The sequence below is a fragment of the Phalacrocorax aristotelis genome, chromosome 1, assembly GCF_949628215.1.
Source record: "Phalacrocorax aristotelis chromosome 1, bGulAri2.1, whole genome shotgun sequence".
In the NCBI taxonomy this organism is placed as follows: Eukaryota; Metazoa; Chordata; class Aves; order Suliformes; family Phalacrocoracidae; genus Phalacrocorax; species Phalacrocorax aristotelis.
Genome location: NC_134276.1, coordinates 140,182,056 through 140,326,234, shown reverse-complemented (window position 1 = coordinate 140,326,234; position 144,179 = coordinate 140,182,056). Strand labels below are relative to the sequence as shown.

The window sequence follows — 144,179 nt, the reverse complement described above, 5'->3', positions numbered from 1 at the left end:
TACTCTGATCTAAAACTTGCCATTATCTCTGACTTTCTTTATTTTCTGTATTTCCCTTGAGGTCAACAGCATCAAACTTTTTAATATACCTTCATACAGAAATATTTTTGTACAACAAATCATTTCCCTAAGAGCTATTTTCTGTGGGGATGACGGTAATGCATGTTGCTAACCATTTAAGTCAAAATACAGTGTCAGATCGGTTTCTCTGTCATTGTTACTCGTTATGAGGTTCTCATCAGATTTTTTTTTAAATAATATGGGATGGTACTGGTCAAAAATTTATTATTTTGGACGAACAGTAAATACGTCCCTCTTAAGCTAACAGTTAATTTATATTGCTTGTCACTGGACTTCTTTGTGTCAGGTGATGTTCAAAATTCTCCAAGTAGCTATAACATTACACTTCTTTCTCAACTTGTAATGACCTCTAGTATTCCACTCCAGGCTTTCTTTTAAGCAAAGATTTCCAGTTGTGCAGGATTGTATGGTGGTTTTTCAGTGTTGACCGAAGTCCACTAGGATGCAAACCACTGAACTCATTTTCACTGTGACCTAAACCAGGATTTAAACTGAAGTCTCTGGAGGTGAAAAGCTAAACTACGAGCAAGTGATGGGTGAACCTCAAATAGTTCAGTTCAGTAAGAATCTAAAAATTTAACTTTTCTGAAACCATTCTGTTCCAGAAATCAGCCTTCTAGACCCATCAGAGTAGTCTGCCTTTTCTGGTTTATTGCATACCCAGATTGGGACTGGATTTCTGAGGTGCCATAAAGACAGCTTTTTTCATAATGCTTTTGACTCAAACCAGTAAGTGAAGACGTGCATTAAAGCAAAGCAAAAAAATAACTCATGTTTTGAAATCTCAAGTATTGAATTTTTTTTTAAAATCAAGTTTCTTCTTATTCAGAATTTTGTTTTCCATAATAATAAGTGGCAACGTTAGAAGGAAAACTCTGGTCCTCACATTAGTGGTGGTTAGGACAAGGACTGGGTTTAAATAGGCATTAGAAACAAAAATTAATAGTAATAATAGTGAATCACTGGGACAGGAATGCCTGGGAAAATGGTGTAATTTCCATCACTGAGAATGAGAGAGGCTAGATAAAGGTTTTGAAGAACTGACAAATTTAAGGCTGGTCCTGTCCCACGCTGGAAGTGTGCATTTCATGATGTCTTCAGATGTCTTCCAGGTTTATGATTCTGTGACTGCTTGTCTCATGCAACAAAACTCTCAGGTATATTAATGTTCACATGAAAATATCTCAGTGAAAAGAAATTTGTCTCTTAAAGATCACTCATCACTTACTTTATTTGGAATAGTTTAGCAAAGACTTATCTGGTAAAAGCATGGCAGCCTTTGCTTGCTGGGGCTTCATTGTGTGTCTTCCACAGCATCTTTGCACAAAACAAAGGGAAATGCTTTGGGAGATGGTTGGCAGATGCTAACGGACTAGTGTCTATATCCCGCAGCTGCTTTTCAGATTTTAACCCCAAAATAGTGCTTTATTTTGCATGCTTCAATGAGTAGGGTGTTCCCGCTTCCCTTTTTCTTGATACTTGAAAATTGAAATATGTGTGGGAGAGACATGCAGAGGAAGAACTGATGATGTGAGAAGTACAAGATATGACTACTGGAAATTATGGTTCCAGTAGATGAGACCCACTCAAATAATAAAAATATGAGTCAGCTCTCACTCATGTGCTAACATGGTAAAAGTCAAATTTTCCCTGACCAACTGTTTTTAAATTTTCTGCATAAACACCATGATGCATCAGGATATGTCTAAAAATAATTTTTACTCCCCCCAGCAGCTATATCCACAAACCCTGCGCAAAACCACTCATGCTTCTCAAACACAACTACTCTGCTGTGAAGCTGTGGGTGAGTGAATGGGCTTGGTTAAGATGAGCTTCAATCAAACCTTAGCTAAAGATGAAAAAAAAAAAATTATAAAATGCTGGTTCCAAAACGAAGCAAAGAACTGAATGTGCCACGATGGCTCCTTCTCACTACCATTTAAATACAATTTTGTCAAGTCTCACACTGTTCATCAGAGTGTTGTATTTCTCTGAGATGCTCCTGGTTTTGCTAGTTGCTGGAAGTGCTGTATCCCTCTTAGCACGGCTGTTTGGCTTTCAAAGAACTGTTAAAACTGCCCCTCATCTAAGCTGGGTAGTTTCACAGAAAAATGCAATTCGGCTGAATTGGCAGCTGGCGATAAGGTCATGAGACATGTTAGTTTTCATTTCAACATGACATGTGTTAGTAGAGTGTGGTCAGCTCTAGTGGGAGCTGGGTGAAAGGAGGCTGGCAGATAATATTTGGAGCTGAATGTGGTGGAGGGAAAATGGCGTTATGCTGGAAAGCAGGAAACAGGCTACTGCTTCTATTTGTGGGTTTGCTTATTAGTAACCCACTTATAAACTTTTATCGACCCAATATTGATCTGTCCTGTTGATCTATTGCTGTTTATTTCCTTGAGACAAACGGCATTCTGACCGTCCCCTTTGCATTGCCGTGTTAGACGTGACTCATTGAAGTGTGCACGGATGGTGGTGCTTGTACTGGGGACTGTATGGCTGGAGTTTTTGAGTTGGCTGTGGAGCTGGCTATACACAGGAGAGGAAGAAGGATGTGGAAGATGGAACGGGACAGCTTTGAAGTTTGTCATAGCATGGGAAGCCTGCTCTCTTTGAACCGCTAAAGTCAGTGACAGGCTTTCCACTGGCCTCTGTAGGAGTTCCTCCTGAGGACCATCAGGATGGCAAAATGTATCAGCTGCTATAGAATAACAGAACCTCTGTAGAGTTTACAGAGTGGTTTGTTTTAAGCTAGACATAAGCAGCTCAGCTGCCATAGCTTCACTGAGAAAAATGATGCTGATCTCAGTGGAGTTAAGGTTTTTTATGTCAGCTCACAACCTGTCCGAAAAGCTGTACAACACCAGGCATGTCTCCTCTGGTTGGTCTCTCACACCAAAGCCTGGGTAAAAGCCCAGTATTTCTGAGCTTTTATCAACCCAAACATCAAAGTTCCCTCTTGCATTTTTCTTGAGTCCTGCAACCTGTATTCTTGAGAGTGTTAGTTCATTACCCAGCCAGAAGGAGCTATCAGAGCCTAAATGAGATAACAGTAGGGATCAGCTTGGGATTTTCAGAACTCTTCTATGATGACCTAATTCTGCTCCCATTTGGGCCACCACTGGGACTGAATGGGGCTAGAGTTAGACACAATATTAAGTGTTTTCAGAAATCCCATCCTTACGTACAGAAGAAGAGTTAGGGGTATGAATGGGGAACAGTCTTCAAAAGAAATAAACCAAAAAAACCCATTTGAAGTATGACTTCAACAAATCCTGTCATTTTATGCAAACAGGCATTTCACAGATATGTACAGTTTCTACAAAGATAACTTCAGCAGTAAAACTTGAAAGATCAACAACCATCTTTAACAACTTAAAAATATATTTTTGCTGGCTGGGTTTTTCAAAGCAGTTTTTAAATTTTAAACATAAAATAGTAAGCGTTGCATGGATTTTATTTTGCCTTAATCCTTGAGTGCATAATCCTGAAATAAATTTTGAGCTAAACCCCTTGTGACCAGAAATATTCCCTTAAACTCTAGGGATTCAGCCAGCTCTAGTTATATTTTATGCCAACTAGCCAGATGTATTTAAAAGAAAGAAAATTCTATTCTAAGTAAAATAAATTCAAAACTCTTTACCATAAAGTTTAAAAAATAAAGCTCAAAAACAACATAGACTTTATTCCCACAACAGCACAGAATAAATATTAAAAAAAATACATCAGATGGGATCCAAAACGATGTTTATGCATTGCAAGGTTTTGCCTCAGCAAGGACTAGTGCAATTGCCTGGACTCACAGAAGTGGTGTATTGGTGAAAGCATTTTATGATTTATAGAGGTATGTCCTCTCTTGTATAATACTGAATCCTTTTTTGGTCAAGAAACTGAAATTTTTGCAACTTCCAGTGCTTGGCTGAGCTTCAAGAAGCTCTTGTTTGACTGAAAAGCTCTAGATAACAAAAAAAGGAGCACAGGGCTTGACAGGGTCTGATTCTGAGTGCAGCGAAGCTGAGGAACTGAGACTTGGCTAGGCATGTCAGTACTGGGATCTACACGCACAGCTGACTCCTAATAGTGATTTACAATTGTTCTGAAGTTATATCCTCAAATGCACGGTGGAGCCCTAGTTTTCTATCATTTTCCTCCACCATGCTTTCCTGGCGTTCCCTTTTCTATATTCCTCCATTTCCCGCCCCTGCCGCCTTTTTTCCCCCATTTGCTGCCATTTAGCATTACATCAGCACAAAATCAGTAGTGGCTTCCATAAAGCAGCAAATAGACTTAAAATCAAGGAACCGTTTCAAAGATGGGTTTGTTGTGTTCCTGTGAATATATCATAACTATAATGAGGGTTTGGAATACATCTACACACACCATAGGGGTAACCTCATCGTTACCCACCCATGGCGACTCTGATCTTGAGTGATCTCATTCCATATCCTCAGCATAGTTCTGGCATGTTCCCTCTGCATGGAGGGGGGAATAGAGAATGACCTTCCTTTGAAATCCTAGATGTATTTACATGAGAGCATGCCAAATGCATTAACAAGTGGTGGAGTGAAACCCCGAGTGAGTAAACATGGTCAGCCCAAACACGTGTAAATAAATCTAAAATTTCGAAGGATGTCATGCCTGCTTTGATTTACACCACAAACTATAGGAGGAAATGTCAAGCCAATGAGAATCTGCTGTATTCATTTATTTCTAATTGCTATTTTGTCATGGCATAGCACATCAAGCTCTCAGGGAACTATTTTGTCTCCTTGCAAAGTAAATTTGATCCAGGTGACAACTCTGTTTGATTGTGACTATAGTGATGTTTCCTCACACATAGTAGCAGCTTCTGGTGGTGGATATTTGGGATGTTGTGCTCTCTATATGCTTATCTCTGTCTTCGTCTGCTGCACTCTCGCTTGGAGAAAAAGACAAGACTGCTGCTACTAAGCTGGAAGCAGATATTTGGCTGAGTGCTTCCCTGGTTTTGGACGGGCGTTCCTACTTTTAGCAGCATGCCTAGACTTTGAGAGGTACCTTATGATGAGTGAACAGCTATATGAGGAACTTTCAAACTTTAAATCGTATCCAAGGAACCTCCAGTAATAAGGGCTTCAGCTTATACCCGCAAGTGGTCCTGTGGGAAAACTGGTCTTTGGCTTTTATTTCCTGAAAGGAAGGATTGTATGGCAGTGTTGGGGCTTCAGGGTCTGTATAATCAAGGCTCGGCATGATGAATTTGATGTACTGGCATCTGTTCTGTATGCTTTGTAAGACTTCCAATAAAATATGAATAAAAAAGAAATATGCTTCATATGTCTATATAGGACATATGGCAGTTAAAGCTTTAGATATGGCATTTTTGTTGAGTTAAGAGGGATATGTTAGAACACACGTAAGTGGCACAGTTCTTTCAAAAACAAAAAGGCAGGGAAAATTTAGGAAGGCAATCAAGGCAGATCTGACCTTTTTTTTTTTTTTTTTTTTTGGGGGGGGGGGGGGGGGGGGGGGGGGGGGGGCAAGGGGTTACTTCGAGCTTGAATGCACCTTTGAAAAATCTGAAGCTCCAGACAGCTTTGTGTTACTGTATATAATCCTTCAAAGAGGGCAAGGTGTGAAAACAAGCCAATAAATGTGTAAAGGGTGAAGGAAGATTTTTACAGATCAGAGTCAAGGTTGCCAGCTTTTCCCAACCACAAAACCCCAACGTCCCTCTCCAGGAACTCGACCCAGAATATTATTTTTGGATAACTGCCTCTGCAAATCAGTACAGTGCAGATGAAGGCCCTGCCCCACCATCAACTTCCACCCCGTCTGTGAGTGCAGAAAAGGCAAAAATAAAGGATGAGGCTGGAGTTCGGGTGATTTTGGTCTGTGATGGATTTTTCCAGTGCTGTCAAATGTGCCCTGTCTTTCAATAATGAAAATTAGAAGCATGATTAGGTAAATCAAGTGTTTCCTATCTTGCTTCTGCTTTCTCTTAAAGCGAAACCAAACAGTAGCTTTTTCTTCCTCACGCTTTTTCTGCAGCTGCCTCCCTCAGCTCCTTCTCGGGGCTTGCCCGCTGGTGCTCCAGCACAGCTCTGATGTGGGGCAGACACCAGGGAAAGAGCCATAGTGTGAGCCTTGCTGAGAGCCTCCCTGCATTGCTCAGGGGTTGCATCTCAGCCTAGCCCTCACCCTTGGTCCTGCAGCTGCAGGCACCAGTATGAATGTTACTGCATGATCCACAGACCCCTGTCTGGGAACAGGGGGAGTTTCAGCGACCCCTCAGAGGAGAAAGCCCTTTGAAAGTTTGGGGTTACACCGTAAAGCAAAGGGTTGTTATAGTTTTCTGCGTATTAACTTCCAGATGCCATTTGTAGGTTTCTGAAGGAGTTAACAGACAGAATTGAAAAAGAGAGAGCTTTTTCCCTGGAGGTGGTCCAAGGGAATATTTGTGGAAGATACTTCACAAGCAATGGGTAGCTTATGAATCCCCTGCCTCAAACTTATGAGACATGAATTGGACAGAAGATGAAATGCTTTGTAACATGATTTGGTTTCAGTCATTCAAGCTGATCATGAGCTACCCGCTGTTCAGACTGGCTGCTTGCAAGAGCCAAATAGCACCCTTATTCAGTGCACTGGCCTGGCAGAAAAGAGCTTATCATCAACCTGTGCCTTCCTGTTGGAGAGCGTCCTCTGGGCCCAGCACCATGTGGTCTCTTCCACACGGTGCATGTGGTTTTACTCTTGCTGAATCCCCCAAGCCCGTGAAACATCTGAGTTCATTCTACTTTTCTTCTGGCCCAGAAATGTTCTTTCCTGCACTGCAACTGGGACATAACTCACCATAACAGCATCAACCCATGTTCCACAATTAGAAACAGTCTCCTGAGGACACAGACCAATTGCTGCTCCTACTTCCCAGTCCTCTTCAGTGTATCAGTGGGCTGGAGCCAGAACCCTTTGAGGCAGAAGAATAAAAGTTTCATTTATATTTCAGAGTAGGTGAAGAAAGAAAGTGCAACCAATGTCTGATAGTGGAGTACAGCTAGAGGAGAAAATTTTGTGCAATTTGGACTCTGGCTGGAAAAGGCAGTCATTTTCTGGGACTCATCTAAGGTTTCCCCTTCCTGGGAAACTCATCAGAGCCATCAGCCTGTATGAACTGCTGTTGGTGAAAGGGGCAGTGAGGTGAATTATTTTGAAAGGAACGGGAGGCATCAGGTGCTCAGCTGAGGCAGAGCAGTACAACTGCTCTGGCAGTGTGATTTACGTCAGCTGTAAGACCTTATATTGCTGGAAGCAGAAACTTAATGAACAGACAGGAGAAAAGTTGTATGAGGTGAAGGAGTCCCATATGAAGGAGATGGGAAGGGACACAGAAAATGTTTTAGATTATTTTATATTGAGATGGAAATTATCTACTCATGCTATATATTGGGGTAATAGATTCTTAATGCCTGGTCAGAGGCCTCCGCGTGCTGTCAGAGTGCAATCACATTCATTATCCTTTCCTTTCACTGGGACAGCTTTCCTCCTGGCAACCTTCTTGTGAGAGGACATGGTAGCGATGACTCTTGGCCTTGCTTGTCACAGCTCAGTATCACATATGTATGATCCCATGAAACCAAAACATACTCTCAAAGAGCTCTTGTACTCCAGGGCTTCCACTTCAGGAAGGATATTAGATTTCAAAGTATATTTACGTATTTACTATAACACATCCAAGAGCAGGTTTTTTTAAAAGGTTATAGCAACATCTGTTTGCCTTTGATGGGGACAATTCCTCTTGCTTATGTTCCCTAGACTGTTGAACTCCTGAATCTTACAGAAATCTTAAGCATTTTAAATTGTCTAAAGGTTTTATATTTTTTTGATGTAAGAGGTTAGAAACCAATTGGCTGCAGGCTATCCATAGGTGAAACTCATAGTAGAGCAGTGCACTCTAAAGACCTGAAAGTTATGCTTCTAAGTGGGTTGCATATGCTAAACTTAGCGGGGGGGAAAAGAAGCCTGACTATTTCTGTGGTTCATACTGTGTTGTGTGTGGTATACAGTAGCACAAAGGAGAGAGAGAGTTTTCTGGTTACTCCATAGCAATGAAGTGGCAGAAAGATGTGGAAGAAATTCTGTAGTCAAGTAGCTTTGTGAGTCCTTTGTGGAATCTTAAGTGTTCAGGAATCATGAGTCTAATAATAATGATTGGATTAAAAATTTGAAATGCAAAATATGAAACTGGGAGAGTTAAACCTTGGAAACAAACACTGTTTATACTTTCTAGCTATTTTTTGCAGCCATCCAGTTCAGTAACACATTTTTCTTTAAAAGTTAAAAGTCCATATTCCTAGTTGCTGTAAAATTTATCATCATCAGATACTGTGATGTATTTCAGTACAACTCAATAGAAACAGATTAATGCCAAAAAACTTTTCTTATTTGTCTGTCGGCTCTACAGTCCGTGTTCACCTGAATACAGGGAAGCACTCCGTAATAATTTATTGGAGTATGCTGATGTGACAGACATTATTTCTGTGTGATTTGAAGAACTACCATAACATTACCCTCTCAAAAAAATTAACCGTTTTGTAGTCTGGTAATGGAAAGTGAATGCATTAGTCCTGTCCTCACCTCAGCTGCTGCCTGGTTGTTCTGTTGATAGCTTAGCATGACCCGTTCTTTTGGAAAGCTTCTACACTTTTCAATTTGTGTGTGCCTTGGAAACTTGCTTTCAACTGGAAGCAGGTGTAGCAGAAGACCAGGATATACTTTTGGGATAGACAAGTTGGGTCTATCAGTGAAAAGAAAAAGAAATACCTTGGGGTAGCTTTTTTGAGGTTTCCCCATACCCTTTCAGCATTAAGATCTGAAGCTTCCTGAGACGACTCATTCTCAGCCACCCTATTTAACCCCAGAGGCATAGGTGTGGCTTACAAGTATCAATGGACATTTGTGATCCTCCAATATAACTTCAGTGTAACTGGCAAAGAAGGTGGATTGATGCTTAATGGATAGGAAAGGACACTATCCAGACTCTTGAGCTCTCTTTTATCCCTTAGGAGTCCAGTCTTCTTGAAGGCATGAAATGGAAAAACCTCAGCTTTTCTTTTACCCCATCACCTCTGCCAGCCAACCCTGCTGCTCACGTGACAGATACTGTGAGGGCACCATATGGACCCACATTCCCAGGGAATCTCAGCTGTGCAGCCTCACATAAGGATTGTTTTGATTTAGAGTACTACAGACAGCAAGAGAGATGCTAGTCCCTGTACACTGACCACAGCTGGTGGTAAGTTTGTATTAGAAGGTGCTGAGTGCATCACAGTCTTGCATCTGTGTCTGTTTTATCTTTTCCTGTGTTTTCCTCAAATAGGTATGCCAGAACTCAGCTGATTCAGATCACTTGTCATTTGTCAAACTGCACACAAGTTTTCCAAGTTGGGCTTGCGGGGCCTTTCAGGTGGGGAGGAGAGACGGGGTCAAAGAGCCCATGAACTTTGGGAAAGTATCTGATCTGACAGAAAATGCGCAACTGTAAGACAGTTATGCTTTGAAGTAGAGGAGCAGCAAAAGCAAGAATTGGAGAAATGTGAATCCTTGTCCCAGTTCTGACTCTAACTGCAGGTGTTCAGAGGATGGATTAGGTCCCTGCTCGTTACTTTGAACAAGGCAACCACGACATAAGAGTATCATTTAGATTCACGATTCCTAGAGCTGTCCCAGCTTTAAAAAACATATGGCTACCAGACCTCATGATTTATCGTAGTTTGTTCTTCAGGGAAATGGAAAAAGACTTGAAGATTTTGTTTATTTGTTTGACAAATTCTTTCAGTGAACATGGAGGAATGTAGAAATTTGAGCAGCTCAGGGAGTTAAGCTAAATCTTCCCAAATATTAACCTGTAAGTGAAATTGCAAATGTCATGCTTTTATGTTGGTATCGCTGGAGTGAAAGCAGAGAATGCAGAAGAACTGTGGTCTATTTCCAAAATACTTGTGTTTTCAAGTGGTGATTTAGAGCAAAACTTTATGTTTAATTAAAGATGTCTTTTACGTTGACAGGTCATACCTATCGCACATGCAGCATCTTCCCGGTTCTAATGGCATAGTTGGATAGTTATGGAGGTAGAACGTTAATGATCAGCACAGAACAAGCCTGGTCTCAGAATACAACTTGCAGAGGGCTGTTGTCCAGGGAGGAGGAGGATGCTCTCCTCTTACTTGTGCAAAGCATCTGGTTTTGTCCCTTCCTGTACCCTTGAAGGGAGTACAGGTGACCCTATGTCTTCCAAAGATCTGACGTAGTCAATAACTGAGATTTGCTGGACTTTTTTCTTTGTAATCACCTTTCTTTTCTACTTTAAGAAGAATGAAGAGAAGAAGCAATTTTTATAACATCTGAATGAAGATTGTTTATTTGGTACAACTAAAGTTCTTCATCCCACAGCTGCAATTATTTTAAATAAACAAAACCTTGTGTTTTTGTCCCACAGAAAAAAATTCTATTATTTTTTGTCTGCTAAACCATCTCATTTGAATTATGTTGGGGATTAGCCTGGGAAATGTTACACAAATGGCTGAAGTTTTAAAATTTTATTTTAACAGATCAAAACCCCTTTTCAGTTTATGAAAGCCTTTTTCCCATAATTGATATTATTCCTTCTTTTTCTTTTAAGTCCTTAGAGGATTATGAATGTCAGTATTAGAATAAAAGGAAGATTGCTTTAGATAATTTTATGTGCAGGGCTCTGTTCCAAAGGAACCAAACTCAGATGGGGATCTTTGAGAACATTGGTAAAGGGACATGATAAAAATAAGGTGGGGGTGAAGAAAACCAAAGTGGAGGAGGGAAAGGAAGAAAAATCTACAAATCAAACTCAGCAGAGGTTTCCAATATAACTGACATTCTGCACTTTTGGTCATTATAATCCATCTGGAACGTTTTGATGCTGTAGCATAACATTGATTCAAGATTGTTTTCACTTAACACTGATGATTTTTTTCCTGTGTTCTGTGATGCTTTTCAGTAATTGGAGTAGCATGATGTTATCCTAGATTAACACAGGACGTGGCTGTAGGGAACTGAAGGTGTTGAGAATACATACCTAAGGCTGTAATGTCTAACGCCACGGTTGTTTTCTGACTCAGGAGCAGAAGATGAAACTTTGAAGGACAATTTTTAGCATATAAAGTCTCATTACTTCGGTTCCCACAGGAGAAGACATTATCCCACATCACAGAGATGTCATGCTAGCAAACCCATCACCTACAGCTAGAAGAAGAAAGAGCAATGGCTATTTCAAAAGTGGCCCTTCTTAACCTGTTTTTAAATCCATCTTGATGGCTGCCCTTCCGTACTTGGACTTGATGATCCTAGAGATCTTTTCCAACCTTAATGATTCTACTTCTCAAAGAGCACATCTGAAAAATGTTTCCTCTCATCTCCACTACCTGTGCCTGGCTAAACAGCATCTGGAATGGGTAACTATACTGCTGCACTGCTGTGGGACCAAGCAGAGTCTGGGGGTGATGAAGAGCATCATGTGGCACAGAAATATATGTTGTATAACCACTCCAGCTGCAGAGGGGACACAAGCTACTTTCACCCTCCTCCCACCAGTAAATCTACATGTTCCTCCTGAAATGCTGTACTTCATTGTAAGAAGTAGAAATGGTCATTTCCATGCAATTTATCTCTCTGTGGCATTGCAAGTGTGAAAAAGGCTTATTTAGTAAGTGAAATGTGCATTATAGTGCCTTATTCATCAGATACCTAAAATAATACGTAAGAATAAATAATCTTTCCTCTTCTTTATGAGGTAAATGTTTAGTAATGTTTTTAAGATGAAATGTAATACGGTTTGAAAGCACACCTCCCATTAAAAAACTACAGTGAATAAGCTTATAGGACAGCTTTTGCCATTAATTTGATCAGACATATGGGAAATGTCCTAAACTTGTACCAGTCAGCCTACAGGTTTTTGTTGGCAGGCAGTGACTAAGTTTTCCTCCAACTTTTTAGTGCATTGGCGTGTAGCTACCTTAGAGTAGCAAGGAGAGAGGTAGGGATGTGAAGGAAATATAATCAGCCTAATGCAGCTTCCTAACAACTTGGATCCTGCATCACAGATGATGAAAAGGGTACTCCAAAGGGTAAATCTTTGGGGATGTCTACAAAGTTTCCCTTTTCATGGGGAACCTCTACCAGGTTGTAATGTCTAGCCCATCCAAACCAGTCCGAATTTGAGTGACAACAGTAGCACAAAAAGAGCAAGCTAAGAGTCTTTTGGCTTTTTTTTTGGCTTTGGCCACTAGTGCGTCTTGCCCACACACTAGTGTTAAGGAGTCTGATGGAGAGGACCCCAGTTTGGTAGGGACATTGATGTCCTGATCTTGTCCACTGCCCTGGAGGTCTCACAATGGTCAAGGTGCAGCCGGTGTCAGGCAACGTTGTCAAGTCAGCCAGCTCTCCGTGCAGTGCAGCCCCTATGGAGTGGGGATGGATCAGGCACAGAAGTTATTAGACTTCAAAGAAATGCTCGTTTTCTCCCTGGTAGAAGTTATCCAGCAGGACCATGAGGAGGCCAAGTGTCTGTTTGGGGTCCAGTTATACGTTGAGAGTGTTGAGAGTGCAGTTTGTTTACCATTGTTTTAAAGTTTCTACCTGATTGATAGCTTAGTTGTCCTGAAGCTGCAACTTCTCACGATAGGAAGTGACACTATGCAGTGATTTTGTTGAGGAAGTGTATATCAGAAATCAGGACACTGGTTAAGAAGTGAAAGAGCTCGTTTCTAATCTCAGCTTCTTTACAAATTCCGTCTGTAACCACAGAGGTCATTATCAAGGTATGTTCGTCGAGACAGCAAAGTTAGCCCAGGAAATTGACCCCTAAATTACTGTAGCCCCAGTAGAAGCACTTCCAGATCAGAGCTTTTGTCCACATACGTTATTCCTACACTGCTGTATGGGTACTGGGCCATATTTTATTATCCCTTGGGCTGAGGTGCTTTTTCCTAAATACCTGTAGAACAGATTGTGGCTCAGTAATGCCCAGACGATTTAGCTGCTTCAGGTGCTGATACCGTTCAATCTGTAGAATCCCATTGGGCTTAGATGCTGGAGAACTGTCAGCCTAAAATACAGAAAAGCAATGACATTTACTCTACAGTAAGGGTAATAATCCAGGCTAACTCTAAACGTTAGTGTCTCAGGGAGTTACAGTTAAATATATTAAATACTTTTAAATAGATCATTATGATGGTGGAACATACCTATATTAGATGGAAGTTTGGAATCCCATTCTAAATTAATATGCTACAGTCCAGAAATACTTAGAAAGTTGACAAAGTTTTAGAACCATGATGTGGCATGCACCTACTTCTGGTACCATTTAGAGGTCTTCTAAGTATTTCCATTAGACCCAGCTTTGTGCCATGTGGACACATCTCTTAACGTTTTGATCCTGGGCCATCTGGTTTTACCCAGCTACTTGCTTCCCAACGTGCAAATTGTGTGACTGGTGGAGATTTAAACTGTTCATGACAATTTAACCAATGGCTGCCAAATGATGTGGAATTATAATCCTGTGGATATGCATGCTTGTCAAGGTCTTAAGGCCACGAATGAAAAACTGTAATTCTAATTTCGTATTTAGGAACTTGAAAACAAGATCTATGTTTTCCATAAAGCTAGGTCTGCACCTGATATCTCCTGTCAGAAGATGCCTTATACTCCAAATCTTAGAAAACCAAAGCCAATTACCAAAGTGATCAAATAAGGGTTTAGGAACTGCGAAGTAGGCACCACTTTGTGAAATTTTGTCTCTGAACAGAAGGAGCTTGGCATGAAATAACCCTGACAATGAAATAGTAGCATCTTCCCCAAAAGAAAAGTGAAAGATGGCATGGAAGCTGGCCAGCATGAGATCAAAGCAGTGGTAGCAAGGCTAGAGAGAAGTCAGCTGCAGATAAGAAGCAGAGGGAAAAGACTTCGCATATTTTTCTCTGAAGCCCTGTGAACTTGCCTACACATAGGTGAGTATCACAGACTTTCTGATGAGTCACTGGAGCAGCAAAATGCTAAAGGAAGCAGGGTGTCCTTAGTCTCCTGATTTCTTTAGACGGAATCTTTTCTGAAAGTTTGGCACTGACAAGACATAAGTTACCAACTCCAGTGCTGGGGCAGTTGATGGGTATTGGCTTGTGTTACAGGGGAGATCCTTCTGACCTTAGGACCTGGTGGGCTCTTCCGTGAAGAGGTGACTTGCATAACACAGTTATAGTCCAATGTTAAATCATTGATTCCTCTGCTGTGTAGTGGGAATAGAAACCAGGTCAGTAAGAGCAACAGCAAGAAGAATTATTTGGATGTGCATCAGAGGTGATTGGCTGCGGGACAGAGGAGCTGTGAAATACCTGTTGTATTGTTTATTTGGCTGTAAGGGGGGACCTTTGCCTCACTGGCCCTGTCCAAGTAGCTCTTTCACAAGTTTTCTGGTCATAGAATAAACTTGGGTAGACTGTTATAACCACAAACTGGATGTTTTCCAAAGCAGTAATTGGATTAAAATTCTCCAGGAATCACCCAGGTTGTCAATACCCTCTAAGGCTCCCACCTTTACCCCTGGGTAGTGATGACTTGGATGAGCTCTGTTGCATCAGAGGGTTGTTTTCATGCTCACCTGCTTTGCTAGATCAGAGCCTAAGTGACTTCCCTTGCAAATCTGTCAGAAGACAGTGCACAAAATCAAGAGTATCTCACACGCTGCATTTCCCACTTCCCACTAGCAAAATTGTTTCCTGTTTTATTGCATCATTTTATTTCTTTGACTTCAAAGTAGTTTTGCAGCACTTAGACTGGTCTGCACATCAGTATGTGCCTCTTTTCGGGTAAGAAGGGATGCAGTTTTAAGCAGCATCAATCACAGTAACTGCAGTTTTACCTTTAATAATTAACTGTTGCTTCAGGACTGTACCTTAACACGCAAGAAGGACTGCATAAATCTACAGGGTTCTGGGTGGGAGGTTGGTTTTTTTCATATGCAGCTTTCAAAAAATTAGGAATACAATTCACTTGGGGGCTTTTTCTTCTCTTTTTCTTTGAATGGTGAGATTCGTTTCAGCAACTGGAAAAACTTAGATTCAATGCCACCATGTAGATTTTCAGCTGGACAAAATGATGCCATTGCCTTGTATATTATTATAAAAAGACCACATCAAACTATGCAAGTGTCCTGTAATGTCATGATTACAGCGTTAGACTCGTACCAGTTGAAAAGTACGACTGACTAATTGAGTATTAGAATATTCCTTCAATTACATGTTTGGCTGTCCACATAGATACAGGCAGTCTGTTAAAATACTATGTCAATTTGTACTATGGCAAGCTTGGAGGGTTTTCTGAGGAGGAAAGGAGAGGTGGGAAGCGCAGCATTCAGCAGTTGTTGCGGTATCACCTAATCCTGCCATCTCATCAGAGCCTGCCCACGGGGAAACCGATGGGAAAGAAAAACCCACAGGGAGACCCAGGTGGTGCAGGAAGGTGCTGCTGGTTGTCAGGATGAGGGCTGCTTTTCCAGCCCGAGCCCATGCCTCGCTGTGGCATGAAGTGGCACCCTGTGGCAAAAGGAGGCCTGTTTTGGATGATGGGAGAAACCAAGGTGCCGGTTACAGCATGGCTTCTGTAAGTGTCTTTTTGCAAGAACATGAAGCACTTTTTGAAAGAACCTCATTTTTATTGACAAATTACAGCCTGTGTAATTATATTCTGGTTGCTTTAAGTATTCCTGCATTTTCAATTGAATGCATAAATAAATAATAAATAAATAACATGTTTTAAAAATGCTAACTGGGCAGAATGGCAGAAGGCATAGGGGTGCAGCCATAGGGGTTGAAAAAGCATACTTTATTTTATTTTTTGATACTTTTGCCTGAAATAGCCTCATATTTTCAGGTCAGCTTATGGCCAAGAAAAACACAAATCAAACCAAAGCCCACAGGAAACCTTAACAGCCCTAAGAAAGGCCAGGGAATGAAGGGTGTAGAAAAATCACTGTGAATGATATCATTGACCACTGGCAGTGGGAAACTCTGAGGACTTGTAGCTGCTCATGAAGAGGGGTTGGGGAAATTAAATGTTAAAATATTCTGGATTTTTATTTATTTGTCTTCTGTTTTCTAAGAATCCTGGGAAAAACAGCTTCGTTGTGATTGCCACCCATTGCTTTCTGACTTTTAAGGTCCCATGGATGCAATTTATGCCTCTGAGTTGCTATAGATACAGGGGATGAAAACTGTTCCTGGCCTTGCTAAAGTTGCTGGGAGTTTTGCCATTCAGTAGGGGACAGATTTCACCATAGATTTTCAGTAGCACAATCTTAGTTTCTAACAAAGACAGAATAAGTCAAAATGCTGCCACTTCAAAGAGCAACATTTTGCAGAGAAAAGGAGCCCCCATTTAACTGTTTCTGGCTGGCTTAGAATCAGTTCTGTTACTTATCAGCATTCCAGATGCTAGCACAGTGTGAATTAAATGCATGGGATAAGAATTTGCATGTTTAATTAGAAGCAGCTTTCTCTCATATGTTGATATGGATCTAAGGCTAGAAAGCAAAAGTGAGAGGAAGCATAGAAGCAAATTGAGAGTGCTTCAGATGGATATTGAGCTGAACTTATTAGATCTCAATCATCTTCTGATGATACAAAAGGGCTTTGTGTTCAAGTATTTTTTTTCGACTGGCCGTGATCTTTCATTAATGCATCTGAATGCACTGGTTTGTGGGCTAGGGGTTGTATTGCTCTCCTCTGCTGTCTTTCAGAGACTTGATTTCATTCATGTGGTAGACTACATTTTAAAACAAAGCTTGTATCACAGATCACCTTTCCTGCTGTTTCTGAACACAGATTGTGCTTCTGTAGTATCTGTTGCAATGATTTTAATTGAAACATGATACTGGGAAAGCAGAAAAGATATTGTATATCATCAGTTCATGGTTTCCACTACCCAGAAGTCAAGGAGCAAATGCCATGTGATGAGGCAATTCTCAGCAGACTGGGGAATGTGGAGTGTAGCTGCACTATCCTGATGCTTTTCTGGTGGGAGGGGGGTGGGGCAGCTAGCTTCAGAGCTGTTTCTGTGCTTTGGTGTGTAGGCAACCTCCAGTTAGTAGTTCATGGCACAAACTTCTTGGTGCTTTGCTACTGTTGCTCAGATTTGGTCCTGAGGCAACAAGAAACCCCAGCTTGCCCACAGTTGCAAATATTTCTACAAAAGTGTGCTGCAAGATTACCAAAGCTAAAAATGAAGCAGCGGCAAAGTGATCCAAGGTCACAAGTCAGCAGTAAACTCAGGACAAATCCCTACCTCTGTGTCCCAGTCTAATGCATGCCCTGTCCACCAAACTCAGTGGATTGAGGTACAGTGCTCCTTTCCCAGCCTTAGCATCTGGACGCATCTGATGCTGGAATGAGTTGGCTAAAGTTCAGTCCAAACAAACTGAAGGTGACGTAGATAGGTGTTGGTGTGGTTCATCTCATAGAGATGGTGAAGGAACTGCGTTGAATACCGCAGTTTTCTCACTATCATCATTCCCCAAAGAGTCACAAAATACTTTACAATGTTAAATTATCTGTATTAAAACAGTCTCCCCAATTCAACTGGAGACCACCCAGAACTGATCCTAGATACAGCAGCATCCTCTCCAAGGAGATAGGCTGAAATTATTTGGAGTTCACTGCCCATAAGACATATTCTGGGCTGGATATACGCACGCAGGCAGTGCTCAGGGGACTTGTCTCAGAGCACTGTTTCTGGTGTGCTTTGTTTGCATTTGTGTAATGGAACCATTTAAAAAATAAATAACAGTTTAAAAATAAATGAGTGATCTTCATATTTAATGTTTATCTAGGATAAATGGTATCTGTGTCCATGCTGAAAAACCTTTACTGGCTTTATGAATCTGTTTATTCAAGTATCTGTATTTCAAAAGAGGCTTGAATGTTAAGTGGTACACAATTTCTTTTATCAAGAAAGTTTCTTCCCAGTATAATTCTATGCTGAAAAGAGAATGTTGTGCTTTATAATAAAGCTTTCAACTAGTTTTGTCAGAATCTCAGTAGCACGAGTAACTCTGGTGTAGTTTTGCTTTGCCTTAGAGTCTTTCATAGTAGACTCCAGACTTGGTGTCAGATCAAATCAAAAACCTGGCTATTTGAAATAATTTATTATTTTGTTCAGCTGTACCTGAAAAGAAAAAGTATATACTGGTGTCACCAGAGGACTTCAGAGAGAGTTTTCTGTGGGATTTTTAAATTAAAGAGAAATGACTTATCAGGCATTGATTCTGCATGTACAGTCTTCATGTATGGTCGGAGGCAATGTGGATTATTACAGGACGGTTAATAACAAATTGAGAAGATCAGAAGATCTAAGACACACACCTTTATCACCCGCTCATTTGGGATGTGTCTGTGTGGAATGTCCCTTGGTTTTACATTAGGCATTTGACAAATCGACCATATTGTCCCAAATGTTCACTTCCTCAGTGGAACTGGCTTCATCCAAGTCCCCTTTTGAGCTGTGAGTGTTAAATGTTCTTCTGCTGAAATAGTCCTGACACTCATTTCAGCTGTGTAGGAAAGTTAGCTGGTGTCCGTGGTGCTAATATGAAATACAACAACACAAGTGATGTAATTTAATTATCCAAAGCCATTTTGAAAAAGCTTGAATCTTTCTTGACTGGCCCTAGTGTAAGTTGCATTGGAGTGAGCTTACTGTGGGGATTTGAAAGACAGTCGCAGGGTCCAGACACCGAGAGTTCATACCAGTACGAAAGGAACAGAAGAATTACAATGCTCTGCGGAGCTTTGATTAACTGTCTCCAGAGTAAATACAACCTCTGGAAACAAAAGCTTTCTCTTACACCAGGCCCCAGAATTGGCAACTTTAGCACATTCTCTCTGTTCACCTCCAGGATGGCTGGCAGGTTCAGCCAAAGGAGAGAGATTGTAAATTACAACAAAAAGGGAATTAGAAGATGTTATTTTAATCAGACTACTGAATGACTTCATTGCCGAGCTAGTGCACGGTGTGCACAGTAATCAGACTTCTGTGGACCCAGCGCAGTAGCTTTCACTGTAGGGTTGTGCCGGAGGAGGCTCAGAAAGAAATCTTTCAGCACACCCTTACGGTTGAATGGTCAGGCAAATACTGTATCCCTTCCCTTGTACTTCTATAGTATCTACTTCAGATCACTCTTTGCATAAGCAATAAGGCTGAATTCTTTTAGCTGGGACATCAGACACCAATTTTGCAAAACATGATCTACTCCTGTAGACCCAAGTGCCCACAGAGAGTCCAGCGTCGTTCCAAAAGAGGGTCAGGGGATCCTCGCTAGCAGCTGCTGTTGAATGATTAACTTTCACCCAAGTCCCCTGCATTATTTTCAACTCTGCCCTCATTCTTATAGAGAAATGCAAAATATTATAAAGTGCCTTGTGCTGTGCTACGTTTTTTGTTGTCAGAGCTAAAATCTCACTGTTAAATTGCTGGATTTAGTTTCCTGCTCTGCCATAGCTCTCCCATGCAAGCAAACTGAGTTTCCTTGCAGTATTTCAAGCAAGAGATTTACTGCTAGTGTTAGCTAAAGAAAGGATTTTTAAATGCTCCCTTATTTTGAATTACTTTCCCTGTTGATTGTATGCTTCTTCACACTCACTTTCCCTAGGCTCTAAACGTCTCTCAGAAAAGGCAACCTGTCTTTCCCACAGCAAGTTTCAAGAGTTGTCCTCCAGGTTCTGTTCCTGAGAGTTGGAATACATGAAGCAAAACCAAATTGCAGCATTGGATTCTTCAAGGGAATGTACGTGCCATTATTTAAAAGAAAAGGACGTTTTCCATTGAACGTTGCCATCATGTAGGTGACTGAAAAAGAGGCAGCAGGACTGTAACATAGTTGGAATCTTAATGAACAAAATTACTAGCAGTTCATCTATTTAACAGGATAATTTACAGAAGAACATTAGTCTTCTGAGTGTCTCTGTATAACATAGTGGAGTGGATACCATGACTATCTGAACCTTTTATATGGGCAGGAGAAACTGGTGGTGCAAGTCAGGAATATTCTTTAGTGCAAGGCTGTGTATTGGGAGAGACTGTGTGTGCAGCCATGTTTCCTAGGTGAAGATGCACACCACCATCAGCAAAGGAGGTCCACCTTTGCTCTCCCTGCTCACTCCATTTTCTAAAAGCTTGGCACAATCTCAACGTTCACATCTTCTGTTGTCCACTCCCTTTTCCTAATACCACCAACACATGTACGTGCCCAATAAATTCACCATGCCCAGTAGCTCTTTGTGTCACCAGGCAAGGAGAGCTTCAGTCCACAAAATTCAACTTCTGAGTCAACCTTGTCATGCAGCACACTGCTTTGCAAATTTATTCATACTTATTCCATTAGGAAAGTGGCTAAATTGTGGGTTGGGTTTATGGGGTTTTTTTTTAGGATGCTAGTTGGCCTTTGATTTTTCATGAGGACTGTGATTATTCCAGACTGTGTTACCTCCAAGAATTATGAATCATCTTTTACAACAATATAGCAGGTTTTCCCCTTTTTTTATCCTTCCCATGAAATTCCCAGGACAGCAGCCTGTGTTCTGCAAAGTCCCAAGTGTCAGCTGAGGGGCAGAAAAAGGAGCAGCGGGCAGGGAGCTTGTAAAGCAGCAGGGAGTGGGTAAATTCTGAGAAGAGGAAGGGGCAGATGCATGCTGCAGGACTTCAAGATATGCTGAGACTGTTGCAAGCCAGGTAGGTCCTACCTCACTGTAAGCAGAATTATGGATGGTGAACAGCAAGCAAACCCCAAAAACTGCACCTGCAATAACACAGGCGTCAAGTGGGGGAAAAATTAATTTTAACCTGTTTATCCTGTTTTGACTCACTTTGAGGGCTTTTTGGTGGGCAGGGGAGTGCTGAAAATGAAGCTAGCATTTGAGTTTAAAAGCCTTATAAGTATTTTTAGGGTGCTTAGGATAAAAGCCTGGGCACCCCCATCTCAGTGTCATGCTTCTCTGGTTAATGCCTCAATATCTGACATCACTTGTGAAGTCTCTTTCATCACTATAACTTTTAAACTTCTGACATTGTGTGTGGCTGATATTACCAAAGTCATGTTAGTATAAGGTGTAACAACAAGTATAAGCCTCAGTTTGCAGAGAGAAGTCATCTAGAGAATAGAATGGTGACCTAGTATCAACAGATGAGGAGAAGGCTAAGGTACTCAACAACTTTTTTGCCTGTCTTCACTGGTAGCCTCTCTCCTCAGCCCTCCCGAGTCCATGGACCACAAGATGGGGACCACGGGGGTAAAGCCCCTCCCACTGTAAGGGAAGATCAGGTTTATGACCACCTGAGGAACCTGAACATATACAAGTCTATGGGACCTGATGAGATGCATCCCAGAGTCCTCAGGGAACTTGCTGATGTATTTGCCAAGACACTCTCCATAATATTTGAAAAGCCATGGCAGTCAGGTGAAGTGACTGGTGACTGGAAGAAGGGAAACATTGTGCCCGTCTTTAAAAAGGGTAGAAAGGGGGACCCAGGGAACTACTGACCTGTCAGCCTCACCTCTGTGCGTGGGAAGATTATGAAACAGATCCCCCTAGAAGCTATGCTAAAGCGCATGGAGGGCAGGGAGGTGATTTGAGACAGCCAGCATGGCTTCACCAAGGCCGAGTCCTGCCTGACCAACCTAGTGGCTTTCTGTGATGAAGTGACTACATCAGTGGACAAGGGAAAAGCAACAGATGTCATCTCTCTGGATTTTTGTAAAGCCTTCAACATGGTCCCCTACAGCATCCTTCTCTCTAAATTGGGGAGATACAGATTTGATGGGTGGACTATTCGGTGGATAAGGAATTGGTTGGACGGTCGCATCCAGAAGGTAGTGCTCAAAGGCTCAATGTCCAGATGGAGACCAGTGACAAGAGGTGTCCCTCAGGGGTCCATATCGGGACCAGTGCTGTTTAATATCCTCATCGATGACATAGTGAGATCATGTGCACCCTCAGCAAGTTTACAGATGACACCAAGCTCAGTGGTGTAGCTGACACACCAGAAGGACGGGATGTCATCCAAAGAGACCTGGACAAGCCGGAGAGATGGGCCTGTGAGAACCTCTTAAGGATCAACAAGGCCAAGTGCAAGGTCCTGCACCTGGGTCGAGGCAACCCCTGATATCGATACAGGTTTGGGGATGAAGAGATTGAGAGCAGCCCTGTGGAGAAGGACTTGGGGGTACTGATGGATGAAAAGCTGGACATGAGCCAACAACGTACGCTTACAGCCCAGAAGGCCAACTGTATCCAGGGCTGCATAGAAAGACGTGTGGCCAGCAGGTTGAGGGAGGTGATTCTGCCCCTCTGCTCTGGTGAGACCCCACCTGGAGTGCTGTGTCCAGTTCTGGAGCCCTCAACACAAGAAGGACATGGACCTGTTGGAGTGGGTCCAGAGCGGGGCCAGAAAAACGATCCGAGGGCTAGAGCACCTCTACTACAAGGACAGGCTGAGAGAGTTGGGGTTGTTCAGCCTGGAGGAGAGAAGGCTGTGGGGAGACTTTATTGCAGCCTTTCAGTACTTAAAGAGGGACTATAGGAAAGATGGGGGCGATCTTTTTAGCAAGGCCTGTTGGGACAGGACAAGGGGTAATGGTTTTGAACTAAAGGAGCGTAGATTTAAACTGGATATAAGGAAGAAATTTTTTACAATGAGGGTGATGAAGCGCTGGAATGGGTTGTCCAGTGAGGTAGTGGAGGCCCCATCCCTAGAAACATTCAAGGTCAGGCTGGACAGGGCTCTGAGCAACCTGATCTAGCTGAAGATGTCCCTGCTCACTGCAGGGGGTTTGGACTAGATGACCTCTAAAGGTCCCTTCCACCCCAAAGCATTCTGTGATTCTATGATTCTATGAATAGGTGCTTAAAAAAAACCCCACAACTCAGCCTCCCCACCAACCTCATCCCCCAAACCCCAAGAACAGATTCATCTAATGTGAGAAGCAGTGATGCCTACTATTGCATGGGGCACATGGTACAGCTAAGGACTTCTCTTTGTGAAATGCTCATCTACATTGAGTTTCCACAAAGCCTGCTTATCCTAAGCTTCCCATAGGCCTGATTTTGAGAGCCTGAAGTTATTTGTTTCCCTCAGGGTGCCTTCCAGGAGGGTAAATAAGCCCAGACTGTTGCCAGGAGAGAAGCAGATCTAACCTGGACATCTCCTGTGGAGGGAAAAAGGACTGCTACCGAGACACACACAAAGAGCCTTTGTGATCAGCTGTGCCCAGAACATGAATATAGGTATGTGGCTTCACTGAGGAGATAAAGGTTAATGATAAAGCAAGTTTCTGTGGTGGTTGTGTGGAGGTTTGGATGTCCTCTCCTCACAGGCCATTGTCCCATGGCAGTGTCTATGGAGCTTTTAGTGACTGTCTCGGGAGCAGCTGTGAGCACAACACGCAACTCTGGTACACTTCCTCCAGAGAGCCTTTCTGGTCATACATGGCAGCATATCAAGCCACTTTGTCTCCTCAAGTATGTGGGACCCCCTTTGTCGTGGAGAGGCAGCACAGGGCTGCACACTTGGGTGCACCTGGGCAGCAAATTGGATCTTGGCCGCAGCCCCAGGTTGCTTCTCCAAACACAGCATGAATGTTTCCCCTGCATGATCTTTCGGGGCTGTCTAGAGAAGGTCTTGAAAATCCTAGTAGTTTTGTCAGACTGTGCTTAACCTACTGACTGATGAAGGCTAGGACTGATTGGCTCCCACATCGGTTTGTCCTTCAGTACCTTGGAGCCAGGCCATCCCTTGGCAGGGCAGGGGTCTGAGGCGTTAGGAACTCTTGTTTTACAACTTCATTACTTACCTGGACAGCCATCTCTTGCAGCTTAAGTTAGCTATTTCTGGCATCACATTAGAATAAAAAATCTATTTAAAAAAAAATGCCCACATAAAAAGAAGATCTAAACTCAAACCAGAATTCAAGGTTGCACTTTAAATTTGGGACTTTCTGTTGCTTGCATGAGAGAAATGAGGGACTTGGTTCTGTTCCCTCTCCCTTAGCCCTTCTTCCATGTTCTAATTTCTTCTGGTTACATTATATTTCTTTCCTAGTTGCAGTGCTCTCATCTTAAGCCTGCAATAAATTATGAGCCAAGGGTGCGTGTTGTTCATCACACCATGAGAACCTCGCTAGCCATACATCTTGATGCAGTTTTTTATGGATGATTGCAGAGTTTGCAGATCCTTTTCCCCCTCTCTCATAGCTGTTTGTGAGGTTTTAAGCTCTTTTCTTCTGCAAGCCTTGCTGCCATGGTTTTCTTTTCAGTGGTTTGGATGCTGAGGCTAGCATTAGCGCCAGTGCCATATTGCATGTTTTCAGCAGCACTGCTGGACGATTTTACTTTTTTCCTGATTTGGATCTAAGCTCTCAGTTTGGTTATCTGTACTGTTTGAAGTCTGCCTCCAGCCATCCTGGAGGAGCTCTGGGCTCCTGCGGGTACTGGACTGCTACTCTTGTATCAGCTTCACTGCTGACTTCCTGTGCGATCGTGGAGAAGTCATTTTGGATGCAGTTTTCAAAAGCACTGTGGAAAGTAAGTGAGACTTCTGCTTCTAAACGACTTCAGCCTTTCAGAGCATTGTTCCATGTCTTTGTCGTCTGCTTGTCTTCCCACCTCTCCTCCTGATGGCTTGTTCAGGCTGCCAGCTCTCTGGAGCACTGCTGCTTCTTGCTGCTGTTTCTGTCTATGTGCCTTTGGCCTAATGCAATGGGATCCTGGTCTCAGATAACAGCGACAGCATCTCCTCGGGGCAGACAAATTCAGGACCGAACTGGAGCTCGCTGTGAATGAATCTGAAATCTAGGCTGGAATGACCTGACCAGGTGATATTTGTATTAAATGTTCTTTTCTGTTAATCAGTTACATATGGTGGCTTGAATAAATAGGTGTATGCAGCCCTGTTTAACATTCAGGAGAAGGAGTTTGCATCTGCAGACCTGGGTCACAAAAGGTGGGCATGGAAGTACCAGGGTCCCCTAGTGAGCCCATGAGTCGCAGATGTGTACGACCCACATGGGCAGGGCAGTGGCTGCTCATCAGGGCTTGCAGATGCCATACATCCAATTGCATCTAACGCCCTGATCCAGTTAGAGAGCGATCCAAGAGCCAAAGCAATGCGCTGCCACAGCTGCTGCCAAGTAGAGGAAGGAGAGAGTAAAGACCCACTAACCACCCTTAATACACCTGTACCCAGCTGTGATATAAAGAAAGGTGCAGAAGGTACAGGTGGGACTGTGGGCTAGTGCAAATTTTTTTTCTAATCTCATTTTGGTTGAAGAAATAGAAAACACTGCTATGTAAAATATGACAAAATATACTTTTCTTTTTTTAAGATAAATATTGCTGGAGAGTTTATTCCTCCAGCATTTCCATGTACACGTCAAGATAGTTGAATCAATGTTTTAAAAAGAGGAAATTAAAGCAGAAAACCTAATACATGAGTTTACCTAAATGAATTATGAGTATGCCTCAATTCTGTCAGAGGTTGATCTGAGATGCACAGGAAATACTACTGATTAGTGGGAGTTGTTGCTCTTTATGCTGTTTCTTTGCAAGTGGGAATCTGGCGTCTTACCTTTATCGCTGTTTTGTAAATCTGGTATAGCATTGCTCGCTGGAAAATGTTACAATCTATGCAAAACACTAAGTATTCTGCGCCACAAGCCTCAAATTTTCATTACTTGACTATTACACCACCTGTGTATAATTAGCAGCTTGACATCAGATGATAACCAGAAAGTTAAGTTAAAATGGCAAACCTGGGCAACCTGATTTTCTATTTTCATTTTAAACAGACAAGAATAGACTCCACAAGTGCATACCAGTCCCTTCTGTGGACATACTCTCTCAAACACTTCTTAGAGGCTTTACTCTTTTAACCAACGATATAACTGGCTGAATGCATATCAAACACATTGTTAATGCTAATATTTTCAAATTAGAAGCTATCTGTGGTATATTTTACAGAAACTGTTTCAGTGCTAGCCAAAACCTGAAAGCTGCAGTTACTGAAGGTCTGGCAAGACAGCAATCTAACGTTGGTTTAAAGGAGCAATGTGTTGTGAGTGCTTGACTTGCCTTCAGGAGCCGTTCTGACAGAGAGAAGGTTTTATTAATGTTTTAAGTCAGGCAGATGGTTTAGTGCCTGTGTTGTCCATGCTGAATGAACATAAAACTGTCCCAGAATGTCTGGGCTGAGTCAGAAGGTCTGCTCAGAGCAGGAAACAATGGGGACATCTCTGTGTCATGGCTGCTGGGTACCACCTGCCTTTCCAGAGGTGCCCAGGGGAGAATGGCACCTGAATCCCATTGCCTTGCCTCCTTAAATGGCAACAGAAAAAAATGAGTGCCAGCCTTGAAGCACACACCCACAACCCTTTTTATGATCCTTCCACTGAGTCCTTTCTCCAGGACTAGCCTCTTCACTGCCAGACTGCATGCGGCACAGCACAACCACATGAAATCCGTCTGGCCGACTGCCTGCAAGGTTTCTGGTTACAGAGCCAGCTTCAGAGTGAACTTGGCCCCTGCTGCAGAGTTAATTAGAAATATTTGTCTAGCAAACCTACCTGGCAGATTTTGTGTGCTGTTTGATTTCCTCATTCTTGGTGTTTAATCTGTCATATCAGAATGTGTGGCTTAGTACAGTTGGTTGGTACTATCTAGAGGAGTGGGAAGGATGGTGGGTGAAGCCAGCAGACAGTGCAGCCCAGTGAGGTGAGTCCCGTGGGTCCCCACCCGCTGGCAAGCCTGACAGGGACAAGGCGGGCGAGGTTTTGGCGAGAGATTTTGGAGGAGGAGGGTCGATAGATGGCTGCCTGCTGATAGCAGGCGCTGGTTGGATCATTGGCATTCAGTACAGTGCCCTCCTTTGGGTAAAAGTGATGGAAGTAGGATATCTCTGTGCAGGATCGTTGGCTGATTACCCCAGTGTAATTGCCAAGCAATCCTAATTGTGTTTGTTCTTTAATCCAAAATGTTCTTAATCAAGTCATCTGAATCCTTTAAAGTTTTTGTTTCGTTCCTGCTCTAAAAATAGGTAAATTTCTTCTTACTTGCTCTTTTTAAAATAGTTAAGCAATACCTTGACTTTGTTTTAAGGCCCTCTTGCTAAGTTGTTGTCTTAAGCACCAGTGACAAGAATACAAAAGGAATTAGAAAATTATTATGGGATTAAGACAGAATCTTGCTCATACACAAAAGACATGTTGATTCCTTGTCCTCCAAAGAGAGCAGGTTCTGCGATTAAATCTAGTGTAGCCAAATACAAAAGGAGCTCATATGCAGTAATGTATGTGGTAGGTAGGAAAGTAATGCATGGATCAAGCTTTGATTAAAAAAACCCAACAACCTCCCAAAATAGTCTTTAAAGGAAAAGCCAAAAATCTCTTTCAATTTTTAGTGAACTGAAGAAAAAGTATTCTTCACCTACATTTGCAAAGAAATGGTAAATAGCGAAAGTGAGTACACTTCTGGCTTACTGATTTTATAATGTGTTTTTTCTGTCTCTCTCATTAGCAAGTAGATGCTTTGCTGCATTGGCGGACATTTTTCTAATTCCATATTAATTTCCCATTTAGAGTAAAATTAGATGGGATGCAAAAATAATTTATTTGATACTTCTTTGAGAGTTGTCCTCCACATCTAATTTTCAGAAATAGAAGTGCCCCCCTCCATATCATCTTCCTTGTAACCACAGATATGTCCACAGTTTTCATAACAGTGCCATGTATATGAGAAGGAAACTCTCATGTGGAAAATGGCACACAAAATCTGACCAAAAAAAAATTACTTTAAAACTCTACTGAGTGGACTTTCAGCTATTTGAAACTTCCAGCTAACTGACAGTCAGTCTTAAACCATGAACTCTAAGCTTAGTGCTTGCAAACCATAAAGTTAATGCCAATGGGAATCTTGCATCAGTGAGGACTTCAGGATGCGGCCATGTGCATTACTCTGTTGCTTATTCCAGTTCCTGTTTTGTTCTCCCTTTGAAAGCCCCGTTTGAAGTTGCTTCTTAATCTCCTAAGTTGTTGACTTGAAAGTGCATATCGGCCCTCTTAAGTATGAGTCACGCCAGCCCAGTCATCAGTATTGTCCAGAACTGTAATGTTTCCCTTCTCATCTCTTCTTACCCCCTTAACCAAGAGCAGCTATGACTCATACTGTAAAAGGGCTTGATTTGCATTTGATATGAGTCAACAACTAATTCAAGATCAAGACACAGCATCAAACAGGCCTTACAAAAAGGGAAGGAAGCTTTCTTGTTTACTGTGGCTGATTCAAAAGTAGAGGCATAGACATTATACTTGAAAAATCAAAAGGTAGATTACACTGTCTCGAAAACCACTTTACACAGATCCTACAAATGTTTGAAGAAAGTAATGTTGAAATATACTATGTTCAAGCAAATCAAAACGTTGTTTCTTTCTTAAGCATCCCTGCCAAGGAAACATTTCTGCTTTTATTTCTTTACAGAAATCTTTGTGCTAGACTCTTTGCAGGCAAGCAAAACAAGATGAAAAAAATCTCCCATAAGAAATCCTTTTAGGAATGCACTCAAAGTGTACAAATCTCATCTTTATTTTAGACATAAGTGATTATATGCTTACCTGCTATTGATGTCATAGGCTTTAATCACCTCTTTAAAGTTAAGGACATTTATAAATTCTTTTCCTCCATTGAGGTCTAAATGCACAAAACAGGGCAGAGATCTAAGAAGGGATCAAGACAGGCCACATGGCTATAATAAAACTGTAGGTCTCTGCTTGTCAATCTAGAAATTTACTTCAGAGATCTTGGACTACTACCATTGATCAGTTCTGGATGAATAATACAGCTGAGCGCGAGCAGATCTTGTGGGATGACTGTACCCCGTAGTCTTGGGTCAGTTTTCCTTGGAGCAAATTAATATATGTGCTATGAAACTTTTCTGTCTTTTACCCTCTCTTTTTCAAAACTTACTTTGCCCAGAAGATGACCTGTTTCTTTAAACCACCTTGAAATAAGGGGCTGGAGAAGATGGAAAGGGAAATTGCTAATAGCATAGTAAAGGAATTAGTATGTCTGTTTCCCTCTGCTTGTCTTTTAATATTCAGCTTCTGTTGCTGCCCTTTTCCCCATCTGCCATCATCATGGTTGTCTCCCTGAACACTAAGTTCCTGGAGGCTAGTCTTGTGTCTCTAGGTAGTGGCCAACAAATCACTTGACATTTTCAGGGTAAGCTAATGACTGCTCAAGAATAATTTGGAGAAAGGAAGTTGGATTCCTGATGAAAGTCGGGCTGTTTACATTAATAGCTATAAACTAAGTAGAGAAAATAAGGTGTCAACCTCACCGAGGGCCCATTAACCTCTTATTTCACCATGAAGGAGGGGAAAAAATTTAAGTGAGGATGCAGCAAATTCTGCATAGCTCTCCATCAGGCTCTGAGCTGGTGCTCCTTTGCTTGTGGCTCTCCACAATGTTTTGTTCTGTCCTTTAAACCAACATTAGCTGATCCCTTCTCTCTTTTCTTGTCTGCTCTGGTTTGGATCTTGGAGCCTCAGAATGTTTGTCTTTCCTCTTTCTTTTGTGCAAATTTAAGGTGGGTACCATTTGTGTGGACTTTCTTAGCAATCTCAGAGAAACGAATAAACTTCTTTGCAGGAAAGAACTGATTTTAATAACTGCATTTGCTGTCAGATACTTTGTATGTGCTATTTTGTGACTACAATGACTTTAAGTCACATAATACACTGTCACAGTATGTCTTCTGCTTCAATTTGTTTCAATATACTTATAAAAAGAATACGAAAATACACTAATAGCATAATTGGTTCTCGAAGACAAGTAACCTCTATGCAAACAGTAATTTTATATGTGAGATCACATATTTCATGGTTGCATACTCTAATGGTGATATTTCTGGAAATTGGGGATAATAATCCACAACCAAAACATGAGTAGCTATTAATCTATGTATGTAAACCTATATGCACCAAATGTGACCTATAGGTCTAACCTTATTTAAAATTACAGTCAGAGTTTCTTTTTTTTCCCCCACAGTTTCTGAATATTCCTATTTTTGACATTTATTGTTGTGGTGTTGGGGTTTTCTTCCTCCCTGTGTCTGCATTAATTTTCAGGCCACACATTTCTAACCAGTCTTCTCTACTCCTGGTATCCACACACCTTTCATGTACTCAATTCTGTACTTCCCACATTAAAATTTTACACACTACCGATCTGGAACCTTTGAGTAAAGTACCATCTGCAACATAAATTTCTCCTCCAAAGCTGTTAAAAGGAGTAGGTTTATGTTTGGAAGGCCAGCCAGCCTTAATTGTTGGTATTACCTTTTGCAGTCTTATTTTTGCATTATGGTCTCCTGCAGTGACAGACCGCATCCTGTCTAAGACCGAGAAAATTTTCTCGAACCTATTTACATGAACAACATCAGACTCTGGTGTTTGTACTACCTCCCTTTTATTGAAAGCTCAGACAGAGTGTCTGCAGACACAAGGTCTTTTCCAGGTTTATGTTCTAGCTATAAATCATTCAGCTGCAACTGAAAGAACGTTTTCAAGCAAAGTTTTGTTCCCGAGACCCTTTTCTTCACCACTGTCATAAGCAGTGTGCAGTCTGCTTCTGCAACAGAGGAGCTGGTTTTGTCATGTGTGCATAAGCACCAGAGACTTTTCATTTTCCTGTCCACATTCACTGGCATTCAGCTTAAGTTAGGTTTCCTGCAGCATAACTACAGCCTGTGGCAATTCCCGTTGTTGCAAGGCCTCACATAGCAGTCTCAGTTGACGATTTTGTATAGTGGTTACCATCCAAGAATAAAAGGAAGGGCACCTTCTTTATAAACTATTCTTAGGTTAGTTATTATGATTAGCATCATTCATACACTATCCACTTTTTGCAGATTAAAGTCTTTAGATCAACAGTTATGGCAGCCAGATTGGATATAATTTTTTCAGCCAAATTTACCATTCGTGTGTGCTTTCCTTCTCTGTAAATAGACAAATATTGATAACCATCTATAACCCCCCAAGGCCTAGCAGGGCCCCTAGATCAGCCCTGGTTTTCCTACATAAGTTAATTATTCACCCCTACATTTACACTGGCGCCTGTCAAGTTTCAAGCTTACACCGCTGGCCCTGTGTCCATAATACCATTCCCTTCTTTATACTCACGGCAAAATGCCATCGGTAAACTTCAGTATCTTCCCATGCTTGAATACCCTTTTGTGAAATCATATGGGTGCACATCATTGCCTAAAAGTTACGGTAAAGCACTATGTTCAGAGGGTGTAAATTAAAATTTCGCAGACATGAACTCTCTTTCTAAAGAAATTTTCCACAACCCGGTTGAATTACTTACGGTGAGATGAGCGGGAGAGGGGCAAAATACATTTATTAAGAAACATCTTTCCTGGTAGATAGTTGGAGTTACATACGCAGAGATTGGCTCAGCCCCTTAGGAGGTAGGTTTAGGTAAATAGTTTCCCTTAGGTAAAGACCCCTTCTAAAGATGCATCAGTACTCTCTGCTAGGTTCAGAGCAATAAGTCTAATTCCTTCCTTAAGTTTCTTCTAAGTACACTTCTAAGTATGTGTTGGCACAAATATAACAGGGAAAATGAGTTCTGTTAACTTTATTTTGTATTCCGTTGATAGTTTTTCTATGCCATTAAAAACATCTGAGAATATATTTTCTACCTTGTAGTGGCTTCTGTCCTACTGTATTCACTTTCTTAACAACCTAATATCTGGCATTTTCACTCTTGAGTAAGTACTCCCTTTCCTGAAAATGTTTTATAAGAAAACAATTATAAATGTTATTTCTTCAAGATTTTGTTATACTTTCACATGGAGTTCATAGCCACACATAACCATTTGATTCCACTCTAGTGTCATCAAAGAAAGCTTTTATCAACTTGTTTTCATATAAATAGGTTTTCTTTTCAAAACCGTTTTTGTAACTTCAGCTAACTAGCAGCCTGTACCCACTCTCTGGGTGTGAGAATAACTTATGCACCAAAGTCTAGCCTATAAAAACATGATATTTCAGTTAGTAGTTGTAGCTGTATGTGAAGAGTCCCACAACATTTTCCTCTCTCTTCCCCTTCACAGTATGTGCATGCACACTCTGTTTCTTTTTGTCCTGGGGTTTGACTATGTCAAAGCCTTGCTAAAGCCAAGGTATACAACATGCACTGCCCTGCCCACTGCCTTTGTCCACAGGGCCAATTTCTTTGTCAGAGAAAGCAATGAGGTTGGTCAGCATGCTTTGCCCTTGGTGAATCGATGCTGACTGCTCCCAGTCACCTTCTTGCCTTTCTCATGCCAGGTAATGGCTTCTACGAGGATTTGCTCCATAACCTTCCCAGGGACCAAGGTGAGGCTGATTGACCTGGATCATCCTGCTTGCCACCTTCTTGTAGAGGGGTGTGTTATTTGCCTTCACCAGTGATCAGGAATCTCCTGACTGCCATGACCTTTCAAAGAGGACAGAGAACAGCCTCACAATGGCTCTGGGCTGCTCCATCAGCACCCTCAGACCAATCCACTCCAGTCCATGGAGTCCTGTATGTCTAAGTGGATTAAGTGATTCCTAACTTCATTTTCTGCTGTGGGTACTGCTTCATGCCCATGGACTCTTCTAGAAGACTCAGGGACCTGGGGGCAAACCCTACCAGTGAAAACTGAGGCAAAAAAGCATAGTGTAACTTCGCCTTTTCCATGTCCCTTGTCACTAGATCCCAATAAGCAAAGGGCCCAGGCTGTTCTTAGCCTTCCTTTTACTGCCAATGTACTTACAAAAAACCCTTCTTGTCCTTGACATCCCTTGCTAGTTCCAGCTCCAGATGAGTTTTGGCTTTCCCAACTCCATCCTGTCAGCTTAAGCAGTGTCTCTGTTCCTCCTGGGTAGCTCGTCCCTGCTTCCACCTTCTATGGACTTTCTTTTGGTATCCAAATCAGATCAGTCTTCCTCTTCAATTTTGGTTCTGTGATCCACAGAATGAAATCATGATCTAATTAAAAATTTAAGCAGTCACAGTCAAAAAATTGTTATAAATACCTCAGAAGTCTCTCCCTCTTTTAACCTCTCCTAGGAAATGTCTATCCCCGTAGCTTAATTTTTCCTAAAACTGTTATTGTGATTTCTGTAATTTAGGATGACAACTAGTTTGTTCTCAATAAATCTAGTGCTTCTGACCCAATACTATGAAAATAATAGCTACCTCTGCCTTCCCCCCACTCATTGTCTTCACGAAGAGGAGAATGTTGCTTGAAGCTCTTTCAGTTGTGTGCCAGAGGTATTGGAGCAGTGCTGTGACTGACCTGAGCCCTGCACTTACCCATTTATCTTTTTCTCAAGTTCTAGAAGCCGCCTCCAAATTTATGGTGCCAGATAATGCTCAGGAGTGGTCATCACTCTAGTGCGAATTTTGCACTGCAACTTATAAACTATTAAAAGTGTCTTATAGAACAAGTAAACTGAAAAGGGGATTAGTGAGAAACCAAGGCAGAGAGGGTTCTCCATGAAGTTGGCTAAATCTAAGGACAGGATAGAACTGAAACACTCCATGCCTTTTAGAGGGCTAGTTCTCTTGCAGCGCGTGTCTTCTTTTGCTGTAACCCACAAAAACTTTGCCATAGTTCTTGCAGGAGCAATAATATGGGCTTCTTTTCAATCATGTTCTGGTTACTCTTGTGCTTGATCTGGAAAGGAAAATTCAGGAGGCCAATACTTGGCAAACTCTTTTTGTATAGCAGTTAAGAATAAATAGATGTACCATAGAGCCAATAATCAGAGAAAACTTACAGCCAATTGTGAAACTATGTATTCATTTTTTGAAAATGTTTCCAATCTTAATTGCCTTCTGCAATATTTCAAAGAAACTGTGTTAATTCAGTCTTACCCAGTTTTCTCCGTGAACTGTCTTCCTCCCTGAATAGACCACAGACTATCAGACTGAAGGTACTGATACTTAAGGTGACATTCTGCTCTTTGTCAGGGACTGCTGCTTGGATAGGATTGTTTACATTGTGTAGACTATATTTTGAATGGTTTTGGGGCATGTATTTTGAAAATTATTTTATTGCTATATTCAAGCTTTTGGGAATACCTGTTCCCAATAAGCTTTGAACTGCTCAACTATTAGTTGAAGGACAAGAATTAATTATAAACAGAATTGAGTAAAACATAATTTTGCATTTCTAATTAGTTGTTTACTCATCATCTCACCCACTTTTGCAGTGTAGAAAGAGGGAGGCACTTACAGATAAAAGTTGAGTGCCTGTAAACTCATCTTTATTTGTATAGCATAATGCAACTCTGATTCTTACCATTTCAGAGAAACGGCACAGAGTGATTTTTGTATATTTGTCTGTAATACACAGCGTAAGTTGTAAAGCCAGAACAGTTTTAATTAAAATAAATACAAACGAGAACAGGTTGAAGAAAGAGATTAGGAAAACTTGAAAAGTTTTCTAGGTAAGAGCATTATTCAAGTTTAACAATGTATCTCTGCCCTGATGGCTACAGAGTTATGCTTATGCATTGCCCCGATCTGTTTGGGTTCTGCATTTTCACTTTAAAGAAATGTAAAGAAAAGTGTGATTTATTAAAAGATTAGTGAGGAGCATACCAGTCCTATGGAGAGTTCAAAGTACTCAAAAGTTAAGTGCATAGCTTGAAAAATGCCAGGTGAAATGGCACTTTTCAGTGTTCACAGCTGATTTTCCTATGTTTTGGAGCAATGTAACTCTAAACCAGTGTGTCACAGTAGATGAAGTTCCTTTGAAAGTTGGTCAGCAGCATATATCCTGTAGGATTGCAACCATGAAATATGGATCAGAAATGTAAAAATGGACTGAGAAATCTCCAACGAGTTAAGGCTGTACAAGTTGTCCACAGTGAAAACAGAAACTGCATGAGATTTGTTTAGTTTGAGGATTTGTTCAGAAATTCAGAATAAAAACTGTATTTGTCTGAAGGTTTGTCCAATTTCACTAGCTTGCCTCCTGGGTCTAAATTAATTTTCAAATAAACCTGGGTTGATTTATAAACTGGTATCAAAATCATGCTAAACTTGTGGTTTTGTACAGTTTAAACTGGTCATGCTACTAAACCAGGTAGCACTCGGTGGTTTTGGCTGGGTTTTGACTGGCTATTTCGAGTTCCTTAGAGCCCCAAGCCCAAGGTGGAAAGCCTGGAGGTGCCAATCCTGCCCCGCTCCCTGCCGGGAGCCTTTGGCATGGCCGCAGGAGTCGTGCAGGGGAGCCAGGTTGGCTTCTGCAGGGGCAGGGCTGTAAGTGAAGGAATCCCGCTTCCTCTCGGGAGGAGAGGCGCTTCTGTGCTCGATGGCGGAAGAGCGCTAGCATGTATGTAATGAGCTGCAAAGCTGATTTGGGGAGTATGCAGAGGAGTTACTGCTGCAAGTTCAAGACTTATTTTTCCATTTGTGAGTTGAAAGTGTTTCTACTTGTGTTATTATGTCTACTAGCATCAACCCCTTTCTTCAGCGCATGCCAGATTTTATCAGCGATATATGTTTTGAGAGACAAGTAGCTATTTTTGGAATGAGGCTTGTGTTTCCGTGACCGCTGCTTCTGCATCTGTCTTTGGTGATTCGGCAGCAAAATCATCCACTTGTCTTCTCTGAAGCATAACCCACCGCACTTCTCCTATTATGTGCATAATTTCACATATTAAATTTATTCCTTGTGCTGTATTTATTTTAAAACTTTATTCACTCACGTGTCTCTGTGTGCATTTAAAAGGAACCGCAAATATTTGCAACACGATTTTAACACTTACCAATTACTTCTGTGGGGCTTGGTATTAGAGTAGGTACTTTAATAGCTATGGTTGTATCAGCCTTGGCTGATATTTCCTAATTATTCATATATAGAAGTGTTATCAGCCATCACAGAGTGTTACCGGCATCATTTTAAGCTCTCTTCACCTTCTTCAGTCTGGGTTTTATTTGAAAAGCAGACATGCAGTCCCCAGTGAGAATTAAAGTAGAAGCATTAGCTTGCAAAATATATGCCAATGACCTAATGATTCTGACATTTCCACAATACCAGCTTTACAAGAAGGCATGCAGACAGCAAAGTCTGTTTTTCTATCTCATATTTTTTTAATGGCTAAATGTTTGGAGGAAACAAAATGGATTTATTCTGCTCAATCCAGGGTATAATATCAGGACTTATCCGGTTCCGGGCCCCAGGGCTTCAGACAACTAACAAAACACATCTTACTTCTGCTCTGCTAGTTCTCTGTTATGCTTTTCACATGCAGGAAGAAAGAGTAAAAGCATAACCCAATTGAATAAAGCAGCACGGCCTGCTATTCTTTGCTTATGAATCATCACATGATAGACACCAAATTAAGAAGAACCCCCCACCTGTGGTTAAGTATGTATGCAACTGTCAAGCAGTTTTCTATAGTACGGAGGGAATTTTACCATCCCCTTTGCTGCCAGAGTGCAGGAATATGTTAAAAATGTTAATGTCTTACCAAAGCATGCTTCATTATTTTTGAATAATCCAGTGATTTCACGCCTTTTAAATAAAATCAAAGATGCTACTCCCCAATTTATTTTGAAATGCTCCAGCTTTTCCAATCTTTTGCTCTAATATATGGAAAGAAAACTAATCTGAGGTTCTCCTTGTAGAATTTAAGTTACAATTTGTTTTTTGGCTATTCAGTCACTGTTTATGTAAGGATGTATTGGGATAGGGCTGTCTGCCATGATATGGTAAAAAAACCCCATCTCTTCTAATAAAAATAAGATGCTATTTAAACAAGAAGTTAAAGGAAATCTATCCTCTCCGCTGACCTTTCAGACTGTGGTAAGCACAGAACATATAGTGCCAATTTTATGACACAGTCGCGTCAAGTAGATTGTATATGATATATTTTAGTTGCAATTTCAAAGAAGGTTTCGATCACGACAGTTCAAAGGAAAAATTCATTCAAATGTGTTCTTGTTACTTTTTGTACAGTAACTTCAGGGACCAACCACCTAACACCTAAGACATGCCATATGAAAGAACTTTCCCTTAACCATGGGGTTTTCTTGTTAATTTTCTTGAAGTACTCTAAATTTTTTTTCTCTTTGCCCTGAAAAGTTACAATCTGATGGTGATGTCAAAGCCTTAGATGTGTCTGACATTTGTTCAGGTACTGGGCTGGCAATTCTGTCTTTTGTGGTTTTTTTTCTCCCTCTACCCCTTTTGCATGTTTTATCTACTGAGGTCATGAGCTAGTTGCAGTGATTTCTCATACCTGCGTATATTAGGGTCCTTGCAGCAAAAGGGTTTAAATTTCAGAGGTGGCCTATGTATGTTAAGACCCTGTAATTTTGGATTGTTTTCTTGTGATACAATGTTCAGGAAATAAACAATGAAGGAATCACTTCAAATTCATTAGAAGGATCTGTACCACAGTTGCTGTTGCTGACTACCATGACAGAAATATTTCAAATACCTGGCTATAGACCAGGGAAATGCAAGCTTCAAAAGTGGCTCGTCACTGTGTGTGAAAACCCACTCCTTGCATATCATAAGAAACATTAATGGCTTTAGTCTGGAATTAACATGACTCCTTTTCTGATAAAATTTCTTCCCTGCAGTTGCTGTTTCTCTCTGTGCATACAGAGGCAAAACGTTGTAGTGCTATCATTAGTGTACAGTGTCTCTCTTTTCTTTTTAACGTGAGCTTCTATTTGCCGCAGAGGTGAAAGCTGCGGAAGCTTTCTGCCTTTGAAGAACTACTTCAGATGAAATGGTTCTGAAGTGCATTTAAGGGCGTTTACTTTAGGCACTTTATTTTTTTCTTTATTTTTATTCCTATTGGAATTGGCTAATGTTATTCATTAAACTAACAATTTCTCCCCTGCCTGTTCTTAAGTGTGACTTGTGACCTTGCAATCTGTGTATTTTGTCATCACAATGTGTTACCATGGAACTGATTTTGATGTCATGAATAAGGGCATTGTGAGTTTCCACGTTCCCAAGCATATTTGAGACAGAGGTTTGGAAACAAAAATGACTTCACCAGTTAAATATTGTTAGATCCTATAGTATATCAAAGGTAAGAACACTTGTGCCCTATATTCCTTTACATAGAAGAATCCAAGGTTAGGAATTTCAAAGCAGGTATATACAAGAATGACACTACAAATAACATTTCACAAGATTAAATATTTTGTGAGAGCATTGAACTCTAACCCCTTTATATTACTGTAGACAAAAATCTTTCATATTGTTCATGGAGACTTCTCAGACTGTCTAATATGGAGCCTATATGAAGAGGAAGAAACGCTGTGTGCATAACAGCACTTGGATGCTGATGGGACTTAACTCCTTCAAGACAATAGCACCTGAAGGGAATTTTCCATCTGAGATCGCTCACAGGCAGACAGAGGGCAATGTAACATTGCTGGTTTTGAAGCTGAGAGTAATATTTGGGCATTTTTCAGAAGAGAGCCTTACACAATGCACAAAGGAAAAATATACTTTCCTTGTACAGCAGCGCGCGTGTATTGCGTGCCTTAAATTAAAAAGAAAGCAAGTTCCCTCGGTGATCTACCTACCAACATGAGGTTAAAAGAGTTAAATTTAATCCCTTGTCAAGCTGTTCCCCAGGGTGTTTAATTCATCACAGTTAAAGGGTTGATAAGATTCTGTAATAATGAAGTTTGAAAAGCCTCAAGTGAGGTTAAAATCCAGGGCTGCATAATGAGTGCTACTATAACAGTGACCTCAGATACATTTCTGTTTATTTGCTCTGCTATTTTCTTTTTTTTTTTTTTTTTTCCAGTTGAGACTTACCCATCCTTTGCATTTTACACTCTAGCTCAGTACCATTTAGCGCCGGGCACCAGGCAAATATGTCCTCATTAAGAAAAATTTATGCTAATACCATTCTGATTAGCCAGCAGTCATTGATATTCACTCTAATTAGCTAAATTGGTTCTCTGGAAGACATCCCACTGAGGACTTTTTTTTCTCCTGTTTTAAGTGGAATATAAAATGTATGGATTTGCAGAGATGACAGATGATGATAATTATACCCTGTGTTTACTCAAGCAGGTTTTTTTATCCTAAAGGCTTCCAAAGTACTTTGCAGCACTTACATCTGCAAGGAGAGAGAAGACTTTTTTCCCCCTTCTGAGAAAGAGCCACTGTTAGAAATATCGAGGCCATTCTGGTTTCACTGTTATTAGGACAGATTGCACAAAGGAATCTTCCATTCTGAGTTCAGGAGCACTTTTTAATGAGACAGAATGCAGGTCAGTTCGTAGGAAATCTAGCTGGGAAATAAACTCAATTCATGCCACAATGGGACTTTCTACATACAGTCTTTTTGGAGTAACCTTGTGACTCTGACTTAACATCTCTGGGAGTTTTGCCTGCAGTAATATTGCAAAATTAGCCTCAGTGTGAACCTTTCATCAAAATTACAAGGATTCTGTCAGCCCACTCTTACGCATCTTGGCTGAGAGGACTGATAATTTCAGCTGAGAATTTTATTATGTTTTCTTGTGTTAAAACATATATGATTAAGTCAAGCCATGGCTTAATACAGTCTGGTATGATGCTGTGATGAATTATCAACCATTTTCTGCTAAGTCTCTCAAAGGGCAGGGATGACCAAGTAGGAAGCTATTACTGCCAAGGTGTGATAATCTTGTCATTAACACTCTTAGGGCTAAGAATGTGTTTCTTTGTATCATAGCCTCCATTTCAAGTGCCAGATGGAAAGCAGTGATCTTAATGCCTTACGTTCTTAGTTATATTTTTAAAAAATAGTCTCATTAGATATGCATCTCATATGCAGGTGTACCTGTCCTTTAGAAACTCTGCCCCTATATTCCTCTGATAAAGCTCTTTTGTATCCTTTAATATTGGTCCTGCGGTTTCTTTAAAGAGGGAAAAAATTTCGCTGGTCCATTCAATCCTTGACCTCACTGGAAGGATTATAAACAAGTATGTTTCTTCATACTAATTTCTTACCTTTTGAATCTGTAATCAATACTGCTTCATTTGGGCTGCCAAGCAGCAAGCAGATGGCAGCAACCATTGACCATCAGCAGCGGCAAGATGGGAATCACTTGCCTACACTGACCTTCGACTGGGCTTGAAATTCCTTGGTTCGTCTTTGAATCCCCACTGCTGAATAGTTCACATTACTCCTGTGCAATAATTGCAGTGTTTTCACATGTGCTCTTCTGTTTCAAATCGTCTCGCTCTTATATTGATCTAATCTTTTCTTCAGTAATCAAAACTAATTTCACATCCAAAAGATGCTTTGGAGGGGAGATCTGTGACCACAAACAGCAACATGAAACCACAGATAAATTGCCATTCTCCCTCACTGCGCAGAGAAACTGCATCCTAATAGTAAGGCAATTACTTTGTTTCCATGGTGATGTATGTGTGGGAGAGAGCGCTATAAATTGTCTGATGTTTATAAACAATTCAGTTTATACTGATTTATAAATACAATTTGTATGCTAATATCTGACATGCACATCCAGTTACCTCACAGCAGTAGAATAGCAAAGAGAAAGCTGAAAGTTTTGGGAGCACTGCAATGAACCATGTGATATTTTTTCCCCCCACACATTTATGTCCAAAGGAAAACTATGTGAGCTGAATCTATTTCTTTACCATGTAGTATAAATTTAATAACTGAAAAAAAAATACTAGAAAGAAGAACTCACAGAATTAAGAGGGGTTTTTGCTACTCATCGTCATTTCTATACTGGTGTTTTGTCCCAGAAGGTACAAAACATTTTGGTTACAATTCAGTGAACCATTTCTGTGCATGCTCATTTTTAAGTCTGTAAACTGATAAAACATCTTAGTTCAATGCTTTAAAATTCCGTCTTTTCCCCATTATTGTGTAACAGAAAAATATTTTCTGTGTTTTCTTTTTGGCACTAGGTTTTCATGAATACTGCAAAACCAGCAAAGAGCCAACAGCATTTGCTCGAATAAGGTAATGAATTCATTTCAGTAGAAGCTCGTTTGCTGGTCACAAATAATTGACGGGGGGAAAATGGGGCTATTGCTACTATTTAATATGGTTGCAAGGACAATTGCAGTGAAGGCAAATTTTAAGAATGCACATGTGAATGTCCACCGGCAGGTAGAAATGCACGGACAAGGGCGCAGCCCTAAAATGAAGGAACGCTGTCGGTAGCAATGTGTTAGAGGCATGAAGGGAATTCCTCCTCCTCTGTGGCTGGGGAAGCACACTTCACTTCTGCAGCTCCTTGGCCACCAGCCAGTGCGATTAAAACGCTGCACTGTACCTCGGCGCGCTTTAATTGCTGCCTATACACTTTGCGAGAGGTATTTGTACTTGTTTAGCTTGGGACCTTTGATAGGCTTAGCAGCCAGGCTGGAAAAGGGAAGCAAACACAAGCGAACAAATTTATGTTAACAGACGGTAAGTGTTCGTACTGCATAACACCTGTGGGCAGACACGTAGACAGCAGTGGGTACGCCATTTAAACAGCAAGAGAGTGCCATTTACCCATTGTTTAGGAGTAAAAGAAATACATTGCATTAAATTTGTTCCTTGGCAGTCATCCCAGTCAAACTGCCATGCTGGTTAGCCGTGGACGCCCCTGTATTTACATTAAAATAGTTTGGAAAATTTTGCCTTTATTCATGCCCTGAGTATGCAAACATGGTCTCCTCAGCGCGAGCTGCAAGCAAGGGGGTGAGGTGTGCTGAAGGCTGGGCTTACGCCTCTCTGGCTCCTTGGTCCGCGCCGTGGCTGTTTGCTGGCAGCAGGGCAGCCTCCCAAGGGCAGCAATCCCAGTCAGGTCCCCTGAGCGGATGTGGTCCCATGTGCCTTTGATTTCCTGGCACATGCCACTGCCAAAACAACATGAATGGGATATTTACTTTATCAGCTGGGGGGTGGGGGGGATTGGTTGGTTGGTTGCCTCATCCACGGTTGGAGTGACTCTGCAACCTGTGCTGAGGGTGTGTAACAACACACTGTCATGGCAGCATGCTTATTTGGCACTGATTTGTCTCTGGTCTTGGAAAAGACACTTGCCACCAGCTTTTGGGAAAGCACCAAGAAAACAGATATGACTCAAGGCTTTCTAATTAATAGAGGCTGAGTATTGTGGGATTCAGTAGGGAGCTGTTAGCATTATGACAGGGCTGCAGTGTTTCTTGAGAAGAGCACTGTGCTTGGGCACCAACTGCATCTGACTCTTCTCTCCCAAATAATCTTTTCATCGTTGGCCACCAAGTGTTCTCCTGAGCTAGCACCGCAAGAAGCAGAAATGACTGCAGCGATGCCAGAGTGCTCAGTTTCCAGCAGTCTCCCCGTAGTCCCAAAAATCAAGCCCTGGAGACCTGCCTTCTGCCCTCTTCTCCCCCAGAGGATGCAGTAGCAGGCACCACTCGATGGTGTGGAGATGTCAAGTACTTTTCGTGGCTGAAAATAACTCTAGCCGTGGTAGAGTTATAGCATTGACTATGGTATGGCTGTTGGTATGAGTATTTTTGTGTTTCACAAATGGCTGTGGTGATGTTAAAAAAGCCATACTAGTCTGTGCATTGTCACACCTGGCACGCGCTCCCTGGCCTCCCAGGTTTGATTTGGTTTCCCTGAAGTGTCCTCTGCTACACCTGACCTCAGGATCAAGTTCTACCAGGGTTTTCTGAATGAAGGGGAAGAGGAAACTATCTAGTCATTGGGCAATATTTCACAAATGAGATCTCAGGTCTGGCCAGTAAGCTCGTATTTAATCACTCATGTTTATTTTAAAACTGTGAGAGAGATGACAGCCTGGCTTTGTTTTAATATTAGGCTTCTACTACTTAACTGTTTTCTTCTGCGGGTTTTTTTATTTATATTCCCAATACCTTTAAAAAAATACTCTTAACACCTTTTGGCTTTATACATTTATCTAAGATGAAGATGATGGTATATTCCAGTTTTGTTTGTTTTGAGTGTCTGAACTTGGAAGAATAACATCTCGTAATATATAGTGTATAACTAAGAAGGTTTAGAGAGAAGAAAAAGAAGGAGCTGTCTTCTTTTGCAACTGAAATATGAAACTCCACCACTGTCACATGGTCAGTCATTTTACCAAAGTAGGAGGGGAAGGAAAGATTATGGACTCTGTTTGAGCAGGAATGTTCAAAAAGATAACATACTCCTTAAGCTAGGAGTAAAATGATTTTCCCATCATGCACTAACTCAAAAAAAGAATCCTGAAAAGTATTCTCTTTCCAAGGGAGTACAAAAATTTATATTTCTAGGATTACCAGGATCTAAGATAGAGTCTGGTTTGAACCAGCCAACTTATCTCGTTCTAAGAGCTGTGAAATCTTTTTGTTTCTTGTTTCTTTCCCTTTTTTGAGCTTTTAGCTTAAATATTTTAAAATATATAATTAAAATTAAATAAAAATTAAGACATTGAGGAAGCCTACTGTAAATTTTTCTCACTTGCTACTGTCCTATTTTTATGATCAACCTGAGAGATTGATCCCGAATCTACTTATTTTGGTCTTGATTAACCTCTCTTTTTTTCACCAAGAAAAATCCTTTGCAAAGTTCTCTCACAGGTTTGGGGTTTTTTTCCAACCAAGGTAAGTGTGTGAACCTGTTTTAGGACACGTGAATGCATGCAACCCTGCCAACCTCATAAGTGTGGCAATTATATACTGAGTAGGATCTGTGCTAACATTACTGGTCTGCACAGACTCCATCTTTTCCGTAGTTCAATTTTTTAAGCTTCTTGTGACTGCTGTTATGAGGTTTCTTTTTTTCTTTCTGGTGCTTCTGTTGAGTGTGTGAGCTACATTATCATTTTGAGACTAATCCTGAAAATCCCGTGTTGAGAGGTCTGCTTTCAATAGCTGAATTACTGAAAGGTAGTAAAACATGGGAATTGTGCTAAACACAAAACTTTTAAACAAAAAGTGTTTCAAAATTTTCAAAACTGAAATGGGGTATTTAGGATGAGGCATTCAAAAGTCAGAGACAGAGGGATTTAATCACTTTTGAAGCCAGATTTAGGGCACCCTCTTATTTAGGTCATGGCATCCTCTAGTCCAGCCCTGCTGGACATAGAGTCAGAGCCAAATTTGGTGACAACTGTCCCCTTCGAAAAGTATCAGGTCGGGAGCTTGAGCAGGGCCCAGTTTGATTTATTGCTCCTTAAACTGATGCAGCTTACCTTGCAGTCATCCATGATTGAAGGGTAAGCTCAGTTCCCTCCTCTTTCAGCTGGAGACGATGGGAGCAGGCAAACACTTCACGGCTCTGAAGTGCCAGCAGAAAGGCTTTTGGGACTGTGGCCAACACCCTCTACAAGTGCTTTTTGGATCTGTCTCAGCTTGAGTAGAGACATTTGAACAGGCTTGAGATTGTGAGTGAGCATAGCTAACTAAAAAGCTGAAGTGGAGAAAGAAGATCAAGTGAACCCATCTAGGGAAAAGAGGCATCTCTTGAATGCAAAAGGTTTTAAACAGAAAACTGAGGGTACTGTTTTTAAAGGAAAGCCATAAATGAGGGTCCTCAGAAAAGCATCCATTTGACTGGTTTTTAACAAAATTTCGTTTCTATTTGTTCTCTTTGCTGGTGGGTAGTTAGGGGTGGGGAGAAAATTTCAGGACGACCTGAAAACAAAAATTGTTAGTGCTGGTACCTTCACTAAATGTGTTTTATGTATACATGAGTTGTTCATACAGAGTCAAAGGCTACAAAAGCATGTCAAATATTAATAGAGGGCATCTGACTTATTAAATCTTAACTTCCACTTCAGAAAACAATCACCGAAGGGGTGTATGACCTCTTAGTATCTGCTTGTAAAAATGCATTGAATGACAATGAGTACTGCCCCTCATTTTAAAAAGCTATATGATTTGAAAAATATGCACTGATTGAAAATAAACATTTTCCATGCATAGATTACCATTTTAATATTAAGTTTGCAAATACAGTCAAAACACACTGTAGCACTACCAGGGAGTGTTTATGGCTCATTGCTTCCTACTTCACATCTTTGGGACTGAAAGTTGGTATTTACACATACCTCTAAAATGGTAATACCTCTAGATGAGCTTATGGGAGCATTACACGCACTCAGGAGTTGCTCTTTTATGAACCTGAAGACTAGAGATTTGATGTACTAGCCTCATGCCTGTATCCTTTGGCTATTACTTTTTCTTTTTATAAAATGAATGTCATCATTTTCTTGGATATCACATTCTATTTCATGGGAACTTTTTAGCACAGAATATATGGACAGTTGCAAAGGGTTTGGAGATGAAGAGTGCTAGGGATATAATTAGTCAAAATTAGTGTGGGTAAAAGAAATCCAGGAAATTCAACTTCTGTAAAGAGACCTTCAACCAGAATAAAAGAATCTTGTTCAGAGGCTTATACCTAGAATAAAATGTATTATTAATGCTTAGGAGTGGCTCTGTTTGCCTAAGAAAATGCCATTAGAACTACTTATGACTAAACACACTTGAATAGAAAACATGCAGAGAAAACTCTTGGTAGTTCATTTGTCAAAAGCTGGCTGAACTGTAGCCCTGTAATAATTATGTACTGGATATCACAGGCAGAGAAGCTGGTGACCGCAAACTGACTTCCTCATTCCTTCTCCTTCCTCCAGGAGTGGTTTGGATTAGGTAGTCAGCTGAAACTTCCAAAGCACGTATTTTCTTACCATGCTACTGCGACCCATCTCCAGGTATTTCTTGCTTAGATTCCCACTAAATGCTCTTTCCCCCCCCTTTTTGTCCATGAAATGAAAAGTTTATTAGTGCATTGACTTAGTTAAATGCTCCCAAGTCCCCCTACATGCGTGCACACAAACACATACACAAATGTACAGAGAGGAAAGCAACCTGTGCACTGAAAAAAGACAACTGGGCATTGCTGAACGTAATTCAACAACTCTCTGGCTCCTTGTCCTGAACAACAGATATTCTGTATCACCTAATATTAACAAACAAAAGACTTTTTCCCACGCCATTATATATTTACATTAGCCTACTGTTCAAGCTTGGCATGTTGGCTTCCTAAGACTATTTGATCCCAGATGCAGCTCTGTGCCAGAATTGCTGGAACAAAATGCAGTGGGTGGACAAACCTGTCCTGCTGCATTGCTTCTAGCCTTTTAAAAACAGAAAGCATTTATCTGACTCATTGCTGTAAATGTACTAACAGAGCATACCCGGTGATGATTTTCTGACTGAAAGTGCCTGCATCTGCTCAAAAGGTTAACACGGGTGCAAAGTAAGTGCATATCATGACATATTTGTTGATACCAGCCAGGGGCAGATATTAAGTAGCTTATCTTTTAAAGAGAGAGATAAGGAAGAAGGGTTGTGAGGTGCTTGCCAATAAACATATTCATCACAGCTGACGCTCCCGTGCCTTGCAGTAACCATGGCAGGTAGGGCTTTTAATCGGAGCCCTGGACCGAAAACCAGGACATCTGAGTTGTAGCCCTAACTCTTGACTTCTGCTGGGGCCTTTGGCAACTGATTCAGAGCTAAGTTAGGCTGCCTTCTCTTCCTGACTAGCTGAAGGGGGAGAGGTTTCACACATCTCCACTTTCTCCAACTGCAAAATGAGAGCTTGTCTGCTTTTCTTTGAGACCTACAAACAAGAAGACCTACAGATGAAAGAAAGGTTATCAGGTGTTATTATAGTGCTGATGACAGAGTACATCTGGAAGAAAATGTGGAAAATTGGTATTCCTGTATTTCAGTAAGAGGTCACAAAGTCCACTCCCCTTAATAAGGGAAAAATTGAGGAAGAATCATAGAGAAATTGCTCTGAGTATCTGCAGTGCGTATTTTTCAAATATGCACACACATATATTTATTTATTTTTAATATATTGGGATATATTTGTATGTGTGGTTTGACATATATTTGTATGTGTGTATATGGAAATGCATGTATGATGTGGGTGCATATTAGGCTTTTTATTTGGGATATATGATGCAATTTCAGGAGTGCCTTTTTTCCTCTCTGGTTAGTTTAATATTTTTAAGTTTGACTCCCCCCAAAGCAACAAGTTTTAGTCACAACAGCTCTAACTCTATCAACAGTTATTCTTATATTTCTTTGTCTTTCTTTGTCTCTAAAAGATATAATACTTACCTCAGAAAGGTGTTGAGACAAATAACCATGTTCTGTATGATGGGTAGCATTAAATAGAATACGTGACTGTTAAATTTCACTGCCTTTTTAACAAGCCTAACCTGTAGGCTGAACATGGCTTCAATGGCAGGGTGCAACCCATGCAGGTAATTGGGATGCAGCTGCTGTGAGAGCCTTTCAGCATAGCCTGATGTGCTCAAAAAATAGCAGCCTGGATGCAATCTGATGAAATAACCAGGAGAGCATTGCAATGGTACACACCTGTTAGGATCCTTTACAACAAGTATCATAACACTACTAAACATTCAGCACTTGGATTAAAGTTCTCTGCTCAGTGCATATCTTAAGAGGAAGTCAAAAATCATAAATAAGCCACTTTGTAGGAAACTGCTTCATCAAATCGCTGGATAATAGCCCAGCTTTTACAATTGTCTCTGAAATAATTTCTGTGGGGAAATAGTTCATGCATAAAATCAGGAGTCGGAGATTGATTGGAAAAGATGAGAACAGGGTGGCAGTGAAAAGGAAAAGGAAAGCCAATTTCACTGACATGATAGAGTATCTACTCCACAACACGTAAAATAATAAAGCTTGCAGTTAAAAAAAAAAAACAAAACGCTAAGGAAAATATAATTAGTGCCCAAGAGCAGCTGAGGCAAAGAGTAGAGGGGAATTGGGAGTTCATTCACACAACACAATTTTTGGTGCTTAATTTCAGCACATAATTTATCCAGCATGCCTCCCTGGGGTTTTTCTATGGTTGAGAAGGAAGAGAGGGTCCATCTAATGCCTCCCCCGAAGCAAGTTCACTCTCCCTATTGTGGAGGGAGTCCAGGGAGGTTGTCAGCTCACTTAGCCTGTCTTTTAGTCTTTTAAGTTGAGTGGTGTGAATAGTCTTGAAAATGCCTTTGGGTTTCCCTTTACCCAAAGATTGAGGGAATGCTCCTTTTCATTCTCAGCCACAGGAATTAAACAATAAGATCAAAATCTTGTAATCTCCTCGGGAATTCCTTTTAGCTGTATGGGATCTAAAATGCTGGTTTTCCCCTAAATTGCTGGGCAAATAAAGGCAGAGGCTAGTCATACAGCTAGCTGGCTTTTGATGCAAACATTTCCAATGTCTGCTGTGGTGACATTTGTTTGGGATCACCTATGAAACAAATATCTTAATAATTTTTAATACCTATGCACAACTTTAAATGTCATTAAGCTGGTTCCTCATTGATCTTATGACCTGTTTACAGGGAGAATAAGAGGACCCAGAACCAAAGTAAACTTTATTATTCCCTTTTTTTTGGCCTTTCATACTACCAGCTTATGGAAAGGACCATCCTATAAAATAGAATTGCACTAGGGTCTCCAAAAAGGTAATATTCAGTATATTGCTTTCAGCAAAAAAAGCGCAACTAAAGATTTTTAATTTACAGCAGTATTATTCCCTCTGCCTCAGCGCTCTGTGGAACACATTGGAAACAACAGCCATGTATTATGTGAAAACTGCCATCTTTATTCTTCACCAAACAAATCTTTTAAAGCATATATATCTGTACTGCAGGAATATACAGGCAAAAAGGAATCCTAGATCTTCCTTTAAAAAACAAGATGCAAATTTTAAATTTGCAACTCCATCTCCCTTCTCAGAAAACGATCCCATGCAATTTCCTAATAGCAGCTAAGACACCAAAAAGAAAATACTTGCCAGCCTTTCAGCGCACTACTTCTCCAATGAAACAGTCTGAATGTGCAGAGATGCAGAGGGGGACTTTGGATTCGAGGGGAAAAAAGTTTGTGGGTGCAGTTCAGCCTACAATGCAGTGTGTTTTGCATGCAGGAGGTTTCTTACGATATCATTATCGCAAATTGAAATTGCTTACAATTTCCCCTGTCTTTCCAACTTTGATGTTTTTTTTTTCTCTTAGACACAGTTTTAGTCGTGGCCGTCACTCAGAGAGAAAGAATGTTGGATCTTGATTGTACCACTGACTGTACCACCTTTGCTGTGGGAACTGTCACTGCAACAAAAGGTCTGAAGGATTGGAAAGAAAATGTGAAGTCATTCTGCCCAGTTATGAAAATTGCTATGAATGCAAATCATCTCTAGCATTATATAAAGTGTTTTCCATTGAATGCCAATATGCCTTCAGTAGTGAAAGGAGGCAAATGGAGTTATTCACAAGGGACGGTCTTGATATGTTATGTTCAGTTTTGGGTTTTAACCTTAAACTAAGAAAGAAATCCATGTAAATATGTTTGAAACTCTAAGTGACCTACTCGCAACACGCTTTAGATTTGTTAAAAGATTTGCAAACCTTTTGATGGGTTTCATCTACTTTCCAGATGTCATCGTGGAAACGAATATAATATTACCATTTGCTATAAAAACTTCCTGCAGGTCTATTAACAACTTTCCCATGATGTAATTAGAAAAAAGGTGCAGTGTTTTCTTTGGCATCTGTGGGTAAAATGCTGTGCATACTTATACTGCTATAAACCCAGGGCAACTCAGTTCATTTTAATGAAGTTATTTTGGACTTAGTTCATGTGGAATTTGGCTATACCTTTATCTATAGCTGGATATCTTCCCTGAGGGGCAAATACAACAAAGGTTGTGCATTTTCTTTAGATTTCGTGTAAGAAGACACTGTTCTCAGTTTTGAGGATGTTGCTACTATTTTGACCAAGGGAAGCGCTGTAAAATCTCTTAAGTCCAGACTCAGCTAGGTTTTCGGATGTGTCCATAACTTGCTGGAGTAAGCTGGAGCATGTGCAAGTGCTGAAGTCAGGGCCTTCAAGCATCTCTGCTACACCTCTTATTCCCCTCTCTTTGCTAACCTGTTATGTGAGGTTCATGGTCGAGAACCATTTTGGAGTCTGATGCTGCGTTTCTATTACAAAATATTTATCTCCTCATTTGAGCCACCCAAAGTCTCTGGTAGTAGCAAGGTTGGTGCTAGTGGCAGTTTCTCTGTACCACTGCTGTAGGTGGATGACTTTGGACTTTGATACCAAGCTCAGGCACATTCATTACTGTTTCTCATAAAACACAAAAACTGCTTTGGACTTGAAATCTGCCTATCATTTCTCATCCGGAGAAGCCTGTACACAAATGGCCTTTGCATAAGGCCTTGTTGCCTTCTTTCTTTCTCTAAATAAATAACAAACAAAAAGAAAGGGAACTAGAAGGGGGGAAAATTAAGTTTTAATGGAAACACATTTCATCTTTTGTTTTCTGCTTCTCATAAAACATTAACATAGTAAACAAATTGATCTTTGCTCTTAAATTCCTTAATAACGTACAGTATTTTGAGTTTTATCATGGCTAAGGTATGGTTAACCCATGTTGTGTTGCTGGTCACATTCAAACCTCTATTGTCACAGTTCTTTGACATCAAACTACATTTTTTAAAATGAAAGTTGTAATGTAACCCACTTCTGTTCATAGACACCTTCGTTAAAAGGTCAACATTTTGGGGGGATGTTTCAATACATCAGTGGTAATGGTGTTTTCTGACCAAAACTACTTCTTCTTGGGACATAGTTCAAAGTCCATGCGTTTCTGTGGTCAGCCCCTGCTTTGTGCCATACAGTACCTTTCTGAATGCTGCTCCCCTGCATGAGCAAAGCTTTTATAGGATGCTCTGAAACGTTATATTCTAGACAGCTAATCCGATTGTAGGACTGTTACGATGGTGTTACAGTAGCTGACAAAGCTATTTGAAATAGGGGTATGTAAAAAAGAAGAGAAAGTGTCACTTTGGTCCACTTTTCAGAGTGGTTGGTGTTATAATATATAACCTTTTTTTTTCTTTTTTAACGCAGTGTAGTTCACAATAATTTAAAATACTCTATAGACATTTAAACGATATACAATAATATAACTTAATTGGATTCCTCAATTGTACTTAACAAATACTATTCTAATATATTTACAGTATCTAGTACCATAAGACTGTGCATTACTGTGCTTGGGAGCTTTATTTGCTTCCTGTCAAGAATGTAGTGAAAGTACAGTATATCACTATTATTCAACAACAATACCCATGAATTAAAGGGACTTTAAATTATACGGAGTGACTCTAGCATTTTCAGGGCCCCCTGTTGACTTCTGCAGAGTTGCACTCGTTCACACCGTGGCTGGTATTTAGAAACCAACAGCAACAACAACAAAAAATTAGCTCTTCAATTTTGGATTGCTCTGAGAGACTCATCAATGGGATCTGATTTTCAGAGGTAAGTGCTTGGGGTCAGAAAGGCAGGTCCACATGAGTGGTCAAATGAAGGTCCCCAGACGATGAGTTACTTTTGATAATGCAGGTCCATAAATTACAGAGGTAATCCCGGCTCATTCATATATCCAGCATGGGAGCTGGTGGAACTGTAGCTCCACCAGCCCCTTGCCCCAAGAGCACCATGTGGTGTGGCAAGTGCTCCCATGTCAGGTGGGGAGGGCTCATGGCTGTGCAGTCCCTCAATAAAAGCAATAAAATGATAAAAAAGCTAGAAATGCAGATATGCAGACGTTAGGAAATTTTTAATCCAAGTTTTCAGAAAATCAGGCAGGGAACCTTGCTACAGGCAAACATTTTTGTGATTAAATGTGCTGTGTTGTAAGTGGGCCTATCTGGCTCTTGGGGTTAAAACCGCTAGATTTTACAGTAGTAAAATATCTGAGGATTTTTTTTTAAATCTCTCATAGGGAGAAGGTGTGTGAATTATAATTGAGTGCTGGTGTAAAAAGTCAGCTTCTTTCTTAACATTCATCTATTTACCTGGGCCTACATTACTGCCAACCTTAGAATAATGACGACACAGACTAACACAAATTTTAGCTCTCTTATGCTCGTGAAGCCACCACAGCTCACAGGTTGCAGAAACCAATCTCAGCTACCATGTTTTTACTAACTTTTCAGTTCATACAGAGCATAAGTTATTTAAAACTGTTGGTAATATTAACTTTCAACCGTTAAAGGCAAAATGTAATGCTTGGAAGATCCTGCCAGTGCATTTAATGGCAAAGCAAAACCTTTGATATTTGTCAAAGCACATCTTTGTATCCTAAAACTCCCTACAAGGAGCTGAGGGCAGGTGCTTCATGCCTCAAGCCTGAGTGTAAAAAAAGTCATTCTTATTCAGGAGGCAAGCGGGAAAAGTCTTTATCAAGCATTTGTAACCACAGTTTCACGTGATCTTTTTTGCTCAGTTCTGGTAATTGCTTAAGGCCTACAGTAATTGAACTCTCTAATAGTGGAGTGACAACAGATCAGTAGCATTGAAGAACTTAGGGAGAACCAAATACAAAAATCATAAAGTCAGAGTTCCAATAAGTTTACATTTAGTACAGAATTAAGACATAGCTACCCGTTAGTGCTTAGAATTTTTTGATACTATTAAAAACATAAATAATTATTTTTAATGTTCATTCAAAGAGTTCCAGTGTCACTGGCAGTTGATGTAATTTTGCGAATGTTATTTTTTCAAACTGATAGTGGAGTATTTCCGCCATAGACTTTGCCTCCCTACCAGTTTTCTCTCTACCTGCTTTCTTAGAAATTTAGTTTTTTGCAGCAAGACTGCTGTGTTCTAGTCAGTGAAGATTTCATTTTCTTAAAAAAAAGTTTCTTTATTTGCACAGGGCTCCGTGTTTCTGTTGTTGTAAAATAGGAGAAAGTGTCTTTTTCTTTTAAATTCCATGGGAGCTGCAATGCAATCAGCTTCTCTGATATGTATAACTTAAAGCACTTACTAGGAGAACTCTACAACACCAGATCGTAGTTTAAAAAAAAAACAAACAAAAGAGAGAGAAAGTATCATGTGGTTATCAACATCACCTTAATCCTGTTGCCCTTGTTTCCAAAGCAGTTACAACCGCCAGCCAGCCAAAATGCACCATCCTTAGAAGTGTAAGTAGTGGGAGGGATTGGTTGTTGTGGTGTTGGTTGGTCTTTTTTTCCCAAAGAAGAGTAGATGTGCAAAATGATGCTGTCGTCGTTTGTTGTACCCCACTTTCTCCACCCGTGGTGATTTGTTCTGTTCATTTGCACGTGATGCCGTTATTTGCAGGTGAACACCTCTGTCCGCTCGCTACACGTGTTGCACTTCACAAAGCAGCACCAGTGGAATTTGCAATTGCATTGCCACACCTTGGTGTACTGGTGCGTGTTGTACCCTCTTCCACAGCACATCATGTCGCACCCGTCCGCGTTGGGAGAGGTACGGTTGCAGAGTCGTCCCTGGGTACCGACGCTCCCTGTGGAAGCATCTTCCTCACAGTAGTTGGGTGACTTTTCGATATACACTAAATCTGTTTCCATGGGTTTCTGGTAACTCTTGATCTGCTTGATCTTCAGGAAGGTTGGCTGCCTTAGTCTACTGGCTCGTACCACCTCCACCTGCACTGCAGCATTGTATTTCTCTTTCAAAATATATCCAATCTCTCTGAATTTAGGAAGCGTGGTCCAGCAGGTCTTAGTAGTACAGGAACCTGAAACTCCATGGCACTTGCACTCCAATTTCATTCTCTCTTCGAGAACCTATGTGTACAGACATTTACATACCGTTACTGCAGGAAAACAGTATTGCAGCCTTGCCTCAGTCTGAGTCTGTTCATATGGATATTCATTACTGCTGGTTGAAATTTTTTTAAATGCATGCTCATAAATCTTCTCACCTCCCAGCAGAATGCTTGTAACACATTTTGTTTTACATGGCGCTTGGTCAGAAGCACAGCATTTTGTAATTTTTATTAAAAAACATTTGCGTTCTGTTTCCAAATATTGAAGAATATTTACTTAAATTTCAGAAAACATGTCTTCAGAGCCAAAGTCATTATTGGGATTCCAGTAACTTAAAAAAATTTTTCAAACCATTTACATTTTGGAAACAGAAAAAGAAAAAGCATTTTAAGATTCAGAATATTTAATCTTTAATTGCTTTAAGTATTGTTCAAAGAATGTTTAAAAAATGTTAACCAGCTTTAATATCACAGAACAATACATACTCTGTGGCTGAATAGGCATTCATGCTCACTGCATAATTAAAAATTTTGTCTATATTAGCAGTAGTAATACCAACATACCTATTAACTATTCCACAGAGCACACCATCCCCTTTAAAAGCAGCACTCCTTGCAGTATCTAGCCCAAATATCAAGCAAATGTTCCAGCACAAATACATCTTTTGCACCAGGGCAATTATTGCACAATGTTAGAGGAAATAAAATCCCCTGAAGGGTCCTGCTAAGCTGTGAGCCAAAGAGAAGTGGAAGTATTTATTACTGCTATTGCTAGAGGATGTTAACCTGGAGGAGGTTTATCCAGCATCAAATAGTCCCTAGAAGGGACAAAAACTGGTGGGTGCTCGGGATCATGCTCTGCTTCCAACCTCCCACCTCCACTGCAACCAAGTTGCACCATGGCTGGCACATCCTTCCTGGCGTGCGCCTGGGGCAGGGCAAGCAGATGCCCGCCTGCTCCATGTGCTCAGCGGAGGGGAAACCGGCCTCACGGAAGCGCCTCTCTGTTTCTCTGCCCTCACGCTACCACTTAAGCCTGACCACAATTACACCCACAGTCATCATTAGCTTATGAAAATCAGGGCCTAAGAACAAAGCAAACTGATCTTTCCCCTTCGCAATGGGATGCTAACAAAGAAATATGAGCTACCGAGCTTGTCTTAAAGCATTACTGATGCTGCAGACCATCTCCTGTAGTGGTTTCATTGCTGATCCCAGAACATGACTGAAATGGGCAAAGGATAAAAGGGCCGAAATCTGAGTACAATGGCATAATGAAGTAGAAGGGAAGTAAAAAATGCTTACTGCCTAAGAAACTGGCCTTAAAATAAAAGCTGTACAGATCTGGTTATCCCTGCAAATAGAGGGCACCCTCCTGAGTTGTTCGAGTTTCACTTAAATTGTATGTTTTGTTTTTTCCCAAATTTCTGGGGTTTCAGTATTCAAGAGAATATTTGGTTTTGATTTGCTCTTGCCAACATACAGTAGCAAGTACAAGGTAGCTGATCATCTTATTCAAAAACATCTTAGACCTTCTTGATCCACAGGCTTTCCCAGGTCAAGGTTAAGTTAGCCTTTCAGAGGCAGAAAAGGTGATTTCCAGAAAGGTTTACTGGATTAGGGAAGAAGCTACTATAGCTGCAACTACTCTAAAAAGAAAATCAACAAGGCTATGATGAGCTACTTTTTATGGACACTGGAAAGGCCACTGCTCTCCAATAAACTGTACCACCTTTCTAGCTTCCTTACAGGAAAAAAAAATGCTGGAATACTTGATGCCTTCTGCTGTGGCAGCTGCATTCCAGTAGCAGTAAGTAGAGGGATGCCTTACGAAATACTCCAGGGTCTTTCAGGAGTCATCATCTGTCTCTACTTCATGCCTGTGCAGAAGAATGCCATTTTTCAAAGACCCCCAAAAAAAGATTCCTATCCTGTTCCACAAACAAAATGGGTTAAAATAATCTATCGATATTTAGATGTGCATGTATATATACATATAAACATATATGCATATATACATATGTTTATTTGTGTGTATTTACACACTTAAATTGCTTGTAAGTTTTTCTTGGTATTGCTGAAATACATTTTTTCCATTAGCCTGATTTCTACAGCTCTCTTTTTCAACCACTGGACAGCATACAGTTGCAGCCGCAAGCACTGCAGCAAAATCCATGACAAAATGTGGACAGTGACAACCTCCTCTACACGTTCACCACAAAGCACTGTAGAATCTAAGGACTTCTAGGAAAGCATTACCAAAAGGATAGATCTGCTCCTTTTCTCCCTAAGTAGTAAATCTTGGTGAAGAGCAATCTTGTGGTTTAGTACGCATTTTGTCAGGTTCTGCACGTGTTTGTGATGTCTGTTTTTTGGTTGAAAAGGTCAAGTCATTAACTTGCTCAGAGTGGGAGGAGGTTAAGCTTGTGAGGCTCCTTATTCTTGTGTGGGCTCAACAACCCTGGACACTGTTCCAAGGACCCTCCATCTCTGTCACTGAACTGATTCCCTCTACAACAGAAAGTGTCACTGTTCCTGAAAGACAAAGATATTACCCATTCTGGTGTCCTGGGTGATACCTTTGTGTATATATATTTATATATGGAGGCATGTGTGTGTGTGTGTGTGTGTGTTTGCCTGCACGTGTGCATTTGGTTGAGATGCTGCCATTTATACACAGCTCTTCCTGGCACCCTCTGTAGTACCTCTCCAGCAACTTCATCCTCAGTCTTGATTTCTTTTTGTTGTTGTTGTCTTTCTGAAGATCCACTTTCATGAGTCAATTTGCTATACAGAAATCTAATTTCACTGCTGTATTTTTTCAAAGTTTCCCACTGCTTATGATGGTGGAAGAACTTGCAAATGCAAGCCATACAGGCTCAAAAAAGCACAAGTTTCAAAAAGTATTAATTCATGATCCTGAAGCCAATCTTGCAGGTTTTGGTTTTTTTTTTTTGAAGGCTTCTCTCATGAATGTGGAATGCTTGGGGTTACAACACTGAGTGCAGGCCCAATCATCAGGTAGTTAAATTCCTGAATGCTATAATTTGTGTGCCCACAGTCAGCTGTGGGTATAGAATTGTGCCCAAAAACTTGGAGGTCAGGGAATACAAGGCCCAAACTAAGCAGATTCTAAGTAAGATATTTTTTTCCCTCTTTCCACCAAGATGCTGCAGAGCATTCCTCTTTGCTGGCAAGCCAGCACTCTCCGGCTTTCTCAGAGGTATGTCTGTAAAGCCCCATGAGGTGCCATGTGGAGGTCCCCGCATACGCCCTGGTGCTGCTGCTTTGCAGCTTACCGTGTAGATGGCAAGCTGCACCTTGCTGCGTGGTATCTTGAGCAGCTTTCCACTTGCTAGCAAGGTGCTACTGGACCTGGCGATGGTGGCAGGATTTGACCCTGTTCACTCAATGCTGTGAATGACGAGCAGCTAATGTTTTCCTTCCTAAATATCCCTCCAGCTCCGTATTCCTCAGCAAAATTCTCATCAAAGCTTTGACCCTGAGGCTTAAAGGTACTTATTTACTCAAATCTAATACATTATGCTGAGCTAGGTGCCTGATTAAAGATTGAAAATCATTAGCTCGTATGACCCACTCTCTCAGCAGTTTCATTTGTCATACGTCACTGCCTCGTATCTAATCTTGAATGGTTTACAGCAAGATCTACCTCCCAAAGCAAATTCTCATCGTTGGACTGTGCTGCCTCAGACTAATCGTAGGAACATTCCTTAGGTCCCTTTTCCACATACAAGCCCACTCCCACCCCAGTAACATCTTGCCAAGTAAAATTTTCTAACTACTGCTACTTTGTTAAATGAATTGTGAAATATAATGTTAAAACTTTCTTATCCCACATATTTTTATACCTATATAAATCATACACTGAAAATGCAGTTTGAAGGTTGTCCGCTGCCAGTTAAGTAGAAAAAGGCTTGCAAAGACTGAAATAAAACAAAATGATATGCATGAAAAGAAATTAATTTCTTCAAGTTCCATATCTAGACCCAACTGCATAACATCAGATACAGTTTCTGTACATATTAAAAATCCTATCTGGATAAAATATGGAAAAACAATAGTAACATTTTGTGTGTGTTTGTTTTGGCTTGCCTTTTCTGGTTTGTGTTTTCCTTAGTGGAAATGCACATTTCTGGACCATATGTTTAATGTAACAAAGTCCATATTACTTTTGACTGCCATATCAAATAGAAATAGAAGACTTTAGGAGTCTTCCTCCATCAAATATGCAAGTGAACAACATTTGTTTTGGGTAATACCAGTACCAAAAGAGATGAATCCTGCTCATAAGGTGTCACCACCCCTTTGATACTCAAGCAGCTGCAGCCGTGCAAGCCGGTGGTGTATGGGCACTGCCTCACCTTAGTCTCAGTGCAGCCTGGAGTCCACCACTGCTGACAAATGCTGATCTCATGGACCCATCTGGGAAACAAAGTTGGGTTTGTTTGTGTTTGGCTTTTCAACTCAAATAGCCAGAGGTGTACCTAACATTAGTACAGTGTAATACTACTCCTCTAATACAAATGTCCTAAAAATATTCTTCATTAGTAGCAGATCATAGAGCACAAAATTGAGCAGCTCATGTCATGTCTCCTCAGGTGGTGCCCAGCCCTGTGAAGAGAACACATGGAGCCAGTGGGAGAGGAATATGGGTGCTTCATATTTTTCTGAAATTTTTCTGATATTTTTCTTCATTTTATGCATAGCTGCATATTTTTCTTTCTGCTCCTCCCTGAGGCCATGCCGTCAAGTATCAAAACAGTATTTATAGTCTGTGGGATGGGAGATGAGGAACTGAATTACCGTACTCCCTCTCTTGTCACATCCCTAGTTTTCTTACTGTTTAGTTTGATGGGAGCAGGGAGCCTCTGCTTTGCAGTGGGTCAGTATCTAGCCAGGGAGATGGCTTTTCCCTGGCACTGGCCAGGGCTCAGCAGGCCTGGGGACCCTCTGCCATACAATTCACCTCCTCCTACCCTTCACCTGCCTCCTTAGGTAAGGCACCCACTCATGTAGTATTCCCACTGAATGCATTAAAAAAAACTGAAGGCGGCCCACTGCTCTCTTTACCCAAGTTCTCCTCTTGGCTAGCAGTAAAATAAGTTTGGGATTTTGAGAACTGCTGCCCACCAGGTGAAAGTCCCTACTATTATGAGGGCCTCTTCCCTACCTTCTAGAAGAGAAGAAAATAGCCACTAAGTTTGAGCAATAAACCACTGCAATGGATTAAAACTTTCTGAAATTTATTGTTCCGGTGACATGTTGCAAAAAGCAAAAATCTTGAGAATCATTCCCAAACCAAGTGCAATTGTAGTATTTCACTCTTATTTCTATGGAATTTGCTGTAAAGCTTGGTGGTAAAATTTTTAATATCATCTTAAAGAGTTAAAAATATTGCTGTTTTTATTTTGTCAGGCGGTATAGAGCTGTCAGGTTTGAGAGGGGGCAGTAATATTTTACTAGATGGATGTTATTTGTCTTGCATATATTGCATGGTATGCCTGGGCATGCGCATTTCTAGAATAAAACCTTTTAGCAAGTCCTAAAATATTTGGCTATTCCCCCCTCTAATTTTAAAGCAAAATGTTCAAAAAGTAGGATAGTACCAGATGTAGCTTCTGGCAGTCAATGTTAAGGGTGTGTTTCTGGAAGAAAAAATAGGCTAGTAAATCTAGCCCAACTGGAAGCAGGAGAACTATCCTCATGAGATTTTGAGCCAAAGCTTGCATATTCAGGACATATGGATAAGCATTAGTTATCCATCCAACCCACCCAAGCTGTAACACCAAACTTTTTGAAATTGGATTTATATCTGTCTGCAAATCAATTTAAGTGGGAAAGTGGAAAGTATGCCATGAAGCACAACTATTGAAAGCTTTTCTTTCATGAGTGCTCTCACAAGGGATATGCAGTGAAATAGTTTGTCTCTTTTAGAGAAAGAAACTTTCAGCAAATGATGGACTCGGGGCTGTAAAACCTGGAAAGTCACATTCTTTAAATCGCTGGAATGACTTAGAAAACAAAGTCACATTTTAAAGAATATTTTAGGATTAAAAGAGCACAAAATTAGTTGGCTTTCAGTTTTAAAACTGGGATTCAGCCTCCACTGTGACTTTGGAGCATTTCATCCAGAGTCGTCTTCTAGGGATGGCTTCTAATTTTTATGTCCTGTCAGGTGACAGTGAGAGCAGTTTGCAAGGTACCAGGGCATGCTGTGCATCTTGCAGAAGTGAGTGTATTAATTTAAGTATTTCATGTGGGGTGAAGTGAACTGACACTTTCTTACATATTTTATGCACAGACATTACATAAATATGTATAAATCTACATAAATAGGTACACATACACATAGCCTACATACATATATGTGTGTGTGCGTATATATAATGTGAATGGTGACCAACCAATTACCTCATTGGCTGTTCTACCACCAAAATTTGTCAGCAAAAAAAATCCTTCCCAGTACCACGGTCCTGGGGCACCAGGAACTGTGAGAACGAGCCATGGCTTAGATGGAAATGTTCTCCCAAGTAATTGAATAATGTCTTCTAAAGAGAGTCTGATTTTTTTTTTTGTCCCCACACTCTTTTTGTTTCAAATGTAAAATAAGATGATGTCATCTTCCAGGCATTCCAAAAAAAAAACCAAACAACAAGAAAAACTCATTGACATTACAAAGGAATAGATATTGGGATGGTACCAGGCTGAGCTGCTGGCAGTCAGTGTGATGGGTGTGTTTCTGGAAGGGATAGAAATAGGCCAGCTTTTTCTCCACATAACCACAGTCATTGTCTATCATAAGAGTCTAATTGATTGATAAACTGTTAGAAACATTTCTTTTCTTCTTTTTGGTAAAAGCTATGATCTGCTACTAATTTGTCAGCTTGTTCTTTTAGCTCCCCCCTTAAAAACAAACAAACAGAAAAACCCATTTTTATAATTGAGATTCCCCATGAGAGCTGGTCATTGTTTTGAAGCTTTCAACAAAATGTTAAGATTAATGGTGTGCATTCCCAGATGTTACTCTTTCTAAGTTAATTTATCCCAGAATAAAGATACTTGTTTCTAAAAATACATGGTAGAAAGCCGCCTCGTAAAACAGCATCAAAGCTTACTTGGTTTTGTTGGTATTTAATTTTTCATTACTCTATCAAAGTTTTGCCCACAGATCTCGCTGTAATCATTCAGATTTGCAACAAGCCATTCTTTCAGTAATGTTTGAATTAGACTTACACTAGTCTTCCTTTGGGGGCTTGTTTTCATTTACCACACTTGTACTTTCCATCCTGAATCATAGCGGCCATTTAATAACTGATGGTGAAGTTAGCTACTTCGCTCTTTTACGCAGCATGGCGCTGTTTTGCCGCAAAGCATAAATCTTCCATCAGTAGCACCTCATGTCACCAGGAATTGCTAAGCATTCGTTTCTTCCAAATGGCACTGATGGCAAGTTTGTTATTTTGTCACTGGTGCTGTTCATTACAAAGTTGCTAGAAACCTCACAAATTTGCCTATTAACTGAAAAAAATCTTGGAAATGCAATGCAGAGCAATTAGGGGCTGCATTCTTTCCAGAGTCATCAGAAATTGCCTGAAAAGCCTAAATATCATCTGTTTTCAAGGATGTACTTTGTCAGAGTGTTGTGCTGAGCATCTCAGCTCCAGTCACAAAGAGCCCCCAAAACTTTCCCCCCCATCTGTTTGCAAAGTTTGTGCAATTATTTATATAGCGTGCTGGTTTTTCCTCAAAGAGAAATTCCTAAGGACTTTATTTTTAACAACAGTGAAATACCAGCAGGCTGCCTTTTGAGAACATCCCTATGAGAGCAAAACATTATTGTCACTGCTATAGTTACAAATGCTTCTGACTCCCAGGCACATCTGGGTCAAGTGCTGGAAAAGATTGAGGATGGGCAAAATTCCTGCCCTGGGGCATGAAAAATTCTGTGTGATTGTATAAGAAAGCATCCAAATAATTGCTCTGGGGGTAAAAGTGCTGGTCAGAGTCCTGGATAATGATCCTAGCAATGATCTTCTGGGCACCTGGCAGAGGTCTAGTGAGGTCATCAGGGGCCTTCCACTGACTTCAGAGAAATTTGGAAATAACTATAGGTGGGGTTCGGAGCTCTTTGCATCCTTTTTTCTTCGTGTTTCTGTATTAGGAGACTCTGGGATTTAAAGAGAAGACTAAAATGAAGATAGCAGATTTATTGGCTAATTATTATTGGTCTTATCTAACTTAAAAAGCCAATTCAGTATGAACTAAGCCAGGACTGAAAAAGAACTCTGAGCCTTACAGTTACAGGTGTAAATGTGGGGTGTTTTTTAATAGTGAAAGTTCTGTGAAATATAAGACCTTGGGAAATGGACCGACGTTCATAAAATCAAATTGTTGGATTTTTTTTCACTGTACCAGTTTTGATAAGATTGAACTGTAACTAAGAAATATTTTAATGGTTGGCAGAATCTCTGTAGGAAGCTACAAAAGCATGTATTTCCTTTACTGTCTTGGCATTCCCGCCCCAAGGTTGTAAAGGTTATTTGAGAACTTCTGAAACAACAAAGAATTAAATAATATTCTGAGTTGCCTGTGGTCTCCTCCTTACCTCTTACTCCTATTCATAACAAGGGAAAAATTACCTTACTTTTGTTCTTAATAATAGCAGTCATGAACCAGAAGCTTGGCTCCAAACTGTTTGCAAATTTCAAGAGAAGCCTCATGCAGAGCAGCAGGACAGTACTGACAGTCTTACTCAGAGAGGTATAAGCGTTTCCCAGTTATATTGTGAAATTTTGGAAGGGGAAAGGGGTAAGGTGGAGGTTCAGTGTTGTGATTCAGCAAGTGTCCAAGCATAAATGCAGTATTTCTGACTTGAGTGTGAATAAGGACCGTGTGGAGTATGTCAGAGTGACATCCACACATACGCAAAACTTCCTGGTTTCTGATTTTGTTTCAGGCTCACAATCCAGGTTTATGCAGGATTCCCAAAACTGCCCAGTTTCAGGTGGATGTTGGTCAGATTTCAAGTTTGCCTGGATTCTCAGAAGGGATTTGTGATTTTACGTTGAAATTGAACAAAACTCTGTGGCTGCTTTCTTAAAGGTCCAACCGAGAAAACAAAGAAAACATACTCTCGTTTCCAGAGTTCTGTTCTAACCTTAAGTTTCAGTCTCACAGTCAATATGTCTAATTTATACAAATAGCAGATGATCTCAGATGAACAAAAATCACTAAGTATTATATACTGTACAACTTTGCATATTCATTTCATGGGAATGTATGGAATTATTACCAACATTATTTCTAAGCATGACCCCCAAACCATCTTTTATATGAGCGCATTCCTCAGGATTTGATGGATTGTACTTAAAAACAAAAAGAAAAAGCTGCACCAAATCCTTTCAGTCATCCTTATTTTTTGAAAGTGATATGATGCATTAATGCTTACAATGAAAATATATGGGTACAAATAACACCTGAAAATTGCCAACAACAAAAAAGTGGATAAATTCCAAAATACTATTTATAAAAAAATTTACTTGGAAAAAACCCCAACCCTATGTTGTCAGTATTTACAAGCCTTTTTATTCCTGTCTCAAAAATGTGAAAGTAAGCTTTATAATTTGGTTTTGCAAGAACATTTGCAGAAAGTTAAGTTTTTAGAAGTGTTAAAAGAAATATATTTGCATGAATGCTACTACCAGAAGTATCTGTAAAAACACACACTTTTTTGGTTTATGTCCCCCTGCTTATGAAATTCTGATGAAGAGTATAAATATAATTAGCGTAACAAGGATCAGCAATGTGGTCTAGTGGTTACTGGACTATATTTACAACCGGGGGACCTGGGATCCGTGCCTGGCTCAGATACTGAGTCGCCTTCTGTCTTTGGGCAAGGGGCTTCACTATTCTCCATCTATGCATACGCTTTTGCTCTTTTGTCCTTTTTTCACATCTAGACTGTGACATGTTCAAAACAGGACATGCATCAGCATCTCTGTGGGGGTGGCACAGTGCCCACCACAGTGGGTTGGCTGTTTAAGCAGGGATCATAATGCATCTAGCAGCAATAAATGCTCCATTGCAAGTTTAGCATGTGACTTCCATCTTATTTTGCATCCACATGCAATGCATGATGCCAAGGTGAAATGTCCAGGCTAAGAGAAGTGATCAGACCTGGAGCCAGTCTTCCAAGCTGCAGTACAGCAGTATGAGGTGTTCTTACCCTCTAAACAGAGCAAGTTTGGGGAAAAAAAAAGACTGTGCCCATCCTAAGGACGTTTTTCGGTCTGGCTCTTCAGTCAGCTGTCTCCTCCACATCTGGAGACCTCAGTATCGAGCATCAATCCAGTATTGATCCTGTCTCTACACTTGAGATCGTGCCCCCTAACTGGTCTCTTTCACCATGCTGATTTTATATAAAACTTCCATCCCAATGGATAACTGCCCATACACCACCTTCAGTTTCAGCGCACAACCAACTGCAATCCCCAGGAGGTTTTGTTGCATGGACTGGGTGTTAAGAAGCATTCTCCAAAATGCAGGCAGTGACATAATTGTACTGCTTCTGTCACTGCCCATTCAACCATCTCTGCCCACCTCAGCATCTAGTGCTCGGTGTAGGACTGAAAGCACACACTGGTTTAGAGGAGGAAATTTCAGTCTAACTTTGGGGGCTAGGTGCGGAGGAGTCATATATTGGAGTCTCCTACAACACTGGAGGGTAGAAGCAGCATTTTTTTAACCTGGGGGAAAACACTTTGAAGGGTATAGTAAAATCTCTCCTGAGGTAGGCATGTACAATGCAGAAAGATTTGTTAAATTTCTTAAAGGGCAAGATCTGAGCACTATGAGGATTGTTATTCAATGGACATAGATCAGCGTAGCTCCATGATGTTTATTGTTTCCATTGCAAGCAATATAGTCATGGTTGTAGACATGAAACTTTTTCTTCTTCCAAAGTGACACTTATGCAGCCGTTTGTAGCCCGCAAGTGAGAAACAGACAGTTATGCATTTGCTATGAAGTGTGTATTTCATTAGAGCTGTGGTCAAAGTGTTTTGGTTTTGGATGGACTAAATATCTGCAAGTCTGTGGGAGTTCAGCAGTGCAGAAATTCAGTCCAGTCTTATCACAAGCCCCGACATCTCTTGCTAGATATTTGCAAAGGAGATGAAAAGCAAAGGTTTATCATTATGCCAAACAGCTCCAACAAAGTCATCTCTGTTATCAGTGGGACTGGAAAGAAGGCTTAGGAAGCAGAAATATTTAGAGCAGCATCTATAATACATGGCCCACTCTGAATAAAAAGAAACAGCAACAAAATGTAAACATTAGATGCCATCAGGTAGCTTGATGTGGGTGTGGGATAACAGCAGAGAGAGAGGGGTAAGTTCTCAGGGAGTGCCTCCTGCCACCAAGCCAGCCTCCCCCCGTCCTCCAGCACACACGTTTCCCCATCCCTCGTCCTTTCTGGAATACCTTTCTTCCAGCCTCATTGTTGTGCAAGTTCATCAGCCTCCGTGCATTCTTTTTGATTTCTCGGGCATCAACAAACCTCCGGGAGAACTCAATGCCGTATCTGATATCCGCAGAGCAGCCTCCCCACTTCCATCCCTCCTCCTGGTTGTAGTAGCCCTGTTTCTCTCGGTCACAGCCACAATTGCTGAGGTTGCCCTGGCTGCAGGCGGCCGTGACAGCGTGCGCAACCCCGGCAGCAGTAATGGCATAGGTGAACGCAGCTTCCCTGCTTCCTGTGGAGACAAGCCAAAAGCTGATGTGTTGGCAGAAAGGCAGCACTTACTAAAGAAAGTACACATATTATCTACAGCAAGGGTATCAGGCAGGAATGCAAGGAGGGCATTACTTCTGGTGGATAATTCTCGTTCTTACAGGATTACTTACATATTTAAAATGCTTGGCTCAACTGGAGCATATTACTCCAGGTAAGACCAGCCATACGACAGTCCCACCTAACCCCCCTTCACCAGAGGGGAATTTGGCAATGAGTCTGGACAATGGTGAGAAGAGGCAACACAATTCATTTTCACACTGTCTAGTCAGGTCTGCAATCTGAAATTTATCTCTAGCAGATGAGTAATAAGCAAGTCCCTGGCAGCAGTGCTCCCTGGAAAACAATGGTTACCTCTGAACGTTGGCACTGCATGGAAAAAGAAAAGTGTTCAGACAACGTGAGAAGCACCAGACCCTTTCAGATGTGCAAAAGGAAACAAATGGGAAAGATTGTTAATCTTGTTAATTTAGAAATTGTTAATTATCAATCTTGTTAATTTATAAATGCTCCAGTAGTGACCAGCAGTGTTTCTGAGTGTAAAGTGTTGCAAAATGGCCTATAGAGACAAGAGCTGGGTAGGTTTTGTTTTCTTTCAAGGTGAAGTAGAGGCTACCCCTTTCCCTTCCTGACTTCCCTTGTGTATTAGTTTTGCTGAAATGACCCTTTTCCACTCCCACCTGGACTCAAACCTCTGCTTTACCTTGGCTACTGAGCATACAGTGGGCATGGAAGTGCTGTGGCAGCATTATCGCCTCTCCAAAACAAGTGAGATACTATCATAGAAGCACAGTCTTTTTTAGAAAAAAAAGTCTTTTTAGAAAAAAAGTTCTTTTTTTCCTATGATGCCAGTAGTTGCCAAGGTTCCTCTTTCCCAGTTCCATGTTAGAGCTGTTGATATGGAGTATATGAAGAGTGGCAAATAAACCCCCTTTCTTTACTAGACACTGGTTGGCCATGGTGCCTGTGGGATGCACACAAGCAAGGGGATGCAGAGGCAGAATGACTGAAAGGGGTGCTACAGCCCATTCCTGCTCTCACATGAGACTGCACTCTGTCACTGACTTAATGTAAGGGCTGGATCACGGCCCTTGGTGGTTTGCTCTTCATATTATAAGGTTTCCTGACAAGTTCCCTTCTCAGTGATATCACCATTTCCCTCTATGTGTTTATCTGGTGATAAACAGATGATCTTGTAATACTACAGCCAAGGAATAACTGTAAAGAATTTGCAGAAATTTGCTGAAATGCTTTAATGACCGCACACAGAGCTTTAACATCATTAATGGGTTTGGGAAGGAGAAAAAAGAACACATTTTCCGGAGGAGAAAAAAAGCCCAAAAAGCTTAGAAGCTATTTTTAATTTTTTATTTTAGGATTCACAGATATCAACTGTTCCGGAATGACCAGTGCATGGTGTGGGGGCTTTTATGTTTTATATTTCTTATTTTCATAGACAGTTTCCTGAAAGGTTACACTGCTGCCAGATATAAGAAAGATCCTACAGGAAACAATCATAAACTGGCTTTTGGCACCATTTACTTGTTTCTCCGAAGCAATAAAAGAGAAGCTTAAGGTAAGAGGAAAATAAAAGCGTGCTGTGTTCTTCAAGTACCAAGAAGGTTAACCTGACTTGTGTATTGAGTACATCACGCAATAGAAGGACTGACTTTGCTTTCAGACACAGAAGTGTTTTTTTGGGGTGTACGATGTGTGTAGTCTGGTTCAGTGGTTCCCAAACCGTGGTCTGCAGAACACTGGTGGTCCAGGAGGCCATGGTAAAGGGTTTGCAGCTAATCCACAGAGCCATATTAAACACTGTTTTTAATAGTGTTTTCAATTAAAAGTTTGATGATAATGATGCCTGGTGGTCCGCAAAAATTCTGAGGGTTGATAGAAATCCAAAAAAGTTTGGGAACCTCTGTTCTAGTTTTTAGTGTGTTCTCTAAAAACACATATCGATACTCATTCCTCTCTTCTTCACCCCCCAGCTGAAGTCAAAGTTGAGACCCATGTTTTAAAAGATATCCTGTTGACTTACACAATTTCTTTCTTCATCTTTCAAAACAATCCCTTCTTAATCTATAAATTGAAAGATTGGAATATGAGATATAATAGAAACTACATTTCTAGACACGTTTTCCTTCCTCTTCAGGATGAGAGTAAATGAGAGTACAAAATCAGACCCAGGAAACTTTTTCAGTTCAAACACCTTCGAAACACATGTAAAAATGCTTATAAACAAGCAGAAACATATTCCTAACAGGGAACATAGCAGCTGTGAGCTACAGTTCAGTAGATTTACTCACAGATTAACCAGAGAGGGGTTGCTTACATTTTATGCTTAAGCTCAATGTATTCCACATGTATCCAGGGAATAAGATAAGCCATTTTATCATGGCCACTGGGTCTGGTACCTGTCCGTGAGTTTTCACACAGTGCTTCCTTTGGTCAGTTTTGTAAAACTAAAGAAAATCCTGTCTTTATCTGCCTTTCGCTCCCCCTCATTCCCATTATAGCCCTGATTACCTTCAGGAACAGAGGAAAATATCTTTCCTTTACCCACTCAAGAGCTATAGCAGTGATGGAATCATCTCAAGTCATGGGGTAATGCTAAATGGAAACTATATTGACTCTCTGAAGAGATTGCTCTTCTGTTTCAATGCACCTCTAATATACAAAGGGCTCAGAAATAAGATCTGGCTTGAAAAATCAGGTTCCTTTTGCAAGTTAGTTTGTCCTGCTAAGAATTAAGGTTTTTTGGTTTTAGGTTTTTTTAACTAGAGGATATTCCAAAACTTGTCTTGAACTTCAGTGTAAGCATTACCTCAGCAGTTCTCTAAAGTCCTAGGATCAGTACAGTCTATCAGAAAATGCTGATGGAGGAGGGAGGGGAACCTCTATGCTCAAATAATGTGTCTGCTGTACACAAAGCTTTCCATTAGCATGTCATCACTTGGAATCAGTTCTAAGCAAGTCTTTGTTAGGCAGCTAGAAGTTTTTAAGTAATGATTGCTGTGATACCTGAAGGGAGAACAATAATCTCATTTTACAGAATTTTCTGAGATTTCAAAAATATTCTTGTTCTGCAGCGAAACAGAGGCAAGTCTTTCCAGAAATGTTCATAAATGGAGAAAGATTATAAACAGCAGATCTGGGATTTGACCCAACTTTGAAGCTTGATTTTTGTTTTCCAGTGACTATCCTTGTCACCTAGTTATTTGGCCCTATATATGCTCACTATCTATGTCTCAGAAGAAAAAACCTTGTTTGACTTTTTAATGTTTTCTGTCATGTACACCAGAATAATTTTGTTGAGATTTTATTTTGGTGGAAAAGACACTTTTTTGTGCCACCCCTGGATTCATCCACTTCCCTTTTAGAAATGCCTGCTTTGGTGTCAAAGACGACCGTTCTGATTTAATTCCCAAAAAGTAGAATGAATGTTTTCATGAGTAACGTGAATGTTACTCTGTCTGATCTCATAACCGTCTGATCTGATAACTGTCTGATCTAATAACTCCGATAGGAGACCACTGCCAGTACTAATTGAAATGAAGCCTTTTGTCTTTGGTGAAGGTGCTGAAGGTCACTTCTTGCAACGTGCCAGGCCATGAAATAAGTCTTGCCTGTGGTCTGCTGGCCTGAGTTGCTGCCATTTGCCTGAATTCATTTGCACTCTGACTGAGGGCTGTATTTTAAAACTGCTCTAATACCCAGTAATGCAGGCAGCTGCTGCTCAGGCAGACAGATATTGGATCACTGCTTCCTAAAATGAGTGATTTCTGGCAGGTAGGGTGAGAGGAGCCTGTTGTTGGCGTCGTGGAGCAGCCTATACTTTACCATAATTTAGATGTCATCTCTGAGTAAGTTTTAGACTGCTAACTGAGCACTAAACTTAGTATGGTCTGATGTAGAAATTATTACAAGTTCCATAATTGCTATAGTTTACTACATGCTAACATGCACATATTCAGCAGCGTGTTGTCAACATGTAACCACAATCAGCTGAGAATCACTTATGCTAAATACATATTTTGATCATGCAGCTGTGAGTACAGGGTTAAAGATTTAACTGTTTCATAGTTATAAGCAAGGCGTCTATTTTTCTGAGTAACTATATGAGAATATTGTTATTCCACACAACATTCTGAAATGTCTTATGTCAGCAGCTAGATGAATAAGACTGCCACTGAATGTCAGCTGTTACAACTGTAATTTAACTTGAAATATCAAACTGTAGAATATACACTGTTTAGCCAGTAATTTGCTAAATCTTGGATCAACAATGATTAAAAAAAATACTACACGCTGCTGTTAAACAAAACAAATTCCTCGTACTTACACAAGACACCAGACTGATTATATGACACAATGCAGTATAGGTCAGTGGGGAGAAGAAATGAACCACAGCAGAAGTTTGATTTTTTTTTTTTTTTTTTTGCCAAACCTATCCTTTTCAACAAGCCTTCTTTTGTAAGTGAAAGCGGAAGACACATTGAAGTATTTTTTATGGGCAAAAGAAAATAGATACATCTCTATGAGTAAACTAAAATTCAGACAACAGCACCCTAAATAGGGTTGGATGAAGACTTTTACAGACAAGTTTAGTTCCTTTGTAATGGTGTATTTTACTCAATGCACTTATTAGGAGTTCTGAAGGCAAATAGTACAGGCTCTTCTCTTTGGGTTCGATCCAAGGTCAGTACAAGTCAGTGAGTTTTTCTCACTGTCTGGAGCAGATCCTTTCTCTGTTTGCATTTTCAGTGTAATTAATTTTGGTCTTCTTCGTTTGTAGTCTAAAAGCAGGGATTGGTTTAATTTCTCTGTCCCTCTAATTTACTATACCTGATGCTGCATGTCAGAACTACAGACTACCGAAATCACTTTATACAAGCAGAAAAAGCACCATAGAAAAGCAAGGCTGGCAGAAACCGCGGGAGAGTCTCTAGACCATCCCTCAACCCTAATGTAGGCAAATAACACAGGTATCCTTCATGACAGCTTTTTATTTATCCTGTTTCTAAAGATCTTCAGTGTTGGGGATTCCACAGTCTATTCCAGTGACTCGGGACCCCTACTTGTACATAGTTTACTAATATTAACCTGAAACTGTCTTACTGCATGCAAACCCACTGCTTCTTTCTCTACAGAAGCTAAGAACCAATTGCTCCCTTCTTCTAGCAGCAGCCTTTAAATATTTAAAGAATGCTACCCCTTTCTACATGTGTTCTATCGTCAGTCCTTGCAGAGCAGTTTCAGGAGCTCTGATCATTCCCCCTGCTCTCCCCAGGCTCTCCCAGTAGGCTGGCCTGTGCGTTGTGGTGTGGTGCTGGAGATGCGGCAGGGAGCTCCAGCTGAGGCTTTGTCTGCTTGGGGCTAGAGCAGAAGGAGCACTTCATATGTCTCACATGCTACACTCCTGTTTATTCATGCCAGCATAGTGTTTTCACAGCAGCAGGACATTTTTGACTCTTACTCAGTTTGCAGTCGTCTTCTGTGCAGCTGCTATCACACCAGATGTTTCCCATCTTGCATTTGTGCAGCTAATTATTCCCACGTATAGATCCCCATGTATTTGTCTTTCTAATTTGCCTCCTCTTTCTTTTTCTTTTTTCTTTTTTCTTTTTTCTTTTTTTCCTTTTTACTTTTTTCGTTCTTTTCCAGACCACCACTCCATCATCATTTTCAATTTTGACCCAAACATCCTCCAGCTTCCTTGCAGCCCCTCCCAGCCTGATATCACTTATAAATTCAATGTGCACAGCTTATTCCCTTGGTCAAGTCAAGAGTACAGTACTGACTGGTACCAGATCCAGCACAGATCACAAAGGAAACCCAGTTAGTACATCCTTCCATTTTGATAACTACCCTGCAAGTACAATTTCCAGATAGTAGTACCCATTTGGTTAGCCTTTCTTTAGTTTTCTTATGAGAAAGTGTCATAAGATATAAAGCAGTGTCAAAAGCTTCATTTAAGTCTGAGATATATGGTATAAACTACTTCTTCTCAGCCTCTGAGGCCCTGGGTGGTAAAAGAAGGAAATTAGGTTGCTTTAACATGATTTGTTCTTGACAGATCCTTGTTGACTGTTACTCATCTCCTTGTTCTCAGTTATGAGCTTACAAATGAGGTTTTGTTCCCATATTTTTTCATTTACTGGAGTTAAGCTGATTGGGCCTATAATTCCTTTTTTTTTTTTCTTTTAGACATTTGTCTTTTCAATTCTTCTTAATTAGAGTTCTCCACAACTTTTCAGCACTAATGGCTGTCAGGACTAATGGCTCTAAAATGGCATCATTAAATGTTCTGAGATGAGGGACAGCTAACTGGAAAGCACTCGACCTAGACAAATACTTCCTTCTCTCTAATGCTAAGATGGTATTCCTCCATCAGTGATATTAGTTCTATAACCATCTGCTCACCATTGACCTTTTTAATGAAAACTGATGCAAGAAGTGCTTAGCCTTCTTGACATTATCCTTGGTTCACACTCTCCTCGGGGGTACACTCCACTGAGTGGTGGACCAGCTTTTTTTCTTCATCTTTCACTCACTGACAAAGTACTGACTGAATGAGCTCGAGCAGGAGCTGCACATGATTTCAGTAGCTTCCTCCTAGACTGCTCATTATTTTTATTTCCAATTATAAGTGGCTGGGGCAGAGAACATTGCAGATTTCAAAGCTGAGAATGTGTAGTGCTATGACATAATGGTTTATTTACAGATTCTTCTCTTATTCAGCATTTCTCGTCTCTAGACTCCCACTAATTTTTTATGGTTGGAGGTGCCAGAATTTTGGCCATCAGTCTAGAATCACTCTGTCGGCTGGATTGTTTTCTGTTGCCTATGTGGGTGTGTCAAATTTTCTTTTTAGAATGGGCTGCACATGATCCAGATATATTTCACACTTCCCTTTTTGCAGCTCCTTGCTGTCACTATTTATATACTTTTGGAAGCATGTCTACTAAAAAGAGCTATTTACTATGCCTCAGCTTTTCACATTTTTTTCAAGCATTTTTCGTATTTCATGGTTATTTTCTAAAGACCTGGTGGTACTTTCTACAGTGGTTTCTGTAATGAGGCTTCCAACAATTTACACGGATTTTTTATTTAATTTACCCCCTAAACATATTCAGTTAACTCCTGGCAACCGTAAACAATAGTCAGCATTTCTGTTCCAAAGTGAACATAATCCTGTTGTGTTTTTGACTGTCTTTTGGCAGCATGTCCCTTGGTGGAGTTTTCTGGGACAGCTCCTGTGAGGATAGTAAGTTAGCTGTCTTTGAAAGGATGTTTAGAAGTGCCCAGAGAAATATGAAGTTTTTGGGCTCTCCTCTGTAAAACTATATTTGTTGTAACAAATATTTTTTACTAACTCGGCCCTAACAAACAACCTGTATCTCATTCTTACAGAAAATGGGGAAGTTAAGTTTAGATCCAAAAACACCACTGCTTTTTTTGTCAAGGTTTAATCAGAACATGGTGCTAAGCACTCATTTAAAGAATGCACAAGAGCGTGGCTTGAGAAATACACAGTGCACAAAGCATGGGGGGGGTAGTTCCCAGATACACTGTACCATTGAGAAAAGCCTGTGCAGTGTCACAGCCGGCTGTGTTTTCACAATGCTGCTGCTAATACTGTCACAGTAGTATGTGGGAAGCAATAGCTGGAGCAGAGAGATCGTCTCCTGCCTGTGTTCTCCTCTGGACCTACTGACGTCCCATTGTGGGACTTAATGATTCCCTGCTGAATGTTTGGTGCTTTTTCTTTTCAGTGATGACTAGTGGTTTGATACATCGTAATATGTGAAAGCTCAGCTGGAGACGTCGTGCAGTGTACTGGGTTTTAAAAGTTCTTTGCACCCCTTGTCAAAAAGCATGGACTCCTGAAGGCATCTCAGAGAAACTGGGTCCTAAAGTATGCTGAAATCCTAATACTAAATGGGTCTGTGAGGAACCAGGTGTTGTTATAATAATTCAGTCACTTCAATGTATTCATCGTAACAGTCTTTATGTGAAGGATTTGCCTATGCATTATGGTCCCTTTTTTAAGGGCATTTCACAGGGAGAAATCAAAACAATAATTAAGAAGAAGGGAAGGGAAGCTACAGTATGTGGGCACGTAATATTTTTTCTTTTTAAGGTTTGCTCTTGATAGTGCTGTTGCACTGCAATATGGCCTGTTAAAGGTCTCTGAGAGATCTGTGTGGTGCTTAGCAAGGGAAATATTGTCCACTCTGATTTAAGAAATAAAAAACGTGCTTGCCACATCATTTAAAAAAACAAATTTTAAAACCCAAACAAACAAAAAAAACCAACAAAAAGTAAACCTCCACTCTGAACCTGTCAGGGAAATGGAGGACAGTACTACCACATTTTTTAAATGAATTTGTTTTCAAGTCAACTTCATGCTTCAATTTAGGAGGATGCAACAACAGGCTAGGTTGCTACCAAATCAAATCGCTGAGATTTTCACGTATGTGAATTTTATAGACTTGAGCCTGTAGTGAGTGAATCAGTTTGGAATGGTTATTCTCCTTGACCGTCAGTAGAAGATCCTTTCAACCTAGATTATTCTATGATTCTGTGATTACATTTGATGTTGCTATGGTCTCAATTTCACAAATACTCTGTCATCCCTACTGCCATGCCCATGAATATTAAGAAGTCATTGCCTTGCAGAATCAGACCTTCTCAGTGGACTCTCTGCTGGGTCAGTATTTTAATTAACTCATTTCAATCATTTCAGTGGCCTGACATAAATATACTGTGTTGAAGAACATTTCTTTAAAAATAAATCTGCACTGCCATTTGCATGAAGTCATCTTTTCCTCTATTATCTTATGTCACTTCTAACCTGATATCAAATCCCTGAGAGCTGTGGTCATGTCTGTTTTCTTTTGTAAATCACTGTGCGTACCTGTGCTTTGCTGTAGAAACATGTTAAATAATAACACCTTTTAAAGGGTTCACTGAGTTATGGGCAGTTTTAAGCACTAAGCTCCTATACCTGGGCATGCCAGAGTGGCTGAGGGTGCAAATGTCTGTGTACATAGCAGATGAAATTTCAGCTCTTGCTTCAGAATTTCTTGAGACAGTTTAGTTAAATCATTAATGTTACCTCAATATATTGTGCAGAGCCTAACTGGTGGGCCAGTACCACTTTGCCATGATTATTGAATTACAGATACCCTCAGTGATACCCAGCTGAAATTGGTGTCAGACACAAATCTGTTTATGCAAGGGGTAGTCCTTGCCTTAAGAAGCTGTGTCTTTCAGCTGGAGAGGGCAACAGAAGGGAGATACTATTACCTCTCTTTCACATGGGCACAAAGAAGTTAAGGCATATATCCATACAGCAGAGGACCCAGAACAGAACAAGCTGTCCTCTTGTTCGATTCTCTTTGTGGGGAGGCCACAGAGGAATTTAGCTGTAGACTTCTCAGCTGACAACTGAAACACAAATTCAACTGTATTTTCAGGGAGGATATCCGTGCAGTTGCATGGTGGGACAGGAGAGCTCCAAGAAAAACGCAGCAGCTCCTGGAACTGAGACTCCTCTGCTCTGCTCTTCCACATACCATTCTAGCACGGCATTGAATTAGTCATCTACTGCCGGAGTCGTAAAGGGGCACAGTGATACACAGCATCGCCATGCCTGCCAGCAATGCAAGAGAAGTACATGGCACTTAAAGCCCGCTCCTAACATGCTGTACTCACACTTCCTCACATGCCATACTTGCATAGCATTAGATCCACATCCTTTCTTTACTTTTACTTTGAAAAAAATAACTAATTTAAGTGTCTTGCCAGAGGTTTTGCTGAGGTTGCATTTTCTTCCGTTTCAGAGAGATGCTAAATGTTTTCATGTCCCCATTTGGAGTTGATGGCAATTCTGGACTACTGGTAAGACATGTGCAACTTTAAGCAGGATCTTAATATCTGGCTTCCCCATGTGTCAACATAGACTTTTTGCTCGTACTCACATCTTATAGTTCCATGTTAACCAACAAAATTGTTTGAGAGATATATATAGGTATTAATCTAGAAACCCCTTTTGGAAACACGTAGAAAGCAAGAGCAGAAGGAAACAAGCCTAGCCCAAGACACTTTGCAGATATGAGGTACTGTTTTCAGATGAGATGCCAATGTTTACAGTATACAAAATTAATTACATCTACAGGGCAAGAGCTAGACACCTAGAGCTAAATCTGCAAAGGGTTGCTGGCTCTAAAGCCTGTCTTTTAGATGTTCTGCCACCTAGTATTTTCCATGTGGCCAGGATAGGAATCCAGCCTTACCTAGCACTGAGTTAGACACCAAGACTTCCAGAAGCTATCAAGCTGCAGGGGGAAGCCCCAAAACTGGGAGTAGAAAGTGCAAAGAAAGGGACAGAGTCTAAACTTAGCCCATCAGGGAGTTAAGCCAGATTTCCCTGCACAGCGAGCCTTTCCAACTCTGCTGGCAGCAGTCATCTAAGTGTAATTGCTGAGGGTATACGGTAGTTTTAGAAAAGGAGATCCCACCCTTAAAATATTCCACTATCAGTCCATTATTGTGTTTTATATTCCGACTGGGGAAAAAAGATGTCATTGCATTAAAAGCCAGATGATTATTTTGTTCGTTTCACAGATTAGGATATTCTACTGAACACAGTATAATTTCTTCTAGTGTATTTTTCTAGTTTTTTTCAGAGTATCATTTAACTTGATTCTATCAAGTACAGAATTAGGATGTTTTTATATAAAATAAAGTACTAATTCTACATAGTTATGGCATTTGTAAAGTAAGGTTTATGAAGAGCAGCAGTATCTTCTTTTAAACTGAATCGCATACACTAGGCATCTTACTTCGTCTATGCAGGATCTAATAACTAAATATTTAAAGTATTTGCCAGATTTCCAATCTAAATCCAGAGAAATGTCATAAAATGGCATAACTGTCCATCACACTGTATCTTTCACTGCATCAGCAATACAAGAGGAGTATTATGTCAAAAAACTGTGAAATAATGACATCTAGAAATACCTGTAGATACATGTAGATACGTGTCCTTTTGTGGTAATAGCAATGAATATGGAGGAAGTACTACGCAACCTCAGAAACAATGACAGCCAGGCTGGGGACTCTGAAAAATGTTTCAGACTACTGGTCATGGAGAAACAGCTCCTGTGTCCTGTGTGATAGCACTTTCCAGAAATTGTTACGCTTGCATCTTGTCGAGCAACTCTGCTTTTCAAGGTGGCCTCAAGATATTCTTCAGAACAGTACACATATTGACAAAGGACTATTTCCTATGCTTGCCAAAAAAGGAAAAATAATTTGTATCAAATAGTGTACCAGAATGTTGCCTTTTTCTGTAAAATTCTGCTCAGGGACATAGCAGAGAGGTTCTTGTTGAATTTGCTGGGAATTGCTGTTGGATTGTCTCCTGGAGGATAATTCTGCATACTGTTTATTAAGGTTGTCCTACAAATCTGTTGCTCACATAAATTCCTGGCATGGTTTCTGATGCCTGGCAGGACACCTTAGACGACCAGCTCAATATGTCAAATTTCGCAAGCAAATCTACAACGTGAGCACTATTGCTGGTGTGTGGGCTTTAACGTGTTTCTCTTGGTGCGTTCTTGGCAAAGTACAGGTGAGCTGTGGTGAGTCTCAGTGTGGCTGTTTAGAGTGCTACCACTCCCTTGGTATCTCCCGTGGTAGCAGAAGGACCATGCCTCATAGGCTTTAGCTTACAGTCCAGCCGAAACCAGCCCTTCCTTGGCAGCTGCAGTGGACAGGCTGTGTTTGCAGATTGTCAGTATGAGCCTGCATTATGCTCTGCTAATTCTGCTGCAGACATCACATCTTCCAGGCATAGGGCAAACAGCTGGGCAGTAACCCCATAAGTCACTGGCGTCCCCTGTCAGAGTTCAGATTGTGTGGAAAGCAAATGAGAAACTCCTGGTGAAAGGGTTGGGTTGAAAGTTGCTTTCAAATTTGCTTAAATATTTTCCAAATGCTCTTACACTGCTTATGTGGCTGCATTCACACCTCTGATACGTTTGACTTGCCTCACAATCTTTCTGGGAGGAGAGCTAGTTCAAGTAACCATGTCTATGCTTCTTGGTGTTTAAAGGGTCTTTGCCTGGTAGTCAAGTTTGTAACCCCAGTGAACAAGACACGGCACAAATCGCACATATGAAAGAGATTTAAAAGAGTAAAGAGCTCAGAGGGTTTTGGATAAATACACAAAGTTTAGATTCTGGTCCAAACCTCTCTGGTTTGCAAAATGAGTGTGGAAGCATCACAAGAACAAAGTCTTTTTTTTTTTTCAGCTCTGGAATTTCTGGTCCTGACAGGAGTTGCAAGTGACAAGATTCACATAAACAAGGGAGAATCATATGAATCTTCTCAGGACTCAGGAAAGTTACTGAATCAGTGTTTAATCTGAACCTGTCCAGCTAACCCCACCAGTCGGGTTATCTTATCTAGTAGATTAGTGGTTGTTATTTATTATTTGTGTTGTGCTAAGCTTGTGTTTTGCCAGATATGGAGCAACCTCACCCTCAGGTGCTGATCCACACTTTCAAGAGTTTGACAAATGGGCAGATGCTGGCCCTGTGAGTTAGCTGCCCTTTCAGCTGAAAAAAAAATGTTAGGAGGATAAAAAGATCAAATTTCTACCCCACAAAGAGCTTCCATTGTTTTTAAGTGTGATACCCTAGGACCAAGGGATGAGTTTTAAACAAAGATCAGAAGCAAAATCTGTAGGTTTATAAGGTACTCCAACTTCAGACCAGGATCCAGGCTTTGTGACCAGGAAATGAGGGACAAGTCGCTTTCAGCAGTATAAATACAAGAGTATTTAAATAGATAAATTTGTATTAACACCAGTCTTTGAGATGCCGCTTACACAGAATTATTTTTAAAAATGCTAGCAAGTGTCTCTACTGCAAATCCACCATTAAAATGAGATATGGGTCTCATTAAATAATCTTTTCAGCCTCCCACTTTGTAGCAGCCCATTTCCAGATCTGAACTTTGAAGCTGACCCCTGTCTTTGTGATGGGCCAAACCAAAAGCCAGATCTGAACACCACTGAACTCTGGGAAAGTTCAAATCTATCGTTTGTGGTTCAGGTTGAGCTCTAATTAAAACAGACCAGTTAGAAAGGCAAATGTCTTAAAACCAAAACAAAACAAATGTTTCACGTGAAAAGTCTTGGATTAGGCTATATGGTAACAAATAATGGTTTTGTCTATCACATGATGTCATGTTCCTCTGGCTAACACAAACTGACAGCATGCACATGCTGCTATATGAGATATTCCATGCAGACACTTTGAATTTAACTTTGAGCAGGACACAGTATTCGCAGAAATACTCCATGCTGTGCAAAAACCCATCAGTAATCCTACTGCCACTCAGATTTGAGGGTAGCCTGCTGCCTTTCAAACTTCCCATGCCCATCCTAGTAGCACAGTAGTCCAGGGTCTTTTAAAAATCTATGTCTTGCCTTCTCTGAGTGAAGCTTATGCCTCATTATGCCAGTAGTATGTGGAATATTGCCACTAATCCCTGAAGACAAACAAGAAAGTGGCACTACAGAAACTTTGGTTGTGTAAGAGGGCAGGGAAATCCCAGCTAACTCTCCTGCTTAGAGCTTCTGTGTATACTGTAGTTAATACTACAGTGTCTGTAGTAAAGAAACATGGTTGATCAACTACCTAAAGTTTCCAAACTTCCTTCTTATGCAAACTCAGCTAATAATCTTACCCGGTCTTTTCTATTGAGATTTTTCAGTATGGTCTTTCTTTTTTCAGTCCTGGATTTACTTTCTAGATGACCAAATCCCTCCATGACATTTCTGTCCTTTGCGTCCTGTTTGGATAAGAAGACTTGAAAAGCAACCCTTTTTCTTTGAGGATCCCAGAGTGCTTCACAAATGGTTAAGTGGAGGTTAGTCCACATTAATTAAGCCTTTCAATTCCCCACTGAAATCAGTCATCTTTAGTCTCCAGACAGTGAGGTATGAAGTGACTTGCCCAAGGTCACAAGAAAAGTATATGGCACAGCTGGGAACAGAATCCAAGTCCATTTTCTCCTGGTCCATGCTTTAACCATAAAATGATAGTTCTGACATTGAACTAGGAGCCACAGGGTATGTGAAAAATGATAGGAAGAGAATTGTATTGAGCTTCTTGAGGTGACGCCTTCCTCTCAGCTTGGACAAAGAATGAAAAATTATTTTATCCGTTCAGAATTAGTACTTTTCGGCTTAAAGAGTATGCAGATGTTTTCACTCTTTGCTCAAAGGAAATTTTCAGTTCAGACATTTCTTTACTGGTCAAGTTTTAATTAAAAAGAATAACCTTCTTAATTAATTAATGATTTCCTAGCGATATATTAGATTCTATTGATGGCATCTTGAAAACACACCAAAACAATAGAAAGCATTAAAGACACATCTAAGCAAAAGAATGAGAGACTCACAATATTTTCTTCTGCATCAATTTTGTAATTTTCATGGAGGCTTGCCAGGAATGTACATATTACTTCAGAATTTTCTTTAAAGCAAGAAGTATAGTAGAATGGGAAAAGAGACCTACTTGTGAAAATGGAAAAAGAGACCTACTCATGTCCTACATATGATAATGTGTTGATTTACAGCAAATCTAGTTGAAAGAATTTCATGGTCTTGTGACATTTTAAGAAGTATGGCAGAAAATATATGCTTATCAACTTGTGCTAATCTTTATCTGAGTATGGAGTACCACAAGTGCTTAGGAATGAGAAGCCGTTAGAGAATAAAAACCACTTCACAGTTTAGGAAAGTTCACCACCTTTGCTATGCAGTTAATAAAATATCCCGTGTGTTTTTGCCTGGGATACTGGCACTGGCAGTTTTCCAAAATACTGACTTATACATCAAAACTATCCTTCAGAAATGCCCTGACCTCAACCTTCTTACAGCTACTCACCATTAATAGCCAGAACTCACCCAACTTAATGAAACAGCAATGCACAGATGCTCTGCACTGACCACCTTTGATTTTGGAACCTGCTCTTTGCCATTCACCATTACTGTTTTTTCCTGCTCCCGGCCCATCTCTTTTTCTTTCCTTCTCCCTTTACATGCATTCATGGATCTGCTACGCTCTTTCCCACTTCCTCATGTCCCTAGCCAAGCAGTTGAAAGGCTTCCATCAGAGAGATTGAAAACATACTCCATATTAAATGTAACAGAATAGTATGACCAGCAGGTCCATGTTTCAAACACATTCAATTTATATCACAGCTGAGAATAAACAGCAGGGGAAGCAACTTGATGGGCTGCTGGAGGCTGTGGCTACCCTTTCTTGTGGAACATGTCTCTGTCACTTGCTAAATAGGTGCACCATCTGGTGGTAATTTTGGACTCCCACTTGTTCTTAAATTTCCAAATAGCAGTGGTGGAGTTATGTCTGTGGTTACAGTTTTTTTTTTTTCCCCAGTATCTGTCTGAAAGTCATCAGCTAAGACAACTTTTGCAGGTACTACTGGTGAACGAGTCCCAAAAATAGCTAAGACTTCAAATGAAGGTCATGTTTTCATGTCTGCCATGTGGGGCAAGTAGGTCTGTTAGAGGACCACATGCTCCCCTGAGAAACATCCATGGAGAGGATGAAAAATTGCACAACAAACCAAAATTAGATATTAACTCGCGTGATACCTAATTAGGGAGTTTAAGCTCCCAGGACAGTCAACTAGGACCTTCAGACAGTCATGCAGTTACATTAAGAGCCAAATCATCCTCTGGAAGTGCTTCTCTCTCTTCTTTGACTATACAAGGAATACAGACTGACTAGGTTGCTATCTTAGACATCTCATCCAAATGCCTGGAGCTATGTGGTATGAAACTGGGCCAAAGGAAAGAATTGAGGAAGGGGCTCCCCATTTTTCTGCCTCTGTTATCCTTTAGTTCATCAACAGAGGCAGAAACTACTGCTACCTCTTGTGCCATTCCCCTCAAAAATTGCAAGGTTACATTGACTGTGTCAAATGGGACATTGTGTGGAGATCTCTTCTGAACAGTGTGGGTGGAGGCTGAATCAGACAGAAAACAATTTTCTATGTTGTCATGGAGAAATGAGTGAACAGGTATTAATAAATCATGATCCATGAGTAAACTTTCTTCATTTTAGCAGCTTGAATAGAGCTCTCCAGTCTACAGCAATTCAGTCCATGTCTGTACAGCTTCTATCTAGAGATAGAAGTGTCTTCTCCCAGTGCATGAGTGAGCTTTCTGGGCAGCAGTCAACTTAAAGAATCCTCAGTCATCCAAGCCCACTTTTTAAACTGAGACTGGTTAAATCTTAGGAATCATCTTTCTTTCACAGACCCAGAAATCAGAGGTTGAACCTCTGTGGTGGGGAGAGCATCATAGACTGCAATGGATCATACTCATGGCTAAAAGTCATCTCCTAGATCCACTTCATTCTTAAGGCCAAATTTGATCAAAACTAGATAGGTGTGACACTTTTTACCAGCTGAAAGACCGATTGTCAGCTTGATCTTGCATCCTGGCTTTCACTGTGACTTCTGTATTCTTCAAACTGCTTGGGCATGCATTTAAAGTGAAACATTTTCAAACCCTCTTTTACTTTAATAGGACTTAAAATGGAGGCTTTAAAGTTAAGCACATATTGGGTAAACAGAGCACTTCTAAAGTTGTTGGCCAGTTTTAATCCTGAGAGAACAGCTACCTTAGCACTACCATGCTAGATTCATTTTTAAAAGCCTCCAAATAATAGATGATATAGTTCCTCTTGCTTGCTTGCTTTCATTTTAATTTGACTCTTGTATCAGTAACAATAATATATACTTCACAGTTATGGACATACAATATGTCAGTAAGAAATAAACTACAGTCACGGATAATTTAATCCAAAGCTAAAAAGTCATGCATGATACTCAGGCAGGAAATTTTGTCAATGAGAAAATAAGATATTTGTCAAATGTAATATTTTGGAATATGCCAGCCACTTCATTGGAAAAATAAATTGCTCGTGACTAGATGCAAGTCAACAAACTGCATGGATTGGTGATCTAAGCCCAAACGCTAAAACATTTGTTTGCAAACCAAAATGTACAGATCAACGAGTACTGTGTTTTTTGTAAAGTTTGTAAATGCCTCTCTGTGCATTTCAAGCTTTTCAATTTAGAAATAGATGGTTTACCAAACAGAAAGTATCCCAAAGAACAGAGGAGGAAAGGGAGGGATGCTGCTACACATGTAACTCTGGAGTCTAATGTTATGTTTAGCCTGTCCTGCTTGATGTAGAGGTTGAACTAGATGACCAAACCTATCATCTGTAATTCTAGGGAAGAGATTTTGACAACATAGTTAACCACAGCAGTAAAGCTCAAGGAATCTCCAAAGTCATTAGAACCCCAAGTTATTACAGGAGTGCATACCAGCAGGTTAGCTGCCGACCCATGATACCTGTCATCTTACGTAAAGAACTTACCTTGCAGTGGCAAAATTTGGCATCACCTACCTGTTTGCGAAGTTGCTCTGCACGTGAAAAATCAAATGTTGTATAGTTGATTTCCATTTAAATAATTAGGTTTTAGCAGATTCCTTGCTATGAATTTCAGCTCCACTTTGAACTTCTGCTCATACCCAAAAGCCAAGAGTCATTTCAGTGGTTGTAACATCCTGGCTCTAGTGAAAACAGTGGCAAAATTTCTACTAACTGCAGTAGGCCCAGAATTTGGCCCCTGTCATTTTGGATTAAGCCCAGGACCTCTTTATTTAACTTTAAATGTTATTTGCCTTCCTGTCTTAAGCGAGCATTACATTGTAAGTCATTGACCAATAGGACTGGGACACTGAAAGTAACTAATTGAGTTAGCATGCAATGGATCATTTGTAGCCAGCAATTTTTTTTCAAAGTGACATTAAAAAAATGGCATTAAAGGAACATTAATGTCCTAAGTGAGGCTCTTGGAAGTAAGGAAATGCTGATGTTAATGTTGCTACGCAAAGTTAGCCCTGTTGCATCCAAATTTTGGTACAGTATTCAATTAAATAATAGCCTAGAATTTGCATAATATCTTTTCCACAGGACCTCTGACTCACTCATCCCAAGGCAGACCAGTAAAGTAACATGGAAAATTTTATCCTGAGTAGCTAAAGGCAAAGTTAAAAGCAACAGAAAATGAGAATTTTTGTGCTGGCCAGTGCCGAATGGGAGATGATCAGAGTTACAGGTCATTACACGCTCTGCCTGTAAGGCTACATTATACATAACAGTACCCTTTTCCACTACAGCTAATTACATATTTATTAGGATGATCACAGAATGACAAAAACCATAAGTACCCACCCCTTTCCAAAAAAATGTTTCTTTTCCACATGGTACTTAAACGCAGCTACTCCATTTCATAAAAAACAGGTCCATTCAATTTTGAACCATTGAAACAATCTATTAAACTGTGTCCCCCCATCAGTCCCTTGTTTTTTTGAGAGCAAAATGGCCTTTTTTTAACCTGAGTTTTAAGGTCACAGGAAGCCAGTGTGTCTTCATGATGTCTTTTATCAAGCTGTGAGCGTCTTACGGAACCATGTAGTTTAGAATACATATGAAGCATGTGAGGCCAGAGCTCATGAGATTCAGAGGCTTGAGTCTCCCCAGTTACAGTTCCCTGCATCAATTTACATTAATGCACTTAACTAATTTAAAAACAAGTGCACTAGCAAACCAAAATGGAGTTGTTCAGAGTCGGGTATACCCATGTATTTTAATTTGAAAATATATAAACATTAGAATTGTTTAATTGTAGCTTGTTAAATCTACATTTAGCAGAAAAACATCTGTTCCAAGAAAATCTTCATTTTTATATGTAAAATGGAATGAAACAGAAGCTTAAAAAGTTAGCACTTCCCTCAGGATGGAAATTCCAGATTTCATTCAGGTCAACACCCACCATTTCTCATCCAGCTGCAAGCCACGCAGAGCTCATGAAGTAATTGTATTAACGTATTAGTGCTATGTTTAGAATAAGGATGTCTGCCTTTTAAAGCAAGCCTGCTGCCAAAGAGGTAAATATTTAAATGGCAACAATAACATTTTAATTTAAGATAACTTATACTTTTCTTCAAACTCATGACCCTTGAGGGAAAAGAAAACACAACTGAGCTACAATTGAACTAGACAGTAGTACCTTACAAAAAAATAGGCAGTAGAGAATATAAATTGGGAAATACAAAAATTTGTCTATTCATGGTTGGAAATTATTATATGCTACAGAATATATATGCTAGATATTTCTTTTATAGGGAGACAAAGAAAAAGAGATAGACATGATAAAATTGATGTCGCAAAGCAACATTTTCTTCTATTGAAGTCAAACAAAATTTATTACTGCCAACTTATAATTTACAAACTGTACTGTCCGTTCACATTTATCTTTTCATCTATGATTTGCAGTGTGTTTGAAAACATTAATTAAGCCTTACCAGATCATTATGAGGCTCTGGCATCTAAAGACGTTTTTAAAGCACAGAGAAATTATCACACACAAATTTTTGAAATTGATTCACTAAGCTGGGAATCCTTAATCCTCTCAAAACAGGATGCTTCTTTAATATGACAGTAATTCCTTAGAATAGAAAGATATTTTTGTTTTTCTAAAAACCTCCAAGGGACAGAAACCTGCTAAAACGAAGAAGAGTCTGAACCGACCATTCTCACAATAGGCTGTCTACTCAGTTGAAATAGTAGAAATTCTTAGCACAGTAGTTGTTTCATAACTTTTTTACCAATCCTTCCCAACCTCAGCTGCTACCAGCTGGGAGGTTTATTTTCTTATTCTGGTTTGGATTACTGTCTTGCTTTGCTACTTGTGATAGTAAAAATCTTATCCACCCTTCTACGGCCAGAAAGTATGAACTGTCTGAATCAATTCTTTAATTTCCTCCAAAGGTGATAATGCAAACTAAAATAGTCCTCTCACTTTACCTTGTAACAACTAGATTATCACAGCTTTTTTCCCACCATTTAGCTTTCCATCAAAATTAATTTCACTGCAAAAACTGGCTTTGTAAGGCAGCTCACATACCTTAGAGTACTCACTGTGCTGCCAGTAGGGTAACTAATAGAAGTGCATGGTTCTTTAAGTGGAATAGCCCAGCTTTGTTCCAAGCATGGCCTTTCTGCCTTTGTAAGGCAGCTTGTGGGATAGTCACTGGCATAACTGAACTCTTTCTGCAAGAATATATATCTAATAAGCTAGAACAAATATACTGGATATCCTTAAGGTTAAGGATATTTTTGTTTCTCCTTCCAGCAACAACATGTCAGTTGTGAAAAGAAATGTGCTGTTTGAGAAGTTTTAAGAGGAGGCTTTGCAATGAGTGCTTGCAGTTTGATAAATCTTTCCTGCAAAATGAGCACACTGAGGACGTCCCCCAGATCTGGGTTTCTTTTTCTCTTTACTAGGTGCCTCTGCCTGCCTGCCTGTCAGTCAGTTACCCAGCTGGTATGAATGATGTTTCACTATGCGTGCATTCTTGTGCTTTTTTTTAATTCAGCCTAATTTTAAGAAAATTCTCTCTCTAAATAACCAAGGACTATACATCTCGTTATACACCACTGTGCTTCTATTAAAAACTATCCTTGCATAAGCCACAGCTCATTAAATTTACCATGGTATTTATAGAATCTACTAGTTTTATTAAATCACACTTGCAAATGCAGTGGCTCCACATGACATTTTGTAAAACAGACACCAGCAGTCGCTCCAAGGTAGCCACGTGAGTAATAAAGGCCCAGTTAGTATTGGTCCTACAAGTTCTTCTGAAGTCGCACACAGTCCTAGTACAGCTGACTGAATGCATCCTGTGTACCTCTCTCCTGGCAACCCTGGCAACCTGCTGCAATAGGAGTTGAAAGTTAATGCCATCCCCCGAGAAGCCACCTCTCGCACTGGAATGTTTTCTACTATATCCTAGCACCTACACAGATATCCAGTTCAAATTACTGAAAACAAGTTTCTTCCTGATCAGTTGCTTGCACACTCAGAGGACATTGTTGTCTGGGGCTATGCTATATGACAACAACAAAAAGAACACCAGAAGTTTCTCTACACTACGTCCAAAAGCCACTGTGCAATTGAGGTTCACAATAACTGACAAATGCCTAAACCAATCATAGCACCTACTGCTATGACAAAGATAATTACTGCCTTTCCATCAGTGAAGTGTGTACCCTACTCTGTATCATATTTAAAATAATCTAATTCCAACTCATTTTCCTCCTCCAAATTGTTTCCAGCTGTACGATTCCTTTCTTTCCCTCATATTGTTTTTATTGGATATAACGCAAGTCCGTAAAGATAGATTTTCCCATAATAAATGCACAGATGTTAGAATAATAAACATACAGTCAACCTGATATATGAATATTACTAAGCATTAATAAATATATAACTAACTACATAAATCAATTAAAAATTGGAAAATGAGAACATAAAGTAACAGAGAAAGAAATGGCGGCAGGAAAGAAAGGCAAAAAGTGACAAAGAAATGTACTTACTTTAGGCAAACTATCTGCATTCGTTTATGGTTCCCTTTATTGATTTGCTGATAGCATTAAAGCACAAGTATGGTTGTAAAGCATTCCTAAGAATGCCGCCTGTCTTCATGTATTGTAAGTTTTCTGCTCATACTGCAAGTCAAGCTTTACAACTTGGCCAACTCATACCATACTAGACACTACTGTGCTAGATTAATGTATCTGCTTGGACGTGAATTTCCATTTTTGGAGAATAATGAGCCTCTCTACTCCTCCCATTTTTGGTAGGAAGTTTTTCTGAACATTTGGCATCTCGGTTAAACCACCATCATAGCCCAGAATAAAAATTACTGGATTCATATGTGATCCTGAGTCCAAATTTAATTAAGCCTATATATGGCCTGAACCAAGAATAATTTACTGACTGACACGCTCAGCGTGTATGATAAGATGCCAACCATTTCTCCGTGACACCATCACTTACATATCTTTCATGCCCAATTCCCATGTTCTTTCTGGCCTGCAGCTAAAACACTGGCATTCAATGGGGACTTAGTTACCTGTTTCCAGTACAAATAAAGAATGAATCACATTTTTTTCTGAGTATCTTTCCTTCAGAAGATGTTCCCCTCCCTTTCTTAGTCTTTTGTTTGAAATTATACTGTCTTCTTAGTGGTTTATGTGTACATGTGTATGAGTTCACGCTTCTATATAACCATGATATTCAACTTTATTTCCCGATTGTGTTTCTCAAAATAACTTGTAAAATCCTTTTCACCTGTGAGTTAATAAAATCCACGCACAGATTTTGTTGGCCTTTAAAACTGTGGCTTTCTCTTCCATCCCTCCCTTTTTCTGCCTAGAGAGTGGATCAAAAGTTGAGTAAATGGGTGGCAACAGGAAGCTTCTTATGATATTGTTCTCCTAAACCTGCCATGCCAAGCAGGGCTGTAACCTCATTTCAGATGCATCCTTTCAACACGCCAGAAAACTACAGATCAATACAAAAGGACAGAGATTTTTTTAAAAAAAACTTCAGAACTCCCCTTTTTTTTTTACGTATTTGTTGATTCTTCCCTTTCAGGTGGCGAGTTCAATGATTTGCCAAATCATCGTATCATTGACACAGTAAAATGAATACTACGAAATCATTATCATTTTCCACATCGTAAGTCTGACAAAGGAGACATCTACAGATTACTTTTGATATCTTGACAGCTATATTTTTCAAAACACATCATTCTTGCCTTGGGCCTAGCACTAGTAAGAGCAGTCTGTTTATAAGCACTTTAATTTGGAGAAATCAAGCAGAAGTGGTCAGTGCACAAATAATTAGCCAGAATAATCCACTGTCAAAGAACAACAGTAGGTTTCATTTCCATTATTGATTCTGACTCCATACATCAGAGGCTGCACTGTTGGGTGAGTCTAGGGGTTTGCTTTGAATTTGCAGGGGAGGAGTGTTGCATCGGGATATGAATTAGAATAACCCTAAATTTGCAGTTGTCAGTGTTTGTGGGAGATCTGGCCCAGTGGCTAAAAAGTAGGTCCTCTCTTTCCCAAACAAATAGAGGGCAATTACTATCATGCTATTATAGCTTACTTGCCCTCTCCTCCCTATGACCTGAATAATTTGCCTTGATTGTTCATCTACCTAAGTGATTCTGGGAAAAAGCTAGATGAGTTTTCCTTTGGGGTGAAGTACTTCTCTTACTTATTTCAGACTTTTTTAGTCTTAATCTTTTCTTCAGTCTGTTCAGGCAGGATCAAATGTCTGGGTTAGTTGTTTCTGTATGTGTCAGACACGGATGTGTTTTGTTACACGTGAATATTTATGCTTACAAGTATTTTGCACTTTTGAAGTCTGGGTTTTTCTTTTTTAGGTTTGTCCTTTTTTTTACTTTTTCCCCCTCACTAGTGTAATAACCCCACTTCCTAAACCCTGTCCTTTTCCTAGATACTGACCACATCGTCTCTGGGTGCTACTCCACTAATAAAACAAATAAAGACATGTGGATTATGGGATCCTTTATAGACCTGCATGGAACTCATCTGGCTCAGCTGGCAGGAGTCACATAAACCTCCTCCATCCGTTACAGTTTGTGTGGTTTCACACCCAACAAATGTCAAAGCAGAACTCAGCTGCAACTGCCACGTTTCGTCTGTGTTTGGGTTAAGCCGTAAAAGAACCCACCAAATTCCACATCAGTCATTTCAGAGTTGTAAGAAACCACCCAGGTTCAGGGAAGAGGTCAAAAATCTGGTGAACATTTTGGCAAATATGGCCTGAAGAGTGGCTCAGGAAAACCCTGGTTTTTTCAAACTTTGTGTAGTCTGACCAACCTGATAGCTGGTCTATCCTGATGCCAAACAATTTTTGTTCCCTGTAGCTCTTATTTTGTATGGAAGCATTCAGAATGAAAGCACAGGCACAACTTGTAGTCGTCTTTAGGCATTTGGACTTCACTTGCAAGGTTTCTGAGGGTGAAAGGAGTCTCTCAGTGGTGAAGAGGATTAATACAGCATGGACATTAACTTAAGATAAAAAAGCATAAGACCAACTAAGGAGAACCAGACCTGTGCTTCTAATAGTCAAGACAAGTGACTAGATGTTTTTCTGGTTCATTCAAAGTTGAAGGTAAAAGTCAAATGTTAGGGTATTTCCTGTATATACGGTGTTGAGGCTGTTTAATGTCTTCCACTTACACTTTTTTTAACAAACAAAAGTTAGGCAAGAAGTATTATCTAAACAGAATTAGAAATATCTAAGGACAAATGTGGGAAGAGACACTGATGAGCAAATTCCTCACCACCAGCTTTTCAGCATCAAAACCAAATTTTACCAAATTTTTTTCTGAAGTTCAAAGAGTTCAGACTTTTCTTTTCCCGTTCATTTGGTTTACTGGGTCTTTTTATTATTAACTGTGGCCCTCTCCACTTCTGTGATTTGGTGTGGAGTAATGCTCACAGAATATTACAGATATTCTGCAGGTGTAAGTCAGTTCCCCTGATGCCAATGGATTTATTCAATTACAACCCTTAAAAGCTGGGCCACTGTGCCCTTAAGAAGCCCAGACCTCAGGCAGGCTCTCAGACTTGCATGTCACTTGAAAAAGTATTCAGTTCCATCATTGACTTAAGCATACCTCAGCTTTTGGTGTCCATTTCACAAAAGTGTTGGGAAAAAAACCAAAGACCTGATCTCCAGTAACAACCAAAGCACCATGTAAGTCGTTTCCTCTTTTCACAGACAGGGTGAAATGTTATACCTTTTTTTTCACACAGTTTTGATGAGATCTTATGTCTGACCACATTCAGTTGTGTTGGAGGCACAAGACTCACCCGAACCATTGAATTCAAGAAAGAGGTGTCACCCAAAGAAGAATCAGACACAAGAAGAACAGGCTACAACCCCACTGAGAAGCTGAATGTCCCCTGTGAGAGCCACACACCACGAAATGTTATCCCAACACTGACCAGGAGACAACATGGAGGATGGTAAGTGGGCAGCCCTCAGAGGAGAGAGGGGACGTCAGGAATAGGCTAAGGATACTCATCTGGGTCAAGAGGAAGATAATGATCTCGGTGCTGGAAAAAATTTGCATAATCTCCCCTATGAAATAATATCAGACATAGAGTAAATGGAAAGTGATCAATTCGGCTTCTGTCAGCTAGCAGTTTGTCAGGCCAAGGTCCTGTATTATTTTCTTTGAATAGGTTTCCTGCCTCAAATCACTTGCAGTATTTTCTTTACAATATGATGACAACACTAAAATGGATATGTATCGCTGCTGTACGTTGGAAGGCCAGTGTCATATGCACTGTACTTCCATCAGTCAGTTGGGACTCTTCCATTACTGAAGGTTCTGGGAAGTCTGCAGAGGTTCTTTTGGAGCTGATTTTAGTTCCCTTTTGATTGTTCATAATATGCACCATGGTTATCATGGCACCTTCTAATAAGATGACAACTGGAAATATTTTTTCCATGGGGTGTGGTCACTGTGTCCTTGGATGTCTGCACAGGCATCTCAGTCACTGCTGGATATGAAGTTGCACAGATACGACTGACTTCATCTTGAGATCACTAGAGATCTCCTGTCTCTTGCCAGTTACTTTTCAATGACTGCAAGCATACTACAGTTCTGGGAGCATCACTGTTCAACTCCAGTAGGCAAACACCAGAGGGACATAAACATTTGCAGGACCGCAGTGAGAAAACTAAAAGCAAAACAGCCCCAACATATCACTTCAGCACCTTATTAGAGACGCCCTTACCTACTCGAAGCTCTTGTCCAAAGACTGTTTTCTCTCCCAGCGCAGAGCAGTTCCACCTCCCATACCGGAACTGGTACTGGCACTCATTGATTCCCATTTGTGCCCCTTCCCCGATCACAATGATGGCATCAGGGCGGCTCTGGCAGATCGCTCGCTGCCGAGGGGCCAGGCCTGGGATTTTGTTGCAGATGATATTAGCTCCTAAAGCCACCACAGATGACAAAGCTCTGAAGAAAAAAAAAAAAAAGCAGAAAGACATGTTATGGCCAAATTGAGGCCATTAATTGCTTTTGCTGTGTGCTGCTGTGTGGCAGGCAAGGCACTGGGTAAAAGGGGAAGTGTTGGAAGTCGGGTTCCTATAATTATGTGGACTTATCCTAACCTTTCTGGTCTGGTAAATGAGGTTGGAAATCTTGCAGTAATTCCTGATGTGATTTGTGCCAGAAACAACAAACAAATGGAATTTTGGCGCTTTTGCTTCCAGTCCTACATGCAGCCATCAGCTGTTGAGATGTGGAAAGCAAGACATACTTAAATAGTGAGAATTGATTGTCTGCAAATCTCTGGAGCTTGTGTCTGCTTTGGATGGGCTATGTAGATTCAGGGTCAGCACTTTAGTTATTGCAGCCAGTTCATCCGTCCCTCATTTGAAACCATTGAGCACAATTTAAAGAATGACTTCACGCTACCAACCCTCTTGCCTGTTATTACACTCAGAGTGTTGAGTCATTAATGAAAGTTCACCAGATTAACTGTACTTTTAGACCTGGCAAATATCATGGAGCACATATGAGTGATCCTCAATATGTGCCATCCAGACTAGAAACATTTGTAGTCTCATTCTTCAAGTATATTTTCAGAATTCATTATAAAGTTTGCATATAACTTGCACCTGCCATATGTTTTCACTTTAGTGCATTTATTTTTCATTTTTCAGCTCACTTTTCAACATCTTTACAGGCTACATTTTTCAACATCTTTACAGGCTACATTTTAAGCAGTAATATTTTGAAAAATAAGAAAACTTGCGTATACATTCAGTGATGCCTCATGTCACATCTACTGAGTACCAGCCAGGCCCATGCTGGGATGTTCCAACTGGCTCTGGAGAAGTCAGCAGGAGCAAAGAGAACAGTATAGTTATGTTAGCAAAACAAGCCTTGCTCAGCATGGTGTGATAGACCCTGAGACACCTATGCAACCAAAGCCTGGAAAAGCCTCCACCACAGTGCCCAGCTGGCTGTACTGCTCCTTGGCTGGCAAACTGGCATGCCGAGAGCATCGCTGCTTCTCGGCACCTGCCAGGTAGTATCTCCACACACCCTCTCCACTCTTTTGTTTGTCCCAGCCTGATATTGGATCATACAGGTAATTTCATTTTCCCATCAAATGCTGTTGGTTGACTGCCTCTGCAACATAAAGATGCTTGCTGCAGCACCTTAGGTTTAAGTGAAGTTTCACAGTAACAGAAGTCATATTTATATAAAAAGGTAAGTAACAGGATACAGACTAACATCTCCATTACTTCCTCTCTGTCTTGAACACTGACTTAAGCCTTTCTTCTTAGTGTTAAAAATTTCCCACTGGAAATGCTCCTTTTGGAAAATGCTGACTAGACAAAACTGAAAATGTTTATGGGAATTTATCAACTTCATCGCAAAGGTAACTGCAAAATTACATAAATGTTGCATTTCAACGAAATCAGAGTGTTTCATTTTGCCATTTCAATAAACTACAGTAAAGCCAGAGCAAAAGGGGTGCAATGGAGGAACCCTTCTCTGGCCAAAATGAAATACTGCTTTTACTGTGGAATGGAAATTCCATGATGATTCACTCTGCCTTTAATAGGTATTTGTGCATCTTTTCCAAAGCTAACAATCCATGAGAAATTTGCCGATTGTGTTTTTTTATTTATGGCTTGTGAGGGTTTATAGATATAAAGACAAGGTACTGCAAACACAGAGCATGCATGCCATGTGGTAGTACCTATTAAACAAAAATAAGAACAAAATGTACTTGCAGCTCCAACCACTCACATCATTTGGAGCAGGAGCACTTAGACCTGTAGATTTAATTCATGTTCCTCTGGGTACAAAGCAACAAAGCTGGAGCATCCACTGGAACCAGAGAGTCCCCAAGATTCATGCAGCTTTTGAGCTAAGGTTTCATTCTTGGCCTACCTCTACTTAAACAATAAAATATTTAAATTATAATGTCTTTAAATCAGGACTTCCCAAGATATACGATAGTCTTTAGGAAGACATTATGAGTTTGATGGAGAGATAAGATTGTCTGACCTTTACAATGGCACTTTATATATTAACTTATGGCTTCAAAAGTTAATGAAAATCACAGGGAAAAGTATCAATATTTAATTTTTTAAAAATCAGGCACTTCTTAATACTGAAAAGTAAAAGTGTTGTTTTCTTTCATAGCTCATGGATCTTTTACCTCTCAGACTTCGGTGACTTTTCACATCAAGTAGGATGTACATTCTGAAAATGTTGCAGGAAAACACAAAGCAAAGTATTTTTCCTTTATAGCTGATGTGTTGTATTCAGAAACATACACTCTTCGGTGACTCTAAAATGCCAGGACCCTTTCCCGAATCAAGTTAGGATCCAGGTCTGGCCCTTCCATGGTTTTAAAGTTATGACAAGAGAAAGATATCTTGTACAGAGTAAGTAACCTGAAGATGCCAGGGGGACAGAGGACTGCACCGTTACAACTTAGTCAGTGGTTCTTCTGCCCGAGGGAGACTGAAGGGATCCCAGGTCAGCCACTCACTCTTTGCCGGGATGCACAGGCAGTGGGCAGCGGAGGAAAGGGTGAATTTCTACAGCCGTTCTTCAGAGCAGAGCAACACACAGCGCTCCCTGGCAGCAACACCTCCCCAGCTCAGCATATGCAGTGGTTCTCCAGGTGCCTCTCAGGCTGTGCCCCATCCTTGCCCCGTTCCCTCCACCTGGCTTTGCCCAGTTCTCTGGGACAGAGCAGGTGCCCAAGCATCCTGCATCCTCCCCATCCAGTAACCTATTTCCCTCGCACCAGGAGCCGCTTCAGACACTGACCCTTCTAGGAAAAGCTAATCCTGAAAGAATCCAAGGTTGGCTCCAAAGGAAGACATCCACAAGCATTCAAAGTTTAAGTTGATGCCCAACACATTTGCACAAGACACGCAGTTCTGGTCTACCTGGCTGCCCGACCATCATTGACTTACTGAGGCCACACAAACAAGTTACTGATAAAAGTTGTATATACAAATTATATGTATATGACATAAATATTTTTAAAAACTAATAAAAGCCATGAGATAACTTTCTGACATCATTTGTTTAAAAGTGCTGAGCCCCCACAGTTTCCACTATTACCTCAAGTTTAGCAGCAAAAATGTATGACTTTTTTAAAACAAAGGAAAGCAAGAAAGAGTTGGCTACAATATCTACCCCACATATAATTTTCAGTTTAGTTGCTTCCTCCATACACATTGCTGGTGTCTCATAATTAAGTTAAGGAGTGTATGCTTTGGTCTCGCATTGTTTTTGGAGAAGGCCTTGGTCAAAGTATTTTAATACAGTGGATTGGTTTATTCATCCAGAAAATACGCACGATCATATCTGCCTCGGAAGGTTTTGTAAGGGTATCATAATTATGTGTTCATAAAGTGCTTTAAGACATTCCTCATTAAAAGAATTAGACTGCAATTATTGGGGGTGGAGGTGGTCTTAGTTTTTTTATTATTACTTCCAGGGACTTCCCCCTCTCTGGCCTGAACTTACCACCATATTCCCTCAGACTTGTTTATCCTACTTTTAAATTGTTACTATAATTTCAGTACCAAAAGAAATGCTGAATCATGAAACTGAGGTTTTGGAAAACTTTATTTATATTAAAGAAATGCATCCAACAGCATTTCAAGCTTCCTCTCCGCTATTTCTTGTGGCATCCCTCAGTTTGTGCATCCGTCACACATTCAGGAGGGTTGTGCCGTGCTCCTCCTCCTTGACAGGTTGAAGACTATTTTTTTTTTTAACTAGATGAAGAATGTTTCACTTTATAACTGTCAAAAGGCAGATTCTCATGCCACATTTTGGCATCTTCCCCCATCTAATCTTTCTCTGCAATGCACACTTCTCTGATTCTTATCACAAGGAAATCCTGAGTGCAGCATTTTGTTAAGAATTCTGGTGCAGTTTACAGTAATTGTAACCATCCCACACCATGACAGCCCACGCACACTTCAGAGTTTTATGTTGGGTCATCCACATAGGCTATCCAATTAAACATCATCCATATGGGTTAGCCAACTAAAGAGTGTTAGTGGAATAATGTCACATTTCTGAAGCAATTGATGGTAGTGGCTGGCATATTGAGGGTTTTCACCTTTCTTTATCAATCCAAGGGAAACACCAGCACTGAAATTAAGCAATAGTTATAAACAGATTTACAACCAAATTAGAAAAAAAAAAAACACTGATCTGGGCTTGGATAGGACCTTGCAGTTCAAACTTCCAACAAACTAAACCTGAGGAGTGATCTTTTGGAAGGCCTGGTTTCTGCATCAGAATCCTGAAACATCAAGTTCTTTCATTCTTTGAAAAAATAACTATGACTGGAGTCATAGCAAACAAAAGTTCATGGCAATTGGAGACAAGTTTCAGTTTAATTTCTGAAATAATGCTTGTTTAATTATGCAAGGACAGATTACTACTGTCGCAAAAAATGAAAATTCTTCCTCAAAATGTATTTCCTATTATGGTTTTGTCTTCCCTCTGTGACCTAAACAACTACAGATTTTCTTTTCACAGAGTTATGTGGAAAAATTCAAAGATCACAACCATGAAAATTATTATATATTCCAAGCAATTCATAAAAGTAAAGGTCTTTGAAAACACTTCAGAAATTAGACACTAAGAATCATGTGAGTTTTAAGAACATAAAATTTACTGCAGTATTGCTTGTCAGAAAAGAAATGTACTCCTCATTCATAGTTTGCTTTCTTGAGTCTCTATTTTATATTTGCAATTGTAGGCATTTGTTTAACTTGAGTACATTAGTCATTTCATTGCTTTCAAATGTTATTATATCCTTGCAACTTCAGATTAATGTCACATACAGGAAGGTCATCACTTGAACTGTAGTTTATAGAGGGTCTTAGAGTCTTTGCCCTATGCATTATATGAGGAAAATTCTAATTTTTACTGGTGTTACAAAAATCTGAATGTTGACAAAATTATTAAATAGAACTCTCTACTTATAGGTAAACAGCAGTAATTAACCAGTCTTCAGAGTTCTCCCCAAGCTCCTGTACAGGCACAGATGTGTACTGAGATTTCTCCAACAAGCTTAAAACCCAGTTCCAACAAATGTATAACAAAAGACGTAAAATAGAGACATTAAACCAACAACACATTTCATACAGATGAAGCACTTAACCAAGTTGATTTTAACCTTTTGATTGAAAAAAAAAAAAGCCCTAAAAATTCTTCACCAGCAATCCTTGCTCCTTGGGCAAATAACATCTTATTGGAGGCCAGGGGTGGCTTCAGGAGCCACATCTTCTCCTCTGACACCCTCGCTCATTTGTATTCCTGGCTGCACACCATCACAGTGCACATTTCCCCTCAAGCCACTGAGCCAGCCTTACTGCAAGCCCTTTGAATAGGCACCCACAGGGTCACTGTGATCTCAAGCCTAACCCTGCTACTCGATATTCACCTGAACTGCTGTTGGGCAGGCGGTTCATTTTCAGCAAGGAATGAAGGGATTTAGCTGCACGAATCCCATTAATAGCAGAGGAGCTGCACGGCTTAAACCTCAGCGCACTGTACCGAAAACTTACCCCACCATCTCTGATAAAAATCCCCATAATGGATTCTTTGTTAGAAGGAACCACCAAGATATTTTGTGGTGACATTGCAACTCTTCTGAAACACTACACCACTACTGAATGGTTTACTTAATTAAGAATTCCTAAGTAAATATTTTGAGCATGCATCAGCTGCAGAAATTGGCAGGAGCGTCCCAGGCTCTGAATGCCATCTGCATATGTTTAGGCTTTCAATTTTGTTTTCCACCACTGGCTTTGGGAAATCATTGTTCAGCGCATGTGTTATTGAAATGGAAATCAAATAGGGCTATGTGGTACTGTCCTGTGGTGCACTGGTCTCTGCTGGAGCGCCAAGCTGAGCCTTTGGACCTGGGGGCCATGGACAGCAATGTGTTCACTCCCATTAAATGAAAGGCAGAGATTTCTCTGAGGAGGTCAACCCGAAAAAGAGCCCGCTACATTATATAGTGGAATTTCTGGCGTGGTCAAGAATGGAAGTGGTGGGATAGGTAAGCTTGACTTACACAAGGGCAGAGCATGCCACAGGCTAAATGCCTGCTTTAGAGAGGAGTGGGAACAAGGACCTCATCCCTGCATGCAATAGTGATGGAGGGAAGATCAGCAAATCCCTGGATTCGCAACCTCCCCTACCTGCCAACAGGGAAGCACAGGATGGCTGCTATGTTTTGCAGTGTATATCAAAGAAAGCTTACACTGAGTACCAGGAGCAGCAGTGCAAGTGTGAACATTATGAGACAAAATGGAGATGGTAAAAGCCCCATTACTCAACAGAACATCTTCCTCTACAAGAAGGGTTTGTAGCTTTCACCGTGTCTTTAGTTGCTGTGCAAAACCATAGGATTGTCAGTGGTCCTGAGCCCAAAATGGAGGATAGCTAGGGAGTGGTACTCACTTTGGCTTCCTAATGCAACTGAAGGCCCAGAAGCCTCATCTAAATAGCATTATGACAGGGTAGGAGGGCTGGGAGTGGTTAGAGGTAAAATTTGACTCTCCAACTCACCAGCTGTTACAGATCCCCTCAGTGCTTGGTACCAGCCTTTCACTAATTCTTACTGGTCATGCCAGAACAACAGAGAGCAAAAGCATCTGAGATTCAGGACTACTTCTGACATGATGTCTCCTGAGAATTATCCTCAAACTGACAACCCGATCTGATTGTAAGTTGACCCAAAGCTTATTTGGTGCATGGCTGGGCCACTGTAATAATTTTTATTCATCAGTCAGTGACACAACCCTTGACACATAATACATGACCCTGAAAACTTGTTACATCACTAGTTTACCTGTGTTCAATTTCTTTACACCAAGGGAAGATTCATGGAAAACAGAAATGCCTCACATGTCTCATACGTCCTATTGTATAGATCGCACTAGTAAATTGGACATTTATATATACTGTCTTACAGCAGGCATTCTGAATGTGCGAGCCAAACTACTATATAACAAGCTTTTTCTTTCTTGTCTCCAATCACATTATTCTAGGGGCATCTTGTTATATGGTGGAAAACACTTGCGTCTTGTATATATAAAAATCAATAAAAGTAAAATAGGATGTTAAAATATCTGAAGTGTGGGAAACATTGATTCCAAAGCAATTTGGGTTTCAAGAAGCATTTGGTTTGCTAAACCAGAGTAAACTGATAGGCCTGTGTTGGAAGCTGCAGGAAAGCAACAGCTCTCCTGGCATACATGGAGCAATTCGTGAAACCCTGGAAAATTCCTGCTTTGGTCTTGCTGGTGATAAGAGTGGTGACACACATGGCATAACTGAACTTAGCTGAGTAAGTTTAATGAAAAATGGTGTTGATATAAAATGATCTGATTCCTTTTAAAAACCCAGGACCTTACCAGATTAGAAATCAAACTGAAACACTTCTGTTTCATATAATTTTTTCTCATGGCTATATAAACACAGCTAATAGGACCTACCATTTCAGTTCTGCAAGTATCCACACACGTGTTATGCCCTGCAAAGTATGAAGCAACTTCCACCATCAGTAATAAATATGTCCATTCCTGAATGCCACGATGCCTGCTGAGTACTTGCAGTTGGTATTGATGTCTAGCGCTATTATTTGCCCTCCAGCCCATTTCTGTTTTCCTTTAGCACTAGAAAGAGTCATGTTGATACGTAACAGAAAGTTACAGAGTTGTTTGATGAGTAGTGATCCACCACAGTGGAAAGAAAAATTACCTTGCAGAATAACTGTGGTGGGGTATTGTAGTTTCTCTGTGGAGTAATACAACTCTGGAATACCAAAACGGCTGGAAGAGATAAGCTGTGGATTTTCTGTGTCTACACAAAAACAATTCAACATTATGGAGAAATAAATATTTCACACTTCAAGATGCAAAATCCGTGCTTTTGTGATGTCTTTCATATAGCAAATAAGAATGAATAAACTCTCTCCACCACACAAGACATATACATAAATATGGGCATTTTTCAAACTTTATCAATTCCAGGCCTTAATCTAGCATAACTGGGGTGTATATTTTGACTTTGTCCAAAGTTTAGGAGTCTGCTCTCTTCTATGAAAATGGTAAAATGGAAAGAGAAAGATGAAGTCCTTAAGGCAAAGTCCAAGACCTGGCAAGACCGTACCCTGCTTAATCTGTGAGATCTGGTGAATGTGTGTCACAGGCATGGTGTGTCCCTGAGACCATGGTAGAATGGTTCTCTTGTACAGAAACCTATATTCTTTGGTTAGCTCACTCTAAAAGGTCATTCAGTTAATAGCAGGTATGTATCATGGGTTTAAAATCTAGAAGATGGACTGTTGGGGGAATCTATTTTAAAAATATATGCTTTGCTATATTTTCCATTTAACATTTAAGTATACAATATATCTTAATTATTTTGGCTTTGCATGCACAGGGCCTCAATGGATATGATACAAAAATTGAAAGAGCAAAGCATGTAACAGTGGGTTTACAGGAAAGGAAGATACCTGCTTCCCAAAAGCAAACCATCTGCCTTTACTGCTATGGTGGTTTAGGTAGGAACTTGTTTTTGTTAGCCAATATCTGAGAATAAATTCTGAAAAACTGCTCATGAGCCATTATATTGGAAAATTTAGTCTTTTATGTTAATATTAAGACTACACTGCAGCAGCTGTTAATTATGAGGATGAAAGCACTATGTGGCTTTAAGCTACACATGAAAAGCCATACAAAGTAGTCTCAGGGTCCTTTTAAGTGAGGAAGGTGGAGAGGTCATACTGACCCCACACACAATGTGCAATTTGGACTAAATGACCACTGGAGGTTGCTATTTGTGCACAGATATGTGACCACAAATCAAGCTGTCTGACTCGTCTTGAGTTAGCAGCAGAAGAGAAAAAATTTAATTCACTTTGTCAGTGACATTTAATTTTTATACACTGAATACACCAATATACCCTGAGTCGTGATTTATTTCTTCTTTTTCTTTCCTGACCACAATTTTCATGGTGGCAAATCTTTGCTAAGGCTATGAGATATCAGGATATGAAATAAAATAACATCCACAAACAAAGTTAAAACCAAAAAACCATAAGCTTGATGCTGTCAGGTTTACTTACTGGCCTTTTCTACATCTGGAATGAGTGCATTGCTCAAACCAGTGGCAGCCATCTGCTCTAATTGTCCCACTTAAGGCAAGACCATTGTCTGCCAACACAGCCAATGAAGAGCATAAGGTCTTCTCTTGATTTTTCTCCACAAGTTATGAAGCCTTGAGATCACACATCATCAGGGGAAGGGCAACCTCTCCTGTGCAGGTGTGCAGGAGGTAAGGAAGCAAGTGTTGAGGACTGGGTGCATCCTGGACAGCACCCAAGTGTAGCAGGCAGATCATTGGCTCCTTGACATACTCCCAATTTGGTTGCAGTCTTGAGCCCTAGACTTTTTCCTCCTCAATGGCCCACTTTTACGTTTTCCTCAAATTACATTAGTCAGTGTACACCCATTTATAGTGAACATACTTGCATTGTTCCCAAGATGTGGGAAAAACTGGGAAACAAAGACAAAGTCCCAGAATCAGAAACCATTGGCCGCTCCAGGTTTGAGATGGAGACAGGTATTCTTTGCCCTTTTTCAGAGCAACTAATTACATCACAGTTTCTGCCAGGTGATCTGCTTTTGGAATCAAGATATTTTGACTCTTTTAATATTTCTATTGATTTAGAGTCCCCACACCCATTCTGTGGTTAGTACTGTCATGTTACTACCGGTAAGCAAAATGCCATGTCACATTACTCAGTGGCAGGTTGGCACAACCAAAAGGAGAGTCCACAGAAAATTACACAGACACAAGCTAATGGAGGCAGCAGAGCGGCATCGATTCAATTTTAGGTGACATAGCACATACAGCCTCCCTCTCGTCCTTGGTGTTGGAGATGCGGCATAGTTGCACAGCCAACCTGCCTCTCAGACCCAGCTACTTCTGCACCATCACCTCACCATGAGCATAGCCTCATGCAGACATACCCAGACTAAATTTAGGTGACCCGTCAGAGGTTGCAGTGTAACCACCATAGACCTGAGATTGGCACAGGCTGTTTGCCTGGGTACTTGTCCTGCTCCCGGGACAGGTTTGGCAACCAGCAGGTTGTGCTATGGCTAGATAGGTAGCATTTCATGCTAGTAAAAATTAAAGTGCCTTATTTTATTGGATTACCATTGCGCTATTCCATCAAAGTGAATCCTTAAACTCCAGTTTCTCTGGCACACCAACAAAGGACTTGTACTGTATCCTCGAGATTTCTTAGCTTAGCCTATAGAATCCAGGATGAAAGTTTACTGTCACGGCAAAACAAACATGTAGCACAGGAAAGACATCACTGTAATAAAAAATTTTGTAGAAGCTGAAAGTCAAAGTAACTTTGAGAGCTGGGTTTTGGTTTCTTTGGATCTTTAATCCCCAGAAAGGCTCGATTTTTTTGTCCAAATTGTTCACCCAGGTCTAATGACCATTGAACAGTCTAGCAGGCACTACACATGAGATAGGATTAGGAGGTCATGGGTTCAGTCTGTAAGTAGGACCACTCACCCCTGTCACAAATCTACTCAGTTGACAGACAATTCTTTGTGATGTGTTGGCCACCCATTTGGAGGGTCAACAGAAATCTGGCTTATTTTGAAAATTTGACCATAAGACACAAACTGCCTTTCTGTGTGGGGAAACCCACCCCACAGATGCCCAGAAAAAAAAAAGAAATCACAGTTCATGTTATTCAAAATCTATCCTTCCAAGGCTCATTCTATGGGGTTAGTGTTTTCCAAGCTGAGTGCTTTTATTCCAACTTCTGGTGTGTTCTGAAAATACTTAGAGATTGCTGCAATAATCTTTATTTTAAAGGAATAACTAGTTCCAGTGGGTAAACACCACACATATTTCTTCAGTAACTTTAATAAAGAGAATGTTTTGAATGCTTTCACAAAAAAGGTATTATAAAATAATACCTTAATGCCATGTCTTAAGGTAGACTTTAGACCTCTCTTAAGCATCTTGTTTGTTATGCTTCAAACCTTCGCGTCACTCACAGAAAAAAAAAATCCACAGTGTTCTTTCTGTCTTACAGAAGTACAGAAGTAAGAAATTAATTCCTTTGGGGTTTTTAGTTTAGTGTTTGGAAAACTATAGCTTCATGAAGGATCTGATAACTAACCCATATGGTGCGTGATCCTGATAACACAATCCAAACATCACAAACCAATTCCCAAAAGCTAACAAGAATCAGCATCTTTGTTGTAGAACAAAACAATGCGATCTCATGCTAACCAAAAATCCAGTTCCTCTCGAGATACCAAATGCCTAATTCACAGTGAAAATAGATGATGATAGATGATGACGCATGTCCTACAGTTTGATGTTGCTTCCCAGAGATGAAACAGGGGGCTTGATCTCTTATGGTGTTAAAAATCCTCTGGCATTTTTTGGAGTCAGAGAACTGATGGAAAATCAGATAATTATACTTGCCTGTGTGAAATTCCTGTAAGTGATAACTGTATATTTTATTCTCCTCTTTCTGTTTAAACAGTTTTCCTGCATTTGGTCCGCACAATGACCATCCTAGCTTTTTTCTGTTGAAGTTAGGGGCAAGGAATCTGCTGATTACTTGTGTAAATGTGATACCATTTCCTGCTGAATGGCTGATATTTTCCAGTTCTGAATTGAATGATTCTACCTAGGAATTTAGATATCATTTGGTATCTAACTCAATGGCCCAGTGGCACAACCCCATGAATATAGAATTGAGCGCACACATTGGAGGCCTGCAACTGCTTTGGGACTCCTTCAGAAGGGACAGAAATATCATATATTCATGACTTAGTTATAGACAATGCATAAAAAGTCTAGGTGGATGTGTCTATAACTCAGAAAGAAGATGTGTATGATTTTGTGTGTTTGTTAGGATGCTCTCTGACTGGAGAAGTGAAGTGATGTCAGGAAGGGTTTTGGTGACAACCTACCACAGAGGAATTGTGGGTGGCAAAAGAGCTGGCTTACAGTATGTCCAGACTTATGAAAAAGGCTTACTACTTTTGAATTTAAATTGTGTACCTTGAGGATCTCGGGGTTTTCTAAAAAGGGCTATGAATTAATTCACACTGCACAGAAGAGGATGATCACCCTTCTTGTTTTGCTAGTAGAGGAAAATTTGATTCACAGAACAGGAGATTTCAAACAGGAAGCTTGACATTATAATCATTATTATACCATAGACCCTTTTTGAACGATAAATGTCATGATCAGTCCTCTAGCAAGTTTGGTTATTTAGCTCAAAACCACCCTTGCGTTATTTCAGTGAAAGACATAAACATTGACAGTCAGTTTCTTGGTGAAGGGATTCTTCTCAGTTCTGCCGAATGACCGGTGTATCCTCTCTCTCTCTACGCAATATGACTGCATGAAACTCTAACACAGAGAAACGTTTATCAAGAATAAGAAATGTTTCCCATGACAAAAAAATCTGTCCTAACACATCATAGCCCACTAAAGTCACTTATACTGACGGAAGTCTACAGCAAGACCTGGCTGCAATGCTAATAACTTCCAGGAATGAGATAGGAAAGACCAGACAAAACTAGAAATCTTGGGAGAAAGAGACCTTATAGACCAAACCTGGTGTCCTCTGTTGTTAGAGTGTCACTGATGCCCATAATGTGGTCACAGCTGTGACAGCAGCATGGGAAGATCTATGCAAGAGACCAGGTAATGTAAAGAAGGCAGAAGGGCATGCAGCCTGGTTTGAAGAAGCTGTGCTTGGTAGAGCTATTAGTCCATGCCAAGCACCACACTGCGCTGCTAGTGGTACCCAAGCTAAGCAGGGTCTGGTGACACCAACAGCTACAATATGCAAACGTGGCAATAGTGATCCCAGAAAAGGTGTGCGCTATGGCAGAGATGATTGAGCTGCTCAACCTTAGATAACTCAGTGTAGCAAATACAGGGATTGTGAAGGAAAACAAAACTCTACATAGCCAAGATTTTAAAAAGTGGTAATATAATAGTGAGTGTTTACCTGATGGATTTTTTCCAGTTATATAAGAATTCTCCTCCAGCTCTTCCAAGATATAGTTTGTGTACTTTTTAATTTGAGAATGAGATAACAAAAAAAAACATTGGCACATTTCTTTTGGTGAGTTTCTAGAAACTGACGTTGTCCCTCCCTTATTTCCCTCTCCACACCCAATGACTACAGTATTCAGTGCTGAACTGGAAGAATCTTCTCTGAGGCTGAAAAGGTAGTTTTTGAAAAGGTAACCTTTTCAATACAGCCCTTGAATTCTATGTAGAAACTGTCAACAAAGCAATGGCAGATAATGGCAGCTGTGGTGTTCTGGGCTGCTGGAAATTATCCCAAGGCTGGTCAAACTCACATCATTCACAACTACTAGTTTCTTCATGATCTGAATCAATGGTGTGAAAATAAAAAGCTATATTATATTTGCCTACAGAAACTTGTCTCCTTGGTCACTGATTCTTTGCAATGCCCTTATGTCTTCATGCGTTTAAAATTCTGCACCAAATACTGCAGATTCCACCAGTATCACTTGCACTTCACTTAATTCTGTGAACTTACACAGAAGTAAGCTAATGTTTTCAAACTGTTGCTACTTCAAGCTAGAGGGGATGGAATTAAATATCCCTTGTTCTGAAGCATGCTAAACTGTTGGGTGGCTTTTATTTTTGTCTTCTTCACAGACTGTCTTCTTAGTGGTGGAAATCCTTGGGTTTGATTGCAAGTTGTTGACTTGTAAACTTACAGCTCTCCTGACCTGTGTTAAGTCATAAGGAAAGTTGTGTAGAAAGCAGCCAAATTGTAACTTGTCACTGGTATAGATGACTAAAAAGAAAACAGGAAGAAGAAGGTCCCTGTGAAGACCTTGCAAGTTCCTGCTGCCAGGAATCGAAGCCGGACTTCTGTGATTTCTGTGCAGCAACTTTATCAAGGAATTAAGTGTTGCTGCAGCAACTCTACACATATCCTTGCTACAATGTGTTAGTTTCCATCATTTTTTCTTAATTGGCATCAGCTGTCGGTGGGATCCAAAACATTCTGGACCTTCCTCCGAGCATGGTGAGACACTGTACAGGCAAAACAAATCATTTTCAAACCTGCCCTGTGTGAAATAAAGAAAAGCCTAAGGTCTTAAAAAATCAGGGATTAAAAATTCCTAGCAATAACAATAGATGAGAAGTGGTACTGTTAGAAATGTGAATACTGAGGCACAGAATTGTGAAAAAAAAACCTGTTTGTTTTTAATTTGAAAGTGGCAATTAATCCAAAACATCTTCTGCTTCAAAAAGATTTTAGTGAACGTTATTGGAAAAGCTGGAGAAGAATATCTTAAATAGCTCCCTACCATCACAACTTAGTGAAATTTTTCACTTGCAGTATCTTTGCCAAGCAAACTCTTACTCAAATCCTCAGTGCTTATTGAAACTTGCAGAATAACCCATTCCCTTCCGGGTTTGAGTGATTCCAGCCATTACAGCACAATGTAAAAGGAAGGGATCAAAAACCCACAGAGGATTATGTAGAAAATTGTTAGCTATAGTTTCCAATAGATGTACACCTTTAGATAGGATCAAAACCAAGCAGTTCCTAGACACTAGAGTAAGTTTTGATGGTTTTAGTTGTCTGCCTCAATAACCTTCACATTGTAGAGGCTTACAGCTTCTAAATGGCATGGGAAAGCTCCCTGGCATATATTTAGTGCAGTATTTTATCACATTTACCTTCCTATTGACTTTCTGAACAAGAGACTTTAGTACTACTATGACAAGTCAGGGAGATGATAGGCCAGATCATCCCACATGTTTAGGATTTGAAATGGAAATCTAAGAGATTGCACTTTGGAGTCACAGACTCAGAAAATCAGGCAACCTGACTCAGGCCTCATGCTGCTCTGTTCACTTCTAGGGTATCAGGTTGTCTGAGGGATGCATCAGACAGGTGCAAGATATTGAGAGTCTCCTGGTCCTCAAGGGCGGCCTACACTTGCTCTCCTTTCTTACCAGGAGGTCCACTTGAGAGGTGGAGAGCCACTTCTCCAGTGGTTCGGACACTGGATTGAAATAACTATATCTGGTCCTAGCCTTGGCTCTGATTTTCTGTGTGTCTTTGGGCAAGCCACTTCGTTGCCTTGTGGTCCTTTCCTGCTTCCTTGAATTCATCTGTTTTACCTTCCTAGAAGGTATGTGTGACTTGCTTGTTCTTGTAATCTCTTGCATAGTACAGACTCAGTGCTAGGCATTAATTTAGTTGAAAAATTAATTAGAAGGTACATACCAACTGACTCCCACATAGGTACCACCAGTAACAAATGAGCTGACAGCAAAGAAGGAAGGCACTAAAAAATTAGAGTACCATTATTTTCAGTGCTTCCCTCAGCCATTCAAATTATCCTTTCAAACTCTTTTAAATGGCCCTGATCATTTTTTATGTAGTTGCTGTTATTCATTTGCATGGAAGAAAGATGTTGGGTTCAGATTTTGTTTTGTCTTTCTAGCTGCCCACAGGTTTTTTTCCTAGCTGAGATGACGTTATTGCCACATCTAAAACAAACCATCCACTTCACTTTTGCGAAACATATGTCAGTGTTTTACAGTTCCAGAGAAGGTACACGAGTGTAGGTATAGCAAAGCTTTAATGTCTCCTTCAGGTGGCTCAGCAGTACCACCTTAAGGACCATATTCAAATTCAGCTATGCTAAACAGACTAACATTAACTAACATGTTAGTTACATGCCTAAGATGTTAATGTTAGTTCATGTATCAGTTATCTCCTACTAAAGACAAGGAGGACATACAGAATATACTATATCTCAGCTTCTTATCATAGATGCAGCCCAAGTATAAATACTGTAGAAGTTTTTGTGAATTTATAAATGTTGACTGTGTTGACTCCCACTTGGCAATAATACACCTCTTCTCTGCTTCGCTTCCATTTACTTTGCTGCTTGCTGTACATCCCCCTCTAGTCTGGAGGAGCTGAGCTCCTACCAACAACCTGAAGTTACCTGCTGTGCCTTGGCTAGTGCAACCACGGGATGTCCATACCAGCACTGCCTCTCACTCCTCCACCTTGGAGGAACCAAGTGGCTGCATGCTGCTGTCTAAGACTTTGTAACATCACCCAAATCCTCTTCTGACCCCTAAAGAGGACACGAATTATTCATCTGAGAAACCCAGAACTACAGGACATGCTGGAAAGGATCCAGACTTTATGTGAGCGCTTCCCAAGGTAAACAGCCCATCACTCCCTTTAGCGGCTTGCCCTAGTGACGCCTGCTGTAACATTTGCTGTCATAAAAATCTGACTGATTCTGTTTTCAGCTTGCAGTCATTGATTCAGACACTAACATTCATCACAGAAGAGCAAACAACAGCCAAAAAGAAAACTGAAACCTCTGCAGTACAAAATTTAGTTCTGTCCTATGACACTGACAGTAGCACCCTAAGATATAGCTGCTTTCTCTTTCTTCACTAACGAATATCACTGCTTTTCATCAGGTTAGTTGAATCGTGTGATAGTAAATTTAGCCCATTGCTTCCCATGGCTTAGGGTCTTCCCAGTTTCCCACTCTCTTAGGTGTTCCAAGGCCAGAGTGCTCACTCTACAAGTTTAGCTACAACCTAGGGGCCTCTTGGAGGAAGAATTCTCACCTTTCCAGGCCTGCCTCTTGGTCTTGGAGCTAATGCTGGAAATAGGGGTGTTAATTACTGCTAGTTACAGAGGGGACTTGGTGGGACCCACGGTAGGGCATGTCAAGCCACAGCATCCATTTTCTCCTCAACCACCCAGCAGCAGCGGTGTGATGATGTCTTCCAACTAACACTGCTCTGGACAGAATTTGGACTTCTCACCATGAAGTTGGGAGAAGTCTGTTCTGTGAGCTTTGGACAACCTCAGGCCACCACTCTTCTCTTCAGATGTATTTCACCCTTCATTGACCCTGGCCAAATGCAGCCACCAGGCTGGTTTGCAGGCTGTACCTTTTACAAGATTTTTTTTTCTTTATAAAAATAAAAAAGCAAACCCAGAAATTGCCAGGGTCGAATTTTTTAATTCAAATAATAGTTAACTCCACCTTAGTTACAGAAACCTGCATACACACGCACACATACACACGTACCTACACACACACCCAGCCATTCACCTTGCTTTCCTTCTTTTGCAAAGTGTAATCAGCCATAGAAATTACAGTGTGTTCTAACATCTTTATCTAAAAATACATCTTGTTTTAATAAGACCTATAGTTTAAGAGTTAGGATGGATTTAACCAAGAGCTTACAAGCAAGGTGCAGTATTCAGCAAACTGCCATGTGAAATTATCACTTAGTGGTTTTCCACCAGCTATGTGGCAAAGTTTTAATTTGCCTTGTGAATGCTTCTGTCTCTTTGGCAAGACACAAAGAAGTTCTTTTTTTTTTCACCCTGCAAAGGCATCCAAATATGTCTTTTAGTTTACTGAGTTGTTGACACAAAGGAGTCCAGTGTAATAGGCCAAATCGATGTATCTCTTCATTGTGAGTAAGGCTAGAAGGATTAACCTTCCAAAATGAAAAGGGTGCAATAAGCCAAATACCAACGTCATTAGAGTAATATGAGGGATGAATTTGGGCAATGCCTTTAAAATCCCAAACTGTTAAATTCTGGGGTTTAACAGGCTTCAATTAACTTGTTAATTTAAAAGTGAGTGAGCCAATATGTTATGATATGTCACAGAGGAAGCCTCAGAAAATCAAGTATGGAAAGAACTGCTTCCTAAAATGAAAAAAAAAAAGACGATTTACATTTATATGAGGGTTTCATGTCCTAGTTCATTCTATCAGTCTTTCCATTTAAACCACTGTAAGCATACATAATATTAATTGATATAAAGCAACTCTACACTAACATTTTAAGGGCACGAGGTCAAGCATTTTTAAGCTAGGAAATACCAGAACAAGGACTGACAGTGAACATTTAATTTATCTGTCTTCTGTGTACGCACTGTGATACAACCTGCAATTCACTGCAAGACAACCTTTTTTTCCACAGAAGCCTCTCCTACACTTAGCACACAGGGTAGGTGCACTCCCTTGATGAGGAATTGCTCTGTCTTGCTTTCTCCTTGTTCACTGTGCACATCCCAGGCTTTATTAGTGCTTCAAACTCCATTTTATTGATTAATTTTGAGCTTGACTTTGGCTTTTGTATAGCGCTGATCAATACAATGTGTGAGAGAATCACAGAAAAATCATTTCATAATACCCCTTTGCGGAGAGGTGACATGATTCCTCCCACCTTAGAAATTTAGCAAGATTTACCCATGAGGTATTCACCGATCCAAGGAGTTTAGGTTGACAATGCTTAGGACACCAGCCTTCAAAATAATTTTTTTTGTCTGAAACACTGATCCTTATGACTTCTGCTGCAGCTGGGATTGCTCCCTACTTCAGCAAGTCACATCCTGGGAACCTGAATCAAGCAATCAAACACAGGGAACAGATACTACTAACTTTAAAAAAAAAAAAAAAGTTTAAATGACTCAGCTAGCAATAGACAGGCATTCTATTCTTCAGGGGAAGAAACAGGACATAGTTCCCCATAGCAACACCCAAATGCTTGACCCACAGGACCCTCCCACTCTCCCCCCAGATAGCCTGTGCTCTGTTACACCCCTGGAGGAAAGTGTACCCACCCAAACTCACTCCAAGTAAATACCCCAGAGCATGCGCTCCTGAGGCAGGGATCTGGCAGAAAAATGAGACCATGAACTAAAGACAACATACTAAAGCATACTTAGGCGGGAGCCACACTCAGGATCCATTGGCAGTTCTCAGAAAAAAAGAAATAACTACCAAACTGAAATTTTAACCAAAACTTGGAGCTTTCAGATCTCAGATTTGGACACAACCCTGATAGGAATTGCAAATTCCTGTTCAAGACCACTCTAGAGAGTGTTCTGAACTGTCTTGTCTGAAATTACTGAGGCAGTCACAGAACAGGAAAAGTCTTGACACCAAATTAAATGCGTAACAATCCCTCCTATAATTTCAGGTAAAAATTCTCCCTCCCTGTCTTGTATGTATAGTCCTAACTTATATCAGCTGTGGCCCAGTTTCTCACCCTTATATCCATCCTCAATAGTGCTCTACTAAACCTGTAGACAGAACCACCTGAGAAGGTTTAGAGTCCAGCATTGACAATTATATTTTAAATTCACTGCAATTTGTCCTCCAGAAAAGGAAAAAAAATCACTTCTGCATGTTGGGAATGCCCAAATTTTAGGCTTTATTTTATAACATTCTAAAAGAATCAAAGAAAACTCTGTATTTTCCTAGGCATTGTACTGCTGCCTTACATTCAAAGATGCATTTCTATCATTTTTTTTCACAATGCCTTTTTTGTTATTAAAATCACAAAGCTATGTAAGACGATTGCTATAATGCTTATAATTTCCTTCACCCTCCAGTGCATTTTCTGAAGAAGAAAAATGAATCATTGACAGGCTATTGCACCCCAAAGGGCAGGCCCTTGTGAGAGATAATAATGTGAAGTAAAAGTAGTAATTGGTGATCTCTGCATTGACAGAGCTCCCCACAAGCAACTTCCAGAGTTAAAAATGTCTCTGCATGGATTGTAAGCCTAGCATTTCAGTGCCATCTGAAAACCAAAACAAGAAAGACATATAAAAAGCAGCATTTAAAAATATAGAAAAAAAGTATCTTGCCATGCTTTTTGTGCAAAACCTACAGAGTTATGGGAAGAAAACCCACTAGAATAAGAAGGGGTTTTCTTGTACTGTTCATGCATTCTAGCACCCTTTTAGTAAGAGATTACTGCGAAAAACAACACAGCATCTTTCTGGAAAAGATAATCATCTGATCTTGTTGTCCATGCCATATAATTGCTGCTAATCCGTATTCCATTATGTCATACTCTGCAATACCCCTTCCCTTGCGTTCACAGTCCTGTTATCTCTTTTTCCTCCACTGACATCTTCTCTCATCCTTCTAACCACAGTTTTCATTTACTACTTTCTGAGAGTTTGTGGTGGCTAAAACCTCTTTGGCATTTATGATAAATATTAGTATCTATAGGATTCAACTGACTCACACAGCAGCCCTCTGCTCTTTCATGGTATTTGTCTTTCACCCACGCTCTCTACCTTCTGAGATTTGAGCTCGCTTCTCTTTCTCTCTCTCTCCCTCTCTGTCCCTCCCTGTGACTCACGCTTGCTGCCTGGAAGTCCCAAGCACACTTCAGCAGCTCTAGAGATTGTGTTACCTCTCCCCGAACTGCTGCTGAACCCCTTACCTGGATTAGAAAACAGGTTTGCTTTGCCTCCTCCTCAACTGTACATTGACCATGGTGCTGATAACCTATAACAAAGGCTGGGAAGTTGATTTTCTTCAGGGACAGAGGTGTGTTGGTCTGAGTGGGTCTTCACTATCCCACCATCAAAGAAATGTTCCTATCTATCAGTGCCATCACCCTGCTCGTTCCAACAGCCTAAAGGAGGATGTCACTGCTGCAGCACCTCAGGACTACTTTATTTATGAGGGGCTTTTACAAAAATCAACGTAGCACAAAGACTGCCAGTGCTGCATTTTTCCTTACACTATTTGTGGCCACACGAATCATGGGCTTATGGGCACAGAGCAGAGTTTGGTCCTCTGTCTCTTTAGCATCCATCCCATTTGCTCCCTCCTAATTCTCTTGCATGGAAGCACTCAGGCAGCCAGGCTAGGTCTAATTCATTTTAATGGGAATTAAACAAAGATATTTGGTCGCCTTCTTCACTGGGCCCCATTTTCTGTGCCATTCACAGTGCTGTCAGAGGTGCCTGAATTAGGCAACCAGGCGCCCCAGGTTCCCTCTACCATCAAGGAAAGAGCCAGCCACCTCCCAGGATGATTCAGAACGGAGGTGGATTGAATTACCCCGTGGACCTGCCTGTTTCTCCATTAACTAGAGGAGGCACCCAGGGAGACCAGACTCCTAACTTGAGAGCCTCTCCTCGTTGCCTAAATTTGGTTGTATGAATCCACCTCTGCATGTTGCTGCAGATAAACATTCAAATAGATTGCAACACACCAGTGCCTTTCACAGATCCTTTTGTTCTTTTCATTGTTTACCTCTTATCATGGAGCAATGGTAGTTTCTGCATATTGAATTTTGCAAAGCAAAAATCCTTCACACAAATACGTATTCCAGTTGGCTTTGAAAACAATTCTTGACAGTAACACCGAGGCCAATTTTCTGCCCCTTTGCAGCGAGTCATCTCTGAGGAGCCACTCTGCCATCCTTGCCCACATGTTAATGTTTGGTGTGCATTATCAGCCACTCCTGGGCTTGATTCAAAGCCTATCGAAAACAGCAGGAGTCTTTTCACTAGATTAATTGGACTGAGAAGTCAGTTCTTGTATCAAAAATAGTACTTTGCGTGCTCATCAGTACATGACAGACAGGTGGGTTTCGTATATTTCGTGAGAAAGGGATCTGAGCTATGACTGGATTGACATGTCAGTTCTCCAAAGATCAGGGGCCATTTCAGTCCACTGTTACAGTTTCTAGCGTCTCTACTTTTTAATGCGGCTGGTGGTGCACTAATCTTCATTTGTTAGGCTGGGGATGACTTGTCATAACACATGAGTGGCTTAACAAGTGAAGATAAGAGCCTTTTCTAACACTAAGCTCTTCTATATCTGCTTCATACAGCATTCTGCATTTGAATAACAGGGCTGTCGAGTAATCTCAGACTTGCACTACCATTTATGGCTTAGCTTTTGACTTTTATGCAATTAACAGAAGTGGTAGCGTTTATTTGCTTTCAAAGGAGACTGTTCCCTCTTTCTCCCTCCCACTGTAACCTCCACACCCTCCCCTTCAATCAGCTGCATCTCAAACTGGGTGGGAACTGGAGTAATTTGACTCACCCTATTAAAGCAAATGATGGTATGAAACAAAAGTGGCCTGAACCAAAGTCCATTTAAGTCTACAAGAGTCTCTGGGGGCTCCAAAGAAATGACTGTCCTCACTGGCAATATGTGTATGGGGAACCTGGGCCCGTATCAGTGCTCATGATTGTTGCCTTAGTGTTCCTGTCCTGCACAGGACCTTGCCTGTGCACATGTTTTTCCCTTTCCTTCCTGTTAGACCAGGGGATGGGTAGTAGATGATGAACTCCACTGGTGCTGGTGATTAGCCCTGCTAGAAGCTGCTTTGTATGGGCAGCTGTAGAACAAAGGTCCAACTTAAAAATAAGTCTTCAGGGAAGGTGACTACCTTCAATAAGCTTTTAACAGTGCTAGGGATGACAGCAGAGGCAGATAATTTAAAGGAAATCTGTCCAGCAACCAGATTTTCCAAAGAGTTGAAAGCCAGATTTCCAGCACAGGAGCAGTCTGATTTCCTAAAGAACTCGTATCTCCTTTAGGCATCTACATGACGTTACACAGTCAGCATGTCCCATATGCAGATTTGTCCCCTTCAATTTTGATGATTGCAGGCAGCTTTCCCAGAGAGGTCTGAGCTCCTGCGTTAAAGGCAGCTCATAAAAAGTGATGCAAACTGTCCAAGCAAAGGTCTGAGAGCAAAGGGACAAACTAAACAACCCTGGTCAAGAAAAAAATGTAACTGAAAACAGTCTGGTGAAGCAACTGCCTACCCGAGGGAGCGCACTGTGACTGAAGCGCACACGTCACCAGTGGCTGCTGATGACACACAGCCTTTTGGTGTTTGTCCCATGGAGCGCACCAGACATGGGCATTCGACATGCTCTTAAGAGCGTATGGAAAGTTTTAAACACACATATGCTCCCACTGAGTTCAAACCAGAGACAGTGGGATACTCCCTGGCTTAAATACTTTGGTGAAAATAGGCCACAAAACGTCAGCCTCCTGCTGAACTGAGCTAGGCGGGAACGCAATACAACAGATTGCTTTGTTCAGCACATACATTGATATCACTTACATTGTGGTGATATCAGCTGGTAAGCTGCGGAAATGCCTCCTATGTTACTTATCCTGCACCTCTCGTACTCTCAGTCCATTAACCCAGGCTTGCTGGAGCCACTTCTGAAGCTCCAAACCTAAGCAGCAGTTATAAAACCACTAGCACATAAATAAATATATTTCCCCCCAGAATCAGTATTTCCTACGTCAAAGATGCAACAGTCAGCCTTGGATGATTGGCAGGCTTCATGTGTAATGTCTTATATGTCATTATCACTTGCGAGGAGCGTGCTGTACCAATGAGGAGCTAGGAATTGCCTTTTGTCCATTCCTAGGCCTTATACGATCACACTTATTGACTCTGGGGCAATCCACACTTTTATGTAGATATTGGCCTCAGGTTGCCTTAAAAGCTCACCTGTTATAACATGTGCTCATTCTCCCTGTGGCCTGCAAAGTAGGAGACTTTTTACACTTACAAAAGTACAGTTGCATTTTGTCCTGGTTGCAAATAACTACACTAGATAACAAAATATCCCATCCACTTTTGGGACCAAAGTGAGAAGACATGATGCTGAACTTCAGTTTCCAGATTTACACCAACTGCCAAGTCATTAGGGCAGTGTCAGCTGAAGGAATTTTGAATGACTGGATGCTTTCACAACTCCAAAATGCTGCTGCTGTATTACAGACAAGTCCCTGAACTTTTAGTATTAAAAACACATGGTTTTAGAGGGAGATGGGCATGACCAGTAGTAAAAATAATATGTTTTGTAACTCTCTTAGGTATTTCTAGTACAAATCTTCTTTCTGTACAGGGCATCACACAAGCACATAGAAGGCAGGCACTGCCGGGCATCACTCTGCACACTTCCTGGCTGCAGTCACATCCCAGCATGCAAAAAGCACCCACAGGGCCTGCTTGTGCCATGTGTTGGGCTCCAGGAAAGCCATCCCTGGAATACATGACGACAGAGGCAACAAGGCTTTGCTGGCAGTTTACACACACCCAGCAACACTTTGCACATATGCTGGCAGGCTCTCACTCAGACAGTAATTGGGGCCAACTACATTAACATGTCCTCACTCACTATTTGGAAGATGCAGCACCATTTTGATCCTGAGTATTTTCTTAACTAGTTCATTAGCCCTTCAACATACAAACTAACATAACCTTGCTGTTCTCCTCAGTCTGCAAGGAGTCTGAAACGATAGCTCTGAGAGAAATGTGAGCTGCACAGGTCACGCTACAAATCTGCTTTTCCTGACATCTGGTGAAAATGGCAATTAGTGTCCCTCACATTTCACTCCTAATAACGTAACCAAAAGCTTTTAGGCAATGTGCTTATGGATCACTTTGTGTTGAAGTAGCAGCATGGAGAGGGTTCCCCAGAGCCACTGTTGGCTGAGGGACTTAAGGAAGGAATTCAAGCTCCACACCTTTGCGTTAAAGCCCTGCTCCACCTCCTGCCTAGAAGATACCCCAAGAGTTCAAGCCACCAAAAACCCTTCCTGTGGAAGCTTCTCAAGCTCCAGAAGTGCCAACTCCCAGGTCCTTGTGTCCAAATCTCTACTTCTCCCCTGACAATCTCTTGCATTAAGGAGGCATGGGGAAAGGATTAATATTGCATAATTAAAACCTGGAGCAACACAAAATGCATTATATTTTCTATTAGAATATATAAATGCAAAAAATAAGTCTTTTAAAAGCACAAGAGGTCATGCTCTGAAGTCTTATGTGACTTCAGGGGTATAATTTAACTGCAATATTATTGCGACACATTTTGCTGGTGCAGGTATAGGCCAGACGATCACAGCTCCATTTATTTTCTCTCTCCTAAAATTCAGATTTGTTTCCAAAGTGACAACTCTAGCGAGACTGGATTTTGGTGAAAAACAGTATTCAAGTTACCTTGGAGCTAGTCTGGCTCCAGAGGTGGTGCAATACAGGGGAGGAGAGGAAGCAGGCGTAAAAATACTAATGAGAATGCATGTAAGCTCTTAAAGGAAGAAGTGTAGATGAGTATCATTCTGATATTAGTTTTCCCCTTTGCTCGGCAGGATGGTTAGCAGCAAAGTCCAGTATTTTTCTATCTGGTCTGAAATGTGCCAGCATTCTGCAAGACAATTTTTGAGAATTCCCTGCTCCTCAGTAGTTAAATTTTGTGCTTTGCAATTTTCAGATTTCTGACAGAACTGCTGGTGACAGTTGTAATAATATTCTGTAAAATGTTGTGGTGGTGATTCTTTGAATGCCTTTGTGGTTTGCTGTCCAGAGTTATAATAACCTATGTTTGCCCAGATATGTGTTCTCAACTTGGAAGCCCTGGAGCTAGCATTTACGCTTCTGCCTGGGTGACTGCACATGTGTGCCAGCCTGTGTTGCTGAACATGTAAGCGAGTCTCTCTCCAGGTATTTGCCCGGTACTTCCTGGTCCTTGGGAAGCGTATTTTTGGGTTCACATCTCAGGGGAAGTGGGTGACTTGAGGTTTGTCCCAAAGAAGAGAATCCACCGATGGGGATTGTAGGTGGTTTCTGAGCCTCCTTTCAATTTCATATGTTTCTCTATCCATTATATCCTTCCTCAATCATTTTATTTTCAAAGCAATAATGGAAGGAATAGAAGAGACAGAGAAAAAGAAGATACAGCTCTGTGACTGTATGACAAGAGTGAAACTGGCATAGCTACACTGAGTTTAGTTTTGATAAGATAGTTTACTTTAGATGACAACCTCACTGTGCTCATCTTGAGAAATTTAATCTGAGCTCCTTAGATGAGATATAATAGCCAGTTTACATTAACTTTCACCTGGTCTTAGGTCTACGCATATATGTCCTTACTGAAAACTGCTGAGTGAAACTTTGAGAATCAGCCTTGCGAGATATAGATTGAAATCATATATGTGTGTATAAGGCACCAATTTCAACTAAAACTATGTGCAACTTTGGAAAGAGAACTCTAAACAAAGCTAAAAAGAAGATCCCAAAACCACTCATAGTCAGTCATAAAGGACCTTCTCCAGAGTCTATATCTTATAAACCCTTGATATATATATATATATAGATATTTGTGTCCATGAAGTAAACAACAGAAGAGAGAGGTGTGAAATATGCATGGTACTGAACTTAGTTTTATATAAACAAAGATATATCCCAAAAATACTTTACAAAGTAATAAATCAGACCCTGGTAGTGCGTGGATGCAATAAAAACCAACGTCTCTATTCCGTGCCAAGCAATAGCTCCTTTATATATTTTAAAAACTGGATCCCAGTCAACTGAAATATTGAAAAGAGTTAGCTCTAGAGATGGGAAGAAAAGAGCTGAATTTAATTTGAGAAGAAAATCCTTCATGGTTTGGCTGCACACAAACAATGCTATACCCCCTGAAAGCTTGGCTTTTGAAATGAATTCATGCTCTAGAGGAAGGAAAAGCTGAGCATCCCCTCAGTAGTGACTGTCCCAGTTCAGCCTTGCACACCAGTATTACACAGCATTTGCTGCGACTGAAGAATTGTAATATTATGCATTGCCGTTATGCACTCCAGTTGTGGGCTCTCAGGCCAAAGAGTGCATTTACCCCAATACTCACAAATTAAATCCTGTAAAAAGAGCCTTTAATCCATGTCCTTTTTAACCATAACTATTACAGCATTTCTGAATTTCTAAACTTAAAAGTGCACCCACATAAGGCTTTAGGTTTTGTGGACGGTAGCATATTGGGATGCTAAATAGTAAAATTGTCTTTAGGAGTTCAAGAGCTTCATCGGAGACCCCAAAATCCTGCAACTGTAGAGCTAAGCACAATTTATGTGGAGCAGCCATGCAGAAAATCTTCTTCCAAAGCCAAATTCTCTTATTGATGTAAAGTGCGCTTTGTCTCTCACCTCTTTTACATTCCCTCTCCCGCACCCCTGCCCCCTCCTCAAAAGGGGGATCATCCTCTCCTAGCTGAAATTAGCCAGCTATAAGTTGTGATCTGTCCTTTGTTGTCTCTCTTCCTAACCAGTGATGGTCAGTCACATCCTTTCTGGGGACAAATAAGCCTCAGCAGCACAGCGGGTGTCTCTGGGCTGAGGCCAGTTTCCTGAGCTGCTCTGCTCACGCTATCTGATCGTACTTCCTAACTCTGCGCTTGCTTCCTGGTTCCAGGCTATGCTCCTCTCCTGACTGTGGTCCTCATGCTGAGTCGCAAAATAGCTGCTCTCAGGTGATTACATTTTTGACCAAGTGATGGAGCCATTACTTGGACTAACAAGACAGGTTGAACGATCATTCGGCACAATGCTGAACCTCCCAAGAAATGCCTCCCTCTCTGGCAACCATCTTAAAGCCTGTTTCGTTCTCCAGCTCCATCTTCTCCGTTTTCCATGCTTCCCTGACTTCTGACTTTCTTTCTTCCAGCTGCTTCCTTTCTTCCTAGTCTGCTCACTCTTCTTCCCCTTGGGTTTTCCACCCCACACTTGTCTCTGTTCCCTTCTCCCTGGGGAACACACAGGCCCTGCCCTGGCTGTCACGCATCACTCCCCATCACCTTTCATCTCAAAACTCCTGAGATGGTAAGTTTGGTCATCGTGCACAGAAAGGAAAAAAACTGACTTACTTATATAAACTCATACGTCCCAAGCTGAGATGTAACTGACACACTGACACTGTATGTTTTCAGCTCACTTTTCATGGGTTTCCCAGTGAAAAAGTAAACTTGAGAGATATCACCTGAATTTAGAACTTGGGTTAGGAAAGAGTTAAACATGTTGGAATCCTTTTGTACTTGGCGGACATACAAGGGTCCTAGGTACTGTGTATCTCCTGTGTTTTCAAAGTTTGGGATGCAGTCTGCTTAAATATACGCATGTAACTACAAGCTCACTTAAGCCAGTATGCTTACATTTCCCCTTGTGTATCCTTGAATTTAAGATTCAGCTACTATTGAAAGGGAAGCTTCTATTCTGGAAAGAGAAACTAGACATAAAAGGGCTGCAAATAAGCAGACAAACTTAAAAAAGGAGAGAGCTTTGTAGTAATACATTTATTTTTTTTAAGAATTAAAGAATTATGCTTTCTCTACATATCTATATGATGGCATATAATCTTTCAAACACAATTTTTTCCTTACTTTTTTCACCTTTTTCTGTATCTCTGAACAGAAACAATTTTTCACAGTGGAGGGACACATTGAATAAAATTAATTTTTGCTTATTATTTAAAAAAAAAAAATAAAAAAGGAAAACCAAACTATATGTTTCGCAGTCTAATATCAATGAACCACTGTGAGATATCTACTGGTAAAATGCTCCTGACACTTTTCTTGTATGATAGAAAGCAGATTCTACCACAATCTCACAATACCATCAACTCAACACCATAATTTGTTCCTCTATCTGTTGCTTCTGAACATCCATAGCTGTAATGGATCTGCTCAGAATTTTCTATCATCTTAACAGTCACTCCTTTGATGTCACAGCATGCTTCACTTCCACATGTAATAGAGAAGAAGAAGGTAGGTGATTCACTGTTCTGAGGAACTAAGGCAAGCAAAGCAGTGCCTTTGTGCTAGCGTAAATGTAAATTACACCCAAGAAAGAAAAACCCAGTCACCTCTTAGAGTTTGCTTCAGCTCAAGGGAGAGCTGGTGGCAATATTGTACAGCTTTGTATTATCCAAGAAAGGCCAGAAAGACATTCTTTCAGCATGCTGGCAATGTACTTCTCATTCTGGGCATTCTCTGAGCCTGGGTCTCGTCTGGGCAAGAGACACAGCACAGGAAGAAACATTATTAACTGCCAACTAAAATAAGAATTTCAGCTGGCCCTAGCTGCACTCTCAGGTGTGTTGAAGAGAAGGACTGCGAATGGCTTGGGGGCTAGGCTGAGATCAGGAAAACTCCACTCCAATTCCCTTCCCTGCTGGGCTGTGTGGTTGGAGCCAAATTATTTAGTCTCCACCTCCTGCAGTTCTGCAGCATCTGTGAAGTAAGTCATCTCCCCATCAACATGGGGTGCTAGTGGGCATACACAAAAGTTTGTGCTGGGTTCAGCTGGGACCACTGACAATACCACAGCTGCTGGAAGAGCTGCCAGCCATCTGGTTGATGCCACAGATCTGACACAGATATCTAGGTATCCCCAAAAGAACAAGAGCAAAGGAAGCAATGCAACCTTCCTCATTTTAATGGCAGTTTCCCTGCTGAGTGACTGTGTGATAAATTTGAAGGTGTAAGACCAGTTTTAGGTCCGAATATAATGCCAGCTGAGGTGCCAGAACATGTAACCACTATCTCTGAGAGCTCATTTTGAATGGCACTGCATGGATCTGCCACCTGCCACCTTCCAAAATCTTTCTCAGCATCTGAACCCACTACAACTGTGTAATGAAAATTACACACTTTAAAAGGCCAATATGCACACTAAAAATCAGGAGATCAAAGTAGAATCTAGGACAATAAATAATGTTTTCCTTCTTTAAAAAAATTATTCCGGGAAACTGTACGGCTCAGGGGATTGGTATTGGGATATGGAGCCTTTCATCGCTGATCCAAACATGACCCAAGTCAGTAGTGACCAAAAAAATGGTTACCGTTTGGCAGATGTTTTGTGGCCTAGAGTATTTGAAATGAGTTGATGGTCTTAATCCAGTTCCCAGTGGACAACTATCCACATCACAGAAACCACCACCACAATTGGCACCCTTACTGGCAGCCTTTGCAGGTTGGCCAAGGATTAAATAAGTACAGAGGCTGAGCCACCCGCTTATGCCTAGCTAGAGGTTGCCCCTCTAGGTCATGGATGAGACACAAGGATGGGGTGGAGTGGAGAAGCTCACACACCCTCGGCTTGTGCTGTACTGGTTTTGTGGGTAAGGAGAGGAATTCATTTTCCAGGGCTGTGATTCAGGCACCCTTCATAAACAGCATATTCATGTACACGTGTTTAAACATGAATTTAAAAAGGAGTTAGAAATTAAGAGAATTCCAGGATTTGCTCTCAAAAAATAAGGTGCCAGATTCATTTCTGGGGAATTCATCAAAGTCAGAGCAGTTATACCAGGACTGCATTTAACAAAACGCGTACAAGCAACCTGTAAAGTAACTCTACTTTGAGAAACATTCCTTTTACTGTGCTATGTTGTCAGTCATCGCTTTAATTATCTCACAAGATGTCTTAGAATGAACATACTCTGTGCCAGCTATTGTCAGAAAGCTAAAGCTCATTTCTAATTAGGTATACAATGGCAGCTATCATGTAAGCAAAGATCTGATACACCTCAAAAAACATACCTGTGCGGTATGAAGACAAGCAGGACTGTTGTTAGCACTGACAGTGTTTTTCATTTTTGGAGAGGTAAAATGCACTGGTCCCTCTGATTTATCTTTACCCAACACAGGAGATCTTCCTCAGTGGCTTGGTGGATTTTACTATTTCTTTCCAATAAACAGCACTCTCCTAACAAAATACTGTGAGCTAAATCCTGCGGTTATTCAGGCGATGTTTGGATGGAGCCAGAATTTAAACTTAAATTTTAAACTAGGCAGCCCCTAGGCTGGTTGAGTGAAGGGCAAATAGCCCAAGTGTTGCACGTGCTTCCCTGTGTGAAGGCACAGAGAGCTCTTCCCCATCTTGCAGCCCAAGCTGGCAACGCTGAAAGAGGAAGCGCAGAACACAGGCAGGAAAGGCTTCCCCTAAATGACACTAAGACCTCAGCAGCACTGGAAGCCAATTCTGTGCTGGTTCATTTTATACCTCTTATAGTATTGCAGCAGACACAGCAAGCAATGGCAGCTCTGCCCAAGTGAAGACATGGGGAACGAATTCTGCAAGCAGCTGGAGCCCCCCCTTTCTTATTCACCTCTGTGATAGCCAGAACACCTCATGGTTTGTTGGACCTTATTACACTAAGTCTTTAATAAGAAGGTATGAACCCATGTGAGCATCTGGCTGGTATTTTTCACTACCAGACTGATTTAACACCTAGCTTTCATGCCTGCCTACAGTAAGACTGAAATGCAAGCCAGCCTGTGAAAGCAAGACATTTTCTACCTGCAAGAATGAACTGTCATTTGATCTTTGCTGCAGGACAGCGCTCATATATTTTAGTTTTTAAAGTGCTTCTTGCAAAATAGAAATCCCAAGAAGCAAATGTGGCAAACTCTTAAACTGTTCCTTGTCTGCAACACATCTGAAGCGGGACTGTCATATCTCAGGGAGACGTTTCCATTTGCTTTTATTTGCACCTGAATTAATGCTCAGACTAGTGGGTTTTCACGAGAGGAAACAGAGAGGGAGGGTCCAGGTTTGGAAATAAGCAGACAGCAAAGAGGTGAGAAGTAGGATCTCTCCTTTGCTAGTTGCAGGAACACTGCTCAGCACAGTTCATTGCCTGACCCTGGACGTCCACATGCTCCTGCCATACCAACACATGTTAGATGTGAAGAGCACCCTAATAGAAGCACTTGACCTAAACTGAACAAATTTCCTAATTGCAGTAAGACAACACTTGAGGGTGTGGTTACCACAGAAAATCACACCCACGGACAGATTAGGAGCACCTGGCTGCACCTCATGCCTCCTAATGTCCCAGGGGCATGATTATCTCATCGGGTGCCACCTGCCAAGTCTTGTTGCTGAGGAGCTGGCTTTGGCACGCTGCGTAGTTGGGGTGGGGAGTGGAGAGGAGCAGAGCGGAGTGGAGTGGAGCGGAGCACACAGGGGCAGGCACAGATTCTTGTCCCAAGTGCATTCCTTAAAATTTAGTATTTACACTGAGACTATGCCTTGGTTCTGCTCAGAAGCATGGCTGTGTTTGGGAGCTAAAAAGGAGCAAGCTGTTATTTCTAAATCCTGCCCTGCACCCCCACGTCCTCAGCACAGCTTGCATTGTGTGTTACTGGTTAATGGACATTCCCGAACTTGCCACTCTCCAGTCGTGTCTCTTCCAACCTCCCAGTGAAGCCTACAAGAGACCAAAACGGATGAGCCTCGAAAATTACTTGGCTGGCAATTTTCAAAATGTTTTGCCTTTTTTATCCCAAAAGAGGACAAAGCCAAAGTGAGACACGGGCTTTATGTCTTCCAAAGCACTCTGACCATGAAAACAGTATGCCGACTTCAAAGTAGATAGCATGTGTCCAGGTGAGGTTATGATGTGCACATTGCCTCTGCATGCAAGTCCTTCTCATCTCTCCTGTTCTCTTTCATCCCCAGTTCAAGGTGTGAAGCCTAGCCTCCACACAGCAATTAGTGGATCATGGCCCAGCAAGAGAAGACAGACCAAACCTCTGCCTCTGCCAGGGCTGGTGAACTCCTCTGAAGCAACAAAGATCATAAAACACAAGGCCCAGAGGTATGTTACTCTCAGTCGAAAGGACCTGTCTGGGGAACAAACTTTTAGAGATTAGACTAATCCAGAGTCTGATGACCTTTAGGTCATAGTGCAAGAACTTCCTCTTGGATACATCTTTTACAACATAACCAGAGTGACATTAAAACAATAATCTGACCCCATCCCTCCCCTCAGAAGCACCTACCCTGGGCAGAACTCCCCAGAGACAGAGAAGGGAGAACAAAAGACTCCAGGAAGTCTACTAGGGATGTGCCAATCTAATTATTATGGGCGGTGCTCAGATACTGTGATGAGAGGTGCCAATAAAGGAAAACAACCAAAAATTGTAAAGCTAGATTACGTACCCTTTAGGCTATGGGAGCGCAGAAAAAGGAATTTACTAGGAATCAGATGAAGCCATATTTATTTGCACTCCCACCCTTGGCCCTTTTGATATCATCAAAGTCCACTGGATTTGAAGCTACCCTGACAGACTTAGCTGTAGCCCACAGCAGTAGGGAATAGGTTTAAGTCCCGTCCCTTGCTCCTTGCTCACTGTGCTGTACAGCAGTGCTGCTCTCCATCCAGCAAAATCCTCCTCTCCTTTAGGGCTCAGCACAACAAATCTGATTCAGAAATGTTCCCCTTCCTCTTCATTCCCCTTGAATTTCTCACCATGAGTCATCAGACTACAATATAACTTTAATGTGGAAAGTTTTGTGGATACGTTTTGTTTTCTTTTAAGTTCAGAAAAGAAAAGGTACAACCAGAGGGGGGAAAAAAAGTGTCTCATGGTTGAGAGGACTCTTTTAACCAACGAGTCACATGGCTCCCTGGCGAGCAGCCAAAGGAGTCATGAGAGATGCTGCCATTCCCCTCAGCACTCCCTTAACCATGTCCTGCCTGCTACCCAGCCTGCCCCCGGGCACCTTGCACCCCAAGGCCAAAAGCTATCCTCAGCCAAGCCTTGCTCGGCTGTGCCCATGGATGGCTGGCTAGCTCCCGTGGAAAGGGGAGGCACTGTCAGAAATGATGCTCATGACGTTGGCCAGTGGCACTTTCCCCCTGCCCTTTCCCCAAGGCCGCACTGGACAAGGTGGTGAAGTAGGTGACAGCGACGCCATGTTTCAGATGAGACATAATCATGCCATCTCCGCCACTTGTGGTCAGAAGAGAATCACTGAAAGTGATGACATAGCACTTACACCACATTTTCTGATTTCAAAGTGCTGTGGCAGCTTTCGCTCTCCTGCCCCTCCCCTACCTCCAAGCCATGCCAGTGTTGTTATTGCCCTATTAAAGCTGTGGGAAACTGAGGCAGGGAGAAGTCAGGATACTGCTATTCAGCATCTCAGGCATCGGTCCAGTCTCAGACCTTGCATGTCTTCACTGCAGAGCAAAACCCATCATGGAAAAGCATAATCTTTAAAGGGGCTGTCCTGCTGCCCTGGCCAGGGACCAGATCAATTAGAGATGCACTTGGGCTTTTTTCAGATGCTTTCTTGCCTTGCTGCTGGGGATGTTGGGACCAGTGCTGGTCCTGCATGTCCATACAGCTCTGCTGGGCGCTACGTAGCAGCTGCTGCATTCCACCCCAGCAGTGAGTGAAATGATCCTTGCCCAGCTCACTTGAATGCTGGGAGGATTAATTCACTTACAATCCTTGAATGAAAGAAACTATTATTAAATAGTCACATTTCATAATTATGTCTCACTTCAGCCAGATTAGGAGGGTGGATATGATATCCAGTCCCTGTACTGCAGCACTTAAACAATTTTAAATTAAATACACCTCAAATTGTTTTCCAGGCCCTACTTGCAGGCAGACAGTGGTTTGTATCTTTATGGCTTATGCTTACTTCCAGCTTTGAAAGCTGGGCTGCCCCACAGTGCCTTGCACATAACGAGCAAATGCCGCAGTGCTTTTGAAGTGCTTCTCCCCTCAAAAAATAAATAACGTTTTGCTTTTATGTCAGCTCTTACTGGCACCAGAGGCCATAATGATTCTTTCAATAGCCCATGGAACTGATTTTGGGTTTTGTCTGACATGGCCTCCTATTAATACTGCTTTTGCTGTATGTTCTGGGGAAATATGGCCACATTCCCTTTAAATTGCATAATATGGCAGCCTGTGCCAAGGCTGTACTTGAATGGATACTGGAAGAGCGAGGCTTGTGCTGACTTTCTGTTTGGTTCTCCTCTCACTTGCACCAGAGTCACTCCGTTGACTGCAGCGGAGTTGCTCCTGCTTTGTTAACTTGCTGAGCTGTAGATGTAACCCCAGGGGAGAGAAGCGTTGGGCCCTCAGGGCTGAAAAGACAAGATATAAGAGCTTCCCAAAATGCTGCACAGATCTATAGTGATGGCCATCCAGAAGAAAATATTTTTTAATGCCTTTGTTGTGCACTCCAGGTACGTGCTGGTGGAAGATAAAATTCATCAGCATTATCTTTGCATCACAAATCTGCCAGTGAAGCCCATGGAGTTCAAGCAGTTTTAAAAGTGGTGCCACTGGTTAGCAACAGGGTGGCTCTACTTCAAATAAAAAATTTGGAGCACACAGTACTGCGACCAGCAGACTTGGTGCCACTTCACAGGGGAAAATTCTTCTGCCACATGTCAAACATCTGAGGCTAGCTTTTGCCCTCATTTGCACACTTGCTATACCACTGGATGCCCATTTTTTTCTTATTGCTTAGGAACTCAGGGTGAAATTTGACCTTGGACAAAGAGCTGGAACAAAGACTATGTCACCATGATGATTAAGTGGGATTTTTGCATAAACGTGAATTTTATCCTTTGTGGGTTCCTGCCACGAGGGAAATCTGATCCACAAGCATAGGCTGAAAAGAAAATAAATGTTCAAAACTGTAACTATGGCGTGGGTACAAACTGTACGCACTATTAAAATTATTTCCAGAAAAAGATACAATAACTCTCTAATTTAGCCTGTCTTCAGATTTTCCAAAGAAGGTATTATTTGCTGTAAAATAATTAATAGGTGATAATCATCTTGCTGTCAGATCCTAGTGGAAGAAAGATTTTTTTATGATGAGAACAACTATTTGGCCTTAACTATCTTAACTTTAGAAAAGCTGCCTATACTCCATTAGAACTGAATGTGGCAGCTAAATTTCAGCTCCATTGCACTATTAAGAAAACTGCCTTCTAGAAAGCAAGGGGAAAGCATGGAAAAGACAACTTAATGCTTTAAAGGTTTGTCCTAACAACTTTTAGGTAGTAACAGAAGAGAGATCTCACAGAAATATAACGCATACGGACAGAAAAAACCTATGGAGAAAATACTTCAGGTCTCTGTATCTAGAATTTCTTCACATTTGCTCTAGCTGAAGTATTTGCAATGCTCCTCGTGCATGTGTTGTAGCAAAAGCAAATAAGTGGGAGTTGTCTTGACAAGAAGTATCCATCAAGTCCTGTGCAGCTCTCCACAATGGAGGGAAAATGTATCCTTTTACCTTTGGGGGAGGACTGAAAGGTGAGTAAAAGAGAAGGAGAGGGTGCTAATAACCCTTCAAGGATTGGAAGACATTCTCCAGGAACCTGCCTTCCTTGGCTTTTATTCCAGAGCCCTCCTGTGCCTGCACTCCTGGTCTGTCTTAGCCTCCCCAGTAATTCTGGGCTTGTAGACCTGAAGCTTTCGGTGAGAAGTTTGTTCAGCTCATTGCCAGGGTATTCACATGTGCAATCCCAGAACCGAGAAGTCATGGAAATTTTGTTTTTGTGCATGGATGTTTTGGTCATGGTTCTCATGACTAGAGGCCTGGCTGGTTCTTATACAACTGTCCCATGTAGGGCACTACTGTAATACTACATAAATTATATAGCTGGGGCAGGTTGGGGTAATGCTGCACAGGAGGGCAGTGAAGCATCAAGGAGGAAAGAGCAAAAATAATGAGAAGAATCGAGCAGACAGGTGAACCTGGAGTTGCAAAAAGCCATCTGTCTGGTAGTTAGCAGGTAGAGGTGTTTTGCCAGCGTGCATGAAAGACACCGGTGAGAGTCCACTGAGGGTGAAACGACATGCAAAGGTTATGGGCTGAAGAAATCGGGCTTGCAACATTAACCAGTTCTGTAACGTGTGGTGTCAGCGCGTCTGCAGAACTCCTTTGATCTATACCTTGTCCCAGCTTTCTGTTGCTTGTGACAGCTTGGGAGGACTAGAGGGTTAAACTGTCTTTTGGGAGTTAGGGATTTGGACTGACAGTTTTTCAGTCCAAATTACACAGTCCCATGCACAGAGAAAACACTTGGCACCGTTCTACCTTTAGCATGCCGTATTGCCAGGTACACACGGTACATTCTTCCATTGCATAAAGTGTTTGTCAGTCTAACTATATAATTGCACCTCGCTTTGTTTAGCTCTTTAACACCTCCTTTGAAAGATTGTCTTCTGAGGGATTAGGCTTGTTCTTTGTTTAATATGCGAGCGTATCTGCGTTTAATCTTACCTACTCATCTGAATATTTCATGTTGCTTTATACCCACTTGTTATATCATGTTAGTAATGCAGCACATGTAATAATTCCACGCTGTCATCCTACCATTCAGGATGCTGCCACCTTCCCTTATAATTACTTAAGTCATTACTTTTTTTCAATTTTAAGGCGTGCCAAACAACTAATTCTCAGAACCTGCCTGCCACAAAGGACTGAGAGAGATGCCTACATCCAAATGCATTTGGATTCAAGGATATTCAGAACTTGAGTGATTGGCCTAGACCATGGCAGGGAGAAGAGTGGCCAGTGACAGATTTACCAAAGCTCTGAGGTTTTAGACAGGGAATTTTAGTCTGGGTCTCTCAGAGAAATGGTGGACTTTATCTTCTAAAGCTACCAAGAAGTCATATCGCAATGATTCTCCCATCTTTGTGTGGCAGCTTCAGTACATGGAAATAGCCTGTATCAGGCAGGTAAGCCAAGCTCACGGCGATTAGGGTGACCCAGCATGCAAATACTCTTTATCTTTCTTGTCTCCGCTGAGCAAAAGCATTGGCTTTAGGTGATCCTGAAAATAGTCAATACCCATTGGAGGTTCACCTGTTCTGTCTCTAAGCCAACACATCACTGGGGGATGGCAAAGTTGAAGTTCTATTCCAAATCCTCTTATAGATTACTATTATTACAGTACCACGTAAAAGGAGTATCTAAGGCTCTCAACAGAGCCCTCTTCGGGCACAAGACACTGCACAGAGGCTGAGAGAGCAAGTTTGCCCTAAAGAGTGTGAAAATTAATAAGGTGCAAAAGCAGGAAGGTGACAGATTTCACTGCAGTCCAGTGACTGAGCCAGGGACGATCCTGTTCCCATAACAGCCAGTTTTATCACAGAGGTTGATACAGCGCTGATCCAACCAGGATGGGAAGAGTGGGCCGGATTGTGTAGTCCTGACAGTATCATCTAGTGTGGGAGCACCAGTCACGCTGGCTGATATTAATGAGGAAGCTGTGCCTGACGTTCCCTTGAAGGGTCTGCACCACAGAGCAGGCTGGCTGTTCTCTGCTCCTGTAGCTCCCTCCTGCACTGTACACAGACTAAGAGAGAAGCTTCAGGGACTGTCTCCAGCAGCCCTAATCTTTAGGGATGAAGCATGAGTACTTTCCTGCTGGCATATGAAAAATATGCGTTCCTTCTAACCTGCTTCCCATGAGCATGGAGAAGCCCTGTTGTGAAGGATGTGGAATTGTAAGGAGCATCAGCAGAACAGATGCAAAACGTGCAGAGGATTTTTCTCCCTCTACATTTCCTAACCAGCCAGAAATATCTACTCACTAATAAAATTTGCTGTATTATGGTGTTCAAATACAGATCCACTTTGAAGATTTATGCTGCTATTACTACATACACACACTCTTAAGAGTTATTCCCAATCACTTTATAGCAAATAACTGAATTAACTCTGTCTACGTACCAGCAGATAATCCCTGAAATAAGCTTCTTAAGAACCGACTCTCATGTTGCTGGTGAATGCATCAAACCCGAAAGAAGAACAGTGAAAGGAGTACACAAATGGAAAGTTAGACTAGCACCATCTTCTTTAGAAGCTGAATATGTACATGTGTACAGACACATGCGCACTCAAACATGCACTGCAAGAAACGCTGCCAGACGGTATTATATATAATCCTGTTTTTCAGACGTTTATACTAATTACATTTATATTATTAAATGTCAGTTTTATACTTTAAATATGTAATTGGATTACCAAAATATGTCCAGAGCATTAAAATGCATCAATCGTCCTACAACCAGCTATTCTAGCTGCAGCCAGTTTGCTTTTTCAAAAACTCGGATGCTAATTGCTTCTGGTTGTAAAAACATTTACAGTCTCAGGGGGCCAAAGGTTAGTAGGCAAGCACGCCAAAGAAGATTACTTTGTCAGATAGCATACTTACTTACAATATAGAAATCAATTTTATAAAGGACTTGGCTCTTTAATTTTTGATGTAAGCTACTATAACTTAACTTCCTTCCCGGCTACTGCATGCAAAGCTCTGAGGCCCCGGTGCCTTTTTCATTCAGAAAATGAAATTTCATTTCGTCATTGCCTTCTTCGTTCTGAAAATCCATTTCATCACGATGGGATTTTTGCTTTACGGCTTTTCTGGCAGAATAAAGGAGCTGCACCGTGTGTCCCCGTCCCCGCCCCCCCCGCCCTGACTCACACGCACCGAGAGAGACAGAGCGCGGCCACCCCGCGCTCGGTTTGCTCATCCACTACGTATCACCCCTGGCAGGTTCGTCTTTATCCCTGAAGGATCAGCAACTCCGAGGCCGAGGAGTCATTCCCATAGCCAAAAGATGATAGAGATCTCGGGCAAAATTAACGTGACCATTGACGGCGCATGAGAGCTCGCTTAATAGCAGCCTGGGAAGCATCCTCCCCTCCAGAGAGCGAGGATAGCAGAACTAGACACCAGAAGATAATGCTCGAACAGGCTCTACTATGCTTTAATCTTCAAAAGCTACCATTAGTAAGCCAGAGAAGTATATTTACCCACAAGATAAACACCACAAGTTCGCTAGGCTACTATCCATTAAGCACTGAAATAACTCCTCTTTCTTTTAACTTTCAAAGGGGAGCGAGGCGAAGCATCGCAGCGTGCCCGGCGCTCCCCGCCGCTGCTCCCCGCTTACTGGGGGCGAAAGAGGGGACACAGCCGAGTGCAGCAAGCCCGGCCGGGGGCCGGGGGTGGCGGGGAGCGGAGGAGGGGCCCAGGCAGCCTCCCCGGGGGAGGCAGCCGGCTCCGTCTCTCTGGAGTGATGGATGGAGGGAGGTGCGCCTCGGTTTGGGGCTCCGCTTTGTTGGGTTTCACCTCCTGATCCCTTTCCCTTCTGCTCTGCTGGACTGCAATAGCCACCTCGGCTCCGGCTCCGCGGGTCCAGCTCCGAGTGACCTGCCGCTGAGGGGATGAACCGGGGATGGCACCGGGAAAGGCGCGGGAGCGGCATTTATCCGCCAGAAATTCTCATTGTCGCGGGGCAGCGCTCAAAAGATCCCCAAGCAGTTCGCTCTAAATAAAGTAGTCGTTGCTTCCCTTGTATTTCCCCTCAGCAGTCGCCTTAGTATTATTATTATACTTCTATAGCTTTTGCTTTCGGACCTTATAATTATGTCACACAGCAAGGGAAACCGCCAGCATCCCAGCATCTGGTGTGCGGTTTAAAACTTTTGTTTCAAGATTTGAACTATTTATAGAAGGAAAACTTTGTAGGATAGTAATTTCCTACGGTTTTGAGAAAAATATGGCTACGCTTATATTAAAAGGGTGTATTTATTTATTTATTACCACTCCTTCCTCCTTTAAAAAAAAAAAAAAAAAGAAGAAGAAAAAAAAGATAGGGCTGCGATTTTTTTTTACAAGCTATTGGTAACCTCCCAGCAGACATATCCCGCCTGTGAACAGAAACAGGCAGCTCTGGCTATTTGGTTTAATCAATAGCATCCAACCGAATTAAACCTAGCGTGCTTCCATAAATCAAGCGCCTTTAAAAATCGGTAGACAAGGCATGTGCATTTCATTAAGAATTAAGAACGTAGAATTAGGCGTTTAGTTTCTTTTTATCGGTGTGTTTATCCCTACTTTTCTTCCATAGCGGTGGGTTATATTTTTCTATAGCCCACAGAAAATACACACACACACACACAGAGGCAGGCACGCACACGTGCTTGTTTATGTGCGTGTGCTCCCGTGCATGGACACGGAGGGGAAAAAAGTAGAGAGAGAGAGGTATACACACACATATATATATATATAAATCCACACGGAGCACAGGGGTAAGAGCTCAAATGTGGCACTCGCCGAGGTGCAAAAAGGTCTGAGCCCGGCGCGGAGCTGGGAGAGAAGGGAAATCCGCCCGGCCCCCGCGGCGGGGGCGGGTGCGAGGCCGGGGATGCTGCGGCGGGTTTCCCCCATCCCCGACGGGGGCTGGCCCGGGCCGAGGTGAGCCCCCCAGCCGGGACCCCCCGCCGGCCGGGGCCGGAGCCCGCCCGCTGCTCTTCCCCTGGCTGCCCAGGGCCCGATCCCGCCCACGGCGCGGAGGGGCACGCCGAGCCCCGGAGCCGGGGGGGGATGAATGCTCAAGGGAAGGAGAAGGGTCCCGATTCTCAACCGGCTCCGCCGGCCGGGGGGAACCTGCCGCCCCCAGCGCCCTCCCCTCCCCACGGCTGCCCCACACCGTGGCCGGGTCTCGCCCGGAGCGCGGGAGAGCAGAAGCCCTTGACGGTTCCCCGGCGTGCAGCCTCCGCCGGGCCCGGCTCCCCTCGGCACGGTGGCCGGCTGGGGCGGGGACCCCGGCCCGCCACCCCCGACCCCGTAACGCGGCGCCCGGCGGGGACAGAGACCTGCCGGGGACCTGCAGAGGAGCACGGCGGCGGACACTCTCCCCGCCGCCCGCACCGACCAAGCCCAGCCGCTACTTATCCACCGCAACGTTAGATACAGATATAGATATTTAAAAAAAAAAAAAAAAAAAAAAAGGAGAGAGAGAGAGACCGAAACTCCTTGCAGTCCCACCCACCGACTCTCATTTCCCCCACCCCTACCTCCACCCCCTTCCTCACAAGGAAAAGGTCCTGGAGCCAGCTCTAACTGCGGGACTGGAGATCCCTCCGGAGCAAAAGCAGCCGGCCAGCAAGCGCCTGGGCGGCCGGGGGGCTCTCCCCGGGCTGCGGGGCTGGGCGCCCGCCGCCGGCTCCTCGGCATCTCCGCGCAGAAACACGCTTCCCCCCGGCGAGCGCCAAGCGATGCCCATCTCCGGTTTGGCAGGAGGAGGAGTCGGGGTCGGAGTCCCCAGGGGAGACGCCGGCCGCTCCGTGCCCCGCCGCCCCGCCGCCCTCCAAGGTGCGCCGCCCCCGCTGCGGGCACGCCGGGCCCCCGTCGCCCCCGGGGCAGCCCCGGGAGTTACCTGGCGGTGAGCACCTTCCCCCGGCAAGGTCCCACCAGCAGCGCCAGCACCGCCACCAGCACAGCACCTCCGTCGCCACCGCCACCACCATCCTCACCACCGCGCACCGCACGGAGCTGCCGCCCGTGCTGGCTTCTCCCGGCTCCCTCTGCTTGCTGTCCCCATGGCCCCTAGGTAGCTGCTGGCGGGGTCGTTTCAAACAGTATTTGGAAGGAAGGAAGAAAAAAAAAACAAAAACAAAAACAAAAACAAAATTCTGGATCACTTACAGGTAACTCCCACTGGTAAGGATGAGGAAAATCTGAGGGTAATACACTGAGAGTAACACACTGCGAGATGAAAAAAGGATCATGGCTGAATCCCGTTTACACTCTTGGAGTTCGCTTCCTTGGTTATTCCTTTCTGGCCCCCCCTGGTCGTAATTCCCCACCCTTTTTGGTGTCAGCTGTGGCTTGAATCTGAGTTGGAATCCAGTCCCTTGGGCTTGGGGGGGCTTTGTCTGTTTGTTTGTTTGTTTGTTTGTATTGTTGTGTCTAGTATTCCCCTGGTGCTAATGCTGCTCCCTGTGCAGAGTATGTGCTGCTGCTGCTGCTCTCGCTGCTGCTGCTGCCTCTGGGCTCCTGCCTGTCATGTCTCAGTGGTTGGAAGTTGTTACAGTGGGTTCTCGTGTTGGAATGAGGATGGTTTAAGGGATTTGGATGGCAGAAAGTGCCTCTCTCTCTCTCTCTCTCTCTCCCCCTCTCTCTGTAACTCTCCTGAGACTCGGGGCTGCCATTGGGCAGTCAGTCACTGCAATCCGCCTACTTTTTTTCTCTCCCTCTCCTTTTTTTTTTTTTTTTTTTTTTTTTTAAAGGGGAGGATGACAATAGAGAGACACTGATCTAGCCCGGGCTGCGATGAATCCCTGTTGCCCGGCTGAGCCCGCTTTACGGGGCATTTTCAAAGCCCTCCCCCGGCGCTCGGCTGGCTCCCTGCGCCCGCCCTGGCACCCTTGCAGCTCGCCCTGGGAGACATCCCGAAGGAACTGGCAGCTCCCGACTCCCCTCTCGGTTAATTGCTTTATTATGGGCGGCTGCCCCAGTTCCCCTGAAGGGCTCCGCCGTCCCTCCGGCTCCGGGGGGGTTTGGTCCTTCTTAGCCCCAGTGTTAAAAATTAAGCTCCGGTTTCAGGGGGATCTTCCAAAGAAAAAAATAAGTGTAGTCGTAGCCTGCCTGAGTGAGTGAGAAATAAAGACATGCACACCCGGAGCTTCCTGGCGAGATGGGATTGGGATTTGGCGTGAGAGAAGGAGACGAAAAGGGCCGGTGTAAAAGGTCCGGGGGGGGGGGGGGGGGGGGGAGCAGGGGACGCAGCCAGCGCCTCTCCGGGGCGGCAGCGTCTGCCGGGGCTCCCGGGCCCCGCTCCCGCAGGAAAAGCTGGCCTCTCCTCTCTTCCCTCTCCCTCTCTCCTTCCTCAGAAGATGCCAGTCCGAAGAGACGTTTCCCGGCAGGTTAGTTGCCTCTCCCCTGCCTTCCCCCCCCGCCCCGAGCCGGCTCCCCCCGGCACCGCCGCGCCCCGGGGCCGGGGGATGCTCGACCCTTCCCAGCTCCAGCGGACGGGGACCCTTGGCCCCATGTAGCCCCACGGGGCAGGAGGCAGTCGCTCTTCCTCTTCGCCTCCTTGAGCGTTTGTCCTTTTTTTTTTTTCTTCTTAAAAGAAGTTTTTTTCGGAGAAAAAAAGAAGAAGTTTTAGCTGTAAGAGAGATGGTGGAGAGACGTGCGTTGCGGATGCCGGCGTTAGGGTTTGAAAACGAACCCCGAAAAATAAATGTGCACAAATTTAGCACAGATAATTTAACACAAACGCAGCCGAAATGAGCAGGAACTAGGCTCCGAAGTCTGCTCGGTCCGTAGGGTCTGTAAATGTTGGTCTTTTCAGGTTAATTGCCTGACGACTGAAGGCTGCTTCTTGGCCAAGAGCTCTTCCAAACCCCGTGGGAACACCTCCTCCAGTTAACCAGTCCCGGCACTCGTGTGCAGCTGTCTCCGTGACAGAACGAAATATTCCTTCAGACGGAATGGGAACTGCAGAATTGGTGTAAAAACGTTGTCCGCCGCCCAGCAGGCGATAAAAAACTTCTCCGGCTTTGGTTTCATTTAACCACTTTCGTCTACAAGTGCAGTGCAGACGCTGGGACGGTCAATGTCCTTTTGAGAAACGCTAATCTCGATTAAAAAGAGACAGAAGCTTAAGCCTTTCAACGATTATTTAAATCTCAGAATGGTCTTATTTGGAATTCTTTAAGATTCTGAAATCGTCGTGTTTATACTTCTCTAAGTATGTTTGCACGTGTGTGTATATATATATACAGGTGGACATATAGATGCGTATCTCCTGCGACGCCCGTTCTCCCTCTCCGACCTGCAGGGCGGCGGTCGGGGCAGCTGTGCGGAACGTGAACTGGGAGAACGGGGAGCGACTTTTGATGTTTTATTTCTAGCATTTGTTTGGCTTCAAATATATTTTTAAATGCGCATCTGCTTTTAAAGATGTGCCGGGGGGGAAAGAAGGGGTGGTGGTGAAGTGAATTGTAAAAATGAAAAGTAAAGGCTGGAAAAGGCTGGAAAACTTCGAACTGGTGCTAGCAGAGTTTGACCTAGTACAGCTGAAACGAAGACGGTTTACCAATCTCCACAGCTTTGGGATCGAAGCTGGTTTTACCCACAGCTTAGCTGTGTAGGGGGAGGAAATTTGTGTAAAAGAAATTAAAGCGTGCCGTTTCTTTTCAGGAAGTTAAATTTTATTCTAAAACAACGGGCCGGTTATTACGTCGGAAAAATCAATAGTGATGGTGATAAGAATAACCTGCTAAATTCCATCCAAATGGTTTCTATACGTATGTCAGCTGGACGTGGCAAGAAGCGCACTCGTTTGGTTGATAGAAGCCGAATATATTCCCTTCGACAAAATGATGCGGCGCTGGAGGGAAGGGTGTTGTCGGTAACACCTAATAGGGGCATTTCAGCCTCTCTCGTTCTTCCTTCCACAACCACGTGTATTTTGGACAAAATAGGGGCAGAACGGCACTGAAATGGTTGCCGATACCATAGTCGGGCAGATGAAGAAGAGTACGCACGAATAAAGTATTTCCTTTTTTGTTCTTTTCGGGGGTTTGGTGTTTGGGGTTTTTTTTTCCCCCTCCCTTTTATCTGTCCATTTCCCGCCGCGGTTCCCTCTTCCCCCGGCCCGGCGCAGGAGCCCGCCGGGAGGCGGGAGCAGCCCCGACGGCGCGCACGGCCGCTCGCAGCGCGCTGCCCTCCTGCTTGGTCGGAACCGAGGATTTCTCGTAGCTCACCGAGCTGCAAGTCTAGTGCCAGGGGGAAAGAAATCGGGGGCGGAGGGAACCACGAGTCCCCTGAAATTAGCGGATGTCTTGTTGGCGGGGAGAGCGAGGAGCGGTGGCACCGGCACGACGAAGGGGGCCGGGGGTGGGGGGAGGGGCGTTGCCCAGTAGCCTGGCTGTCGCGGCCGCACCCTCCGGGACACGGAGCAGAAATCCCGAGGTCTCCTCCCGGGGCCTCGCTGGGGCTGCCAGGCCGTGCCCGCCGTCGAGGCTGCGCCGCGGCCGCTGCCTGCCGCGGAGCCGGGAGTGCCGGGCCGGGATCCCCCCGGCCGGGTGGCCCCGGAGACGGGCGAGGGGGAGCGGGATTTCGTTGGCATTCGCGGCGAACGCCGCAAAGCCACGGCGAGCTTCGCCGTCGGGGCGGGGAGCAGGATCGGCTGGCCCGTTCCCCGCCGCAGGGTCCCCCGGGGAGTCCCGAGAGGGAGCGGCGTGCTCCGGCCTCTCCAGGATGGGCCGGGGCGCCCGGCCTCCGCAGCCCCGTGCGCCCACGCCTCCCTCGGCTTTGCCGCCGGGGCACGGAGGAGGCTCCCCGCCGCCCCCCGAAAGTGTGCAGGCGCCTTTTCTTGCTCCCTTTGGGACTCCCACCGCCTGTATCCCTCCGACCCGCACCTAGACCTCCTCCCCGCGGGAGGTGGGGGGTCCTCTCCGCTCCCCTGGGCGCTGTCCCGCAGGCGACACGCAGAGGATGCGCAGACGCGGAGGGGGTGCCCTGGAGGCTGCCCCCCTTCTTTCCCTCCATAAACAAATAAAGAGGAAAGAGTGGGTTTTGCCCCCGGACACTGCCCGCTGCTCCGTCCCTCCGAAGGTCACATTGCTCATCCCCAGGGTATCCGCTGTGATTTGCATCTGCGCTACAGCTGTTATTTTTAACTTCCGACGTATTTACTAATTAAACAGGAGCCGAGCGCCCTGCGATCTTCGCAGGAAACATTGCTCTTTCAATCCCTCTGTTAGCCGGGGTTAATATTTGATGTGAACTATTTTCGCGAGGGGATACGGGGAGTCAGCTCAGCGGGGTTGCGGCCGCTTTACACCCCGGTGCCTGGACAGAAACGTCACCGACAGCAATACCATGAGATGCTGCACCTCTCGCCTCTCTCTTTCTCTCTCCTCCGCCCTGACAAACTCGGGGATAGGAAATGGAAATGGAAACAACGGGAATTCCGTGAGAGGGAGGACCACCTGAGCGGGGTCTTGCTCTCTCTCCCTCACTGGCCGTAGCGGCTCCTTGACGGTACCCTGCCGTGTCACCCCAAGGGCCACCCCCCGCCCCGTCCCACAGCTGGGTGAATACTGAGGTATTACATTAAATTCTCTCCCCTCCGTCTCATGTTTGCCACTGAAAGCGGAGCTTTTCGCACGTTTTTATTAAGACACGAACACGTGCTCCGCAGCCAAGCGAAAAACCCAAACCGCCTGCCAAGCCTCACCTCTCTGCTACCGCTGACACAATGGCTCTCTCCTTCGTGCTGCAAAATAAACCCGGTGCACTGGAAGACAAGCTACGTTTTATCTCGCTTCATCTCCCCCCACCCTTTGCTATGCAAAGAGCTCACTAGGAGAGGTATCATTACACTCGAAGGATACGGTTTCAACAAAATGGTAGTTCCAGTGGCTGATGAAAGAGGCAATAATTGCATCCCACATGCCTAGCCTAGAAGTAGCCCTGGATCTCGGAGCAAATTTCTCCCCTATTGTTCAGGGAAAGTGAATTATCCGCATCGCCTTACAGGGATGGTGATGGATCTCATAGGGTTTCTCTAAGGGCTTTTACTGTTCCTGCCGTCCGCTCGGTTTTACTTCCAGCCTCAGTCAGACAGCATTCTTGTGATTTTTTGCTCTGAATCCCCTCCTAAAACAGCCACAATTAATTTCGAGAAGAGATCTGCCTTCCAGACTAACGTGTGCTCAATCTTCTGTTCCCTTTAAAAAAAAAACCGCAGCGAAAGCGAATAGCAATATCATTAACCTTATTTTGCAAAGCATTTTCTTTGAGCTCGCCTGCCTCTCCTTGTGTGAGGGATGTGCCGTATGAAGCCCTCCAGCTATTGAAGTAGATGGGGTGCCCCCGTCATCGCTTAATTTATGGATGCACAGCCTCACCGAAATCACTTCCCAACTAAACCCCTGGCAATCCGAGCCCGGAGGGCAGCAGAGCCCGCCGCTCCCTACCGCAGCTACGGCGAAGGGCGGCGCAGGTATGTGGCCCCGCAGAGGTTACAGGAAGCCCCCCACTCCTGTCTCCAGCAGGCAGGATTTGGGGCTACCCCCGGCCGGGGCAGGGGTGGGGGCGGGCTCCTCGGCGGGGCAGGGCAGGGGGCAGGGCGTGGGCGACTCCCGGGCCCCCAGCTCCGCGTCCGCGAATCCTCCGCGGGTCGCCTGCGGGACAGCGCCCGGCTCCGCCGGCCCCCGCGGCGGCACCCTTGGCTGTGGGGGCGGGCCGGGAGCCGTGCCGAAAATAAATAAATAAGCAAACAGACAGACAGAGGGATGCGATCCGGCTGCGGCCCGCCAGGCAACCTGCTGGGGACCCTCTGGGAGATGGCCCGGGGCTTTCGCCGGCATCCCTGCCCTCGCTGCCCGCGGCTGGGGAGGGGGCGGGCAGGGGCAGCTCCCGGAGGGGCGGAGGGGCACCGACCCTGGTCTCGTTCTCTCCCCCGAGGAGCCCGATTTAATTCCCGCACCCCTGCGGTGTAACCTTAGCCCCCAGCAATCCACCCCGCCTTTTGCCGATTCCCTCTCTTCCCCCGCCAGCCCCCTCTTCCTCCTCCTCCTCCCCGCCGCTGCCCGGGCTGCTGCCAGCGGGGACGGGGCTGTCCCCGCCGCCATTCGTGCCCGGAGCAGCACCCGGGGCGGTGGCGGTGCCGGTGGCCGGGCGGGAGGGGCGGATGCTCCCCGCTTGTCGCCGCTCCGGGACGGGACAGGACGGGGACGCCGCGCTGCCGGCCGGGCTGCCCTCCCCTCCGGGGAATTGCCCCCTCTCTGCCGCCTTTGAGGGCTGCCCTTTGGCTCCCTCCCCCGCCCCCCCCCCCCCATTGATTTCAAGGTGGGAAGCGAGCGGTTTTGGATTGCAACTCACCTTATGCATTCTTGATCATTAAAAAAAAAAAATCCCGCAGCTATGCAAAGACAGGATCTTTAAAGAGTTTGTAGCTCGACAGGTAAGGACTCGGCTGGGGCTCAGGAATGTGGAAATTCAACTCAAGTCAGCCTACTGCGACGAGCAATATTAATAAGGGCATACAGGTACTGGGGGAGAGGGAGAAACTCGGCAAGCGAAATTAGAGTGGTCTCGGTGGCGGGGAGCAACGCGCGGTCCCCCCGGGACTCCCCGCCCCCCCCCGGGAGCCCCCCGGGAGCCCCCGGGCCGGTGCCGTCGGTGGAGCCCCCCCGGCCGGCAGGGCGCTGGGGCGCGGAGGCAGCCGGACCAGTTGTCAAGTTAATTTCAACACGTCCCTGTGATGGATAGAAACGCAAATTGTGTCTAGGCCTGCATAAACCAAATCCCTGAGCGCAGGTTTGGAGCAGGGATTCCCCTCCTCCCGCCCCTTTCGCCTTTTTAATACTTAAGCCCGGCTCTATTGTCCCAGCAGCAGCGCCCGAGTCAACTCTGTCAGGCCGCCTTTTTTTTGTGTGTGTGTGTGTTTTCCGAAGGTACTGTACGCCAGAGATAATATTTAAGTTCGTTTAAGCAGTGCAAAGTAAAAGGATCCGTCATCCCCTGCCACCCATCGGCTCCCTCCCGGCTCGGGGCTGCCGGAGCGGCCCCGGGACCGGGCATCGCCCCGCCGCCGGCCCCGGCCCCGGGGGGAAAGGCCGGCCTGCTCCCGGGGGCTGCCGCCTCCCCCGCACCCGGGGCACGGTGGGACAGAGAGAAATAATCACCTCCTTTTCGCCCTTTTTTTTTTTCTTTGCAATATTTTGTTCACAACTCTAATAGCGTGTCCCAAAAGCCAAGGAGATTTGTCGTGCAGAAAGACTTACCCTAATTTGACATAGATGACTCCAAAGCATAGAAACACGTAGAAAATCCACTTCCGAAAGTTTCTGTGCATGATCTAGAGAATGGACTGAGCCATAAAAAAAAATTGCCACAAAAAGTCGAACTGATCTTGGCGATTAAATCCCAGACAAGAGCATTGCTGAAGCTACCCGGGAGCAAAGCCGGCCGAACTGTAAAAAATCACCAGCGCGCAGATAAGCAGCTCTTCCCAGAGCCATGGTGACCGAACCCGGCTCCGACAGCAAAGCTAAAGAGGGAGGGGAAAAAAAAAAAAAAAGAAAAAAAAAAAAAAGAGAAAGAGCTGCTAAAAACGGTAAAACAAAAACCCAAGACAGACAGGCTGAGGGAGAAAATGAGCAAGCACTGATCTTGATCAACTGCCTCATAGAGCCCTGAAGTTCAATGTGTTTTTACTTGTTCTGACTTCCCCAGGTAACACTACGTATCTTGCAATCTGTGGCTCCAGGTAGGAGGATCTCTCTCTCCCCCCCCCCCCCTTCTGCTCTTCCCCCCACCCCGTATGTGTCAGGATCTAATACATATCTTATCTGTCTGGGTACGGGTGCGAGCTGTGCGTGTGTTTGTGTTGCAGAAGGCATGTCCTTAAGCCGGAGTGTTGGGGGAAAAAACACATGAAACGTATCCAATAAGGGAAGTAAAGGACTCGTCCTCGCAAACCGAAGCATTTTTTCATTTCCTCTAGTATGGTAACGCGGCTGGATTCGCAATCCCTTCGTAAAAGAGGTTGTTAAAACTTCTTTTTCTCCCCCGCCCCCCCTTTCAAATAAAGAAGAGGTAGGCGTTAAACCCCGTTTGCTTACAGCTCCATGTCCTAAAAGGCGATGCCTCTGTGTGGGTCCAGATTAATTTCCCTTTGGCCATCCGACCCTGTTGCACACTTACAAATGCCTGTCACTAAATTCGATTTCATTTTCCACCGTGAGAAAACACTCTTCCTCCTTTAAGAAACGGATATGCTTGGCTTTTAACGCGAGTTTAAGATATTCAGTAGGAGCAGCTGAGACAAAAACCTTCACTTTGTGCTCGGACACTAAGAGTCAAGCAAGGCTTGCTTTTCTTTCTGTCTTTTCTTTCTCTCTCTCCCTGTCTTTTCTCTCTGTCTTTCTTTCTCAGTGATTTCCGAGCTGATCAGTTTATTCCCGCATTCTGTGGAATTATCTATTCCAGTCTGCTACACAATGTGTGCCTGTCTGGAGGCATATATCTGCATGCATACGCACGCTTAAATAGCACTCAAATACAAGTTTGTGGGCTGTGGTAGGTTATATAGGTACGGATAAACCCGCGCACCTATGCCCACTTATACACGTACGTTTATGTACATGTAGTAACAGTAAACAGAGATAGCTCTAGGCATCTCTCAGAGAGAATCGGCTAAACACGCACCAGTAAAGGCTGAAAGGAAAGCAGGCAGTGACAAGCAAGCAAAAGAGGCTGAACACAGGGCTTCATCGTAAAGTGTCTTATCCTGACGGAGAAAACAAAGGAGTTTTTAAAGCCCAGCCGGGCTGCCGCGGTCGAAGAGATGCAGTGTGAAATCGCGGGTCATTTGCAGACGACTCCCGCAGGCAGCGCTGCCCGCACCCTGCATCACCCACCCGGCTCCCCAGATCAGGGTCTCCCCGGGGCACCGCGCCGCGATGCCAAAGCGGGTCCCTGGGAAGGGGAAGGCGAAGCGACCTGGGCCCGGGGAGGGCCCTGCCGCGGGGGCCGCCCGCCGAGCCCCCAGGGCCCAGGGAGGCGGCCGAGCCCCACCACCGCCCGCCGCCCCCCGCTATCTCCCCCTGCATTCCTCACGCCTTATTCTTTAATAACCAACGCTCCGGCTCTTGCAGAGGCAGCCAGGCCTCCTCCAGACCACTTCTGCGGCATTTTTCCTAATACTTAACTACGAACAATTTGTTCTTTTAAAATGCTGAGTTTCCCCTTCGCGCTCTTTTCCCTTGTGTTTAAATGTCCTTTTTCCCCCACCCCCCACCCCCCAGCACCGCTCTGGTTTGCGCACCCCCGCTATTTTTTTTAGGATTTTTGCTTAGGACGAGGCCACGTTTCCCTTGTGCAAAACCACTTCCCCGACAGCCTCGAACTTTACCCAGAGCTGCCACCCAAACGCTTTAACCCGCGCCCAGCGGGCAATCAAGATGCAGCCCCCTCCTCCCCCCTTTTTCCGGTTTTTGAAGCCGGGTGCCGCGGCCCCCCCCCGAGTGCCGCGGCGGGGCGGGGGACGCGCGGGCCTTCCCTCCGGCCCGGGCGGGCGGGGGAGCGGCGGCCGGGCCGGGCCGGGCCGGGCCAGGCCAGGCCGGGCCGGCGGCCGGCGGCGGCGGGAGCGGGTGGTGGCGGCGAGCTGCTGCCTCAGGCCCCGCGGAGGCCGGCGCGGCGGCCCGCCGGGGAGAGCGGCCCTGGGGCGGCCCGGGCCGCGTCCCGCGGGGTAACACCGCCACCCAGGGGCGGCGGGCGGCGGCGCGCCGCAGCCGGGGCCGGGGCCGGGGCCGGGGCCGGGGCCGGGGCCGGGGCCGGGGCCGGGGCCGGGGCCGGGGCCGGGGCCGGGGCCGGGGCCGGGGCAAAGAGGGAGGGCCCGGGCGACCGGGCTTGGGGACTCATACGGACGGGGGCGGGTTCCCCCCGTTCGTGGGTCTGAAACCCGGGCGTGGGTCTGAAAACCCGTGGAGGGCCGCGCTTCTCGTGCTGCGAAGCTGCGCCGGTCTGTGTGCAGGAATCGGGCTTTTGCTGGGCCAGGGAGACTGGGAAAGAGCGAGGGGCGCAGCTGAAAGCTTAGGCTGAGGATAAGAAGATTTCACGATGCTTAACAATTCTGTGATTTTTTTTTAAAAAAAACCTGTAGAATATTAAAATAGGTAATTCATACATTAGCATTCAGAAATTTGTAGTTACTTCAACTTCATAGGCAAAGTATGTAAAGCTTATTAAACTACTTTAAACAAATGCTAAAAGACTTCCAGAAAGTAAGGTAATATTCAGAAATGCAAAAGCATTGGGAGATAGGGGTTGAAACCGTTTGTTGAATACTCTTCTAGTGCATAATCATTATTTCTTACCCATCCAAAATAATTGGTGTGGCAGGTGATCTAGTCAATTGAAAATTAATTTTCCCACCCGTTGACCTTCTGCTGACAATGCTTAACATTCGCTCCTGCAAACCCACAGAAGGGAGGGCCACCTGTACCATGCGGCTGCCTGATCCCCATACTTCCGCATAACCTTTTGATAAAATGGTTCC

At 42.3% G+C, this 144,179-nt stretch overlaps 1 protein-coding gene across 2 annotated transcripts; it reads right to left on the bottom strand.

The window, feature by feature from the left end:
- Nucleotides 1-50,533: 50,533 nt before the first annotated feature.
- On the bottom strand, nt 50,534-141,338 carry WNT7B (Wnt family member 7B). 2 transcript variants are annotated; one of them, XM_075112474.1, is made up of 4 exons: nt 140,902-141,338; nt 91,505-91,731; nt 65,369-65,640; nt 50,534-53,885 (listed from the first exon to the last, which is right to left on the bottom strand). In XM_075112474.1, exons 1-4 carry the CDS (start codon nt 140,970-140,972, stop codon nt 53,406-53,408), a joined length of 1,050 nt encoding a protein of 349 aa, XP_074968575.1. In that variant the 5' UTR covers nt 140,973-141,338; the 3' UTR covers nt 50,534-53,405. The 2 variants fall into 2 exon arrangements, with proteins under 2 accessions (XP_074968575.1, XP_074968565.1); XM_075112464.1 differs by lacking the exon at nt 140,902-141,338 and adding an exon at nt 133,805-134,211.
- Between the last annotated feature and the right edge of the window lie 2,841 nt (nt 141,339-144,179).

Coding starts and splice junctions, on each gene's coding strand:
- WNT7B (XM_075112464.1), bottom strand. CDS start 133,887: ATGATCCTTTTTTCATCTCGCAGTGTGTTACTCTCAGTGTATTACCCT. Junction 91,732..133,804: donor CTTACCAGTGGGAGTTACCT/GTAAGTGATCCA, acceptor TTTTTTCTTCAG/AGCTTTGTCATCTGTGGTGG. Junction 65,641..91,504: donor TGGACAAGAGCTTCGAGTAG/GTAAGGGCGTCT, acceptor TTGTCTCCACAG/GAAGCAGGGAAGCTGCGTTC.